Source organism: Balaenoptera acutorostrata, chromosome 1 (assembly GCF_949987535.1).
Source record: "Balaenoptera acutorostrata chromosome 1, mBalAcu1.1, whole genome shotgun sequence".
Taxonomy (NCBI): Eukaryota; Metazoa; Chordata; class Mammalia; order Artiodactyla; family Balaenopteridae; genus Balaenoptera; species Balaenoptera acutorostrata.
The window spans coordinates 130,615,646-130,759,824 of record NC_080064.1 but is presented as its reverse complement, the minus strand read 5'-3'; the positions used below and the strand labels follow the sequence as shown (position 1 = coordinate 130,759,824).

The window sequence follows — 144,179 nt, the reverse complement described above, 5'->3', positions numbered from 1 at the left end:
TCCGTTTTTCCCTCTGCGCCCCTGTTGCTGTGGGATCCGCGCTGATAGCCGCGGCTTGCGCCCTTCTCTGGAGTTCGTTTAGACGGTGCTCTGAATCCCCTCTCCTTGCCCGCCGCGAAACAAAGAGGCAAGAAAAAGTCTCTTGCCTCTTCGGCAGCTGCAGACTTTTTCCCGGACTCACTTCCGGCTACCTGTGGTGCACTAAACCCTTCAGGCTGTGTTCACGCTGCCAGCCCCAGTCCTCTCCCTGCGATCCGACTGAAGCCGAGCCTCAGCTCCCAGCCCCGCCCGCCCCGGCGGGGGAGCAGACAAGCCTCTCGGGCTGCTGAGTGCTACTCGGCACCGAGCCTGTGTGCGGGAATCTCTCCGTTTTTTCCTCTGCGCCCCTGTTGCTGTGGGATCTGCACTGATAGCTGCGGCTCGCGCCAGTCTCTGAAGTTCGTTTAGGCGGTGCTCTGAATCCCCTCTCCTCGCGCACCAGGAAACACAGAGGGAAGAAAAAGTCTCTTGCCTCTTCGGCAGCTGCAGACTTTTTCCCCGGACTCCCTCCCGGCTAGCTGTGGTGCGCTAACCCCTTCAGGCTGTGTTCATGCTGCCAGCCCCAGTCCTCTCCCTGCGATCCGACCGAAGCCCGAGCCTCAGCTCCCAGCCCCGCCCGCCCCGGCGGGGAAGCAGACAAGCCTCTCGGGCTGGTGAGTGCTGCTCGGCGCCGAGCCTCTGTGCGGGAACCTCTCCGCTTTGCCCTCCGCACCCCTGTGGCTGCGCTCTCCTCCGTGGCTCCAAAGCTTCCCCCCTCCGCCACCCGCAGTCTCCGCCCGCGAAGGGGCTTCCTAGTGCGTGGAAACCTTTCCTCCTTCACAGCTCCCTCCCACTGGTGCAGGTGCCGTCCCTATTCTTTTGTCTCTGTTATTTCTTTTTTCTTTTGCTCTACCCAAGTACGGGGGGAGTTTCTTGCCTTTTTGGAGGTCGGACGTTTTCTGCCAGCGTTCAGTGGGTGTTCTGTAGGAGCAGTTCCACGTGTAGATGTATTTCTACTGTATCTGTGGGAAGGAAGGTGATCTCCACGTCTTACTCTTCCGCCATCTTCTCCCAGCAATCACCCCTTAACTTTTGTTGTCTTCTCCAGAAGACTAGAAGCCCCTTGAAGGCAGAGATTGTCTTATTCATCTCTGTAATAAAATAGTACTACCACATAGTAGATGCTCAATAAATGTCCAATCATTGTAAAAGAACACTTAAGTATGTATGCTCTTCTGTTCATACTCCCAGAGAGAATTGAATATCATGCTAACATTTTTCTTCCGGATTAAATATACAGCTTATTTTCTATTGTGTTACTTGATAGAACAGTTTCCTTTTTATTCCCTGCAAAGATGTTTCACTAGTTACTATTTTCTTTCTTCCTAGATGGATTAGTTGCCTCTGAAGGAGCCATGAGTCCAGATTTCTTCAATGATTATCACCTTCAAAATGGAGATGTAGCTGGGCAGCATTCATTTCCTGGCAGGTAAACAGTCTTCCAAGAAAAATCTAATATATGCTGTTCCCCTTGTTTTTGAAAAGCTAAAATTCTCTTTACTTCCCATTTTTCTTTTTCCATTAAAGAGTAAAAAAAAAAAAAGAAAAGAATCCTGAATATTTTCAAGAACAGACTCATTTGATTTTAAGTTAACTTATGAAGTCACATTTTGTATGTAAAAAAATGTAGATCACAGTTCTAAAAAAAAAGTGTGTGTGTGTGTGTGTGTGTGTGTGTGTGTGTGTGTGTGTGTATATATATATATATATATATATATATATATATATATATATATATGCTTCCTCACTTTGGAAAATACAGGCTGTCTATCGAAATAGACAGTACTTTTGCCAAATTAATGACCCAGATTGTTTCCTAAGTGTTTTCCAAAGCCAATAGAATATAAAATAAGAACACAATACATGTATTTTTTTTTAACTTTGTTCTTTTTTTTTTTTAACATCTTCATTGGAGTATAATTGCTTTACAATGGTGTGTTAGTTTCTGCTTTATAACAAAGTGAATCAGCTATACATATACATATGTCCCCATATGTCCTCCCTCTTGCGTCACCCTCCCTATCCCACCCCTCTAGGTGGTCACAAAGCACTGAGCTGATCTCCCTGTGCTATGCAGCTGCTTCCCACTAGCTATCTATTCTACATTTGGTAGTGTACATATGTCCATGCCACTCTCTCACTTCGTCCCAGCTTACCCTTCCCCCTCCCCCTGTCCTCAAGTCCCTTCTCTAGTAGGTCTGCGTCTTTATTCCTGTCCTGCCCCTAGGTTCTTGAGAGCCATTTTTTTTTCTTTTTTTTTTTAGATTCCATATATATGTCTTAGCATACAGTATTTGTTTTTCTCTTTCTGACTTACTTCACTCTGTATGACAGACTCTAGGTCCATCCACCTCACTACAAATAATTTCATTTCTTTTTATGGCTGAGTAATATTCCATTGTATATATGTGCCACATCTTCTTTATCCGTTCGTCTGTCGATGGATACTTAGGTTGCTTCCATGTCCTGGCTATTGTAAATAGACCTGCAATGAACATTGTGGTACATGACTCTCTTTGAATTATGGTTTTCTCAGGGTATATGCCCAGTAGTGGGATTGCTGGGTCGTATGGTAGTTCTATTTTTAGTTTTTTAAGGAACCTCCATACTGTTCTCCATAGTGGCTGTATCAATTTACATTCCCACCAACAGTGCAAGAGGGTTCTCTTTTCTCTACACCCTCTCCAGCATTTATTGTTACAATACATGTATTTTAACAATTATTCAGACATCACCATTTTAAAAAGTTGGTGCTTTGATTAAATTAAAGACTTTTCCTCCCTGCATGGCATTCAAATAAAATATTCAAGGAAAAAAACCTAACATGTCAGCATTGTTGTACAATTATAGTAAAGTTTCCCCCAACAGATATCCTGCTTCATTACTGGTCTCACAGATTTTTTAAGTCTTGCCAGAAAGTGTAAATAATAGTTTTCCCTTCATATCATTGCTAGAGGTGTAATATTTTAATTTAGGATGACTATTGAAATTTCACATTAAAATGGTCCAATGAATAGGTGTAGTCTTTTTGCCCTTAAGACTAGTTTTTTCTTTAGATTATTGATTTAATTTTCTCTTCTAAAATTTTACATTTTATTAACATAAATATTTATGTTTGGAGAATGTGTTTAAGAATACAGTTGTGACCAACGTGTTACAACTCTTGAATCATCGCTTGTAGTAAGCCATTGTAATTCAATAGTAATAATTATTGCAACCATTATCAATTATCTATTATGTATAATTTATTTTGCAAATATTTATTATGTTTATTTTAACCTACTTAGCAAGATTATTATAATGTCTATTTTCATAGACATTTTAAAAATGAAGAAATCAAGGCTCTAATAATTTAAGTAACCAACTCACACATGTAGGATGATAGAGAAAAAAATTTGAACTTAAGTCTATATGTCTTATGGTCTTTCCAGTATAACACGGTGCCTAATTTTGAAGGAAACATAGCATATTATGGTGACTTTTAAGTGTTTTTTTTTGTTTTTTGTTTTTTTTGCCACAACCCATATTAAGAAATACCTTTCATATTGCAACCTGGTGCACACATACATATTTATATATATACATATATATATGTTATATATATAGACACACATATATATAAAACAAAAAATTCTTAAAACAGTAATTAATTACTCTTACTATCTGTAATATACAATGATATATTCTGTTTTAGTCTATTCAATTTTATTTTTAAAATGCAGATTGCAACCAACTATATTGATTTCACAACCCACTGTTGGTCGTGACAAAATTTAAAAGCATAGTGGAAAAATACAGGGGTATTTTATGAAATGCAATAACCTTATATGTAGTTCAGTAATCTTTAGTGAACTTTAAATAAATAATAACACTTTAGAAATAGTTTCATTGGTGTACTGGATTGTCATGATGAGAAACTACTTGCCTTAGGAAAAAAAAAAATTAAACATGGTTAAATACCAGAAGCATATGGCTTTTGATTACTTCTGATGTCTCTGTCTATGTTAGCTATAATTATTTAAATAGAGATTCTCTTTAATTATTATAACTATTATACTCCATCATGTGACAGTTCACTGTACAAATGTTTTCTGAAACATAATTAGAAAGGGAAGAAATTATTTTGTTACATAATCCTAATGTTTGTATTGAAAATTTTTGCTGATAGCATTTAAAAGGTTAATTTTTCTGCCATTTATGTTTCACTATGAACAAAACATTGTTTTTGTGTGATACTAACCATGCGTTGCTTATTTGAGAAAGACATGATTTTTTTCTATACTTACGTGATTTTAAAGAACCTGAACATTTTCATTAAAATTGAATATCCAAAGGAATGAACTTGAGCTCAACTCAGCAAAATCTTTCATTTCTGGTTTTCAAAAATGGTCATTTTATAAAACAATAAAGATGTTTAGAGAGATGGCTATACTCAAAGACTAAGTTATGTACTGTGTCCAAAGATTTCAGGATTTTATTCCTCAGTTCTGTTAACAAGTTTTTTTTTAAAAGACTGGGAAAGTTCTCTTACCTTTGTGCCTTTAGTTCCTTTTCAAGAATAAAAATATATAAGTAGCTTTTTTCACATCATAAAAGACACATCACAGCAATGTTGGTTTAAAGATTAGTTAATAAAACTTCATGTAGACTATATATTTTTTCAAATCAAAAGAGTGATATACTTATTTATTATAATCATTTTGAATTGAGAATTGTTTGCCCTTTCAAAAGAACTTCCCTTGAGAAAGCTAAGTCTTTCATCTCTTGGCTTTTGTAATTTTTCAGGCCTTAAATCATGTAACTGTATCATTTTCTCTTTGTACTTCCAGAAGAAATAATTTACTATGAATTTCCTCAGTTTTTTTTCTAAGTAACAGATCAAATAAAAAGGGACTCTAAATTTTATCAGCAGATATACAGAGAAAGCTTACAGTATAACCAAAAATTCATAGTTGTTCTTTGCTACATTTTTTATTGACCTTCTCTAGAATCATTTACTCTTTCTTTTATGAATAATTTTTATTGTTAGGATTGTCTTCTGATAGGATTTCTTTGTTCTTCTTTGATAGCAACAAACCATGGATCTTAACTCTGGCTTATTTTTTTTAATTCTACAAAGATTTAAGTATTTTAAATTGTTCCATAATTATTCACATATTTTGGCATGATAATTTTGATGCATAATGTCCCAGATGAGAAACTTGAAACTAATGGCTACCTTTAGGCTTCTGATATCCAATAGGTAAATTTAAAACCTATTAGACCAAATAACATTGACTTAAAATGATGCTTTTGAAATATTTCATTTTAATTGATTTTAAGCAAAATGGGAATATTTTTTGAAAAATGTAGACAGAAGGTGTTGAACTTTTATTCTTCATCTTTACTGTGAAGATGAGAATAAGCAGACTTACTGAACAACATGAAGAATTTGGGTTAATTATGAAAGAATAATGTCTTGATTGAATTTTGAATATTGAAAAAGTTGATTTTAAAAACAGGAAATGTTATCTATTTTGAGGGGTTTTTTTTTTTCTTTAAATCAGGAAAATTGTCCAGATGACTTACAAATTCTTTCCCTGTTCTTCATCATATGTCTTTGATTAACAAGCAGTGTCAAGTTAATTGGAATAGTAATAATATTTTAAAAATGTATAAAATGTGAATTTTTATAATTACCATTGTTTCTAATGATTTGAGAAAATGAAACAGCATGACAGTGCCAAGTGGCATGCTATTCAATCAGTAATCGTGACTTTTCAGTCTTTGTGGATTTTTAACATGTCAGTTTCAGTGGGTTCAGGTAAAGTAGATGATCCCAAGCTACTGCAGGGTAAAGAATAAATTTCTAATTTGTGTAAGAGTTTTTTTTTTTTAATTGTTCACAGAAAGATTCTTCAATTTCTTCCTAAAATAACCATGTTTAGTAATGGGACAAGTCTGTTAAAGTGGGGTAACTGAGTCAAATTTAGAGTATTGTTTAAACAGTTCAAATTGTATATTACTTAAAATCCAAGTCGGGGGGGTCCTTCTTAATCTGAACGTCTGCATTTTTGTAATATAGCAGGGCAGTTTAATTGGAAACAGTGAAAACTGTTAAACTCATCCATCCTATTCTACAAGGGAGACTGGATGTTTGATAAAATACATACTGGCAGTTGGACAGCGAATCCTGGGTTTTAGACATGTGTCACTATCAGTTTGAACCTCTTGGCACCAGAATCTCCCAACATTTTAAGGTAATGCAAAGTGGATTAGGGCTCCAAGGCATTAGCTATAGAGTTGACATTGCCAGTGGGTCAGATGTAAATCTTCCCCTCCCAAAACCTGAACTGGCGTTAGAAAGTAAAGTGGAACTTGCTATTGAAGCTAATTAAAAATAATAGGAGTAAGACTAGCTTTTTTTCCCCTTATATACAATGTATCCGTACCATATTTTTGGACTTTTTTTTATTATAACTCTTACTTTTCAAGACTAACAAGAACCTCATGTTGAGTATTTTTAAACTGCTTCCAGCTTTTACAAATCAGTTTTTGTTGCAGTAAAAATGGTCCATTTTTCTTTTATAAGAATCCAATTTTCATAAACTGGAAAAAAATTTCAGAGACTGCTTAGGTTTCCTTGGGGCTTTGAAAAATATTTTTCAGAGGGCCTGAAGATCTTCTCTGTGGTTGGCACAGTGATGTCATCTACTGACCATTTCACTAGAGTCAGAGATGAACTAAATGTGTGCATTATTGAGCCATCTGAATCTTACACTTTCATTTTCTGTGTATATGCCTGCCTCTTTTTTTTCTTTCTTAGAGTACTTGGTGATTAACTTTTCTGTTCATTATATGTATTGTATATTTCACATATATACCTTTTATTCTGTTCTCTCTAATATATTTTCTTTAAAACATTAAATCACGGTTGAAACATTAGTTGCACTTTTTAAAATTGTACTGACTAGAACTAACACATTATTTTCTTAATATATGAGAAATAATCTTTTATCCAAAATTTTAAATGTGTAATTTTTCCTAAGACAGGGACTCTACATGTAAAAATTAGACTTATTTCTTTAGCTATAAGGCCACCTTCATTAAACTCAGCCATTTAGTTAACTCAGTTATTTCACTTGAGAAAAGCAACCTTAAAATTAAATATTGCCTGTCTAAAAGACATTGTGTAGTATTTACCGACCTTTATTATTATTCCTAGAACTATATATTAGGGTATTATTTCAAAGCAGTTATTCAAAAGATAAATCAAATTAATGTCTATATTACAACCCTTAATTTGGCAATCGAGAAATTCTCATATATTGAGATAAAATTAAATATGTCTATAAAATCCCTTATTTGATAAGTCCTATATCAATTTTAATTGATAAACCAAACTCTTCCATTTGTTCTAATAGTTTCAGTTTTAGTGACCTTCATTACTGTGGCAGTAATGTAGAAATTATATGGAAGGATCAAAAGAAAGTGAAAAGAACCTCATAGAAACATTTCCCTTTGATAGATATTGGAGACCAACCATTTGTTCAGCAACATTGTAAGAACTAAATGAATTATAAAATACTTATTAAATCTTTTAAAGGTAATCATTAAAAAAAAAACGCTGCTTTATTTAGTGTGTAGCTTTTTTGTTCCTAATTTCTTTATAACTTTTTCTCAGAGGAGAACATGCTTCATGAAGTCCTTAAAAAAACTCCTGACTTTAGTAATTTTTCCAGACATGGTGAATATAAAATAAAGCAGCCAGATTCCGTTTTCACCTATCAGTTGCTAAAGATTTTCTAATGCTAATACCCACACATGGGAGCAAAGAGGTACTCTGACACACTTCTTGTGGGACTTAAGTGGACAAAACCTTTGTGAAATATATTTGGTAACAGAGAACAGAAGCCTAAAATTGTATACTTCCTTTATTCTGTAACTTCATTTCTCAGAATTTATCCTCATGAAATAATCAGAGATAAAGACTGGATAAATGATTGTGTGATTTCTTTCTATCAAGAAAATAGATACATTGAGTATCGTGAGATACACTTACCTAATTGGGGAATAAATGTTATTTTTAGTACCTACTTTTGTGCCACATGATTTTGTCCACATATTAGATTATATTATACCAGTGTTCTGATTTAAGTAAATATGAAAGTCAAAATAGGTAAAAATAGATACATTTAGCAATAGATATTTACTTTATATAAAATTCATCTTTTTAAAGAATTGACCCCAGAGACCTTTTAATTTGCTTTTTTCTTATAGAGAAAAATTTTTAATAAAACTGTTATTCACCTATGATGTTTTGACAGCATAAAATTGAGTACACCACTGCCACATCTGTAATTCTAGTAATGAAAGCTGACAGTATGTTTGAAATATTTGGTCATTCCATTTATATTTTTTTGCATGTGTTAAAACATTATTATTAACAGTGCATAATATTTAAAAAAAAAACCTTGCTGAATGCTTTGTTCAGGCACTGTTATACATTTTATTTACTCTGTTTTTCATATGCACATTTGCGAAGTTCCCTAATACTTGTCCTTAGCTGTATCTAAGTTGGGATATTTGCAAGAGTTGCTTCTCACTTTAAATGGAATTTTGTTAAATCATGATTAAAACATATACAGCAGAACCTCTATAGAAACCATGGTGTTGGGTAACAAGACAATATCCTGTTTACTTTTAAAAGTTACTCTGTTTCAGGGTATATGATTTGATCTAAAAATATCCAGATCTGTGCAAATTTTTATTATAATTGTATTTGGTTGTCCAAATGACATTGTTTTTAGTATGTATAAACATGTATTTCACACTCAGTAACAATTGCTACGGCTAGGTATAACCAATAGAAATAATCTTAAGTTCTTCCCACCTTCATTAGTATTAACCAATCAGAAATGCATGGTAAAAATTTCTTGAAATGAATAAAACCATTCATAAGAAATACTACTATATGACAGGTAAAATCCCATCTAAGGTAATGAAGTGGTTAAATCTGTGGGATGGTGAAAACAGGAGAACAAGAGTGGCAATAGCTGTGTAACACAGTTCTGATGAGAAAATCAAACCAATGCAAATAGATGGTTTTTTACACTATGAGACTGGCTGTAACACGATCCTTACATTAAATCACATTACATTTTTTTGTCTCTAAATACTCTCATAACAATTCTGCTAGTTTTCTTTTTTTTCTTTTTTTTTTTTCAGAAGATGGAATGTCTTAGGAGCCTTCTAAAAGTTTTAAAGAATAAAATGTTTAAGGCACTTTTTTGGTCTAAATCTTAGTATACCAGGACTAATAACTTGCATGTAGCTAACACTTATATCATCATATGTCTCATTTGACCATCAACAGTGTGTGAGGTATATAGGGCAAAGAGTAGTATTGGCCCTATTTTAACAAATGTAGAAATTAAGACTCAGAGATTTTTAAGGGACTAGCCCAGAACCAGTTAGGTAATAAATAGCAAAGCCTTTAAGCTTGGTAAGAGCCAGCATTCTTAGTATTACACCATTACTGCCTCCAAAAGGCAAGCAGATATATTAGTCTTAACAGTGAACTGTGCTTTAGAAAATTTTAGAGTAAGTGTTATCAAACTTCAGAGTAAGATATGTAGGTTTTTTTGCGTGATGCAATATATTGTTTACTTATTTTGCTTTAATACGCTGTATATGGCTTACTGCAAATTGGTATTTAGATTGCTTGGAGAACAAGTTGCTAAAAATTTATTAACACATTAAGTAACTAATTAGTTCACTACCATTAAATTCTTTTAAGTAGTTAGTTCATTAAGTTCTCTACAGATTAATCCAGTTGTATAAAAAATGAGGATGAAATGAGTGGGATAATCTCAGTCTAGAAGGGTTAATGTCTCATGCAAATCATTTATTTAGCTAATTAACCAATATAAATGTTTATATACATGATGCTATTATTTTATGCCTATAAATGAATCTTCATATATTAGTCTTAGTTGACTTATTTGTTTAGACTTTTTAATAGAGAAAACTTCTTTCTAGCCATAAAAGGGCAAGGAAATTCCATTCCACTGCTTGGGCACTAATGATTTGCATTTCCCAAGGAAAATTGAATTAGGTTTTATTAGTAAATTGGGCCTATAACTTTTAAGGCCAGATTCTATTAGATTATCACACATCAGCATTAGCAAATTGTAAACTTTACTGAAATATAGAAATACAAGCCAACAATCAAGGCTAAGAATCCTGGAAACCTGGGAAGATGTTTTATGCTAGAGAAATTATACTGACTTGAAAAAATATTTTAAGCGATTTACTTTCCTTTGGAAATTTAGAAACGAGAAGAAGTTGGTGACAGACTGCTCTCATCAAATTCGTGTTAATTTTCAAGCTGGTGATCTGAGCTAAGTTTTTGGAGGTATGCATGTTAGCTATATGTAAAATCCAAAGATGCTCCCAAAGGAAACCAAATTTATTGTCACTTTATTAGGACTTCCATTTAGGAGAAGAAATTCAGCATAATTGAGTCTATAAATGAAAAAAGTAATATGAATATGACTAGATCCTATAAAAATGTTAACACATCAGTTATGGTGTAGCTTTGTACTAGAAGAAATGAATGGGAGTTAGTCCATTCATGACTAGGAAGTTCATTATATCACCGCCATTTAAGAGTGATTATCCAATGTTAAAGTTCATACATTTTTATACATATTAATAGCATTTTTGTTGGCTGCACAGATATATAAAAATTAGTTATAAATTTAAAAAGAAAGAAAGTAGAAAGTCCTTAAGCAAAGATGACTGCTTTTATGACATATTTGACCTATGAAATGCTCTTATTTTCAAAACAATTATGGGTTCTTTTAAAGGGAATAGGATGCGGATTACCATTATAATATTATTTATTTATTTATTTATTCATGGCTGTATCAGGTCTTACTTGTGGAACACAGGATCTTTCATTGCAGGATCTTTTGTTGTGGCATCTTTTGTTGCGGTGCATGGGTTTTTCTCTAGTTGTGGTGCGCGGGCTCTCAGGCTCAGTAGTTGTGGCGCACAGGCTCCAGAGCACATGGGCTCTGTAGTTGCGGCATGTGGCACTCTAGTTGTGGAGCGCAGGCTCAGTAGTTGTGGTGCGTGGGCTTAGTTGCCCCGCGGCATGTGGGATCTTAGTTCCCGACCAGAGATCGAACCTGAGTCCCCTGCATTGGAAGACAGATTCTTAACCACTGGACCACCAGGGAAGTCCCAGATTACCATTACAAAGTCTTGCTTATTCGTAGTCTAATGAGAGTTTTAAAATTATAAGCAATTTGGTTGATAAGCACCACCACCCCCTCCAAAAAAATAAAAGAGAGGGGAAAATAGAGCATGTCATCTTTTATTTCCCTTAAGTCTGGATTCAATGATACTGAGCTTACTCCTAAACTCAGGGACGGGTTGATTGATTCTAGCCCATCTGTGTTTTGATTGATATAACAGTGTGATTTAAGTATTTATGAATAATTGTTTAAAAGTCCCTATTTAGAAATATTAAACATATATTAGAAATGTTAAACAAATGTTTTTTCTTAAATATTTTTTAAAAACAGACGAAACCTAGAGCCTATAGGTTTTTAAATGTAATATTAATTTATTCCCGTTTTCTCCATATTGCCCATAGTCCTTCCAGATGTGCTATTACAAATAGCTCACCCCTCAGATATGAGCCATATGGGCTCTGTAAACTGATTTGCACTTATTTTGAATAGGAATTGTACAGATTACAGATGAATTATTAAGGTAAATGTATATTGCCAAATAAATCTAAGAGCAAAATATTAAACTGTAGTAAATGAGAAAGGAATGTGCAAATGAAGACCTGCCTGCTTTAATAAGTTTAGTGGTTACCTCCTCAGTTTCAACCAAAAGAAAAGAGTTTTTTTCTTTTTTTTGTTGTTGTGTTGAAAAAAAAAAAAAAGTCTTTAAAACTGCTTACAGAAGTATCTAAGACAAAAACAAGGAAATATAATGTTCTAAACTCAGCCAGTCCAAACCATTTGAGCTGCTATGACAGCTCATAAAACTGAGAGTAGTTTTTAACTGGGCTCTGTTTTACATTGCCAAAGTGAATTTTCCTCGCAGGAAGTAGCCAGAGGGTTTATTTAGTTTCCAATCCAAGGCTTTGATCTTTCTGTACTGTCACATCTCGGGTTACATAGCCCTTTTTCACTGCAGTAAATCTGCAACCGTTAATGAGAATAAAATTTCCTCCTCCTTGCTGATCACTTGCTGTTAAATGCCAAAGCACAGCCAACTGCATATTTGCAGATTTCAGCTACAATGTATGAAAACAGGGCAATCAGTTTAAACTTGTTGTCTTTGTAATTCATTTTATTGGGCTTTCTTCCTTTTTAAGTGACCTATTTTATCAAGTAAGTGGTTGCAAGGCCAAGCCTGGGAGAAAGATTTAGAATGCTAATAAGCTGAGAGGAGAAAGGTGTGCACGTGTTGGGGAGGCAGGGTACGGGAGTGGTTGCACATGCACGTGCACTGCCATTAATGTTCAAATTGGGTCTGCTTTCGTGCTCTTGAAAGACCCGACCTCTCTTTCCGCTCAAGTAAAGTAAGCTGGTTTGTTGTTTCTTTGATTATGTTGTATGTTCAGTTTCAACATAAATTTGCACTTAATGAGTTTATTTAATAAGTCAGAACATTATTTTTCACTTTCGACTTCAGAGAAGATTTCATAGTATTTAAAGGAACTTAAAGGATTTCAAAAAACTTGATCTCTACATTGTAAGAGCTATTCTTAAAGTAAAAAGAACATCATTATAAGTATCCACTGAACCATCTTACCAAATGGGTCCTTACAAATATTGGAAATATTATAAATATCTGTTGAATAAATCAATGGAAATTCAAAATCACATTTAAGCAAGCTGAATTTTATACATTATTAAATATATGCATCTTCAGACTGAAATATAGTAAAATCTCATTTATTTTTTACTGCAGTGAAACCTCTCAGTTGAAGCATTAACTATTTGATTCAGTTAATATACGTTGTTAAATTTATTTTTCACTTATACCTTTTATCTTTACTACCGTCTTATTTTGTGGTTGGCAACTAAACTTATTTCTGTCAAGAAATTCACTTTTAGAATGCCATTTTAGATGATAGCCATTGATAAATACATTTTATTAATATATGTTGATATAGATCATTATTAATCTACATAAATATGAAATATGCTAAAATACATGAAAGAAAGAAATCAGCTTCTATTTTCTCACCATTGAAGCCAGTTACTATTATCTTATAGCTGCCTGTTTTCACAAAATAAATTATTTCTATTTTCATAAAAATCAAAATGTTGGGATAAATCAACAGTGCATAATACCCATTCATTGATTTAGACAACTATCATAAAAACAATATCTGAAAATATATTGAAACACGGAATAAGATTTCTAACTTGGGGGCAGTAAAGTCAGATCTTCTGATAAAACAGAGGACCCATTTTTGGGAAAGTGTCAGTTTTTAGTTACCCCAATAAGAAAGGAGGGTAAGAAAAGAATGTCTTGAAAATTTTAGGAGAGGGGGAGGTACAGCACTACCCTAGGCCTTTTCAGAAGGTATTTAGTATACTGTAGAAATGCTGAACTTTAAAATTGTAGCTTGTACTCTTAGAATTACTGTGTTTTCAAATAAGCCTATCTACGTGTACTTAAACTGTAACATGAAAGTTTGCATGTGGGAAAAAAATGGTAGAAACTAAAGCACAGTTTTAGACACTGTATCTGGGGGTGGTGGGGACTGTTCTGTAGTTTGCTTCTTTGTTTTTCTGATACCTTAAATCTGCATCAGACAGTCCACAATCCATCCAAAATTCTGGACATGAAAGTCCACAGAAAATTTCTGCACAAACAAACATATTTTTTTAAGTTTTTGTTGTTCTTTAAAAAGCAAAAGAAAAATCTTAAATAAGTGAAACTGCTCCAAAAAGTTTGTTTCTGTAACATGAACCATCCAGTCCAGTTTTAAATGAAATTACTGGAAAGGAATAGAAACAATGCAGGCTTCAGTGCCATACAGACTTAATCTTTATTCTAATTGTATTATTTGAAATATTATTCTCTAAAATGGTTTCAAATCTGTCTATAATCTGAGATAGGCTGATTAATAGTAATGCTGGCATTTACTGAAATATATTTACTGAGTGCCAGGCAGTATGCTAATTGCTATCATTACATCCCTTATCTAATTTGATCTTCACAACAGCTCAGGAAAGGAGACATTAAGAAAACCCAAGCTTATTGAGTTAAGCAACTTGCCCAAGTTATCTCCCCGCCTCTCAGTGTCTACTCTTATTTTTACCCCACCTCACTCTCTTCCCTCTGTTACAGGCAAGGAAGTGCCCTTTTTTGCAAAGTCCAGTTTTGCTCGGAACCCCATCCCTTCTTACCTTCCTAAGGACTTCTTTCATGTCATCACTCTTTTCCCTTCTACTACATCGTTCCTGTCAGGGTATAAACACAATGTGGAATCTCCGACGTTAAACTCTCTTTGCCCCAACATCACATTCCAGCTACTACCCAGTTCTCATTTCTCTTCATGCAGTGCATCTCAAAAGACTCCCATTCACTCTTCTATTTCTCCAGTTTTGTCAAAATCGCTAGTTATCTTCATATTGCCAAATCCATGGACCTTTCTCACCTTTAACTCTCAGCAGTGTTGGACACAGATATCCAGGCCCCTGCTTTTTGAAACTCCCTTCTTTCAGCTCTCAAGATACCCTGTTTTTTAAATTCTCCTCCTAAGATCTTCTCCATTCCTTCCCAATGTTCTCTGCTGGATCTTCCTCCTCCTTTTCACCTTTAAATGCTGGTTACTTCAGGACTTCAACCTTGTTCTCTATCCATATCATTTTGGGGAGCCCTCTTTTCTAATTACACCCACTACCTAGAGGATTTCATCCAGATCCCATGGCATTAAATGCTATCTGAAGGCTTGTATTTTTATCGGATGCCTCTCCTCTGAGCACCAGCTTTATTCCTCTCACTGTTTAACATACCCAATTGAATGTTTAATAAAATCATCAGACTTAACTTTTGATTTCCTACATGCAAATAGGTGCCTCCTCTAATCTTCCATCTCAGTAAGTGTCACCACCATCCAGTAGTTCAAGCCATAAACTTTGGAGTCTTCCCTGGCTCCTCCCTTTTCTTCACCATTACCACTCTCCCCAGTGCAAACCATCTGCAAGTCCTGTTGTTTTGATTTCTAGATTGTCTCAAATTTGGCCTTTTCTTTCCATTTCCACCGTTAGTACTCTAGTCCAAGCCACCATCATCTGTCAGCTGAACCATTCAAAATAGCCTCCTAATTAATTTCTCTGCTTCTGCATTTACCTTCCCTTGAAATCCATTTTCCCCCCATAGTAACCATTGTGATCTTTTTAAAGTGTAAATCAGATCATTTCAAATGTATAATGTGTAGTATTTATTAACTATATAATCAAGATGTATATATAGTATTATGTGCTTGTATTATAAAATTGTTGGTAGGAGCCTATGCTATATGGGAAATTTTTTAGTAACCTACATAACATAAAAAACTGCCTTTTGAATTGCAGTATTTTATATACATAAAGATGATTGCCTTTATAGTTATGATTGAGTTAAGAAATTCTTAGTACACATGTATTATACTACCACATATCCAGTTGAATATATCTGTACTGATTAAGTACTCATTTATACGGAACGTAAGCATTCTCTAGCTTAAAAAAAAATGGTTTATTGTCAATAGAAACTTGTAATGTCCCAATATTACAAGGTTTATATTAGTTTTCATTATCAAATAGCCTATGTTTTGTAGAAACAAATTCTACCCCATACTTAACATGAATAAAAGGTTTCTTTGATCTTGTTACTTTCCTATTACTGGGTCTTAACTAATGACCTGTTGATAATCAATAGATCAGAAGTATAGCATATATACTGTTGGAGATTATTTCCAAAAGATACTTTTAACTTTTACTTAGTTTCTGTGATGACAAATGAGATTAACTTTATAGAGTATTAAATAAAAATACAATTAAAGGAAGAATGTGCATTTAATGTTTTCTTTTTAACACTTAAAATTTACTTATTCAGTAACTTTTATAATTTAGGAACACTTGGAGGGCTCTAGGGATAGAGGTCAATAAGAAATAATCCCTTTCCCATTGAGAAGGGTATATAGTTCAGGGTTAAAATATAATTTTTTCAGATGACTTAAAGTATCCTATTTATTATTCTTTATATCACTTTTTTAAAAAATCTTTAAAGGTAATAGTATTATCGTGCTTAGAAAAATAATTAAGGAATTAATACTAAGCACAGTGTCAGTTTTTATACATCAGTGGTCTTCTACATGTTCCTGCTAACTTTTGTGTTATTCTCACACCTTGATTAAATAAGCGTGTGTGTATGTGTGTCCCAATGAAAGAAACATCTTAAACATTTTTGATTTGTCCTTAATCTTTAGAGGACACAAATTAATCATTAGAGAAGAATGCCGTAATGTCTTAAATAGACACTCTTTTTTTTTTTAAGAGCATGCTATTTGGAGTGTTGTCATTTGTTAACTTCTGTTCCAAAAGATTATACCTTTAACATTTTCTTACAGAAGAAAAAAATCAGATAATCTAATGACACTAGTATTTGTCAGTTATATCTCGAAGCCAGAATAAACATAAAAATAATTTTAAAAGATACTGTGATGAATTTTCTTAGATAAAAAAGTAAACAGATTTATAGATTCATATTTTTGCATTTTAACCTAAGCAGTGCAATATTTGACAAAGAATCACATTATTATTAAAATACAACCTCCTGAGTTATATAGGCTGTTTAATAAGACACTGATCTTTAATGGTCTGGTAATTCACTAGAATTTAGTTACTTCATTATAACAGTAAGCACTTTGGAGGGATTAGTTCAGACAGCAGCTTTTCATAGCTTTGTAATAGAATGTCTCTTTAGAAACACATCAATGTCCTACAAAACATAATTTGAATAATTGTGAGATTTGAAGAGACATTGTATCAAAGTGTTTGATTTAAATGTTGGGTTCTGATGCCTCCCATCTCATGAGCAAAGGTTTACATAGGTAGGTAGATAGGTAGATAGATATTCCCAAGGAAATAAGTGACAAAACATTTTAGTCCTTGAATGTTTTTTAATGCTGATATCATAGCTGTTGATGAATTCTCAAAACTTTTAATTGAAAGAGTTTTAGATTTGTTAAAATGCATTAGGTTTTCTCATTTTTTAAAAAAGGCAGTAAACCTCCATTGAGGGTTATGGAAATGGAAAGGAAGTCTGTAGTTAAGGGGATTAATTATGACCTATAATCCTGTGGATTTTACCTGTAGGGATTTTAGGCCAATGTGCAGTCTTTCAGCAGTAGCCCAGATCACTTGGTAATCTCGTAAGTACTCAGCACCTCTGCCAACTAAATATAACTCAGACCTACTTCAGAGAGGCAAATGCGGCAGTCTGTAATAGAATCTATTTTCAAATGCGGCCTTGTTTCTGTATTTGAGAAGAAGGGTTAGTATTTTTCTAAACTTTATACTTTTATCATTAAAGTTAATTATTGGTGAGTGTAAAATCTATGTATGGCTATGTTGGTTTTTACATAAAAGCTACACATTTCAGACTAGAGAGGCACGATCAACAAATGATTTCTTGTGCCTGTAATCAAAGTTAAACATTTTAAATAATTAGTCTTTTGAACAGACTTACAGAGAGGAGCATAATTAATGATTTTCTGAATATCATCTCTTTTGTGGACATAAGTCAGCATTCTATCTCAAATAATATACCATACTTTAATATATTTTTAAGCCTGTTTTCTTTGTTTAGCTTTTTCTAAAGTTGATACATCCTACTTTTTCAGAAATTCTTTCCATTTCAGGTTTTCCCAGCCAAAAACAGCACCTTCATATTGGCCTGTCAGAAATTAAAAGGCAAAACAATCTTAAAAAGGAACCCAGATTTGTGTGGACAGTATCAAGTGGCTAATTTAGAGCCCCTCAAATGTGAAAGGATGGGAGGAGGCTTCTATGAACATAGTTAGGCAAGTAAATTTTTAAATTGCAACTGTAACTTAAATTGATACAAGAAACCCCACAAAGCTATATTTACATGGGTACTTAAACTTCATGTGGAGATCTCTTTTGAGGTGGTAAATAAGCAGGAATTCTTAAAAGTCTCAAAAAAAATTTTTTAAAGGTTTCTAGGTTTTAAGGACTTTATAAATATTGGGCTATTATAGTTGAGCTCATTCTCTGTATATACTAAGGGGAAAACAGAAACTATGTCAGTATCTTACAGTTGAATTTTGCCTTTTTCTTCTAAAATCTGAGGGAGAGAAGTACTATTTGCCATCAGCAAGTGTGCACCCTAGTCATTTTAAATCAATTTGTAATCTTTCCTTGTCCTGCATACTTGAAGTAACTAATATGGATATACCTATGTGCTAGTTGGAAATACTGCTTAAAACCCTACACGGCCTGTAGTTTCAAAAATGTATAGTGCATTCCCATCTCCCTGAAGAATTCTCCTCATATCTACCCAGCTCTGCTTATGTGTCCCGTATTGTCAGGTTGGCACCACCGCAAGACAGTGAACACCACAGAATGAAGATACCCCACCCTAAACACTTCTGTGACCCTGTGCCCTTTTCAAAGAAAAGCCAACACTATAGCAGTAAACCTAAGTGCAGGAATGTATGCAATGTGGAAAGTGATGATTTGTGTGAAATAACTAAAAACCTTACCCTTGATTTACTACTTTCAAAATAAAGTCCCTGAATATAAAATAAGATGAAAAAGCATGTAAAGAGACTTTCCCAGTATTATTCATCCCTAAAGGTGTTGTATCGTTTGCATCCATCTTGACATAGAATCTGAAGGGTTTTGATTGAATAATTTTATTTATACAAGCAGTCCAGTCTCACTATGGTAAAGGAAGATATGATTGGCCATGGCATTATTTTAGTGCAACAACAATTAGTTGCCTATGTGTAGGCATAAATCTCTATGAATTATGTAAGAGCCCTGTAAAGGCAAACAGAAAGCATGTGTAAGAAGCATGCCAAGTATGATAGAGTATCTCTTAACAGTCTAGATTATATGGCAGGAGCCAGAATTTCTTAAGTATTTTCTAGGGAAGCCTCTATCATTTTCATATGTCATAACAATAACACCAAGTACATACTACAAGAGTCTTTGTACTGTTCTTGTAAGAGACCTGGAAATATAATAACCTCAAGGCAGAGAGATGTTAAAAGGGATAGCCATTATTCTTATTTTACCAAAAAAAAAAAAAAAAAAAAAGAAATCATGACAAAGAAAGTTACAGTTTTAGACGGAGACAAGTTATATCAGTAGAGACATAAATTATATCCAGATATTCTGGTTTTGAGGTCATTGCACCCCACTAACTTTAATAAAATGCAGGAGTTGTTGATAAGTTCATACTTAAGTTAGTGTAGCTGAATTTGTAAACATAATTACTAGTCCTTAAATTAAAGGAGAAAAATGCCCTTGTACATCAGTGAGAAAGAAAAAAAAAAGTATGCTTCCTTATGTTGCTTTGAAAATAATAATTTTAAAATATGGTAATAGGGCGAAGTCAGAAAAGTAATTGTTAGAATCATATACTTCTGCATTCCAGTCTACACGGAATTTGCTTGGTGTCAATGCAGTGTGTGCAAAAGGTGCTTAGCCCCATTCTATGAAGACACTGTTAGAAATACCTTGTTTCATCATCAGAAGACTGCAATCCAGTTGATCAGGATGACTTCAATCAGTTTGTATCTTGACAATCTAAAATTAGCCTTAGACCTAAGTAGAAAATTAATTTACAGACCTATAATATAATAAATACATTCTCAAGGGCCAAGAGCGTTTATGAAATTTAAGAGTAGAGATCTACTTTAGTAACTGTTCTTCGAGTGCTAAATGCATTGTTGGTGTATTATGTAGTATATGGAGATCCTAAGTGCTGTAGAGGATACTAAATAACTATTAAATATTTATCTGACCTGTATTGATTACTGAAGGCTGAAAGTATCTATATAACACTGCCCAACATAGATGTTTTAATTATGCTAAGTGAAATAAGTCAGACAGAGAAAGCAAATACTATATGATATCACATATGTGTAATCTAAAAAATACAGCAAATTAGTGAATAAAACAAAAAAGCAGACTCACAGATATAGACAACAAACTAGTGGTTACCAGTGAGGAGAGGGAAAGGGGAGTGACAAGATAGGGGTAAATGGGGGAAAAAGTGTTTTTATTGGATTATATGAAATCATGTGTTTAAAACTTGAAAATTGTAAAGCACTGTAGAATTTAAAGAATCATTCAATTTAAATTTTTTATTAAAAAAGTAAAGTATCATAATAATACAAGGAAATGCCTGTTGTTATATATTTGATATTATAAACTTATTTTAGAATCGAACTTTCAAACTTTGATGCTTAGCTACTTAAAAACATGTACTTTTAATTTGTTTAAATATAGTTTCTATTATCCATACTTGTGCCCTCAATTTTAGAAAAATATTACTTAGTCTGATTTAGCTACAAAAAAAGGTCCTTATCAATCACCACTTGATTTTTATCAGCCAAAGGTAATTTGCAGGCTATTTAGCCTAAAAATTATTGAGACAAATAAATGAATAAGTAGACTAGGGCATAAATTGGAAACTTTCCATTAACCTTATATTTGATAATGTTTTTGAGATTTTTTTTTACAACTAACATTTATATACCTCTTATGAAAGGTAGTAAAAGAAAAAGTTTCAAAGCTATATAAAAATATTCCAAACGGTATTATTTATTTAAGGACTTCGGACAAGGTTTTCACAGAAGCTTAACATTAATTTTTAATTTACAAGAGACTGATATGTCAGTAGGGGTAGCATGCATGTTAGATAGTGGTATTACCTCTTTGATTATATCCATATGTCAGATTTCTGTCTGCTTTATAAAGATGGGGAGTTGATATAGCCCATTATGTATAGTACTTGTGATAATTTTAGGTTCTATTCCATCTCTTGAACTTGTTCATTTTGATAGTGCATTATCATTCTAAGATTCTGGTTGGTGTTTAAATTTCAGTAACTGAAGGTCATTATTCATATTTTAACTGGACTAAAAATTTTCTAAGGCTGGCATTAACTTTTGAATTATGCTCGAGCTCTTAGACTTTACAGCATGTTTAGTTTCTTTTCATTTCTTATTAGTATTTTTCAGTACTTAATAGTCTCCTGCTCCCACCTCCAACAAGAACTCTCCTCTCTGTTCAACATCAGAAACATTTTCCTCTTTGGCATGTGCTTTTAGTTCCCCAAGCAGTATAAGCAAATTGGAAAGTTCAGCTGTCATTCTTGGAAGGTCATAGATCACACTAGCAGCCTGAGTAATCCAAGAGGTTTTAAGTATCATAGCATTTAGTTTAAAGTGAAATTTGCTCTGACAGAGCTGGCAGACCAATAGGAAAAAGAAATATTTGTGCTTGGAGAAGTGCATATGTAGAGACCAAGAGTCTAACTGATGGCTGGAAGTGATTTCAGTCTAAAAAAACAAATCATTAAGAGAGTGCATAGGGGTAAAATACACAGTTCATATTTTAAAGAGTCTCAAAATGAACCAGCAACTAAGGTTAGCATTACATAGTAATTAGCTGTGGTGTTCAGACTTTAACTCACTCAGTACCAGACAGTATGGTTAAACTATCACTGTGAAAACATCGCTACTTAAACTCTCTACTTTAAACCTACAGCAGTAATTTTTGTACCTTAAAAAACCAAAGTATTATGACAGGTTATATAAATGTTGAACCAGTAACAGACAAACAATTATTTAAAGGAGGTGCTAATGACTCAGTTTATTGACCTAGGGGTTACTTAAGCAGCTCAGCAAGTTCCCTTAGCATTTGGTGGTGTGAACTGAGGCATTCCTTGATATTATAGAACTGCTAATTTCAAGAAGTCCTTGTACTTAATTGAAGAAATGCAAGTTAAAGATGACAAGATGGTATACTTTCATTAAAAGATTGCTATAAAAATTTTGAGACCATTATAAGTTTCAGTAAATATTCACTTCAGCATCATCACATCTGATGGCTTCTATTAGGCACCTATTAGAGTATTTTTTCTGTTAATTGCTACAAATAAGGAAAAAGAAAATATCTTCTAATGGCTCCAGTTATTTCTTTCAAGTCATTGTTCTGTTCAAGAAAGCCAATTTTGAGTCATAGGAATACAAGGTTTATAAATTCTTTCCTTAGATGTGCAAAGCAGATTAATAAGAGTAGATAGAATAGAAGGGACTCCAGCAAGATGGTAGACTGACCTGACTTGGAAGGGCCCCCTCCTGTATAGCTATAGAAAAGATGGACAAAATATAACCCCAAGTGACACACAAACACAAAAGAACCACCACAAGAATATTGAACTAGGTATAGGTTATATGGTATAGGAAGATAGAACTGAATTCCCTATATAGAGCCTGGAACTTCAAAGGGCTGCCTTTTTCTCATCATTTGAAAAGAGGACTAGATGATTTTAATTCAGCAGCCCAGAGAAGTGGCTAAAACTTGTCTTCTGCCCTAGACCCTAGATGGGGAGGATAGTCATCCATGAGGAATAGGAATCATGCACTTGCTTCATGAACACGCGTGGGGTCAGAATTTATACTATACATTTAATTCAGGAAACCCCAAATCAAGAAATTATCATTAAAATGGTTTCAGGACAATGAAATTCCAGGACCTTGATATATTATAAACAAATACAGAATCTCTCTGTAGAAATATTTCGAAGCTCAAGGGTCAGCAGACAGGCAAAAAAAAACCCAAACAAACCTAAAGTTGAACACAATAAAAGATGACTAAGCTCGTGAAGAAAGGGACCGTCATGAAGAAGAATTGTCAGAGGCAACAGTAAAAGAGTAAGGATGCCCAAGAACTAGAGTTAATAGAAGAATCTCAGTGAGACTATAAATTTTAAAAAAAATAATAAAAAGGGATAGAAGACTTAATGCAAAGATGATATAATATGAAAAAATACCAACTGTAACATCTCCACATAAAAAAATATAATCAAAAAAATATATATATATAATCATTAAAATAGGCTCTGGAGATGGGTTAAATAACAGATTAAGATGTATAATAAGTGTAAATTGAATGGTGTTAGAAGAGCGTCAGTGAAATGGAATTTCTTTCCATTTGGAATAAATCAGTGACTATTTTACACATGCTTCCTCCATCATTAGTACAAATTAGTTTTTATCTGAAGCATCTCAGTGTAGTAACTAAATTGAAAGGATTTGTCCCCAAGATGGTATTTTCCCCTTAGAACTGACAGATGTCTTTTTCAAAAAAAATTTTTTAATAAGTTCCAGATGAGTACGTTAAATACAACCTCCCACAACTCCTATCATTTACCCTTAATTTTGAAGAAAATATTACTTAGTTTGATTTCACTAAAAATATGATTCTTTAAAATTGATAACCATGCATATAAGAGATTAAGAGTAAAAACTAAATGGAAAATGACAGCTAAACTTGATACATATTGGTGAAACTCATTAAAAGACTGCTTCACTCTGCTCATTTTCTCAATAACACAAAGGCTGAAGTCAAAAGCAATCAGTAACACTTTTGAGCAACCTAAAATATATATTATTACATTTAAATTTATAGAAACAAGATGTTATTGACAGGTTCAATGAAAATTTTAGAAGTTTTCCTATAATAGTAGTACTTTAACATGCAAGTGCATTACATTTTTCAGTGTCCAAGACAATCAGCATCTTCTCTCATTTTTATAGGCCTCCACATTCACAAAACTTTTTTGCATGTGAATGATAGCGATTCCTATTTAACTCTAAATTGTTTCGCATATATAAATTAAAGACAGCGATTATATGAAAAAGCAATGGAAACCACATTCTATCAATGTTAAATATGCTGAGAAGTTTAAATTTGATAAAGCTTGCTTTAAAACTTTGTAAAAGTACGATACTCAGTGATAAAACAAGCTCTCCATCTAGCGGTGGATCTCTAAATTGCAAACATTTAGATCTTGATTTAGTAATACGTCACTGTACAAATGCTAGGTATAATTTTATAGGCATTATGTCATTCAATCCAGGCTTCTCTTGTTGCTATATATGAATTTCAAGAAAAAAATGCTCTCTTCTGCCAGAATAGCCCATCTCTTCCTGTTCAATACAGGGACAAACTACTTCTACAGTTTGAGTTCATCTACATGGAATACTACATCCTCTTATTTATTTGATGAAACATATCCCCATATTAAAGGGGCAAAAATTGTTTCATTCCAGTTAACTATAACCTCAACTTTTTGGCCAGTTTTGAAATTCTTTCTCTTCATTCTCAGTTCCCAAATAGTAAATGTATAACTGAAAAATCCATTTCAAAAGAGAAAAGATCCCATTTTTTGTCATGAAAGGTAGCATATTTGATCATTGTTCTGCCATTGCCTCTACAGACTCGCATTACTTCACATATGGACAGCCATAATATTCTTAAATGTTCCCCATGCTTTTGCCTCTCAACCCCTTGTTCCGCAATTATCTTTTTGAAACACAGAAATAAGTTGTTCTTGGTCCCCTTCTTAAAAACATTGACAACTCTCCAAAAGTATGTGGTTCTTAGTATGGCGTAGGAAGAGCTTTTAAAATCTAGTCCTAACCTCCCTTTCTAGCTTTATCTCCTGCTACTGCTTACATTGCAAACCTAAGACTTTGACCATAACAAATCATTTGCTCTTCTTCAGCCCTTTCTCTTGCTCAGACTGCCACACCATCAGGAATTCTCTCTCTCTCCACTTGTGAAATCCTACTTGTCCTTTAAGATTCATCCATTCATGCAATCAAACACTTTTTGAAATCCCACGCCATGTCAGATACAATACTAGATGCTAGTGATATAGCAATGAATAAGATAGTCCTTACCATTCATGGTGCTTACAATCTAATAGGAAATGAAGACAAAAAATAAAAAATGTCAGGAAGTGACAGATACATTAAAATCAAAGTATTTTCTATAAAGGCTTTCTAGTTCTTGAGATTCTTCTGTAACAATTTGTACATATCTCTAATATACTCTCACATTATATTAAGTATTTGGTCCTATTCTACTCTGTAGTAATTTATAAATGTACTAGGGTAACACAACACATTATTATCAGAATTTTGTTCCATATTAGTTGCCTCCAATCCATGGTCAGGGACCATGTCTTGTTTATTATCGCCTTCCAAGCAACACATCTTTTTTTTGACGTTGACTTCCAACACTATACTTAACACATTATAGAAAGTCATGTACTATTTGAATGGATGGGTGGATGGATGTACAAAAGATCACTATCACGTAGACCTAAATTTCCCATGACAAATCATACTTAAGCTGAAATTACTCTGATGATAAATTTATAACCTAGCTGGAAAGGAAGATAAACATACTGATTTTGGTTCTGTGATCAGTATATTGGAGTAATTAATAAAAAGAATGAACTGTTCTAGAAGACTGTTACTAAATTATTTCATGCAGTGTTATAATGTCCTGGAGCTGTATCCTCCAAAAAATGTTAAGTCCTTTCACTTAACGATCCCAAAAGAATTCCAGCCTTCACAAAGATAGGATCTTTGTGGATCACAAAGATAGGTAGTTAATAAGTGTCACTGTTCCCTACTTGTAAGTATATTGTCATAAAGGATTTTGTCGTAGGGAGAATAGAATCCCCAAAGAAAGACCCAAGCTAAAAAGATGAAATTCAACATGGTAGTTATAAGTTATAAATTTCATGTGTGTCTGTATGTATATACACACACAACTGTACACACACGTATACGGTCAATGTAAGCCATTTTGTGATAATGAGTCCTTAAAAATTTTGTTCAAGATCAACACAGTTTTGGCCTACATTAGCAGAGAGTCAGAAATGGGATCTCGTTTTTATCTTCTGTACTGGTTTCAGACCATATCATAAGTACCACATTGTTTTCAGCTTCTTTATTTTAAGATTAATACTGAAAAAATCGAAATACTTTAGAAAACAAATGATTTTAGAGACCATGTCATGAGGATTGATTAAATGAGAGTTGTGAAATAGTCATATTAAGGAATAATTAGACTTCTTGTGTGGTTTGAGAAGGTAATTCTAGGACTCATAGAACCAGATTTCAGATGGGTGTAATGAAGAACTTTCTAATAGTTTGGTAAGTCTGTAGAAGGAATGAACTGCCTTGACAATGCAGAGTTATGGAGGTGTTATGACAAGAGCTGTATAGACCCTGTCAAGGATGTTGTGAATGAATGGGTACACTAGAGTATTTCTAAAAATGCTTCCAAGTCAAAGATTCTATGAGCCTATGAAAAGAGAACTTGGCTTGAATGTATCCTTTTTTTTTTTTTTTTCCTGTGGTATCCACTAATATATTCATTATGTGCTTTGCATTCATTTTGCTGACTTGGAAATTTCAAAGAAGAAAAAGACTTGTATTGCTTTTATCTAACTTTAATAAAATAATGATAATACTTTTCACTTACGCAGCACTTTTCACCCAAGGATTTCAAAGGGCTTTACAAATATGCACTAATTAAGCCTCACAAACAGCCAGAGGTAGGTGACTTTCTTTCCTTTCTACAGGAATGTCAGTTCTGGCACAGAAGTTTAATCAGAGCCTCGGAGTGCCCAGGATTCCTTACTGGCTGTCATTCCCTTTGTAATGTGCTGCATGTGAAGCATCACTTGTCATGTCTGGATTTCTTTTTTTCCACCCTTCTCTGAATCATCTCAAGTTTAGAATTCTAATGAATGATGTTGAAAATTTGTTTGAAGCCTTGTAAATATTACAGAAAAATTTGTCTTCTGCTTGCTGAATGCTAATTAGATTTCTAAATGTTTGTTTAAAAATAAAACCTAGGTGTGGTTTTATATTAGTTGTTGAATTTTAAATATATATTTTTTACTTATAAAGAATTTGTCATTTTTTCTAGGTACCCCAAAATCATTGTTCTTAGGACATAAAACTTAATTGGCACATGGATTTGGGGGCCTTACCTTTCCTAGTTGTCTTTTCACAACAAACAGTAACCATTTTCTTTAGACTAGAATTATATATTTTCAAGAAGAAGTATTGCATTTTGGTATTTTTCTAACTTAAAGGTCCAAAATATGATACCTAGACATTGAGGATAAAGGTTAAATGACGCTACATAATTAGTCTTGTAAAGAAAAAGTGGTCTAGTAGTGGCATATTCTACTCAAAAGGGACACACAGCTTTTTTATATAGTTTAGGAGTACCAGGAAGAGAATATGTACCTATAGAGGCACACATGCAGTGTTGGATTAAATTCCAATATAAATAGCCAAATATACAAACTGTTCTCTGAAGCAGGATGGTCACACAGGGCAAGAGCAGGTACAGCATATCACAACTTAGTTTCTCTTGGTTCTGAGGGTCCCTGGTGAGGGCATGCAAGTGGCTTTAATACTATGTACTCTAAGTCAAGTCTTAGTGGATCAGGAAAGGACAATTTTTGCTGTGACACTTCCTTTTATATTCACGCTTCTATCCCCTTCCAGAAGAATTTATATAATCTATCTGCTTCTGTTGGGAAAACTTACATTAGGCTCTTCTAGTTTTGAACCAGGTTCAGCATTAACAAGGCTACATCCTTATCCCAAGGGAGAAAGTAGAGTAAGAGTTCACATGTCCCAGAAGAATATCTATCTACAGGTTTTAGCATCCTGAAAAGTCCAATCTCCTCACTATATTAGAACCAAATGAGAGACTAAAGAATCAAACTATCCTGTATCAGAGTGAATTTTATTTAAAAGATACTAATTGTAGGGATATGGTTGATCTTTCATGATACAAAAGGATATAGAACTTATGTCAGAGTACCACCCAAACTGGTCATAATGTTTCAGATATTCTTTAAACAGCAATTTGATCTATGATACATGATGGATAATTCCAGAAAAACTCATTTTAAGAGTTGATCTCAAATTCTCCTATTTGAAAAATTTCCCCAAATGATATTTATGGAAGTTCACGAAAATTTGGTTTTTACATTGTAATACACACAGAAGTCTCTGGGTTAACTGTTGAGTGCATAAATAGAAGTTTATTGCAGTAAACCTGCAGGCTCAGAAAACTCAAACTCAACAGTGTTCAAGATTTGGTCTTACTTTCACTGACTTGGGGATGCATATTCTTACCAAAAATTGTGACTAACATATTTAAAAAAAAAAAAAACAACAATATCCATTTGTCAATTTACAATGAAAGTATAACCAGCAGGCAGATCAGATGTCTTAAGTTTATTCTTTACCCTGTTGGCAAGCCATATGAGAAAACAGTGATCAGAAATTTATTGGTCATAGAAATTAAAAAGTTTTGCAGTTTGAATGTATAATAACTTTAGACTCAGAACCTTTGTAAATGCCCCTTCCTCAATGAGGACAAGCCTGCCAAAAAGGTCATCTATTCCTGATGGTGTTATAGGTCACCCCAAGGGGTTGCTTGGGTTGGTTCTACTACAGCATTGCCTCTGAGGAGCTCCTTGTTCTGTGCCAACATGGCTGACAGACTCCCTTCTCAGTACCATCATCTTCTTTTAGATAGAATTACAGTCATATTGTTCCTCTGTGAGATGTTCTGTTTTGAAGGTACTTTCGCATATTTCTTCACTGATCAACCATATGCCTCTTGTTTCCAAGTTCTTAAAAGAGATCTCACCACAGCCCCTAGATTAATAAACAAAGACAAAATTAACTTGAGTTTTACCTAAGTCTGCTGCTATTCAGCCTCAGAAGAGATGCTAAAAAATGTAAGGAGTGGCTGAAGGCAGGTAATAAGTAGAAAGCTGAAAAAGGAAGGAGCTGAAATCCACAAGCTATTACAGTCATCCTTTATATAATTGAGAGTTGTTTAGATACATGAGTATTTGTTAGCCTTAATGCTTCAAGAGAAAATTTTTCAATGGCCGACTTTTCCTCTAATTTTAAACTGATACAGGTGTGTCTTAGTCGTGGGCTCCATTAATTTCTAAAACATCTTTAAAGCTACCTCTAGAGTAATATTTCCCTTCATCAGAAAATTTAATCTTTCTTTCCATGGCACCAAAGTAGGAAGGGCATACTTATATTTTGCCATTTCAAAATAAAATTAAGACTTAAAAATTTCAAACAACTTTCAGAAATTACAGACACAGTTTTTGATATAGAAGGAGCCCAGAAGTTTGATTTGTCCAGGACCGTTCACTACAAATGCTAACCTAAACCTTATATTTCAGAAATTCCATTCCCCTAAGAGGTAGATTCACATGAATTATATGCCCTTTACTTTTAGTATTTAATCCTATTCCAACACACACACACACACACACACACACACACATATACATACACATGCACACAAATTATTTAAAACCTTAACATTTTAATCGTTACTTCTAAAGTGTTTTAACTTAATCTCACTTTGAGTTGTGAGAAGAAATTAGTGCCTGTATGAATATATTTTTTAATCGTATTGAAATTTTGCTGATAAAGGGAAAAGTATCTTTCCATCTAGCATTATCTGGAAGCATCTTAAATCATTTAAATATATTTACTTTTTCAAAGCTTACATTTCTGGATTATAAATAATTTCTTTTGATTGGAAATAAGCTCACTAGCATTCACTGCATGTGCTATGCATGAGCATGTTATAGCTGCCATATTTGCCTGGCAAAATAAATATCTTGTCATTTCGCTAAGTGTTTAATAATTCTCTGACTCTTTAAAAGTACTTTTTCTTCTAAATGTATTAATAGATGAAAGAAGAATTTTTAAAGTAATATCAGTTTATCCGTGTTTCAATCTACCTTTTTAACTCTGAAGGTTATCTTTGGGCTTCTATTATTTCCATAGAATAAATTGAACCAAAATTTATAATTAGCTTGCTGTAACTCAAAACATGTACTATTTAGTAATTTTTTTGCATTGAGGAGTCAGAAGAAGAATTTGCGTATCAAATCTGGCTAACTTTCAAATTTTGTAAAATTCTTTGTCTTCTTTTAGTCATAGGCTTGTGGTATGATTTGGCTCTGAGTGAGAGATGACTGCTAAAACTCAATTGCATGTCCTTACTAATAGTGGATTAGCCCTATGAAATAGAGATCTTATTATAAATAACAAAACTCACTTTACTACAGTTTTAATTTTATCATTCCCTAGCAATGTATTACTGATAGTTGCTAACATATAAAATATTTTCACATTCTGGCATAAACACCGTATATGAATGTAATTTATTAAAACGTTTCTGATCTCTCTTTGTTTTGAATGGTACCTGATGACAGAGGTTTTCAACATTTTTAACACAAGTTATTAGAATTAAATATTTATTAAACACATTTTTATGACTACAGTAATTTAAAGAAGAAAAGAAGTTAATGATAGCCAGCCACATAAGTCACTTTTGCTGCTAGGAAGAGAATTTTGTAGGTATAAAGATCCAGGCCTCTTCTTTGACCTGCATGGGAATGAAAAATATAATTGATTATTCCTTTTTCTCTTTTTAGCCTTGGAATGGATGGCTTTGGCCAATCGGTTGGCATTCTTGGACGCCCTGCCACAGCTTATGGATTCCGCCCTGATGAACCTTACTACTATGGCTATGGATCTCGATAAAGTCATCCCTCTCCACTTGTGCTCTCAGCTTAGAAGAGATCTGTGTGGGTTGGGTTAACTTTGAATCTTGGCCTAATAATGCATGTTGATACTATTGCGGGTCTGTGTTTCTTTTTACTTTTCCATATTGTTAGCTGCAGGTTAACTTCGACCGCTTCCGTCCTGTGTTAAGTACAGTTGATGCTTGACACTGTTCACTCATCAAACCACATCCTGATGCTGAATGACATTTACCATGAGACTCAAAAGTGAATGCTGAAAAGCAACTAGACTAGAAAACAAACACTACATTATGTACATTAATTGACTAATTTAATTTCTATTAAAAAGAAGCATAAAGTACAAATGAATTACCAAAAGTCATGTGTTTCTATTTAATGTGTTTCATTAGGAGTTACATGCTTATGTAGAGTGCATATAAATTTTATTTTTTTCCTGTCCTTTTTTTCCCCTTGTAAACTCTTGAGTATTTCACATGATATGTGCTACCTTTAAAATTTATAAAAAGAGTATCACCTTTTTTATTTCATGCCATGTGCCTGAAAGGTTGCTTCCCAAAGTTATTAACTATGATTTTTTGATTAACAGTGGAACATATGCCATAATTATGTTATATGTGAGTAGAGTTTCTTCAGCAATTAATCCAAATTAATTTTGTCTTTCTGATTTTAATATAGAAAACCTAGGACATCTATTAGTATACATGAAACTAGATTAGCATTGGGTTTTTTAATTTTATTGTTCATGAAGTCTAAAATATGGAAAAGCTAATTAATTATGTTTCACTGAAGAAAACTAAGGAACAAAATATTTTGCTCACTTAGATACCCGTTTCCCATTTGTTCACTTGTTTTTACAAGATATAGGTAGTAAGAAATGGAAAGACATAATAATGAGTTGTGAAAATAACTCATGCATGTTATAGTATGGAAAAATTTACTTGAAAAACAGAGCAAATTAAATAATTACAGTCTACAGATATTTCCTTGAGCACCTGCTGTGTAAGAAATTATATGAGCCTTTGAAGTAAATACATAGATCAAAGACAAGAATTTAAAATCTCATTGGTCTACTATACTAGTTATTGTGCTTCATTTATATTTTAAACATAGAATAGTAGAGCTGGAAAGGGCCTTTGAAATAATTCAGTCCATCTACTTATTTGGGAAACCAATCACATAGATATTTAAAATATAGTCAACAGATAGTAACTACCTGCTATGTATAAGGAAGTATATCATGCTTCTTAGGGAATAAGTGAATCTAAGATACGATCTGTGTCTTTGAACTCACAACCCAATTGATCTTTCTGAAAACATGTATTTATTTGTCTTGGTTTCTATTTTAACTATAGAATGTTAAAGCTGGAAAGGGCCTTAGAAACAACCCTATCAAACTCTTTCAATTGGAAAAACCATGCCAGGAGAAATTAAATGACTTCCCCAAGCTTATGTATTTAGTCTGTGACATAACCTGTCTTCATGCTTCCAATTCAGTAACCTCAATTACTAAGTATCGTGCCTTATTACTTGTCATATGTACAAAGTATAAATACATATGAGAAGTGACATTATTAGAAAGATAAAGCAAACATTCTATAACTTAACTTCCCTCATACCGTTATAAACTGATTTAGGAAGAACATCCACAACGATCCATAACATTTCCAGGGCTGGTCTCCAGGGTTTACATGCACATACTCATTCTCCCTGTATATTTTTTTCATTAATTTAGGACTTCACAGAATTAGAAATTGTGATCTCTCCACTCAGGCATGGACTGATTTACCTTTGCATTATTTATGAAGGAAAATTTTACTAAAGGAATAAGGAAGAATATCTAAAATTCTTACATATTTCAGAGAACAAAAGGTTTTGGCCTTGGGCACTTTTAGAAATACCGTTTATATGTAAGTCAGTTATCCTGGCCTTACCAGATTTTGTCTACAAATTAAAGTCATGTTTACTTTAAGAACTAAATTGCCATGGCCTCAAGCCATAGTTTATAGCTGGACATTATTTCTTCTCAAGAGTTTTCTGCTCTTTCTGAGAGTTCCCTAAGGCGCTTTCTCACATGGGACCAAGAATAGGTTCCTCGTGTTCTGTTTCCTCCCCTTGTCCCTACACTGCTTCGTCTAGGTTGTTCATCTTCATGAGATCACAGCTGCCCTCTTCATGGGCGAGCCACCACTACATCACTCAGGACTTGGAGAAGAGGACACTGCTCCACCCTTTCCTAGCCCCTTCCATATATATGTGTAACACACCTATTGCTTAATTCTGCACAGCACAATAGAACTGAAGCCATATATCCTGTCATGATTTTACAGGGACCTCAGAAATGGTAGATGAGGTACATCACACAAAATAACTTGCTACTATTACTAGTTGTAGCTACAATCAGAGCTTACAGTCACTAGGCTCTCACTTGGTGTTATGTTGCAGGGCTTACTCCATGCCGCCAGAAATATGCCAAGAATCTTTAGGACTCAAAGACTAAGCCAAATTGTCAGAAGGTCTCAGAGAAAAGAATATGCTTTTTCTTCAACCCAATTGAAGGCCTATTTTTCAGAGTCTTTGTTTCTTGTTACAAGATTTTTTATTAGCTGCCTGGTCTTCAGGATTTTAAAGACCTTGCATATTTTAAGTCATGAAACAGAGAAAAAGAGAGAAATATAAATTGATCTTCCTGCTTTTTGCCAAGTGGTACCTGGAGGGTTTTTTCCAAATCCAGCCAATTTGTCCTGGTTATTGGCAAATCTTCCCAAATTCTATCATTGAGGATACATCAACGTTTTCAGTGAGGTGAGTTTGTCTTTTTGTCTCTTTGTTGCTAGTTTAATGAGAATTTGGAAAATACTGGTGTCTCCTCAGATATCTAAAATCCCACATACACATTCTAGCCAGGTACCTGACAGTCTGCTAAATTGAAGGGATAACATTAAGCTTCAATATATGTTCTCTGTGTAGCATAGCAGAACCTCCCTACTATTTGAGATAAAGACTTGCATGAAATAGGCATTAAAGAATCGAATTAATAACACTGAGAAAAATCAGTTATAAAGAAAAATTTGATAAGCTCTCTGAGAAGGCAGAAGAAAATAACATAGATTAAATAATATATAAAAAATAATATAGAAGATAAAAATCAGAGTACCAATATTTGGCTGGTTGGTTTTCCAAGAAAAGATTTGTTGTTGTTTTTTTTTTAAGGTACAGGAATAATAGCCTAAGATAATAGAAGAAAATATTACTGAGCTAAAAAGGATTTTTATCCCTGCAATATGTGAACCATTTTTTAAAATGGTTACTGACATCTATTTTGACATAGAGAAGTTCTTGATAAAAATGAATTAAAATTTCCATAAGAATCCTGAAAAGAAAGACAAAATACCTTCAGAGAAGTTGACTGCCCTTAGACTTTTGACATTAAGCGGCAGAAGATAGTGGAGTCTGATCCATAAAGTGGTTTTAGTGAGATTTAGAACTCAAAAATACCATACTTGATCAATTTTGTTCTTCTTTTTTCTGTTTTTGTCTTGTTTGTTTTGGGATTTTTTTGTTTGTTTTAGTTTTTTGTTTTGTGAAGGAGATGGATATTCTTAAGTGGGAAAAATCTCATAGGAAAACAAAATGGCCTATATGGTCTGAGCCTTTTGTAAAGAGAAATCTCCCATGAAAATTCAAACATGTTTGAACATCTTTGAACGTGGAGTTCAAATTTATACAATCTGTATAGTATTGGAAACCCTGGAGCACCTGGCAGAAACAAACACAAATCTCCTCTAGAGAAATATACCTTCAACCCAGGTTTCACAGGATTCTCACAGATTGAGATCAACTGAACATGAGCTCACATGGAAAGATTACAAAGCACATGAGGAAAGAAACCACAATGAGAGAGAAAGCAGAGACAACAAACAAAATGAGGCACCTTCCCGCAGCAGATACTGGAATTTTCATACAGAGAATATGTTTAAATGTGTTTAAAATATTTAAAGAAAGAGGGAATGTTAAACATGGTCAAGAAAAGACAAATGGGAAACTAGAACTATATTGATATTTCAAGTTCAATGGGTGAGTTAAATTAGACACAGTTGAGTAAGATAATAAAGTTAGAGTTTTGAAAAAGTAGCCAGAATGCATAAGAGTTATAAAGATGTAGGAATATAAGCAATTACGGGACATCAAATATAGGTGGAAAGTTCTAGAAGAAGAGAATAAAGGGATGAGGCAACACTTAAAGAGAGAATTTTCTAAAATAACAAAAGATGAATATATCTTCAAAATGAGTGTCTTAGTCTGTTTAAACCACTAAAACAATACCACAGACTGTATGGGTTATAATCAACAAGCATTTTTTTCTCACAGGAAGTCCAGGATTATGGTGTTGGCAAATTTGGTGTGGTGGCTAGTAAGGACCCACTTTCTGTTTCATAGATGACACCTTCTGTGTCTTCACATGATGAAAGAGGATAAGGGATCTCTTTGGAGCCTCTTTTATAAGAACACTAATCCCATTCATGAGGGCTCCACCCTCATGACCTAAGCACCTTCCAACAACTCCATTTCCTAATATCAACCCACCTTGAGGGTTAGGTTTCAACATATGAGTTGAGCAGGGACACAAACATTCAGATCACAGCAATGAGGAAGAACACCAAATCTGAAGACAGGAAACACACACACACATATGGATGTACCAGCATGAAACTGCAGCATATCAAAGAAAAAGAAGAAAAAAAAACAGCCAGAGAGAAAGAACATTTACAAAGATAACTATAATTGGGCTGACAATGATGGAAGCAAATAGCCAGTAGAAGAATATCTTCAGTGAGTTGATAGAAAATAACTGGTGACCTATAATTGTATATTCAGTTAAACTCATTCCAGTATAAAAGGAGATTGAGTAAACATAAGCAAGCTTCTGGTTTTGCCAGCAATCCTTGGCATTCCTTGGCTGGTAGATGCAGCACTCCAGTACCATCACTGTCTTCCTTCTGTGTCTTCACATCATCTTCCCTCTGCATGTCTGTCTCTCTGTCCGAATTTCCCCTTCCTATAAGAATACCAGTCATATTGGATTAGGGTCCACCCAAAGATCTTATTTTAACTTGATTACCTCTCTAAAGACCCTATTTCCAAATAAGGCCACTTTGAGGTACTGGGAGTTAGGACTTCAACATATATTTTGGAGGGGAGGCAATTCAACCCATAACAATATGCTTATGTCAAAGAGTGTACGAATAAGTTTCCTTTGTCCCACTGATGTTTTATAATCTCTGCTGGCCAAATTGCTCGAAACCAGTGATAAACAGAAAATCTTAAAAGCAGGCAGAGGTTAAAAAAAAATAGAGTGGAACAAAGATGAAGATGGCAGCAGATTTCTCATCAGAAACAATGTAAACAGGAAGACAGTGGAGCACTATCTTTAACAGTGAGAGGAAAAATTGTCAACCTAGAATTCTATACCCAGTGAAAATGCTTTCCAAGAATGAAGGTGAAAAAAGACATGTTCAGGCATACAAAAGCTGAAAGAAGTTATCACCAGCAGAGCCACACTACAAACATGTTAAAGGAAGTCTTTCAGGCAGAAGAAAAAATGATACCAGATGAAATATGGATCTCCACAAAAAAACTAAGAGCACTGAAAAAGGTAACTAAGGGGCAAATATTTCCTATCTTCCTGGTGTTGGACTTAGAAGCTCCTACCATAAATCACTTATGGCATGGGGGGTGGGGGAGGAGAATAGGTGAAGGAAGGGAAAGGAAGAAGGAACAGATGGAGGAAACAAGAGGAGGAGGAGGTAAAAGAGAAGAATGTCTGCTTAGTATTAGCATTAGGCTAGTGAAAGGCTATGTGACTGACTTTGGCTCTCCAGAAGAAATCTTAATTTTCCTATCAGGTATTTTCTCAGGAAAATTAATTTCTTCTCACAAAGAGCAAATAATCACATCAGACTACAGAGTTCTGCCCCAGCTCAGGTTTGAGATGATTCTCTTTCTCACCCATTAGTAGGAATAAAATGATGCTTGCTCAAACTCCATCGAATAATTTCGCTAGTTCAGTGGATCTCAAACATTGGCTTACATGAGAATCAAGTGGAGGGCTTCCCAGACCACATTTCTGGGCCATATCCCAGTATTTCTGATTCAGTAGGTCTGGGATGGGGCCCCAAATTTTGCCTTTCTAACAAGTCCCCCAGGTGATGCTGCTGCTTCTGATCCAAGGACCACACTTTGAGAACCATTGCATTAGTTCATAGTGTGGGAACCATTGCATTAGTTCATAGTGTGGGCACTATTTTTTATACCAGTGTGCATTCAATAGAATCACCTGAGGAGTTTTTAAAAAATGCAGGTACCCAAACTCCAGCTCAAACCAATTAAATAATAATCTCTGGGACAGGAGCCCAAGAATCATGGTTTAAAATTTCCTCTGGGTGATTTTAATGTACAGCTAGCATTGATAATCGCTGATTTACAGGAAACCAGTAAATATGCAGGGACTCCCGCATGGAGCATGTTTTAAATGGCTGTGTGCATGTCCATTCACCTAAGTTATAGGTTGCGGACGAGTAGGGATGTTGTGAGCATGAAATTCCTGTGCTGGTAGATACTATATCTGTAACACTTATTGCAGCACGTGTGGCAGATGCTGATGTTTTGATGTTCCTACAATTATTATATGTAATTCAGGCACCAAGACACAGGGATTCTGCTTCCACATAAAGCAGCCACAGCAAAAAGCGCCAGCCTGAAAACCCACAAACACACAATACGGTACACACAAAACCAACTGTCCTAATGGTCATCACAAATGGGGGTTGAGTTGCACAACTGGTCATAAATATTGTCATTGTCCCTGAATACAAGTGTAGGGCAGTAAGTCAACACTGTTTCTTGTTACCTTCATCAGAGGTCCTTAGAATCCATCTACCATGTTCCCTGGGAAATAGTACCCTAGGAACACAATCCTAGGACCTATTTGTAGTATCTGTCAAGCTGGGACACCAAATTAGAGTAGATTTGATTGGCTTTCACTAGTTTAGATCCCAATTTTTACATGTCAGTTACTTGTAAGGGTGGTGCCCAACTCTCAGGATGTTGTCAGAACCCACCTTCCTAATACTTCCATGAAAAGAATCAGGGATGGATAGAACTCCTGTTGCCTCGGTTTTCCTTTTCACAGGCTTAGGGTTCAGGTTGCAGCATCTATTTCATTGCTATATTTAGAAACCTCTTCCTCATCAACTGAGTATCTACATATAACACCAGTGCTTGTGATAGTTCGTTTTCCCACACCGGTTTTCCTTTAATTAACAAGCCATTTTGTTTTCATCTATTTGACTATACGGTTAGTCCATTAGTTATAGCCCACCAGCCACATGGCTTCCTGTGCTGTCTGTATTGAGACTGCCTGGAACTAAGCATGTTGCGCCAATGAGCTTAGCCCTTCTACAAGGGAATCATCAGAGGGAAACAAGAAGCCTAGTGTTTAACCTAATTCCAGGTATGGTGGCATTGCTATCCTTGACCCACAAGTAGTCTTTGTGTTTCCTCTGTTCATCCTGACAGTGTTGTTTCTTTTTAGCAGAGGCTCCCCTCTGATCTCAATTGACATAGCCATCCCTCAGAATAGGAGAGGACCAGTGTTTGTCTTGCCACCTGCTTGTGAATGTAATAGTTTGGCCCTTTCCTTAAAGCACCATTGTCATTTTAATCAGATCAGGATTTAGGCCATCATTCTGGACTGTTCAGAGTTTTAACTGATCCAAAGTATAATTAGAAGCTTTGCTGCTATGGCTGTAGGCACCAGACCCATGAGGCCTTTCAACTCACATAGGTCCAACTAGGTAGAAAGTGGTTGTTTTTCTAAGGATATGAATTCGTCTATGTCCCCTGAAATTCCTTACATCAAAATCCCACTGGTGGCTTCTGCTCTTTTCCTGACCCTACAGGGATCATCCTAAGATCTAAGATCCAAAGCCCACCGTGAGTAATACCACTAAAGAAAATTCTGGGACAGATAGAGTCAGCTATTTTTAATTGGTCTTATATCATTCAGCGTTTGATCAGAAAAACAGAACCACTCTGAGTGATATAGCATATGGAATTTATTACAGGAATTAGACTTTATATAATTGTGGGAACCAATAGAGAAGTCTATGAAAAACTGCTTCTTCTTAGTTGTGTGGGGTTTGAACTAGCAGTTGGGAAAGGAATAGAGAACACTCCCGGGGAGCAAATCTAGGCCTTAACTAAGGAACATTCCCTGACCCCAGAGTAAAAGGAATTAGCAAATGCGCCTGGCAGGATTTCAGATTTGCCATGAACCAACAGCTCCCATTGCTCCCCTTTTTGACTAGGAGTGTCCTTTGTGGTTATCCTGTCCCTGTCTCACCACTGCATATTGGGTGGGAGTAGAGGGGTGATGTGACAGGTAACTTATTTCAGTTCACAAGTCTCTGAATCAAGAGAAGCCATAATAGAGGAGAACCTGAAAATCACACCCAAGGAGCCTCATCCCCACCTGAATATGATTTTGATGAGAAGCTCCCGTACTTCAAGCCAGAGCCTAATGCCATAATGGTAGGTGACTTTTGGGGGGAAAATTAAGTATATTCTGTATGTGGACAGAGTATAAATAATGCGGCCATACGGCTATGTGGATTGATTGAAAAAGATGGCCATGGTATTTTTCTGCTCCTCTCAACGTGAGACGGACTCTGTTTCTTCACTTCTTGAATCTGGGCTCACCTTGTATCTTGCTCTGACCAATACAATGTGGCAGAAATGATATGTGAGTTCTGGGGCCTGCACCTCAAGAAGGCTTGCAGCTCCTGCCTTTGCCCTTGTAGAATGCTCCCTGAGCCTGACATGCTGTGAAAATACTTGGAGAAGCCCAAACATCCCAGCTGTATCAGCTGAGCCGCCCACCCCAACCCTGCTGACATATCACCAAAACTCAGTTATGTGAGTGAGCCCAAGTAAGTCCAGAAGAAGGACCTCCCAATCAACCGAAAAACTGAAAAATGATAAATTGTTGTTATTTTAAGCCTGTGAGTTTTGGGCTGATGTGGCCGATTGTGTTTTCCAATGATGGCCCCTCTGATATATCCCATCCCACACGCTCGGCTAACAAAGTGATATTGACACTCCCCCCATCTAGTAATGGAGTCTACGTCCCCTCCCCTTGAGCCTGGGTTTCAACCGACAGCGTTAAGCCGAAGTGATGTTACATGACTTCCTAGGCTAAGTCATAAAAGTACTTTCACTTCTGCCTTGTTCTCTTGGAACCAGCTGCCATGCTGTGAGAGGGTCCAGCCACATGGAGAGGCCAGGTATAGGGCGTGCAGGAGATGGTCCCATCTGAGGTCCCTGCAGACAGGTAGGATCAACAGCTAGAGGCGAATAAGCCTTCAGAGTATTCCAGTCTACCCCCAAACCCCTACCCTCAAACCCCCACAGAGGATACCACATGAGCCAAGATCAGCTGCCCTGCCAAGCCCTGCCCAAACCCTTACAGATTTGTGAGCAAAAAGAAAAATAATGTTGCTGTTTGAAGCTCTTAAATTTGTGATGGTTTGTTATGCAGCAATTGATAACTGATACAAATTATATCAGAGAGTGATATATATAAAGGCCTATACAAATGCTTCAAATCACAAGTACTAAGACTTCCTTAAACCTTTTACTTTCTCTCCACATCTATTACCACCACTAGTATTTTCCACAGATAGGAAGACTGTGAGTTCATGAGAGTTGTTACCTAAATGAAGAACAATCAAGAACAACAACATACCACCCTGTAGAGTGACTATTTTAATTCATTTCCCAGCAAAGTTATCAGTTCCTATAAATCATGATCTCTCAAGGCCATTTAGAAATATTTTGATTACCAGAGGTCCAACATATGGCGCTTTGCAGTATAAAATACTTGTGTGTGATTCTCATGACCGCTCAATATAGAAACCCTGCAGTTAATTAACTTGTGAGAAGAAATGTTTAGCATGCACTTAACTTCCTCTACTCTTTTCTCTTCCAGGCCTCTTAATCTTGTTTGGTTGGTAGTTTGGGGAACTGAAGTTAAGTGAATCTGGAATCTGGAAGTTGGTAACTGCTACTTAAAAGCAAAATAAATACCTCTTATGAGGTCAGCTCTTTTTCCTCCTTACCTGCAATTTACCAGTGTCTCAAGTCTGCTGTGTCATCAGCCCTGGGCTAGGGCGTGATTGTGAAATTGAACCCCAGAGAGCATGAATATTATTGTTTGCACCAGGTGGGATGTGGAGCTGCGCATTAAGGCCTAGAGTCTAGGAGGGCAAGTTAAAGAGGCATTGAAACTTCTCAGTTTAGCTTAACTTTCAGGGCTCATTTATTTCCAATCCTGGGCTGAAGGAATCCATTTTAATACAGTGATTTCGGAAAGGAGACCCCTAATTTTGGAAGGGAGCTCAAAGGGATCTGCAAACCCCAGAAATGCAGTGACATACTTTGAAAATGGAAGCCCAGCCTATCAATCATATCTCATTGAAATTAGTTAAGTCTAACCACTTGCTTTGTTTTTTAACATTCCTAATGTTGTCTTTATGACTATCCCCAATTAATTTTCCATTTTTGTCACACTTGACTTTTAGTAACATAGAATATGACATAAGGCACCTACCGATACAGAGTTCCCTTTTGTCACAACTGCTGACAACAACTTGATGAGTATTATATCCATCCTCCTTCATGTGCAGGTGTGTGCATGCTCACACATATTATATGCGCATTTTTAATTGAGAAAAAAATTCACACACCATAAAAGGCATCGTTTTAAAATGTACAATTCAGTGGTTATTAATATAGTCATCAGTTGTGCAACCATCACCACTATGTAATTCCAGAACATTTTCATCAACCTGAAAAGAAGCCCTGTACCAATTAGCATTCACTCCCCATTCCCCTCTACCTCCAACCCATGGCAACCACTAATCTACTTTCTGTCTCTGTGGATTTACCTGTCCTGGATATTTCATATAAATGGAATCATAATATATGGGCTTTTGTGTTTGGCTTCTTTTACATAGAATAAAGTTTTCACAGTCCCGTATGTTCTAGTATGTGTCAGCACAGATCTTCCTCGACTTACCATGGGGTTACATCCAGATAAACCCATCGTAATTTGAAAATATCATAAGTGGAAAATATATTCGATGCACTTAACCTACTGAAGATCACAGCTTAGCCTAGCCTACCTTAAACATGCTCAGAACACTTACATTAGCCTACAGTTAGGCAAAATCACCTAACACAAAGCCTATTTTATGATAAAGTGTTGAGTATCTCATGTAATTTATTGAATACTGTACTGATGTAAGACTACAAGAGCTTCCAATCTAAGTTTACATTTCAGTTCCTTATTCCTTTATTAAATTATCTTTAAAATTACAAAAGGAATCTATGCTCACTATATCACAAAAAACACAAAATATGCAGATATATCATGAATAAAAGTAATTCCATCTCCCTACCCCACACAGTGACTATCAAAACAGACTAGTATCTATCTTTCCACACTTCCATTCGCCATTCATCAATAAATGCTTGTTGACATCCTACAATGAAGGTTAGATCAATGAACAAAACAAAATTATTTCCCTTGTGGAACTTGTATTACAGCAGAGGAGAAAGAAGCCATTTAAATATAATTGTTTAAAAAGATAGAATGGGGTCTCTCAGGTAAATATGAGTCACACATTAAGGCTTTGAAGCCCTAAGGCCGTTGAAAGGCAAAGGTTCAAGAATGAAAGGAATGAGAACTCTGATGAAAAAAGCCAGGCCCCCTGGGGTCTGGACCAGTCACAGAACAGCAATAACAGGATGTAATAGTGTTTGAATGTTTGACATGTGGTAGCCCTTTACATGCTTTACCTAATCTAACCCTCACAAACACAAGTAGGTACTACTTTAATCCTTATTTTGCAGCTGAGAACATGGAGGTTGAGTAAAACGAATTTGCCCAAGAATACTCCAGACAGTGAGTAGCAAAAGTGGGCTCAAACCAAGATCTGCTAACATTGGAGCCTGCCATATTGGAAGAAAATATGCAGTGAGGTTGAAAATAGTCTTAGTGAGAGCAAAACAGGGAACTAGCCAGATGGGATCTGGTCAGAAAGTGGTGCTGTGATTTTGAAAATGATGCACAGTTGAGACTGTAGGGTATGACCTGAGAAAGGCTCGTATTTCTCCCAGACACATGTCTGAAGGGTGGCCATAGATGGTCGTGCATACTAGATTCTAGTGTCTGGTCCTCAGCTTTGCTGGATTGGAATTGCGAGTTTGGACACCAGCTATGATCAAGTTCTGGGAGAAAAGAAATAACAAACTCAAAAAGGACTAATGCATATAAAAGCAAGAAGTAAGGGACTTCCCTGGTGGCGCAGTGGTTAAGAATCCTCCTGCCAAAGCAGGGGACACAGGTTCAATCCCTGGTCCTGGAAGATCCCATATGCTGCAGAGCAACTAAGCCTGTGCACCACAACTACTGAGCCTGCACTCTAGAGTCCGTGAGCCACAACTACTGAGCCCGTGTGCCACAACTACTGAAGCCTGAGTGCCTAGAGCCTGAGCTCTGCAACGAGAAGCCACTGAAATGAGAAGCCTGTGCACCGCAACGAAGAGTAGCCCCTGCTCGCGGCAACTAGAGAAAGCCCGCGTGCAACAGTGAAGACCCAACACAGCAAAAAATAAATTAATTAATTTAAAAAAAAAAAGCAAAAAGTAATTTATTAATTTACAAAGAGAAGTAGAACCAGAAAGTATGAATACCTAGTTAGCGTGCACTCATGGGAGTGGCTCATATAGGCTTATGAGAGGTGACTGTTAAATGTTCAGGAATTTTGGAAGCCAGTTGTTAAACACAGCCATTGTTAAAAATTAAATTACATAAACTCATCATTAAATAGATTATATTTTTAAAGGTAAGAAAGACTAAGAACTCATCACTTAAAACTTATTTTACTATATTATATTATTATCTATGCTCAGAGGTTATTTACATCTTTTATAGCTCTATGATGGAAATACTATATAATGTTGGAGCACATTTTTTCCCAACTCTGCATTCAGTGATGTTATACTGGTACCTTGAAGTTGGCCATGGTGGGAGTATTTACACTATAGAAATCAGCAAACGCTACAAATCAGGGCTTTGTTTAATGTTTTGTTGATTGTCTAGAGTTAATAAAGTGATGAAGAATGTTAATAACAATGCAAATTAAACTTAAAAGTCTTGGGCTTCCCTGGTGGCGCAGTGGTTGAGAATCTGCCTGCCAATGCAGGGGACACGGGTTCGAGCCCTGGTCTGGGAAGATCCCACATGCCACGGAGCAGCTGGGCCCGTGAGCCACAACTACTGAGCCTGCGCGTCTGGAGCCTGTGCCCCGCAACGGGAGGGGCTGCGATAGTGAGAGGCCCGCGCACCGCGATGAAGAGCGGTCCCCGCACCGCGATGAAGAGTGGCCCCCGCTTGCCGTAACCAGAGAAAGCCCTCGCACGAACCGAAGACCCAACACAGCCAAAAATAAATAAATAAATAAATAAAGTAGCTATAAAATTAAAAAAAATAATAATAATAAAAAAGTCTTTCTTGACCTACATTAGAAATTGAGGAAATATTCTTCTAGTATTCAAAAATATTATTGGTTTCAGCATAGAAGGTAACTCACAACCAACATATGTCTTTCTCGTTTCATTTTCATCTTAACTGTTAATATAAATGAAAATAGTAACCACCTTTCATATCAAAACTACACTCATTCACCAGTTGCAACCATAGGTTGACCATGAACACAAGAGTATGGCAAAAATCAATGAAAGCATACTGTGAGAATCAACTGGTTATGTGGAATCTACAGTAAAGAATATTATATATGGACAAAGAATCTTACACAGAGAGGCAGTAGTCTCTAAATTCATTTGTTCAGATACTGTGTTGTATATAGCTGAATCATAGAGTATATCAGGATATTTACAACTTGATGAGACCATGATGCCCCAATTTTTGTCTCCTGTCTGGGCCTCTGCAGTGATTCTTCAAACCTTTATAGCCATCAGCCGACTTGATAGCTCCACTTGGATGTTTAACAGGTTCTGCAAACTTGTTATTGTTTCACCATGCATCCAATTGCTAGAGCCAAACCCAAGGCAGCAACCTGGATCCCTTACTTCACTTCCTCTTACCAGCTAATACCATTCATTCTATGTCTTAGTGGGCTTGCACTGCCCAAACAAAATACCATAGACTCAGGGGCTTAAACACCAGACATTTGTATCTTCACAGTTCTAGTGAGAGCTCTCTTCCTGGCTTGCAGATGACTGCCTTCTCACCCTGCCCTCATGCGGCAGAGACAGAGAGAGAGCACGGACTCCGGTGTCTCTTCTTATATGGCACTAATCCCATTATGAGGATCACACCCTCATAACCTCATCTAACCCTATTTACCAAAAGCCCATCCCCAAATGGGGTTAGGGCTTCAATACATGAATTAGGGTTTAGGACTTCAATATCTAGATTTGGTGGTGGTAGTTGGGGGGGTGGAGTTGGGGGTACACAGTTCAGTCCATAGCCCTCTATTCCAAAATATATTTCTGACTACTTAAGTCCATCTCTATTCCTTGTCCTGTAGCCCGAGTCACTATTATTCCCCACATAGACTAGTGCTAAAGTCTCCTAACCTGTCTCCTTGCTGCCCTTCTCTCTTCTTATGATCCATTCTCCATATAATGGCCAGCGTGAGTTTTTAAAACTGTAGACTAGATTGTTACTCTCTTGCTTAGAATCCTCAGTGGTTTCCCAAAACGCCTTCCCATGACCCTCAAGCCCCAGCCTCTCCTAGTGGCCTCGTCGTGAACACTCTCCCCTTTACTTACTATACTCCAGCCACACTGGCCCTCTTCCTGTTCCTTAGACACATCAAGCTAGTTCCTGCCTTGGGATGTTTTCCGCTGCTGTCCCTGTGCCATAGATCTTCACATAATTATCATTCAGTGTTAGATCAAACATCACCTTTTCAGAGGCCATCTTTGGAGATCCGTCTAAAATAACTCCCTTTCCTCTCCTGTCTTCCCCCTTACCCTATTACTCTCTATCACATTGGGGTGGCAGTATTGCATAATGGTTAAGAAAATGAAATCTGTAGGCAAACTACTCTATGCCATTACCAGCTGTGTGACTTTGGTCAGCTTACCTAACCTTTCTGTGCATAACTTTTCTCTTGGGTAAAGTGGGATTGATGTACAGCTTAAATGAATTAACGCACAGTAAATACTCAGCACGTGTTAGCTGCTATTACTACCATGTTTTATTTTTTTCATGGAATTTACCATTATCTGAATTTATCTTTATTCATTTATATATCATCTATCTCTCCCCTTATGGCCGCCGCCACCTGCCACCTCTCCTCCAAGACGTGAGGTCTGTGAGAGCAGGAAATTTATCTTGTTTTGTTTGCTGTAATATTTCCCCAGTCTCTAGAGCAGAGGCTGGCATATAGTGAGCACTTCTAAAGTATATGCTGACTAACTAAATGAACAAGAAACAATTGTCAGAAAAGCCTCAGAGTAACCAGGGAAGTGTAGAGTCATTTAGCTCATACCCAGCTTCACACACAGTAGATTGAAACTTATTTGTTGGTGGTGGCACAGGGCACTTCAAAAAGCGAAAGTAACATTCCTAGCACTAAGCCACTAGCACCTCCTCAATCACTTAAAAAGAAAAGTTTTATTTGGACCCCTCAAAGAACCCACTTTTCTGCAATGACTGTTTTCTTTTTCCTCCTTCTTTTCTTAGCGGTCAGCACTGTGCATGGCTCAGAAAAGGTGTGTCAAATATCCGTGGAATAAACATAGTCTGTAACATAAGGTTGTAAGTTCTATAACATTTGTATAGTGTTTACAGTTTACAAAGCAGGCCAATATTCCTTACAACGTGGGTATCATGATGTCTGTGGTCGACTTTAAATTTCTTCAGGACAGTGTAATATTCTGTGTGGGTCATTTGGTTGAAGCTATGCCCTGGAAGCTGCTGGCATTCTAGTAATTAGGAATCCACACTCCAGGAGTAGTTAGCTAGCATCATACCAGAAAGGTCACATTCCAGAGATGGAGCTACAAATACTTTAGTCACCTTGATCTCTGATGACACTGGATGTTTTGCTAATTATCAGAGTGAGTGCCAGAAATGGCTTTTGATTGGCAAAAATAACAGCTTATTAATTATTATGATGAATACTAGAGATGAGCTCTCAAAAGAATGCTCTCCACTCCTGAATAAACAGGGTGAGCACTAAAAATTCGAGTCCTCAGCCTTTGGGGATGCCATCTGAGGCTTCATCGCTATTGGTCCTGGCTCTACCACGGGTCTGGAAGATTTCCGGTTGCCAGATGCTGGCGGTAACTATGATGATAACAGAATCCTGCCTCTGCAGCCCTGTACTTCTGTTTCTCAGCTTTCTAGTGCAAGGTGGTGGTCAAACCATTTACAACTGCACCCTCCAATACTGTAATCTTTATCTACATGTGAATTTTGAGCATTCATATATGGTCAGTTTAAATTGTAAAACATACATATCAGATTATGAAGACAGTACAAAAAATGTAAAATATCTCATTAATAATTTTTTATTTTGGGTACGTGTTTAAATGACAACCTTCTGGCTATGTGTTAAAATATAATACTAAAATTGACCCCACCTCATTCTTTTTACAGTTTTGTTGCTGTTGTTGTTGTTGTTTTTGTTTTTTTGGCTGCACCAGGTGGCATGCAGGATCTTAGTTCCCCCGCCAGGTATGGAAGCCGTACCCCCTTGCAGTGTGAGCTCAGAGCCTTAACCCCTGGACCACCAAGGAAGCCCCTCTTTTTATTTTTACTGTTTTAAATATGGCTACCAGAAAATTTTAAATTACATATGTGGCTCAAATTCTATTTCTATAGGACAGTGCTGACCTAGGAAGGAGAGCTCGACTTTCAACAAGCTAATAGGACAGATTAAATACTATTTGTGCCTGCTTTCTAATAAATATTCATTTCTGAATAAGGGACAAAATTGGGTTTGATATTTGATTTCACTTAATCTAGTGAAGAAACTGTGGGATCCTTATCCATACTGTAACAGACCAGAAAGAATTTAAAACTTTTAGGTGATCAAATGATTTAGGTCAGCTGTGAACTGTGAGGTTGTAAAAGCGTTAAATAGTAGCGATGACTACTACTAAGCTCATATGCAAGATAACAGAGAAAATATACTGGGTTTGAGCCATGTAGTTTTAAAACTATCACGTATATTCATTCTATTCGCACAACACCCTATTAAGTAGAAACCATCAATATTAATAATAAGTACTATTAATATTAATAGTCCCAATTTGACTCTCTGCTGGTTTTAGCATAACTTCAGATTTCCCATTTGAAAGGGCTTCAGCCGGAATCACTTCCACCTCTGCCAGCTTCAGCTGCGGATCCGTACGACTTCCGCCCACGCAGCGCAGCCAATCAAGGCTGCGGGGTGAGCGACGTCACTCTCCCAAAAGTCCTCGCCAATTCCCAGAGTACTCCTCTTCTCCGTCCCGCCCCCTTTCTATTTGTCAGAGGCGACCGGCGGCCATTTTAGGTTCGGGCGGAAATCCAGTTAAGACCGTGCGGTTAAAAGCCTGAAAATTAAAATCAAAGCAAACTTGCAGGTTCAAGTCAGAGCCCAAAAGAAGAGACATCTTCACTGACCAACTAGGCGGCTAGGGACAGAGAGTGAACCGCAGGGCCAGCACCGCCGCCCATACTCAAGATGGCACCGGCCTGAGAATCACCGGCGCGGCCGCCCTATCTCAGTTCCGGGTTCTTTTGCCCCCCCCAGTGGTGGCGTTGTAGGGCTGAAGGCTGGCATCCTGTCCGGCTTCCGGACCCGTCTCTATGGTGCCGGAGAGACCGGACCTCAGAAGATTGTGGGTGTAGTGGCCAGAGTATCACGGGGGAGGCAAGGGTGGTTGGTGTCAGCAGGGGGCGAAGAGGGGACCGAAGCTAAGATCCTCGGCCGCCTCCCCCGCCGCCCTCCCGCAGGTAATAGGGAGCCCCGCGCTCCGTCCTCCGTTAGTGCGGGCCTGGGCCGCTGGGGAGGGGGCCGGGCCGGGAGCGAGGCGCGGGGGGGTGGGGGGAACGCGCGCCCCGCTCGCGGGTCCGCGCTTGGGGCCCGCTCGGGGGCGAGCTCGGCGTGGCGTCGCTGCCGGTTGAGCTCTGCTCCCGACCTCCGCGCAGTCTCCCCCTGCTTTTTGCGGGGCGCCCTGCTAACCTGGGCTTCGCGGGCGACCCCCGCCCGGGGCGGCGCTGGCGGCCGGAGCTATCGAAGGAAGCCGCGGAGCCCGGCCTCGCGGGCAGGTGTGGAAGGTGAGGGGCCAGCTAAGCGGGAGCGCCGCCACCGCCCCTCAGAGACCCAGGGGAGTCGCAGTCGGACCCCCGCTGGCCCCCAGCGCCCGCGCCCGGGCCGCCCTCTTCGCCGCGGGGGTGGGGCGAGTGTGCGCGGCGGGGCCGAGCCGCGGGGAGCCTGGGGTTGCGCCCGCGCTGGGATGCTGCCTTCATTCTCGATCCGAGACCAGTGCCAGGCCCCCAGAGGCCCAGCTGGTTCCTGTCTTTGGGTAGTGCATTTTGGTTAGAATGAAGATGAAACAGTTCTGGGAAAATCGTATGTAGGAAACCGTGTGAATACTTGGAGTTGGGTCCTGAATTGTGGAATCCCTGTTACTGCTCTTTTTAAGGACCTGTGTGCATACCCACATAACATCCCATGTCTTAGCTGAAATCATACTTAGTTCTTTCGCTACGCAAAGGCTTCATAATGTATTGCCGGACTGAGTTCAATATAGGGAATATATACGTGAAACAGATCAAAGCAAAGGGCCCGAAGTAATGTTATCACTAGATAACGAAATATCAATCAATACCAGGTGTCCTTTGAACTCACAGTGCAAGCCCTTATCGTTGGAACTTCCAAGCTGAGGGAGCTAGGATAGCGATCGTCTAGATTACTTGCTGTGAAAAGAACAGAGGGAGAGAGAGTTCCCCAGAGGACACTGATTTCTTAGTTTAGTGTATGAGTTGCCCAGTGACCTAGACAAGGGCTTTTAATCCCACAGGTGGCCCAGAAACTTGATGTGCTGCCCAAGGAAGCAAAAGGATGGAGGAAGACAGGTGAACAACATTTTAAAGAGAAGACCATCATGCGTATTCAAGTCAGAAACTGTGTACCCCACATTTTATTATAGAGAGTGGAGACGGTAAATTCTGCAAAATACCCATGCTAATATTAAAATATCCTTTTCTGCCTTTTTGTAACTTTTTAATTTCAAAGTTAAACGATTTGGTGTTTTCCCTTTTACTCCTCAAGACAAAAAGAGATAGTATTTTGGAAGTCCAGGTGTTATTGTTTATCAATATTACATTTCAGTAAGTCCATTTAGCTGAATTATCATTTTTAAAGCACTGTTGATAGCAACCGTTTTTGTGCCTCTTAGGGTACAGTTTTGTGGAGTTAAGAATTACTGCTTTAAGACCATCAAATTGCAGTCAACAGCACATCTTTTTGTTTCCCCCCTGACGAAGTTTGCAGTGGACATAGGCTATAACCCAGCTACTCTGTAAGCATTGCACGGATGGTATCAGTAGACTTCTGTCAACAGTAATCATGCTTTCAAACCAATAAAATGTCAGCCTTTTGAGTTCTCACAAGGAAGGGGTTCATTCCTTTCAATTTTTAAGTGGCATTTCTTGGGGTCTTAGACTCAAATACATACTGCTACGAAAAACTGCCAGTTTTAACCTCTTCCTAAAGCTTTTATAACCCTAAATTGTTAATGATCTTATAGTGGAATTCAGAATATTAAATGAAAGGTTAATAGGTGTTGTAAGGCCCAGTATTCCCACAAGAAGGTATTTTGCTATTTAGAAATGACTAAGTTCATTGAATGTCCATTGCTGTACCTCTTCTGACTGCCATTCATTCAGCCAGAGCCTGCCCCTGACTCTTGGGACCATTTTATCTCCTTTGGAGATTAATATTAAAGCTAAGTGAATGGCATGATTTTCTGCCAAGAAGATTATTTTCCTGCAGCAGTTCCTTATGTGTGGATTTTGGAAAGCTGTATGTGGCTAAGAGAGAGAAGGAAGTTAGACTAGCTTCAGATACACACTTTTCGAAGTAGGACTTCTCTAGCGCCTTCCTTTAGTCTGACTGGTTTTTCAGACAAGAGGAGTTAAAAAGAACTCCTGCTTATGAAATGGCAGTTGGTTTCAAAGAACATGGACCCATTCAGGCTACCTCAGGTGTGCCTCAGGCTGCCCATGATTGTAAGGGTGGCAGTGAGGCAGTGGATTTGAAGCTGGGCTTCTTGTATCCTTGAGTTGGAGTAGTAATGTGACGCTCTAAATCTAAGTTACTCTCCCAGTGTTTGCTTTTCCTTCTCCTGCTGCCAGCTGGCTTCCTCCGTACTTGCCAGGTTTCTGCTTTTACATGGCTTTGGCTTGCCATAGCCCTGACTCTACCTCATGGCCTCCTTTTACCTTCAGCTGTGCTGCTAACAGACAAAAATATCTCTTGTTCATTCAGATTCCTGGGGCAGACAGTGACTGTCCAGCTTAGCTCTTCATCCAGGTCATGGGTCCTAGAGATGGCTCATGTGTGATTAGACTGCCCTTTGGCCCAGGGTAGGCCCTTGACCCATAAACTGTGCCCAAGAAGAAGGCAGGTGCTAAACATGACCCTCCCGACTGGGGTGGGAGTGGGAGGTTGCTGCAGGCGCCACACCACCTCCAGAACAGGGGAATTAACGGTAATTGCTTTTCTCCAAGATCCTACATAAATGCTAATTTTGTTTGTAGTCCCAGTAGAAAGGTGAGTGTTACATACACAGGTGACCCTTGAACAACATGGGTTTGAACAGCACACGTCCATTTACATGCAGATTTTTTTCAATAAATATGCACTGCAGTACTTCACGGTCTGCAGTTGAATCCCCTGCGTTGGTTGAATCTACAGATGTGGAACTGCAGGTGTAGAGGATCAACTGTAAAGTTACACTCACACTTTTGACTGAGAAGGTGTTGGTGCCCTTAACCCCTGCGTCTTTTAAGGGTCAACTGTAGTTGAGATACTTTTTAATACTGTTTTTCGTTTTTTTTTTTTACTTCTCTCTATCATTCTTAAGAAAGAGAAATTGCTTGGTAGGTAGGAACTTAGTGAATCTGTTACAAATCCAGCTTAGTCCTTATCCTCAGAAACATTCTTGGGTTTAAAAAAAAAAAACATCAATTTTAGGTAGCTTTAGCCCTTATACGTGTTGTGTTCCTTATTCAGTGACGTATGTGGGTCTGTAGGCCCTTGAAATTCTCTGTTTGGGATATCTGTTTTGAGCAGCATTACATACTCTGATAACCTAGTAAGCGTTGTATGGAACTTCACCAAAGTGGAAAAAAATCCAAATAGAAGGTCAGTATATAATGATTCTTGGGTTTATATTTACCCAAAGGATACAGATTTTAAACTGAATTTTTTTAAAGATCCACATAGAATTTGGGGCTGTTTTTTAGAACTAGCAACTTGTTTCCCACACTGCCAGAGTTAGTAAGAACTCTTTTTATCTTTTATTTTTTAAATAATGGTAAAGCCAGAACTGAAAACTGACTGCCACAGACTTTTCAGACATGTGTTGTTTGGCCTATACAGGTTTAAAAACATTTGAGCCAATGTTGGAAAATAGGAAATTTCCACATAACTATACAGGCTCTTGGCTCTGTACGGTAAATGGTGTGACCTGCCAACTCTGAAATGACAGTCCTGGTTGGAACCTTGTGATGGTGGCTCCCATCAGAGTGCAAGCCCAGTCAGTAGGTACCTGTGCACACAGTAGGCCTTTTGCTATTCCACCAATACTGCTGCACTGCTGTGCATTGTCTTTTGTAACCATGTGAGTTTGTATCCCTGTTGTAAAGAAAGATATGCTCTTTTATGGAAGATTTGGGAGGTGCAGGCAGATGTATGTCTATGTTTTTATATATATATATGTGAATCATCCATGATCTGACGCCCACAACAAACCTCTGTTAATAGTTTACATATTTTTTTCTAGTCTGTGTGTGTGTGTGTATGCACGTGTATGTATATATATAGATAGCTATAGCTATAGATCACTCATCACTATAATCATAATCCAAATACCGAATATATCCATTCTCCCCAAAGTTTCCTTATACCCCTTTGTAATCCTTTCCTCTCCTGTGGCCCCTCTAACTGCCCTCACCCCAGGCAACCACTGATCTATTTTCTGTCATTATATAGTAGTTTGCATTTTCTGGCATCTCATGTACGTGTGGGTTGTCTTTTTTAAATTTTATTTATTTATTTATTTATGGCTGTGTTGGGTCTTCGTTTCTGTGCGAGGGCTTTCTCTAGTTGCGGCAAGTGGGGGCCACTCTTCATCGCGGTGCATGGGCCTCTCACTATCGCGGCCTCTCTTGTTGCGGAGACAGGCTCCAGACGCGCAGGCTCAGTAGTTGTGGCTCACGGGCCTAGTTGCTCCGCGGCATGTGGGATCTTCCCAGACCAGGGCTCGAACCCGTGTCCCCTGCATTGGCAGGCAGATTCTCAACCACTGTGCCACCAGGGAAGCCCCGGGTTGTCTTTTTAACATTTGAGATTATACAATTTTACATTTTCCCCTTTTTAGCCTAACTTTGAAGACAGTTACGGGATTGTACTTTTTCTTATGTTTATTGTCACTTGCGTTCAATGAGTAGTCTGTTTCCTTTCCTATTAATCCACAGGTGTTTTAGTGTTTTCTTGGTTTATATGCACTTTCCATTTGTTAACATGTTTTTCATCATTGTTAGAAATATTCTCCAGTTCGTATTGTTTTCCTTATAATTATACGTTATTTTAGACATGCAGAAGTTCATCATCTTTGAGTGATCAAGTTTTGCAACACTTTTCGTCTGCGAGGCAGGACATGAGTGGTTCTAGGGAGCAAGAGAGTTCTTACTCTGTATTTGATCGCCTTTCCACTGTGAAAGTTCTGCGTGTGCGCAGTGGGGGGTTGGGAGCAGCGGTAATTGCTTGTGTCTGTTTGATTAAGTGTATTTTCTCTAGAGCTGAAAGTTATTAATTGACAAGCATTGCAGGTAACTTGCTGAACATTTACTACTTCTGTTGTCAAACAGCCCATTTTATGAGGGTTGTAGGAACTAGTAGGGTTGAGTGCCTGGGTCTGAGTACTCGGCTATCTCTGGCTCATGTCTCAGATAGAAACTCAATGTTAGGCAATGTTTTCTGTTTTCTTTCAGGTCTGCTTGGCTTTAAGGAGGAGCTGCAGCACCCCTGCCTCACGGCCTAAGGGATGGGCTCAGAGAACAGCGCTTTGAAGAGCTATGCCCTGAAGGAACCACCGTTCACCTTACCCTCTGGACTTGCTGTTTACCCCGCTGTATTGCAGGATGGCAAATTCGCTTCGGTTTTTGTGTATAAGAGAGAAAACGAAGACAAGGTTAATAAAGCTGCCAAGGTACTGTAATAGGTGACTACCTAATAGTTAGTACTTTTTACTGTTGTCTTGTTTTCTATTAAAATATGAAATTAATGAACTTCAAAGGGGGTAGGTCATAAGGAATAGTATTTTTATTCATGTCCTTTAAAAATGTAGTTGCCCTTACTTCATGGGAATGTCTCCAACTTGCACGACAAGGTCAAGTACCATAGGTAAGCCAGAAGCTTATGCAACTCAGCGTGATAGCTCTTATCCTATTCTATTTTTTTAGTGAGAAAGTTTGGGAGGTGATTTTACATGGCTCATAGAAGATAAAGGGACTTACTCTAGCTTAGCAAAAATGCTGTAAGTATGGACATTTTAATCGGTGTATTGATGATGGACCTGGAAATTAAATATTTTAGGAACTGTAGCTACTGTTTTTTCTTTTCCTGAGGCATTGTGATGCTCCCAGAAAGAATGTGAAACTGGAATGTGGGACTGGATGCCCCAGAAAGAATGTGACCTGGGCTTTAGTTCTTGCCGAGGGAGCTTAGAGCGTTAACTTCTGGCGGCTTCAGTTTCCTCCTGCCTCACACCTCCTAAGTGCTCCTCCCAGTAAAGGGTGCCAGTGCCATGCTGGCTGACCTACTGTCAGGGGACCCTGGCCTCTTATTAGAAAAAGTGATTTCTCCTTGGAATATAATTAAAGAAAACAGCCCTAAGTGTCTTTTCAAATTTAGTGAAAACAAAGGTATTAGGTGATATTTCCTTGGATAGCTAGCTGCTTCTTTGGGTATTCAGGCATTCAGATTATCTTCAGGAAGGTTCTAAAAAGGCACGCATTAATTAACTCTTCGTTGTTTACTATGGCAGGCGTACTTTTCAGATTGATTTGGTATCTTTATTTTGTTAGAGTTATGATCTACGTACCTTGAGTCACTTTGTACTATCAACAAGAATGAAACATTGGTATCTATTTCATAGGTCTGTTTAAGTGGTTTGTACCTTTTTTTATGATTATAAAGGGCTATGTTATAGTATGTAATATTAGTAATATAATTTTGGCATTTTGTTTGTCACACCGGTTCAGTATTTGATGTCTCTGATCAGGCATGAAGTTAACAGTTGTAAGGTGGTTCCTGAGGAAAACGTTCCTCTCAGGATGCATTTTCCATTAATGGACTGTGGTAAAAAGTATAGCTGGCTGTTGTATTGCTAAGTAATTGTGCTTTTTGGTAAGACTACGTGTTTGTCTCTTTTCCATCCCAACTAGGAATTGTTAATAATTTTTTATTGTGATTTTGCAAAAGATAAAATGCCTTGCCTCCCTGTCTTATTAACTGTATGTGCAGTTAATATCTGACATACTTCCTGTTATTTTCATCTGATAAGGTTGCACATTTTTTTGGTAATAATTTAGAGCGACTGTTACTAGTAAAGTACTAGCGATTTACAATTCTTAGGGTTTTTTTCATCATACCATAAGATTTTTGAAAATTACATTAATCTTTATGGTGTAAGTACCAAGAAAGTAAAGCAACACAGGTCAAAAAGGTTCTAAAGAATGGAGCTAGAGTCTGTCATACAGAGTGAAGTAAGTCAGAAAGAGAAAAACAAATACAGTATGCTAACACATACATATGGAATCTAAGGGAAAATAAAGGTCATGAAGAACCTAGTGGCAAGACGGGAATAAAGACACAGACCTACTAGAGAATGGACTTGAGGATATGGGGAGAGGGTGGGATAAGATGTGACAGGGTGAGAGAGTGGCATGGACATATATACACTACCAAACGTAAAATAGATAGCTAGTGGGAAGCAGCCGCATAGCACAGGGAGATCAGCTCGGTGCTTTGTGACCACCTAGAGGGGTGGGATAGGGAGGGTGGGAGGGAGGGAGATGCAAGAGGGAAGAGATATAGGGATATATGTATATGTATAACTGATTCACTTTGTTATAAAGCAGAAACTAACACACCATTGTAAAGCAATTACACTCCAATAAAGATGTTTAAAAAAAAAAAAAAAGGTTCTAAAGGAAAGAAACAAAGACCTGCGCTCAATGTTGGAGGACTTCCGTGCTGTAGGAATTGCAAAGCTTGAGAGGGAGGATTTTTTCCCCCTTGGTATCTGTGCATACTCTTCTGAGCCATGACTGAGCCTTTTCAAGTAGTTCATACTTGTCTCTTATGTTCTTCAGGCCATTATGTGGCTTTGAATACCTGAGCCATGAACCTGAGAAATCTGAAATGGCAACAAAATGATAAGGAGTTTAGATGTAGGTTACAGTACTTGAGAAATGTATGGCATTGCGTCAGGTTTTAGGAACTTGATTTCTGAGATACCTGAAGTATTAAAACACCATAGGTCGCTTGCCTCACTTTCTCTAGAGTTCAGGCTCCAGTTCCACCACTGATAGTTCTAATGACCGTTTCAAGCAGATATAGCAGTGTTTTCCTTACCAAATATTGTTAGGTAGCGATTGTACTCTTCCTCCACTGTTGTAAATAAAAAATAACAATCACAGCACACTGTTCAACCTCTGAAAAAAGACGAAATGCAAGTATAACCTTTGGCCACAAAACAACATCAGAAATACTTCAGGTCCATCATATCTTCTCATCTTACCTTGAATTCATTAGCTACAATAGTATAACTTTCTCACTGGTGATTATGACTCATTTCTAACCAATAGCCTATAAGGAATGATAAATCCTGAGTCAGAACTCGGTTACTGCGGTTTGCTATAATATAATCTAAGTGCTTAGTTAGGGCTTCATGGTGAGTACAGGCTCAAAGAATGATTCCTGAGTGTCTTTATACCAAGCAGTCACGTCGGAGTAGGTATATAGATGCTATGTCAGTGCTCTGCTTAGTGCCTTAGGAGACATTATGCTCTTCTCCGTGATGGGTTCAGGCTGCTTTGTGGAAAGGTTGGTCAACATATTTGAGAACCACATTGTGTGGGCACGAGAAAGAGATAGAAGGGATGAATGCTGTGCCTGCATTCTGTTTGGAAAATGCTTTACTGCTCTTCCTTAAGTTGACATTTGCTTTCTGTTCCTCTCCCTCTCCAGCCCTTTGCTATGCTACTTACAACCCTCATTCCAGTAAATCAACTTCCCTACATCGTCAGCTTTTAAAAAATGATTTCCTTCCCCTGACGATCAAAATCTGGTTCTCTTACAAGGCTTCTAAGCGTCAGCGGCTCAGGAGAACTTGGGAAGTATTCCCCCCTCCCTCAGGTATGATGGGGTCACCAGGTGGAAGTGGCCCTTTGCCAGCTCCCACCACAGTTTTCAGACTTCACAGTCTCATCCTTTCTTCTCTAAATATCTGTCAAAGCCTCTTGTCTGAACTCCAGATCTATATTTCCACCTGCCTCTTGAATATCTCCACCTGGGTATTCCAGCAGCACCCAAATGCAGGCTTTCCAACATAGAAATCTTTTTTTTTTTTAACTTTTTATTTTATATCTAAGTATAGCCGATTAATAATGTTGAGATAATTTCAGGTGCACAGCAAAGGGACTCAGCCATACATATCCGTGTATCCATTCTCCCCCAAACTCCCCTCCCATCCAGGCTGCCACATAACATTGAGCAGAGTTCCCTGTGCTATACAGTAGCTCCTTGTTGGTTATTTATTTTAAATATAGCAGTGTGTACATGTCATCAACTCACTAACTATCCCTTCCCCACCCCCAGTAACCATAAGTTCTTTAAGTCTGTGAGTCTGTTTCTGTTTTGTAAATAAGTTCATTTGTATCATTTCTTTTCCAATTCCGCATATAAGGGATATCATACCATATTTCTCTTTCTCTGTCTGACTTCACTCAGTATGACAATTTCTAGGTCCATCCATGTTGCTGCAAATGGCATTATTTCATTCTTTTTAATGGCTGAGTAATATTCCATTGTATATATGTACCACATCTTCTTTATCCATTCCTCTGTCAATGGACATTTAGGTTGCTTCCATGTCTTGGCTGTTGTAAACAGTGCTGCAATGAACATTGGGGTACATGTATCCTTTCGGACCATGTTTTTCTCTAGATACATGTCCAGGAGTGGGATTGCAGGGTCATATGGTAGCTCTGTTTTTAGTTTTTTAAGGAACAACGTAGAATTCTTTATTCCTTTCCCTTTCTGCATTTTATTCCTAGTTTATGATCTAACCTACAGGCAGTGGGCATTTAAAGACAGAACATACTTACCGTCTTTGTCTCAGATTTGCATCTTAAGGGTACAAGGAAGAATATTTCTCCCTGAAGATTCTTGCCCTCTAGTATAGGCATCTTGTTATTTTGTCATTATTTCTTTAATAGAGTAAAATTAAGGCTTTCTCCCTGTCTTAAAACTTGCAAGTGAATTTGATCTATAGTTAAGAACTACTACTTTGTGTTGTTTTCAAAGTGAAGTAGCAAATTAGAGGTAGAATGGTGATGAAAAGTTAAGCCCCTAAGGCTTGAATTAATTCTCTGGGTAACTGATTCCTGAAAAATAGGGATAGTTTATATTCAAGACTAGAGTCACACACTTAACATCTCTGTGTGGGCATAGATAAGTATACATATTGGCACATTATCTAGTACTACTCATATTTAATAATAAAGGCCCTTACTCAGAATCCTTTTTCAGAGACCAGCACCTAGTACAGTGAATGAGATGTGATAGGCATTCAGTAACTTTGGGACAAATGCTTTCAAGTCACTCTCATCTGACAGCAGTCACCTGTCTTCACCAGAACAAGAGCCATTTATGTCTTTAATTGATGTTCATTGAGAAAATATCCTAGTTACACTTAGCAAATACCTCTTGTTGTTCCCTCTGTTCTTTGGAGCAGCAGAAGCTTGGATCTATTTGATTCGTAACTGCTAACCTTTCCTGTGAATCTGTGCATAATTTTTGCATAACGTTGTGTGTGCCAAAGGGGAGTGACAAGTAAGGTTTTTGCTAAGTTAAGAGCTTTGTTCAGAATCATGCAAGAGTTATCCCATTCTTCATTCAACACACAAGAAGTCACTTCGGATAAAGAATTTTGCTGGTCATGTAAGGTTAAAAGGATAAACAGAAGCAAAATAGAACATATTATTTATTAATCAGGTGAACATTTATTGACTGTGTATTTTCATGCCAGCACTGAACCAGGTAGCATTCCTTCTGACTTACTAGTCTGCCCTGAGTATTAGAAGGAGAATAAAAGAAGGTTTAAAACCAAAGGAGAATAATTAGAGCCCTAAGACACAAAAGGTGAGTGAAGACTTTTTCCTGAACAGGCGAAAATGAAGTATTTCATGTTTGGCTTGCAAATTATTTGAAATGTTTCTTATAATGAAAATATGAAAGAGGCTGCATAATTTTACTTGGAAACCACAGCTCCAGAGATACCTGTAGGAAGTTCTCTTCATTTAACACACACGCATTCAACCAACCTGCTAGCACAGTTCTTGGCTTATCTGGACCTTTGCTGTATTTATATGGGTATGTATGGATTGTTTTAAAAGCTGATATACAAATTAATGGTTTATAATTGCTAGTTAAAAAAATTTTCTTAACTCTTTGTTGTTTATTAGAGTAAATCAGGGGAGGGTAACAGCTTCCTTCTTAAGAATAAACAAAAAATCCTATTGGGGCTATCCCCAGAGTTGGCAAAATTTGAGATAAGAAAATAAATTGGGCAAATCAATCCACTCAGAAGATTCTCCTATGATCTTACCTGGGAGAAGTTTAATAGACAAATGTGAGGTGACTGATATAAAACTTGTACCAATGCTGGGTTATGGGCTCTTAAACTATCCCATGTTCTTCTGAGAAGACGTTTTGGAACATTCCAAACTAACTGCTTATTTGTGAAAATGAAACCTGATATTATATTGGGGGCTGTTCTCCAAGTGAAATTTTCCATCAGTCTCCTCCCAATTTGATGATTGGTTTACAAGGCTTCCCCAATGTCCAGTGGATTGTACAGGGTAGAACTCGGAGATTTAAAGTCATGTAATTTCTTTTAGAAAAACTGGGTGATTTGTAAGGAAAACCACCAATCCAGCATTTAAGTTTTGCTGTAAATACATGATAAGATTATTACCTGGGTTGGGAATTTTGGCTTATGGATCTCCTAAGTTACTCAGGTCAAATTTTAGGGGGTAAACAGCATGGGTGGAGATTGGAAAAATCTGGATCTCTTAAGTCTGTTATAAAACCAACCAGGGAAGGAAAGCAACTCAACAGAATTAACCTCTCGTGTTCAGACACAAAATTGTTTTATATTTGTCATCCATCTGTGTATACTCTTTGTCTGCTAAGAAAATAGGACAAAGGAAAAAGGTGTGTGTTTTGGGGGAGAATACTCCGTATTAGGAGGTTCTAAAGTGGGTTATCCATACCCTAGGGATTGTGCAGTATGATTCATTGCCATTTGGGGAAAATATATCAAGAATGTCTATTTAAGTTTACCTTTAATCTTTTATTTTGGTACTTTCTCTTTTTTTCCATTTATTTATTTTTGGCTGCGTTGGGTCTTCGTTGCTGCACACGGGCTTTCTCTAGTTGCAGCGAGCAGGGGCTGCTCTTCGTTGTGGTGTGCGGGCTTCTCATTGCGGTGGCTTCTCTTTGTTGAGGAGCATGGGCTCTAGGTGTGTGGGCTTCAGTAGTTGTGGCATGAGGGCTCAGTAGTTGTGGCTTGCGGGCTCAGTAGTTGTGGCGCATGGACTTAGTTGCTCTGTGGCATGTGGGATCTTCCCAGACCAGGGCTTGAACCTGTGTCCCCTGCATTGGCAGGCGGATTCTCAACCACTGCGCCACCAGGGAAGTCCTGGTACTTTCTGTTTTGAGGGTGTTTTATAGTAGTATATGCATTTTATATATATAACATATATATACACAATATATATTATACGTTCATATAATATATATCATGCATAAGCTACATATTTAACCTTTTTACTGGTGTGAAGTGTGTGAACAAAAACCTTTGACGATCACTTTTCTAGATGATAAAAAGAAGTTTTAAAGATGGTTGAATATTTTAGTATTTTTTAGTATTCCATTTTAATTTATCTTGACTTGGGGTCTGTATTTCTTTATTTTTTTAAAATGGTTGCACTAAGGACTTCAGTATACATAACTAACTTTTAATAGTCTACTTTTGGTTAGTATTGTACCACAGTCAAATAAAATGTAGAAGCCTTGGAATCATATAGGTGTCTCCAGCCCCCAACCCTGCCGTTCTTTGGTTACATATATATCAACTGTACGTGCACACTAGCACACAGGCATACATATACATCACACACATTGAAAATCTCACCAGGCAGTGTTAACAATATTTACTTTATGTAGGCATCTATATTTTAAATAAGGAGTAAAAAGTAACCTTCAAATTTATCCTGAGGTTTATTATTTCTGATTTCTGTTGCTCTTCCTTCACTCCTGAAGATCTAAGTTTCCCTTTGATATCATTTCCTCTTCAGCTTGAAGAACTTTAACATTTTTGTAGAGCGAATCTTGTAGCAACAACTTTTCTATTTTCCATGATCAAAAATGCCTTTATTTTGCCTTCTTTCCTAAAGGATATTTTTGCTAGATACAGAATTCAGGGTTGATCTTTTTTTTTTTCTTTCTCTGCTTTAAAGGTAGTTCCTCTTTGTCTTTTGGACTCTGTTTTCTTATGAGAAATTAGTATCATTCAGTTTGTTATTTCTCTCCACCTGTGTTGTTTTTCTCTAGCTGCTTCCAACATTTTTTAATATATCTTTGATTTTCAGCAGTTTGATCATAATGTAGTTCTATTTATCCTATTTGGTGTTCATTGAAGTTCTTAAGTCTGTAAACTTAAGTATTTGGCCAAATTCGGGAAGTTTTCAGCCATTATATTTTTTAGCCCCAATTCTCTCTTCTTTCTTTTTCGGAACTCCGATTATATGCATTAAATTTTTTGTTATCGTCACCCAGTTTTCTAAAGCTCTGATCTTTTTTTTTTTTTTTTTTAATACTTTTTCCTCTTTGTTCTTTAGATTGGTTAACATCTTCAGGTTTACTGACTCTTGCCTCTGTCATCATCATTCTGTTTTTCAGTCCATCCATTTAATTTTTTTTTTTGCAATATTTTATTTTTAATTTCCAAAATTTCCATTTAGTTCTTTTATGTAACATTCATGTCTCTTCTGAGAACTTCTATCTTACCACTTATCTCATAACTGTTTCCTTTACCTCCAGGGGGAATTGTTATAGTAGCTGCTTCAAATTCTTTCTGATAATTCTCTCTCTGGTCTATCTGGTGGTCAATCTTGGGGTTGATGTTTGTTGGTTGTCTTTTCATATTTTCATGGTTCTTTGTCAGTTGAGTGACTTTGGATTGCATTCTGGGCATTTTGAATGTCCTGTTGCATAGACCTTGGTTCTGCTGTAATCCTCTGGAGAATATTGATGTTTTCTGTTTGCAGGCAGTCAGTCCCCTTGGGTTCAAGCTGCTGCTGCTGCTTCTTTTTTTTTAACTACTCTCCTACCACCCTTCCTGTGCATGGTAGTTCAAACCTTAGTTCATTTCTCAAAACTTTGCTGTGCTCGTTTGGGTCTGTCCTGTGCGTGTTTGGTTCAGGGGTTAGTCTGAGACCTGCATAGGTATACAGATAACTAGGGCATCTCCTTTTCCCTCCCTTAGCCCTCTCTCCTCTGGGGCAGCTTCCTCATACTCAGCCCTGCTTTGGTTCTCCTGGCCAGAAAGATGGCAAGGTTTCTCTCAGAGTTTTAGCCACCTTTGCTGCACTGCTCTGCACCTGGGGACCGCCTTCAGTGCACAGCTGTGAGAAGGGACATTCCCTGAACCGGGAAACTCCCCCCAGTGGGTGACTCCCCTCCATAATCTACGTGTTTTTGTTTACTTTTCAGAGTTCTTAGGTAGTTGTTTTTGGCACTTTGTTAGGAGTTTATAGCAGTAATCATTGGAGATCTAGGATCTTGGGGGGCTTACCCTCCCATAATGGAACTGGAATTCTCTGTAGAGTAATGTAAATGTTGGTAAGGTGAATACTGTCAGAGCAAGTCACGTATTCTTCTCTGCCTTTTTTGAAACTTGGCGGGGGTAGGTGGGAGAGGTAGGGAGCTGGAAAAGACCTTGAATGTAAGAATACATTTTCTGACTTGACTACAATGTTAATGAAACTATAGTTAATCTTGTTTTGAGTCATTAACTTCACCAACTCTTCTGTTTATATTTTTAAAGCACTTGAAGACACTTCGTCACCCGTGCTTGCTAAGATTTTTATCTTGCACTGTGGAAGCAGATGGTATTCATCTTGTCACTGAGCGAGTGCAGCCTCTGGAAGTGGCTTTGGAAACATTGTCTTCTGCAGAGGTCTGTGCTGGGATCTATGATATATTGCTGGCTCTTATCTTCCTTCATGACAGAGTAAGTAACCTGGACACAGTCTGCCTCACAGGCTTTCATGTAGACCAGGGGTGGGGTGGTGGGAGGAGGCTGACACATGGGGTAGTGCTGGTGAATTACGGTATCTGTAGAAATCGTAAGTTACTATTCTTATCAGAAGGCTACCTGAGGGAAAACAGCATATAAGATGCTACAGACAGACAGGTGGTTTGGGGAACAGGCAACAAGTTCTTTGTCCCTGGGCAGTTATTTATAGAACTTTATTTCAGTTTACTATAGTCTCTCTAGTTTTCGATAAGTCTTTACATAAAAATAGCTACAGCTGGTATTTGTTATTAAGTCAAGATAAAGGTTTAGTAACATCGGTGCTGCTGATGGACCAACGTTCCTATTTGTTTTCAGGAGTGTTTTTTTTTTTTAGATTTTAAAGAAAGAAATTACCATTTCTTAGAAAGAGGCAGAGTTTTACACACCCCTTTCCATTCAAGTAGGTGGTACCAAAGAGAGAGAGCCCCTAACACTGTGGCAATGTTTGCTATGAAGGAGATAGAGTATTTTGTTTACTTCTTGTTTATTTCTTAACGGTATTATTGAGCTACTATTTGTTAATGGAATTTACATTCTAAAGTATTAAGGCCTTTGGCAGCCCCCCTCCCCCACCCCCCCAGATTTAAAAACACCAGTTGTAAGTTAGAAGCACTTGCATTTGACTCATCTTAATGTGTTTTTAAAACATTTTCTGTTATTGGGAGACAGACTCGCCAAATATCACTTTGGATTTATCATCTCTTAAAGTATGTCTAAGATTCACATAAGTAGAATTATTAATGCCCCACTGTGGAGGAATATTTTCTTTGTTGGAGAAATGCATGAATGTGGTAAAAAGTTTGAATAGTATGAGAGTGCAGATAGGGAAAAACAAGTCCCTGCCTCATCCTTGAATCCAGCGCCCTACTTCTCTCCATCGACAACCATGATGATCAGTGTGTTAGTCCAGAGATATTCCGTGTGTGTAGAAAGCAGATATCTCTGTGCTTATTCTCCTTTGCTTTTTCTCAAGCGGAAACACACCATGCATACTATTTTAAGCTTTCCTTTAAAAAATATATAACTTGGAGTGTTTTATATAAAAACGTGTACATATTTGATCTGGTGGGTAGAATATTTAAAATGCACTTATCTACTGGAATAATTTCTGGTTTGGAGAAAAACATACTTCAACCCTGTTCTCGTTTTCTTCTTCCCTCTCATTTATTTGACTGTACTATTTTTTATAGTTTTAAATTTGGCTCTTCTGTGGTCTGTGGGATATTTCTGGTGGTCCTTATCATTCCATTTTCCTCTTCTTCAGGCAGAATTTTTTTAATGCCTACTGACAAGATTTCAGGTGAAGTGGATCTGGGTTCGTGATAGAATGTAGGTGAGAAAGAATTTAGAGGAGAAAATTAATACAATAACCTATGGGAGCAAAGATAAATTGTACCTTTAAAGGCATTTGAAGCATACAATGTAGGTTAAAAAGACTTGCAAATTTATGTTTAAGGACACTTGTATCTCCTGACTCCTATGGAGATGGGGTTGTGTAATACCTGTGCAGTGGCTTTTACGTCTTTATTAACCTGCCTCACCAGGCAGGGGGAGATAAGCCTTTCTATTGTGTTTTTTCCCTTTTTTCTAACCTCATAATGTTTAAGCAGCCTCATTCAATTCGTCATTCCTTAAAGTTGTAGTTCTGTTTATTATGCCACAAGTAGGAAGACTTGCCATAATTTTTTTTTTTTTTTTTTTTTGGTAATGAGTACTTAGTTTTTTAAAACTTCTGCTCAGAAAATTGGAGTGGCAGTCTTCTCCCTGTTCTGTTTTTCCAGGGACACCTCACACACAACAATGTCTGTTTATCATCTGTGTTTGTGAGTGAAGACGGGCACTGGAAGCTGGGAGGAATGGAAACAGTCTGTAAAGTTCCTCAGGCCACACCAGAGGTAAGCCAGGTGACAGGCCCTCTTTGTTATTCAGAATTTGATAGCATTTTGGTGTGTGGTTCTCCCCTAGGGACTTTCCTTCAATGTTAGTGTGATCTCAGATTCGGAGACTTGACTTTTTTGTCAATACTCATATTCATAGAATTGTAGAATTCATAGAACTCTCCAGGGGGAGACTAGGAGTCATTTATTCTTTTCTCCTCATTCTATAGTTGAGGAATCAGACTGAAAGAGGTAGAGTGGCTTAGTCAAATTTTTAATTAAATGCCCGTCCTCTGTGCTCCTGTAGTAGCCTGTACTTAATTTTCCCATTGAATGTTTAATGTTGAAATTACCGTCATGTGTCTGTCTTCTTTACTAGTGGTTGAGCTTCTTGAGGGTGATAGTCTCGTATACTTATCTTTATATATCCACCTAGAATAGTGCCTGGTACATATTAGGTACATTAGAAATGTTCATTGAACAATCGTTCAAGTTGTCCAGAGTCATACGTCATATCTTAAGAGCTGGCATCAGGAGCTGTGCATCTCAGCTCCTCCTAGTGGGGTGTGTTGTTGCTGCCTGTGGTACTTCTTGAACAGTAATTTTGTCTGACAGTGATCTACATATTCCCCTCCTGGGTTGAGCAACCTTGCTATTCTCTGTTTTGTTTCCTGTTTTCACCATCTTGCATGTTGCCACTAGACTTAACTCTTTTTAAAACAGAAAAACCACTCCCATCATAATTTCCCTATTGACAGGGTGACTCCCTGACTTCCTGGCTCGGCCTAATTTCCCTTGTTCCCTTGTGTGCAGCTTCCACACGGGGGCCTTGTTGCATGTGCACCTTCAGGGGCTCTGGCTCAATTCAAATGCTCCTTCCACCACGAAGACATTCCTTTATTATTTCTGCCCCTGTTGATCACTTTCTTCTCAGAAGTCAGCTTCCATCTAATTAGTATACCAGGACATAATTCTTCCTGTGGGGTTCATCCCAGATTCTTTACCATGGCATACAAGGCCCTTCACAGTCTCCTCCCCAGCCTACCTTTAGCTCCGTTTACCACTCAGTTATTGAGCTACACTCCGCTTGCATCCTGTTCCACGCAGCTCAGCTGTGTTCTCATGGGTGGTCCTCCTTCACCCTCTTCTTTCTTTGTGTGCCTTCTTTCTTTCTGTTGCTGGGATGCCTTTCTTCCCCTGGGTTCTCTGCAGGATGTAAGATCGGGCTGACGCCTAGCTGAAGTCTAGATCTGGCTAAGTCTCCTCTTTATGAAGCCCTCCCCCAGGCGTTCCCTACCCAACAAGAGTAGTTCCCTCCTGGGCTTCCATGGCACTCAGCCAGCACACGTTATCGAAGTTCTTAGTTTACGTTCTAGGTTGCGAGCACCTGGTTGGGGGCGGGGATTTATTGCATTCATTTTGTATTCCTGGTGCCCTAAATGGCGCTTGGGACATATAAGCTCTTGAAAAATAATCTTTGAATCAGTGAATGAATGTACTTGTTCTGTGGATGTTGGCTTTGTCTCTGTAGTTTATAAGGTCCTCATATATCTCATGTGACAGCAAACCTTATGATTGACTTGACTCAGTGAGCAGATTAATGATAGATTTGTTCTCCGCTAGAGAAGCCTTTTATTTGTTAGTATCTGTGCAGGATGAGAAAGAAGTATTTCTAATTCCCTTATAAGGAAATCAGTTACAGAGATGCCTCTGAACACCAGAGGGTTTCTGTTAAACCAGCTGAAGGGGAAAGGAAAGGGAACTGATAATTTATTTTCCACTAAGCCTTGTGCCATGCCAGGTACTGTGTCTACATTTTTCAGTTATCAAGATTTTAAATTTATGCATTTAATGTGTGGCATTGGTTTGAAGGTTTCATTGCTGCTGTTTCCATTGCTTTTTGCTTTTGTAACTTAATGTAAGAGATTGGTTCACCAAACATACGCTTGAATTACTTTCCTTAATTTATTTCTCTGTCTAGTTTCTAAGGAGTATTCGGTCAGTAAGGGACCCAGCATCTATCCCTCCTGAAGAGATGGTAAGAGGATACGCTTCAGATGTAATGAAGGCTTCTTTGTGTAACTGAGTATGAAACTTTAAAAAAACCTTTCCTCTGCCCACCTCTTTCTTTGCTAAGTTATAGACGCCTCATAATTCCTCTGGCCTTGAAGGCTTCTAAGATTTATTGTATCATCACAGCAGAAAGCCTTTTTCTTGACACTCAGCTTACATTTGTTGGTCATATAGACACCTGTGATAGTGCTTAAAGATAAGAGGTACCTCAGTGAGCAGGGTTGGCGCTTCGTAGCTATTTCATGGTAAGTCTTTGTACATTATTGGAAGCCATGAGAGCTGAGGAAGCGAGACCCGAGCCCTTTTCTGTGCTTCACCCAACTAGTCATCTGCCTATCTGGCCATTAGTTGGGATTCCAAGATGTAAGGAAGAGCAATTATTAATATTATGGTGCTGGTAAAGAAAGAGTGTATTTACCAGTAAATTCAAAAGCAGCTGCTTTCTCTAAATTTGTTCTTAACCACTATAGACATTGACCCCCAAAGACATATTTAGTGTGCTTTACAGGAAATACAAACCCAACTATAAACTTAAGTATAAACCTAAGACTTGAAATAACTCAGGTTTATTCAAATCAGTACTATGTATATATAGTAGTGTTTTTCAAACTGATGATTTGTGGGTTTTGAATCAATTTAGGGGTCCTGACCAGCATTTTAAGGGAGAAAAAGAAAGGAATAAAATAGAAAATATCATTGGACATCTTGGGTAGTAAAGCTAAGTACTGTTTTATGAAACTTTTGTTTCTGATATGTATTTATACATGTATATGCATATGTTGATAATGATAATTATAATTTTTTTTCTCTGGTTTGCAGTCAAAAATATTTTTGAAAGCCACAGACATATATTCTGACCTTTTTTTCTTTTTGCCCTTGTTTGATATGATTAGTATCTTTGATAAATTCTATTCACTAATAGTTTTAAGAGCCTATAAATTTGTGTGTGGTAATATGTAGTGAGCTTTGAGTATAATGAAAATGGGAGAAAGTGCTTCAGAGAAAAGTAGAAATGGTTTGTAAAGCAGATCCTCTGGTTTTAATGGTCTTTACTGCTTTTAGTTTCCAGAATTCACAACTCTGCCAGAGTCACACGGACATGCTCGGGATGCGTATTCTTTTGGGACATTGGTGGAAAGTTTGCTCACAATCTTAAGTGAACAGGGTGAGTTGGAGTTACGCTACTGCATCCACAGAATAAGTAGGAAAATCATCCATGGCTTGTTCTGTGTGTATTCAAAGCACTGCAGTCTTTGATCATAGTAAGGAGCTGTTGCTTACCAAGTAAGTTGTTTAGGGCAGATCCTCATAGCAGTGAGGGAAGAAGCTTTGGGTTTCTTTACTTTGCATAGTTAAAAGAATTTTAAGTTGGAAGCACTTTGAACTATGGCTATGAATATCATATGTTATTATCTTATTAATTGGTATTTATGGTCTAAAGACGATTCCTTATCAAGCCAGCCACTAAGTAAGTGAATGCTGTTATTGATGTATATGTAATGATCTGAAGAGTAGAGGAAGATTCAAAGTTTTTTATTAATTTCTAAATCAAGATTAACGTTTCTTTATCTTTATTTTTTCAAAGTCCTTTTGATTTTTTTCTTTGTGATTTCATTTACTCATACTTTTTTCTTTTGTTGGCCCTCAAAGCCCGGGCCACTGAACCCATAGGTCTCTTCTGAGCTCTCTGGCGGCCTGCTTGGCAGCCTGCTTCACTCTCCTCCAGCCACGCCAGGCCTTCAGTCGTCCACCCTTTAAGTGTCCTGGGGTCCATGTCCCATTAGGCCCCTTACCGGCCTATATCTCACATTGCTGCAGCTCTGACGCAGTTTCTTCTTCCCGGTTCACGTGGTGCTCTGCAGTCACAAGCACCATTCACCTGTCAGCTCTGCGTTGTCCCAGCCTAAACACTTGAGAATTAAACCCTAAGGCGTTCTTGGTGGATGACGAACTCACTGTTCTTCACTGTGTCTAGAATGGTGGCAATTATGTACCACCCCCGAGAGAATTGAAAATATAGTCATTCAGATAACTTCCTGTGTTCTGTGGGTGAGGAGACTTGGTTGAAAAGGCCCTCAAACCTGCCGCTTATTAAACCTCCTCCTCTGGGCCTGAGCTGAGTTAAACTGACAGTCGGGAAATGAGAGGGCTTCCAAGGGGAGGCACGTGAGCAGGGGCTTGGATGTGTTGGCAGGACAATTTTCTACACCTGCCAAGGAGTTTGGCTTCAGGCAAGCAGGAAGCTGTTCAGCAACAGCCAGGGCTTTGTTTGTTTGGGCTTTTACAGGTTGGTTTTTGCTCTCGTCAGTCTCCAGCTATAGAGGTCCTGAAAAGAGGGAGACGGCCTTGGAAACTAACTGTCGCTCTGGATTTCAGTTTCAGCGGATGTTCTCTCCAGCTTTCAGCAGACCTTGCACTCAACCCTGCTGAATCCCACTCCAAACTGTCGGCCAGCGCTCCACACCCTCCTGTCCCACGACTTCTTCAGGTGAGGGCGCCCGGGGTGACACGCTGGCTGCTCCCCGCCGACGCCCGCCTGCTCTCTTGCGGGTTATGCGCCAGCGCTGGGTTTTGGAGGACCAAATGATGCGGTCCCTTTCGCTGCTCTTGCTGTCCTTCATTATTAGAAGAGAGTGAATCATGTCCACCTGGGAAAACAGAGGGAGAAATCAGGTTGCCTCTCAGGTTCCTATCACAGATAGGAAGTTTTCAAACTCCTTGATTGTCATGGAGGGCCTGGGTCTAGAAACTATAGCTGGATTACTTAGGGCTTCTGAATGGGAAGAAGCTAGGCTGTGTCCAGTGGTTTACAGTTGGAAGTTAATTGAGGAACTTAATAAACATGGCCTCTCCTTTTTGCTGCCATTGTGATACGAGTCTGTTATTATTGAATTTTACTTGGGCGGGGGGGTGTGTGTGTAAATGAGCTGATTTTTCTTCAGGCAGAAGATTGTTTTCTTTGTTTAGTGATACGTGATGGAAGAGCAAAGAAGTCAATTTAGAGGGAGGGCACAGTGTAACTGTTAATACTGTCGCTGGATTCAGAGGTGTTTTTGAACCTCTCTTCCAGGTTAGTTTTAATTATGTGTCCTTTATTTTTTAATTTCCATGACTGCAGAACTTCTGCACAGGTTAACTCCACATTCATGACTTTTATTAGCAAAATCAATTTTATGTCAGTTGTGAAACTAAAAATCCTATGTGTTTGCAGTCGGAAAGCCTGAGAGAAACCAGAGTGAAGGGAAAGCTAATATTATCCCTGGAGGGGAACAGTTACCTCTAAGGATGGGGGTGGGGTATATTATTAAACAAGGCAGAGAGGGTATTTTCCTTGTAGTTACAAGGGTTTTGTCACTTATGCTCCAGGGAAACTGTTCAAACCTTTCCCATTATGAGGCTTTTAACCAAGGTATTTCCATGTCTTTTTGGGTGATTCATAGTGATACTTTATTTATCTATCTTGGTATAGAATGTCTACAAAGAAGAATCCTTTACAGTAAATAGGTGCTCTCATTACTGTGTGTGATAAGAGTTCTTTAGTAAGAATTGTGTATTAAACAGAGATGGGAGAGGGAAGCCAAAACCACACACCGGCTCCTTCTCCCCCAAATCTGATTGTTACACGTGAGGGGAAAGCCCGGCCAGAGGCGGCAGCAGGAGGAGGGCCAGCAGTTCCCGCTGAGGCAGCCAAGCCGATCTGATTACACTTCAGTTAAGGCATTTGTGCTTTTTCTCTGCCGCTGAGCCAGAGGGAGACAGGTGTCAGTGTGAGGAGTGGAGACCCAGGAGGTCAGCTGTCCTGGCGGGGGCCGCAGGCTGCTGCTGAAGCCTCCTTTCCAGGGGCGACGTTCGCTTGGAGCTGAGTGGCCTCGGGACTCTCTGGAGACCCTGCAGGAAACTGACCACTCCTCTCACCCTCTTCCCTGCCTGGCTGCAAAAGTGACCAGACAACTACAGCAGGAGAACTGAGAAGGTCCCTGTGACTTGTACCAGAAATTCCTCTTTCCCCAACCCTCTTTAATAGTTTTCACCAAAGGAGACTTGAAAATCAGCAACTATTTTGTAATGGTAATACCATTTCTCCCAGGATAGTTCATGTAACCACGTCCTGTTACAACAAAAAGTTTGGATGATTATGATGATGATTGAAACCGCAGTGTTTGTTAGCGTTTGTGTACGCACATGTGTGTGTGGTTAAGCGTGTATCCTCTTGACAGATCTCTTTGATATTCTTAAAATATTAAATTCCCTGTGGACTTGTTCCATAGTATTTGTCTTACAAGCTACTTAGTTATAATAGAATCTTCCAAGTGGCACAGGGGAATGTTTCTTTGTTGAATATTATTGTGGTGTGGTCTGTGGTTATGGCTTCAATATTTGACACGCCATCTTTAATCTGTTGTCCTGCATTTTTTTTTTTTTTGGCATTTAGGAATGATTTTCTAGAAGTTGTGAATTTCTTGAAAAGTTTAACATTGAAGAGTGAAGAGGAAAAAGCTGAATTTTTCAAGTAAGTTTAGAAAATTCAGGCCTTAAAATTCCGTAACTTGGATTAAGTCCATGTCATCACTTCAGGTGTCCTAGAGAGAATGAGTCAGACATTTGTTTTCTTAAAGTTTAGTGACATTTCCTATACGTCAGGCTCTTTTCTAGGCCCTGAGATGGATAGGTCTGGTGAGGGAAACAGGTACAGACTGATAACTCTTAAACAGTGATGGAGCTTGAGGGGGGTGGGGGGTGTTGTCCTGAGAACAACAGAGGATGGGGGAGAAGGAGGTTAGAGAAGAGGTATTCTAGGCAGAGGAGCAACATGAACCGGTGCACAGAGGCAAGACACAGTATGTCTTGTGCAAGGAATGATGAGCACTTGGGTCCTGCTGGAGGGTAAGGGGTGGGCACCCTTGGACGTGGCAGTTAGGAGTATTGACACTACTGGTAAGCAGTGGACTTCAGGCCTTGAAACCATCAAAGGAGTGAAAACGGGCTGTGAGATGGCTGTCTCCTCTTGGGTGGATCACTCTGTTTGCTATGGAGGCCACAGGTTTATTTCACATAAGACTTGGATCGGTTGGTAGACTGCGGTAGGCCAGGTAGTAGATGTGAGGCCTCACGTAAGGGCAGTGATGGTACAGTGAAGAAGACACCGATAAGAAATATTAAAACAGACCGACAAGCCTTAGTGATTATCACCAAAAGAGTTAGAGAATACTGGAGGAGAGAACCTTCATACAGGGAAAATGAAGAATTTGGCATTCAGTGTGTTGGTCTGAAGTGTCTGTGGGACTTCAGATAGAGATGTACGTGGGCATTTGGGCAGATGGGTCTGAAGCTCAGGAGAGAGGTCTTAAGCTGATGAGCTAGAGGCGAATGTGAGGCTTCATCAGCCTGTAGTTGGTGACATTGTCCCATAGAAAGTGGGTAGCATGAAAAGGACAGTGGCCCAAATGTAACCCTGGGGCACCCAACCTTGTAAGGGGGCCAGTGGGGAGGGAGTGGCTGATGAATGAGACAGAAGCAGTGGTTGGAGGACGTTGAGAGAGAGCCAGGAAGGCTGGTATTCCAAAGGAGTAGAAAATTTCAGAAAGATAGGAGCAGTCAACAGATACCTGTTCACTTAGCAGTCAGGAGAGCACTGATGACCTTGTCTTGGAGCTGTTTCAGCAGAGCGAATCAAACTGCAGTGAATTGAGAAGTGGGTGGAAGGTGAGAAAGTGGACTTTGGGTAAAATCTCCTGAAAAGCTCGGAGAAGAGGAACATAGAATTGCTAAAGAATTGCTAATGGAGTCAAGGAAGGATTTTTTTTTTTTCTTTTTAACAAGGATGTTTTTAAGGCTGGAAGAGACTGGAGCATGTTTGTAGGCTGAGGGGACGGAGCTGGTGGGGGAGTGAGGGAGGAGTTGAAGATGCAGTTGTGTTGGGGGCTGTCGGTGCATGGCCCTGGAGGAGAAGGGGGTGTTGGGGCAATGGCTCAGTGGGGGTGACCTTCAATAAGAGGAAGCCCTCGCATCCATGAAGCCTGGAAAGGAGCCGGGAGTGAGTTTGGGTGTGGATCCGTTTGTCGATAGTGGCCTAGGGGCTTGCAGGAGATAAAGCATGGTGGGGCCTGTTTCCCGATTAAGGAGGAGGCAGGATTACCTGCTCAGGGTGATTGTATAGTGGCGTGTTACTACTGCTAACACCTGATATCTGTGTATTTCCTAAGTGCTTGTACATAGCTTGTTTTAATAAGTTGAGTAACAAAAGGTAGTATTTTGTTTACCGTGGAAACTTTAGATAATGTAATATCCTACATCTTTTAAACTTGAGAAAGTACCGTTTATTGACTAAAAAGCCTCTGGCTTATTAGCGGGGAAAGAAGACACTCTTGCTATTAATGAGGGGCCGTTTGTTGAAAAAATTTTCCTAGCTTGGATTGGAGGTTGTGTATGTACTGACTAGCTGGCCTTGCCTCACACCTTCTGTGTTTTTCTTAAATACCTGGGGACTGACCTAGCTACAGTTTCTCTAGCTGCATTTCAGATTCATCACTTTGATGGAAGTGGAATAAAGCTGCATGTGTCTAAACTGTACAAGTGAGTTGATACAGTCACAGCCAATTTCCCGGGCTTTCCTTCTTTGCCCTCAGGTTCCTGCTGGACAGAGTCAGCTGCCTGTCAGAGGAATTAATAGCTTCACGGCTGGTGCCTCTTCTGCTTAATCAGTTGGTGTTTGCAGAGCCAGTAGCTGTTAAGAGTTTTCTTCCCTACCTCCTTGGCCCCAAAAAAGGTGAATTTTTTTTCAAAGTATTATTGGTAATTACGGAGTTTGGGAGTTATTAGTCCGTATTTGAGCAGTGCAAGATTATTTCATGGTAATCTGAACCACCTGGGGAGCTTTTTAAAAATTTGCCTGTGCCTGATCCACTGCTTCTGGGACAGAGCAAGGATGGGTAAATATGTATTTTGAAAGGTCCCCAAATGGTTCTGATGCATGTCTCTGTTGAATAACCTACCATAACTACTAAGAAGGAGAGGACTGTCGGCACCAACTCTTGCTGTAGCATTTAACACACTTCCTGGCTTGCGGATAAAATTGCAACAATCATATCCGTTGAATCTAGTATATGAAATTCCTCATTGATTAGATGTAAATATATAAAGACCTATCGACTCAGGATTCTATTAGAACATGAGGTTTCTATGTAAATAGTACATTAAGTATGACAGAGTATTTCAGAAGCACTTCTACAAGGTGGAGTGTGATTCAGACAGTTAAGCCTTGAGTAATTTGGGGTCGAAAGAAGCACTTCCCTTTGGTTTGGGACGTAAGAATTTAGAAGAGCACTTAGAACGTGTGTGACGCTCTGGGCTCAGTTTCTGCGCCGGGCTTCGTGCTGCTTTCACCGAAATGACGAGTTGTTTTTCCGTCTGACCTGGGGAGAAGACGGTGCGAGGGGAGGCGCCCCCCGCCTGCTCTCGCCAGCGCTGTTCCAGGCGCGGGTGATCCCCGTGCTGCTGCGGCTGTTTGAGGTGCACGAGGAGCACGTGCGGACGGTGCTGCTGTCTCACCTGGAGGCCTACGTGGAGCACTTCACCCAGGAGCAGCTGAAAAAAGTCATCCTGCCCCAGGTAGGGGCGGGGCGGGGCAGGCCAGCGGGAGAGCACCCACAGCGCTGTCCAGGGGAGGAGGCGGGGCCGGGGGCCGCCGAGGGTGCTGGGGGCCGGGGAGCTGGAAGGGAGGGGGGATTTGGAGCGTCTGGGGAACAGCTGAGAAGGCCTGAGGCAGAACTTCAGTTTAAGCGCCTCCTGGGATCCAAAGGGCAGGAATTAAAGTTGCATTTCCAGGCCAGTCACACAGGCAAATGAGTTAAACTAACGTATTTGGTTTTCACCTGTTTATAACCTGAAAAACTATAATAATTCTGTTTGCTAATTCTTTGGGGGAAAACGAACGAGATTCGTTTGTGGGATGCTTTGTGAACATAAACTGCAAGTGTCATAATTAAATTACTGTAAGATAATTAAATTATAACTGAGAGGAACAGGAGATGATTCCTGTCAGTGGTTTTCAGCCTGTCAGTCAGCCAACAGGGGGCCTGTTAGATTTGCCCACGCCAGGGCTCCAGGTCTGTATCGGTTTTCTGTAACTGATGTAACAAAATTACCACAAACTGCATGGCTTAAAACAAGAAATCTATTCTCTTATGGTTCTGGAGGCCAGAAATCCAAAATGAGGGTGTCAGCAGGGCTCCCGCTGAAGGCTCTAGGGGAGAATCCTTCCTTGCCTTCTTCCCAGCTTCTGGTAGCCCTTTAGCGTTTCTTGGCTTGTAGCTGTGTCACTCCAATTTCTGCTTCCGTTGTCACATGGCCTTTTTATAAGGACACCAGTCATTGGATTTAACCCAGTATGATGCATTTCAAGGTCACATTCTGGGTGGACATGAATTTTTGGAAGACGCTATTCAACTCAGTCAGTACAAGGTTTTAAAAGATTTTATCGGTCACGTGGTATTTTTCAAATAACTTGTTTTTCTATGAGATTAATTTATTTACAAATTATAAGGCTTGGTTTTATGCCAGTTCTTGTGCTTAGGTACTGGGGCCCTAGAGGTATGTAACACACTTCCTGCTTTCAAGGAGAGAGTAGATCGGAAATAATAGATGTTTGTTGTCTGTGTAGCAAATCACCCCAAAACTTAGTGCCTTAAAATGACAATCATTTTATTAATTCTCACGGTTCTTTGGATTGATTGGGCTCAGCTTGGGGGTTCTGTTGTTCCACATGATGTCAGCTGAGGCAGCAGTCATCTGGGGCCCCATAACACATCCAGAACAGCTCCTTGGCACCTCGGAGGGGAAGGTTGAAAGGCGGGCTTACCTGGGACGTCGGGACAGCTGGGGCCCCCTCTCCATAAAGTCTCAGGACATTTCAGGGCCCCTCTTCCCCCGTGTGACTTCTCCACGTGGTTTCCTTAGCAAGGCGGGCAGACTTCTTACATGGCTGCCCAAGGCTACCAGGAGTGCCCAAGCAGCCTTCTTAAGGCATAGATTGGAAACTGACAGCATCGCTTCTGTCACGTTCTCTTGGTTGAAGTGAGTCACAGAAGTCAGGCCAGGTTCACCGTGGGGTGGTTTTATACAAGGGCGTGGATACTGGGGGTGTGGTTCACTGGGGGCTGGCTTTAGAGCCTAGCTACCACAACATAGCATTTTGTGTTTACATCTGCAGCAGTAGTTGTCACCCTACTTGTAGTTTGTGTCTGAAAATTTAGAAGAGGAATGAAGCACTCTAACTCTGAAATAGACATGCCATCACAGGTCTCAGAATTGGCACTGAGCTGAGGTCAAATAATAAGTAGATACTCAGCATATGAAAGGCAGTGAAAACTCTCAGTGGAGCTACTTCCCCTGTAGGGGAATAACTTGACTGATTTCAGGGTTCACTTTGGTGGCAGTGTGGAAGATGGACTAAGGGAGTTCAACTAGGAAGTTATTAGAATAGTCCTGCTCAGAGATGACAAGGACTGGGGAAAACATGGCGGCAGTGATCAAGGGTAGAAGGGGTAGGACTCATTTTCTCACTAGATAGGAGAGTTTTGAGGATGACTCTTGGGTTTTTGGCTTTGGTGGTTTCTTGTTTTACGATTACCATATTCAGTTGATAGAATTCTAACCATGATTTAGTTTACTTGTACAGCTTTGTTTCGAGAAAGTGCCTGGTTTGTTACCATTGGACCTGTTAGTTATTTTATTGAGTCCTGTTGGAAACCTTCCTCTTGGGTATATGAGGAAACTGGACCAGAATAATGAAGTGATTAATTGGCCGAGTCATACTGAGAAGCCCTGGCAGAGCGAGGACCAGAGCCCAGCACTCCTGATAGCTTGTGTCTGGCTGGTGCACATGCTTTGCCTGCCATCTTCCTTACGTACATGTTTGCCAATTCAGAGCAAAATCTCTCCCGATAGCTCCATGTGAATGTCTTAGTCGAGATTCTTCTGGTTGCAGGTAACTGAAACCCACTTAAACAAGCTAAAGCAAAAAAAAAAAAAAAAAAAGAAGAGAGAGACTTTAATCAAAGGGTGTCATTCTGCCTTACATGGAAATCAAGTGCAGCTGGGACTCAGCCATATGGTCTTCATTCCGTTCCTTTCTCTTTTGACTTTTGAAGACCAGCTTTAATTATTTGGTGTACACATGGACAAACATGGTTGACCCATATCTTCTAAGTTCACTGTCCTCATTTTAAGCAAACCTCAGAGATAACCAGTTTCTCTAAATTCCAGTTTTTGTTACCGGGAAAGAGATCAAAATTGGCTCAGTTTGGGGCAGGTGTTATATGCGTCAGATATAAAGAAGGTTTCAAGGTCCTATCCTTATGGGTGTATAAAACTGAGAAGCGGCCAAGGACTGGTAACATAGCTCTTAGTGACCTAGATGAGTGTTTCTAAGTGAGCTCTGCAGAATATTGCCAGTCCATGAACTGTTTGTTATGGTTCTGCAATGAGGTGAGTACAGATATGGAAAATTAACATTTAAAACCTTTTTTTAAAAAATTGAGGTACATTATTGATATATTCATTTCAGGTATACAGGAGAATGACTTGATATGTGTGTATATGTATATATATTGCAAATGATCACCACAATAAGCCCAGTTACCATGTGTCACCATACAGAGTTACAAAATCTTTTTCTTGTGATGACTTTTAAGAATTACTCTGTTAGCAACTTTGAAATATGCAGTACAGTATTATTAACTATAGTCACCATGCCGTACATTATATCTCCATGACTTTTTAATTTTATAACAGGAAGTATGTACCTTTTGACCCTCTTCACCCATTTCATTTCCTCCCTACCTCCTCACTTCCACCTCTGGCAACCACTGATCTGTTCTCTGTATCTGTGAGCTCGTTTTTCTGTTTGTCCTCTTCCCCACCACCACACACACATATGAGTATTCGTCTTTCTCTGTCTGACTTACTTCCCTTAGCATAACATAATGCCCTCCAGGTCGATCCACGTTGTTGCAAATGGCAAGATTTTATTCTTTTTTATGGCTGAATAGTTTTCCTGTGTGGGTACTACATTTTCTTTATCCATCAATAGACACTTAAATTATTTCCATATCATGGCTATTGTAAATAATGCTGCAGTGAACATGGGAGTGCATATATCTTTTTGAGTTAGTAGTTTTTTCTTCAAAGAAATACGCAGAAGTAGAATCACTGGATGGTATGGTAGTTCTGTTTTTAAATTTTTGAGGAACCTCTGTACTGTTTTCCATAGTGGCTACACCAATATAAACTCCCACCAACAGCACACAAAGTTTCCTTTTTCTCCACATCCTCGCCATCACCTGTTGTTTCTTGTCTTTTTGATAATAGCCATTCTAACAGGTGTGTGGTGATATCTCACCGTGGTTTTGATTTGCATTTTCCTGTTGTTTAATGATGTTGAGCATCTTTTCACGTACCTGGTGACCATCTTTCTGTCATCTTTGGAAAAATGTCTATTCATATCTTCAAGCTATTTTTTTTTTTTTTAGACAGCTTTCCATCTTTTTTTTTTATTTTTAATTTTTATTTTATGGCTGTGTTGGGTCTTCGTTTCTGTGCGAGGGCTTTCTCTAGTTGCGGCAAGCGGGGGCCACTCTTCATCGCGGTGCGTGGGCCTCTCACTATCGCGGCCTCTCTTGTTGCGGAGCACAGGCTCCAGACGTGCAGGCTCAGTAGTTGTGGCTCACGGGCCTAGTTGCTCCACGGCGTGTGGGATCTTCCCAGACCAGGGCTCGAACCCGTGTCCCCTGCATTGGCAGGCAGATTCTCAACCACTGCGCCACCAGGGAAGCCCAACCTATTTTTTTAATCAAACTGTTTTTGCTTTTGAGTTGTATGAGTTTTTTGGTATATTTTGGATATTAACCTCTTATCAGATATACAATTTGCAAATATTTTCTCCCATTCAGCAGATTACCTTTTTACTTTGTTGATGGTTTCCTTTGCTGTGCAGAAGGTTTTTAGTTTGATGTAGTCCCACTTCTTTGTTTTTTGCTTTTGTAACCTTTGCTTTTGGTGTCAGATCCAAAAACTCATCACCGAGACTGGTGTCACAGAACTTGCTGCCCATGTTTTTTTCTAGGGGCTTTATGGTTTCAGGTCTTACATTTAAGTCATTAACCCATTTTGAGTTAATTTTTGTATGTGGTATAAGATAGTGGTCCAGTTTCATTCTTTGCATGTAACTGTCCAGTTTTCCCAACACTGTTTATTGAATAGACTGTCCTTTCCGCATTGTATATTCTTGGCTCTTTTTGTCATAAATTAATTGACCATATATTTATACGTTTATTTCTGGGCTCTCTGTTTTGTTCCATTGACCTATGTGACTGTTTTATGCCAGTACTATACTGTTTTGATTACTATAGCTTTGTAATATGGTTTGAAATCAGGGAGTGTGATGCTTCCAGCTTTGTTCTTCTTTCTGAAGATTGCTTTGGCTCTTCAGAGTCTTTTGTGGTTTCATACAAATTTTAGGATTGTTTGTTCTATTTCTGTGAAAAATGCCATTGGAATTTTGATAGGGCTTGCATTGGATCTGTAGATTGCCTAGGGTAGTATGGGCAGTTTATTAACAGTACTAATTCTTCCAATCCATGAGCAGAGAATATCTTTCCATTTATTTATGTCTTCTTCAGTTTCTTTCATCAGTGTCCTATAGTTTTTAGTGTACAGGTCTTTCACTTCCTTGGTTAAATTTATTTCTAGGTATTTTATTCTTTGATGCAACTGTAAATGGGATTGTTTTCTTTCTCTTTCTGACAGTCCATTATTAGTGTATAGAAATGGTACAGGTTTCTTTATATTGATTGTGTATTCTCTGACTTTACTGAAATCATTATTAGTTCTAAAAGTTTTTTATTGGAGTCTTTAAGGTTTTCTACATATAGTATTATGTCATCTGCAAAAAGTGACCATTTTACTTCTTACTTTCTGATTTAAATATCTTTTTTTTTTTTTTTCCAAGCCTAATTTCTGTGGCTAGGACTTCCAATACTGTGTTGGCAAGAGCAGGCATCCTTGGCTTGTTCCTAATCTCAGAGAGAAGGCTTTCAGCTTTTCAGTATAATGTTAGCTGTGGACTTGTCATATATGGCATTTACTATGTTGAAGTATGTTTCCTCTATACCCAGTTTGTTGAGAGTTTTTATCATGAATGGATGTTGAATTTTGTCAGATGCTTTTTCTGCATTTATTGAGATGATCCTATGATTTTTATCCTTCATTTTGTTAATGTGGTGTATTACATTGATTAATTTGTGGATGTTCAACCATCCTGGCATCACTGGAATAAATCCCACTTGATCATGGTATATGATCCTTTTAATGTATTGTTGAATTTGTTTTCTAATTCTGTTGAGTATTTTGGCATCTATATTCATCAGGGATATTGGCCTGTAATTTTCTTTTCTTGTGGTATCCTTCTCTGGTTTTGGTGTCAGGGTAATGCTGGCCTTTTAAAATGAGTTCCCTCCTCTTCTATTTTTTGGAAGGATTTGAGAAGGATTGGTATTAATTCTTTGAATGTTTGGTAGACTTCACCAGTGAAGCCATCTGTGTCTGGACTTTTTGTTTGTTGGTAGGTTTTTGGTTACTGATTCAATCTCCTTACTTGACCTGTCTGTTCAGATTTTCTATTTCTTTATGATTCAGTCTTGATAGGTTGTATGTTTCTAGGAGTTTATCCATTTCTTCTGGTTTGTGAAATTTGTTGGCATATAATTGTTCATAGTAATCTCTTGTGGTCCTTTGTGTGGTATCAGTTGTAGCATCTCCTCTTTTCATTTCTGATTTTATTTGAGTCCTCTCTCCTCTTGGTGAATCTCGCTAAAGTTTTGTCAATTTTATCTTTTGAATAAACTAGCTCTTAGTTTCATTGAATTTTTTTTCTATTGTCTTTTTAGTCTCTATTTCATTTATTTCTGCTGTGATATTTCCTTCCTTCTGCTGTGAGCTTCCTTTGTTCGTCTTTTTCTAGTTTCTTGAGGTATAGAATTAGTTGTTTATTTGGGATTTTTTCTTGTTTCTTCAGACAGGCACTTATCACTATGAACTTCCTTCTTAGAACTGCTTTTGGCTGCATCCCATAGATTTTGGTATGTTTTATTTCCATTTTCATTTGTTGCAAGGTATTTTTTGATTTCTCCTTTGAATCATTGGTTGTTCAGTGGCATACTGTTTAATCTCCACATATTTGAATTTTCCAGTTTTCTTCTTGTACTTGATTTCTAGTTTTTTTTACTGTCAGAAAAGATGCTTGATATGATTTCAGTCTTCTTAAATTTATCAAGTCTTGTTTTGTCACCTAACATATGATCTGTCCTGGAGAATGTTCCGTGTGCACTTGAGAAGAATGTGTGTTCTGTTGCTTTGGGATGAAATGTTCTTTGTATATCTGTTAAGTCCATCTAATCTAATGTGTCATTCAAGGCCAGTGTTTTCTTACTGACTTTCTGTCTGGATGATCTATCCATTGATGTAAATGGGATATTAAAGTCCCCTACTATTACTGTATTGCTCTGTTTCTCCCTTTAGGGTCTCTTAATATTTGCTTTGTATATTTAGGTGCTCCTATGTTTAGTGTATAAATATTTATAAATGTTATAAATGTTGGATTTGACCCCTTTATCATTATGTAATGCCTGCTTTGTTTCTTATTACAGTCTTTGTTTTAAAGTCAGTTTTGTCTGATACAAATATAACTTACCTCAGCCTTCTTTTGGTTTTCATTTGCATGGAACATCTTTTTCCATTCCTTCACTTTCAGTCTATGTATGTACTTACACCTGAAGTGAGTCTCTTATGACATCATATAGATGAATCTCAGTTTTTTAATCCTGAACAGCAACTCTGTCTTTCAGTTGGGAGTATTCAGATTCGCCAAGAATTTGGTTGGGGAATTGTCTACAGCCTTCCCACCCTGAATGCATCCATCTCATCTGATCTCAGATGCTAAGCAGGGTCAGGCCTGGTTAGTACTTGGATGGAAGACCACCTGGGAATACTTGGTGCTGTAGGCTTAAAAGCACTGAGCTCTTGGGAGGACTCTGTGGCCTTGGTTTGGAGGCAAGAGTCAACAGGCATGGACAAATCTAAAACCTTTTATAGTAATTTAACAGAGTCATCTTATTCCTAATATATTTCTAATGTATTTATCTACTTAATTTCATTTTTGTTTTATTTTTGAAAAAGTATCAGGCTGTGATGGATTGGGAGCGGAAAATATCGGTCCTTGACCACAGATAGGTTGCGAGCTACTGACCTAGAACACGTATCTAAGAAATGAAGTTCACTTAAGCAAGCACAATCTGATTGCAGCCCAATTGTTTACGGGGGGAGAAAGAGACAGGCAATATGGCTGTGTACACTTATTACCCAATTCACTCCTAGGTATTACTGGGCCTGCGTGATACCAGCGATTCCATTGTGGCAATTACTCTTCACAGCCTGGCAGTGTTGGTCTCTCTACTTGGACCAGAGGTGGTTGTGGGAGGAGAAAGAACCAAGGTCTTCAAACGCACTGCCCCAAGTTTTACTAAAACTATGGACCTTTCCGCAGAAGGTAAGAATGATTAAAGGGCCTAGTGTGTTGTTGTTTTAATTTATTGGATTTTAAACATTATACAGATAATGCAGATAGATTGTATTCAAATGATACATAAGGAAAAAGTTAATAATTTCCCTCTCCCAGCTCCTTCTGGGGCGTCTAAGGTTAACAGTGGCTTAGTGGGAATTCTTTCATCCTTTTTTCTAAGCCCACAAAGACACACAAATGTATGTTTACACGCACACATAGGATTTAAAAAAAAAAAGAAAAAAAATATTATGCACAGTTCTACAACTTGATATTTTTCTTGTAGCAGCTTATCAGGGACCTGTCTCCAGGTCAGTACATAACTGCCTAATAGTTTTGCTTTGTTTTGTTTTTGATAGCTGCCTAATATTTCATTGAATATAATTCAGTGATTTCCCTATTGATGGCTATTGCACTCATTTCTGGATTTCGTACTGAGTCAGAGAATATATTGAATACTTAAAATTTTAATAGATAGTGTCAGTTTCCAAAAAGATTGTAGCAGCTCTTAACAACACCAGATGTTTAAGTTCTTTTGATTTTGATGGCCTATTAGGTGACAAGCTCTTGATTTTTAGGTACTTCAAGAAATCAAGAGAAAAAAATATCCGTATTTCTGGTATGTTCCCATTGGATGTTACATGGAAGTAGCAGTAATTTCTGATCTTTGTAGGCTATAAAAGTCAAGAATAAGAATTTTTTATCAACAGTGTCATTGCTTCTTTGCTCCTTTGTATAACCCTGAAGGATGATGACGTGTTATGAAGCCCTGGATCTCTAATCCGGTTCTCAGTCATAGTGAGTAGATAGCATGGAAACAGTTAGTAGTAGAAGAGAACTGTCAGATAGACGGTTCTCTAACTTTGATGCCAAGAGAGGTTTTAAAGCAACACTGACTTCCTGACGTTTAGAAGAGAGCTCCGTCCTTCCTTGGTGCTGATGAGTCAGTGTCAGCGTGGCTCCAGGGAGCTTGAAGAGGGCGATGGAGAAGCTGTCGCCTCCTCCTCAGCCACGAAACGTCCATACCAAACTGAGCGAGCTCTGCTGTTACCGGTTTTTCCTTTAGCAGAACGCACAAAGAGCAGATGAAAGATTTATTTACATTTCATCCCAGAGGAATTTCTGGCAGGAGGAGAGGGTATGTATAATTTTGAGATAAGGCTTAGGGGTCAGTGTCTGGGGGCAGCTTTACATGTTGAATTAGCAGAAGTCCCCACTCCGAACATCTTTTTTATTTACTGGATGGAGTTTTCTGGTTCTAGATGTTTTATATACTATCTACCTGGATTACTCCGTAATCTGAATAGAAAGCTGAAAAGGCACCAAAAGCAGCAACAGCAGACAAGTTTTTACTAAAATAGATTTTCCTGAAAACTTTATGAGTCTAATCCCACTGACTTGCCACGTTAGGCTTTTCATCCAAGATGGCTGGGAGCCCTGGTGGCAGCCTACATTCCAAGTTTATAGAAAAGAGAGGCCCTTCTTCTACAGGACGTGGGGGGCTGCTGGGGAAGGGGCGTGTGTAAAAGAGGTACTCTTAGACTTGATCTTTTTCCTTCTGTTCTTTTACAGTTTACCTGCATGGTCAGACTTAAGAATAAGGGCTAATATGGAGGTTAGTGAAAAGTGTACCTAAGGGAAATAAGTCTGCATGAACAAGAGTTAGGGAAGACAATTTATAGAAGGGGACATTTTGTAAGAAAAATCGGTAGGACTTCAGCAGGGAGGAGAGTGGCAGAAATAAGCAAGAGGGTGGAGGGCTTGTAGAGGTCCGACTGTGCTGAGGAGGGGAGCTGTGGCCTGTGATGAGTTAGCCCAGGCTTCCCCCTCACCCTCACTTTTCTGAGGCAGAGGAAGTATTCAGCCAGAAATTTTGCTAGAATCCTTTTGAGCAATACCCACTCTTGAGTATGAACTTTCTGATAAGCTGTTAAAGACAATATTTTCTTAAAACATTTTCCTTTTCCCAGTTGGGCATTAAATGTCCGTAACAAAGTTTACCATTTTAAACATTTTAAGTGTACAGTCTTGTGGCATTGAGTACATTCACATTGGTGTGTTTGTACTCTTTATTCTTAAAAGGAAAGTAAGTAGAATCAAGTATGATGTTAAATCACCACTAAGATGTTTTTAAAGGCTGTTAACTTTTATAACTAGGTATCCTAAAGGTTTTGTTTTCTGTCTACTTCAGCTGCTCACCTATGCTTGAAACCTTTCTGTTCCACTACCACCATGTGGACACAGCCTGTTCTTAAATGCCTTTAGGACAGGCAGTCCCTTCCTTAGTAGCTATATGTTTCTTCAAATATTTGGAGGTGCCCTCTTTCTGCAACTTATCTTTTATCTGTGTTAAATATACCCTTTTCCCTTAACCATTGCTCACCTAACATGGGATAGGAAAAGAAGCAATTTACTACCCCTTTCATTTCTTTGGAGTTTTTATTTATCTTCAGATTCTCCCACGCACGTCGTCTGCAGCCAGCGCAGTCCGATCTCGCCCGTCTTGAAGAACCCCTCCTATAGCATATTCCCCAAATGTTTTTCTGCCAACATGCCCATCACCAGCAAGCAGCACATACAGCGAGATTACTACAGTACTCTTTTACAGACAGGTAGATTCGTTAAATTTATATAGCTGTTCCACTGCTTGGGTGAATGTTTTCCTGAGTAATAAGTTTAAATTCTGAACCTTAAGGGCACTTTGGGAATATTGAGACTGATTTTTATTATTTGTAATTATGTAGTCAGCTTGGGTCTCTCTTTTTTCCCTGGACTATAGGGTATATACCTGTCTTTTCTTCATAACTGGTGAAGACGTTGCTTGAATTCTTTTTTGCACCAGATACTTTACTTTGGGACTTTTTCCAAATTGTATCAAAGAATGATAGTTCTGGAAGATGTTAATAGGTGTGCTATGAAAGAGGAGTTCTGTGGTTAAATAAGTTTGGGTAATTGAGCACAGAATCAGACCACACTGCACAAGACTTCAGTGACTTGACTACTTAAGAAAATCTGTTTAAAATGAGGATATGTTGGGCGAGGCAAACTTATTTGAGCACACAACACTTTTTCAGGGTGTACGTAATTAACATCTCAAGGGTAACATTGCCTGGGTTAGAACATTTTTATATTTGTTTATAGACAGTTATGCCAATAAACAGTATGTTTGAATATTTAGTAAAGGATTAGATGCTCCAGTTAGTTGTTGCTTGGGATGCTTCCATCAAATTACAGTTTAAGTATTTGTTTAACTTACATCACATCTTTGTTGATTTATGTTCTGCTGGGATATCTCATGCTTCAGTGTACATGGATATTTCCAAGGAATTGGATCTATACGTTTCTGTAATGTTAACTTTCTCCTAAATATATTGTTCTTAAAACCAACATTTTATGAGAATAATTCTTGCACTTATCCCCCCACAGGCGATCAGTTTTCTCAGCCTATTAAATTTCCCATCAACGGAATCTCAGATGTGAACATTACCTCAGGAGACAGTGAAAAGTTCCCATCAAGTTCTAAAAAGTCTGAGGAGTGGCCTGACTGGAGCGATCCTGAGGAGCCTGAGAACAACACTGTCAGCATAGAGATCTGTCCCGCAGAGCCCCATGCTGCTGCCGGGTCCCCGCTCACTCACTTGAATGCAGAGGAGGCGGCTTGGGATGACTTCGAGCCCAGCAGCTTAGATACTGAAATGAACCCAGGAGGTGGAATCACGGCTGCAAGACCTGTTACCTCAGGGGAGCAAAAGGCCACTCCTACTTTGCTTCCACTCACTGAAGAGGCCAAGCCTTTGAAATCAAGCCTACCCCAAAAGACCAGTCTTGTACGAAGCAGGGATGACCCAGACCAAACCAAGCCACCGAAAGTGTTGTCACAAGAAAGGCGCCTTAAAGTTCCATCAGAACTTGGTTTAGGAGAGGAGTTTACCATTCAGGTGAAAAAGAAGCCAGTAAAAGACCCAGAGTTGGATTGGTTTGCTGATATGATCCCAGAAATTAAGCCTTCAGCTGCTATTCTTATTTTACCTGAACTGAGGACAGAAACAGTAGCTCCCACCAAGGATAATGTCTCATCAGTGATGCACTTTTCCTCAAAATTTGCTGCAGCAGAAATTACTGAGGTGAGGATTATTAAATTGTGCTACTAGTTTATGTGTTTCCCTCATAGGTAGCAGCTGCACTGTCCCATTGATAACAAACATTCTGTTTTCCCAGTGAGAGAAAAGACTGATGTCCACAATTGGATAACATGATCAAGCATAAAATGAATAAAATCAGTTCCTATAAATGGCATCTTTCATTCCCTAGAAAAATGTAGCAGTGCTAATAAATGGGCCACTTATTACAATAATAATCTTTTTGTCTGGAAAAGGGATTAAACCAAGAATGTGGTGTCATCAAGCTGATTTTATTGGCTTATATGGTCCTTGGAAAGTTATTTTCCAATACTGTGGTTTTGTAATTCTGGAACCAAAGTAATTCTACTTTTCAGCTTCCTGTTATAGTAAATTATTTTACTTAGTACAAGGAAATGTATTCTGGCATCAAAAGACACGTGTTGCTCCCCTTTTAAATTCCTGATCTTTCGAATCTGAACATGATTTGTTTCAGCAGGTTGCCCTTGGCTTGCTTTCTCTTGTTGCAGGGAGAGTCTGCAGGCTGGGGAGAAGACGGCGATCTGAACTGGGAAGACAATAACTGGTGACAACGGGTGTGAGTGAGTTAATCTTTAGGAAAATGGATTCCTTTTTTAAAAAATCAAACTAATACCTCAAAAGCAGGCTCTGCAGACAAGAAAACCCAAAAAGCATCCTGTCTTTCTCATACCAGGAGCTCTTTTTCCAGTCAGTGCCAACGGAAGTGTGAGACCTGGCGTGCTGGCGGGGAGCCCTGGGCGGTGCAGAGGTTCCCAGCCCTTCTCAGAGGAGGAGGCTGTGTGTCTGACTGAGGCCAGTTTCTGTGAAGAGCAAGTGGCTGTGGAAAGGTTGAACTTACTGCTTTTTTCCAGAACAATTCTGGAAGTAAAGAAAATACAAAAACTCAAGCTGATTAGCTTAATTTTGTGCTATTTCTTTGTCAGAAGAGTAAAGCTCTATTATGAAATCAACTTACTGAAAAAATTTTAGCTATAAAGTATATAAATGATTTTAAATTTCTAAGGTTTCCTTAGGCAGCTTATTTGTTTGTTTACAGATGTACTATCTATCTGAGTGAGTTACCGACTGTTCCTGTATTATTACCTTGTACCAAAGCTCTTCATGAGACATATGCCCCACCATCCTGTTCTCTAAATGTCCAATAAAGACTATTTTAACTAGATTCAACTTTAGAAAAGTTTTATGTGTTAAAAAATGTACAGACATGATTAATTACATCAATATTCTCATCTGTAGGTGAAATGCGCTGTAGGATGACAAAAAAATCATCCAACTCTACCTAGTGATAATATGGTCCAGTCCATTCAGTCTTCACCCTAGAATACATGATGTTTTAGCTTATCAATCCTTTCTTGGAGTGTCTCCATTTTCGTCAGAAGCCAGTCTGGAGGAGGAGACTTTTGGAGTAACGACTCGATTGCCTCCAGGGCCGCTGTTGCTGCTTGGAGTGCTGACCTGTACTCTTCTTCCAAGGGGAGCTCGTGACGTGCTCTTTTTGCAGAAGGCTGGCAAATGAGAAAAGCAAGTAGTGCCATGATACCCATTCCAAAATGGTAAAAATAAAGAACTTTCCTTCTGGACTAGAGTAAAGCTTATAAGGACAAATTCTAAACCTGTTAAGTTTTATATGAAAATTTTATTCTCGTTAGTTATTGGTTCACAAGGGCAGGAGGGCACCCTCCCCCTGCACGCGTCTGGAGAGAGATGTGAAGGCATTTTTGGTTTGTCATAGAGATTCAGGCTGCTACCGCCAATAATGCTCAAGGTTGAAGGAAACTAAGAAGTGCTGCCTTGTCCAGTAACTTCCAGTGAGTATTCTTTGGCCATATAATCTGTCTTTTACAAAAAAGCCCCAAATATGAATTTTCTAAATGCCTGCTGTTTTTCCTTTTAATGCTGAGTTTATAATGATGCTTTCGGAGCCAGTTCAGTAAATTGTCAGGGTTATTCTAACATCACCGCACCAGGAAGGGGAGGAAGGATTGAGGCCAAGACAGTTTTTATAATCCCTGTCTTACTAGGGAAGATCATAACATATAAATTCTTGAGGGCTTATTTATACTACTGATATATTTAACTTTACAGATGTAAGGCATAAAAGTTAACATGCCTTAAAAACAAGTTAGTTTTTTTTTTTTTTTTTTTAATGAGAACTGTAACTTAAATTTACCATTATGGATTACCGTTCCAAATATACTATTACTGCTCAAAACAATTTTGAATATCCTTAGAGGTATCAGATTTCTGCCTTTTAATAGGTAGATGTGATTTCTAGACAGTGCCAAAAACTCTTAGGCTGATTTGATGAATGAGGCAAAGGATCAAAGTAAACATTTTGGAAGGTAAGTTAATTGGTTTTCTTCTGTGGTTCAGAAACTACTGCATTTGTAGCGTCACTGGTACGAAGACATAACTTTCCCAAAGTTTACTACAAATAATTGACAGTTATGTTGGAAGAGTATATTTTGTATGATGCTTAAAACTTTTTTTGTAGTCCCTCCTCTGTTCTATGTGTTGATAACCTTTCAGGAAGAAGAAATGTGATTTTTAAGAGTAGCTACCATAAAACAATTTTACATGTCTAGACCTATTTATTTTGATATTCAGTATGAGGCCAAGAACCATGCTAGTTTCTGTTTTACTTTTATCAGTAAGTAATAAGGCAGAATTTCTTATTAAAGCTTGATCCACACTGAAAAGCAGTCCATACCTGTAAAGATGACTTCTCTGCTTCTTCTACAGTAACTTTAGCAAAGGGCGCCCAGAAAGTACCTTTTTCCTGTTTGACACGTTCCACTCTGGCAGCTGCAGTTTCATCTACAAACCCCGTCTGCCAGAGACCATGAAAAACCAAGCAAACATCAACATTAGCATTCTCTGCTCAATATTAAAATGGTGTGATATTCAGAAGGTGAAAAGGCCTGCGTGTTTTAAGTGCCGGGTGTTAAACTGTTCTGGCTTAGCCTGTGAACTAAGCAAATTTTGGAAGTTAAGTTGGAGTCATCTGTAAATGTATCCTCAGTGTAATTTGGGTAAAATTATTCTACAGTGTTCTTCCCTACAGAAAAATGATAGTCTGCTAGCCTTTACTGAACAGGGTGAGAAATTGTTAAAAGCAACATGTGCACACACTTACTTACCATCCAGCTTATATGTAATATATGCATATATAAAAATAATAAATAAGAGACACCGCCCAGTTCAATAATGAGATTAAAAAATTAAGTACTTAAGCATAATTCACTTTCTCCTAGCGTTCTAAATTTGTGGTTTAACTGCTCTATGAGTGCTTCAATTAACCTTTAACTTACATCCTACCACTATCTCCATATAAGTTTCAAAGCATGCACAAATATGGGAGCCATATGATTCAACAGTTTGGTCACTATTTGGAAAAGCCATGACTAAATTACAGCAGTGAACGTGATCCTCTCAGGCCTACGACTCTACACGTGAATCTAATTATGATGAGTCACGGGTGAGGGCTCCTCATTCTTCATCTCACTGCCTGAATGATCAGTGCAACAGTATCCCAAGCTACAGGCAGAGGGACTCCAAAGTGTTTTACTTCTGACTTGTAATGAGGTCCCAACTGCTTAATAATAATGTGGGTCACCACTGTGTTAATAAGCACTGTGAAAAACTGGAGCTAACAAAGATATTCAACTTGGTTATAATTTGAAAAAAAAAAAGTAACATGATACAGAACAAAATATGTGCCACTACTATTTTGATTCTATATAAATAAAATACCTTCTCCAGAAAACATACAACTTTCTTCTTTGTTTCTTCAGAACTGAGACATTGTGGAACTATCTCTTCATGATTTGTTCCCTATTAAAAGATTTGACAAAGCTAATTTCAATATATTTCAACAACTTGCAAAGACAAGTACATGAGCTTTAAGAGCTACCTTAATTAAAAATGCATTTTAAAAGAAAATACTCAGTGCCAGAGGATACTCAAAAGATAATCTCATAGTTATTTCAGGGTGCCTTAGGATAATACAATATTCTGCACAAGTGTAGAGCTGTAAGCTGTAATGACTTCTGCCCGGTCATCCCAACATCTCTGGGCCCCCTTATGACCACAGGCATGCTGCACTACAGTGGGTAAAAGTAACCCAGGGCAGGGTCACCTTCTCTACAGAACCAAGCTAACAGGTCTGTGTTCATCAACCTCTAGCCCCTGTGATAGGTGGAGACGAAATGTATTCTCATTCGACCCCAAAATAGTGTCTGAGTTAGTACACCTGGTCTGAATGCCTGTTCTGATTGTTACTACTCGTAGGACCTTAGGAAAGTCACCTCACTTCTCTGGGCCTCATTTTTAGGTCCTGTAAAATAGATGACTAGTAATATACCCGCCAGCAGACAATTTTATGACTAAGATACAAAAGCAGCTCAATAAATGTTTTTGGAATGTTTTGGAATATCTGAGATACTAAATTATTTTAAAGGTCACTGTGATAGACTGGCCTTCTAATTACCTCAGCAAACTGAGTAAACGCCTCCAGGGAATGTTGTTCTAGCAGCCAATTCCTGTCAGCTAGCAGTGAGGCAAAAACAGAAGATAGGTGGGGCAGAATTTTGTCCTAAAAAGAAAACCAAACCTTATTAAATAGAGGAAAACCTCAGCAGAGTACACTGATTATTCTAACCTTGTCAAATGTCCATAATTCTGTCCCAGTGAACACGTGTTAAAACATGTTAAATCATGTCACTCTTTTGCTCAAATCCTTCCAGTAGCTTCCCGTTTCCCTCAGAGTAAAAACCAGAGTCCTCACAACAGCCTGCAAAGCCCCACTGCCTCTGCGTTAGCTCTCCTATCAGGCATGCTCCCATCTCGGGGACTTCCACTTACTATTTCCCCTGCTCTGGAAATGCTTTCCCCAGATACCTGCTTGGCTTGCTCCCTCAGCTTCAGGTTTTACCCACATGTCACTGTGGTGAGGACTCCAGTGACGAAGTTCGATTTAAGGCTCTGCCCCCCCAACATACACATTCTTTCTTCCCCTTCCCTGCTTTATTTCTCTCCATAGCACTCACCACCATTTAGTACAGTACATATATCCCCGCTTCATTAGTCTGTTGCCTCACAACAGGCTGAGAGTCAGTATTTAAAAGTTTCATTCATTACTGAACCCCCAGTGATTAAAATAGTGCCTGACACATAGCAAGAACTCCGTTTTTTCTTGAATGAATAAATGAATCAATTTCATCATGTGGCTTCAAATGCCTCTCATATGCTGACGAATCCCCAAAATTTCTTCACACCTGAACTTCACTCCTGGGAGTATGTAAGGTAATGTCTGCTAATAAAACATTTGTTCCATAGGTTCTGGGCCCATTAGGGTCAGTAGTTATGCACTAATGAAGCAGCATTTTAGAATACGTTCGTTTTATGCTAAAAAGAAGATAGCTCAAATGCAAGTATCTTTGAATACTTTTGTCCAGAGAGTTGAAAAGAAGCTGCCAAGTACACACCTATCTCATGAGACACCTTACGTGATGAAAACAAATGGTATGGTATTGTTTACCTGTGAACAAGAGAGCCCTTTAGAAACTAACCAGTTCAATTCTTGGTTTCAAAGGTTGTAATCAACATGTACTGAGATAACGTCCATCCATCATGTTTTTGCTCAAGTTAATGTAAAAAGTTCTCATCACTGAACTCTTCATAGTATAAATAATATCTCCCGTGGAGGTGGGAGAAAAAGGTCAACTGTCTAGAATTGTTGTTTTGACCACAGACAGTAATAAGGAAGAAAAAACTCAATTTAGGAGGAAGACCTCCTTTTGCTGTGAAGCATGTCATAAAATTCAGTAGAAGTGTATTGCCAGGCCTTTACAGTTTTATAAATATCAGTTTGTCAACTCTATATATACTTTGCAACATTTTCAAAAATATCGTCTTAAAAAACAAACAGGCTGCCTTTCATGGATCTAAAACCAAGAGAATAACTTTTATAAATCACCCAATTTCCTCATTATACACCATTCCCTAGAAGACATAAATATGTTTTCCTTCCTCAGGAACTTTGTGTGCTAGAGCCCAACTAGAATAAATCTCACACCATAGCCAACTCTATAAATTATTTGTATGTCAACATATGTTTTTCTAAAAGTAAATAAAATGAGTTCTATTTTGACAGTCACCCTCTCTTCACAAAATATATTTTCCCCCCAATTTTCTTTGCCAACAATCCACAGAATTTCAGAAATTAAAGCCTGAAAATCCATCAGTAATTCTTAGAGATTTTGTTAACATGGGAACAAAAGAATTAACAGAGTTATTACCTGGATGGCTTGAGGTATAAAAAGTTTTCCCAGGGAAGACAGAAAATCAAGAACTGCCAAACGAACATGGTCAGGAGGCTCTGATTTGAGTAGTGAGGTCTGCAAAGTTATTACCTAAAGGCACAAAGACCAAAGAACAGTTATAAATGAAAACAAATGCTTTGTAGAGACATGACTAAGATTTTGATGGGTATGTAGGAGGGGAAACAAAACCAAACCCAGGACAGTCGAACATTCCACAAAGCCTACACTTCACAGGTGGAATTTGAATAAAACAAAATGACTGAGTCAATCATTACAACATTAGTCCTACCAACCACTGTAAAAAAATGAAAAATCCATGTGTTTCTGAAAAATGATATACCAGTGCTCTTCTTTTAAATCTTCAAAAATTATTTTGTATTTTAAATTCTAGAGAGAGAAGTTCATTATTTAAAACATGGGTTGGCCAACTTTCTGTAAAGGGCCAGATGGTAAATATTTTAGGCTTTGCAGGCAACATGTTCCCTGTTACATATATATACATACACACGCACAAATTTTTTTTAACCTTTAAAAATGTAAAAATCATCCTTAGCACTTGTGCTGAAAACAGGAGGGCAGAATCTAGCCAGGAGGCCATAGTTTGCCAACCCTTGGTTTAAAGGAGCACTGAGCTAGTCTATAAAGGAGGCAATATCTAAATGAACAATTATGTTGAAATTTTAAAATGTTATTTGGAGTTTTTGAAGGTAGGCAAAATTATTTACATCAAAACTATCACTATTTAATTTCTCAAAAAAAATATTAGAATCTTCAGAATCAACATAATTTGAGTCAATTATTTTACTATATGCTCATTCTCTGTAATTACACATACGGTAATTTAAAATATACCTAATTAGTAAATATTTGTTAATGCTAAGTTCTTCATGTGCACAACCAGAAACCAGAGCTACTAAAAACGAAGTGTTGCTAGTCTCACTCTGCAATATGCTGTGACAGGGTATTACTTCGCTCATCCTCCTAACTAGGAAAGGTTAGCTTTACCTCGGGACAGTTTTTGTTTCTTAAGTGACTGTAAGCTTAAGCCACTCTTGAATTCGGGGATCAGGTCTGTCCAGTATGGACTCACTCCAAAGCCTCAGATCACTTCAGGTAAGATTTTCCCCTCTCTCCATCGCTTAGAACCTCCAAAAGCGAGGCACACCCGAGGCAACACCACATGGATCCCCCGTGACCCCTGTCCTGCCACGCAAGCTAGGGGCCAGAGAGAAAATTCAGGAGTGCTCCTCCTTGGCCATTTTATTTCTTCAGAGAAACAATGGGGACTATCCTTAAGTCCCTGGTGGTGATATTCCACACTCCCACAGCTGCTGGCATGCCTTTGAAAATGCTATGAATGCAGGGTTCACACGTAAACTATGACTCCTAACCTCAGGGATTTTTCCCGAGCAGTTAACAGCAACAGTGAAAAAGGTCTGAGTACTCAGCATCAAGGAGATAGAGAAGAACACATAACTTGCTCGCTATTCTTACCTGACTTATCAGCTGAGGATCTAGAGTTTGAATGAAAAATCCCAGCAGTGGAAGTAAAAGGCTGAGTGTCTGTTGAACATAAGGTTGACCTGTTACCTTAAACAAGAAGCACAAAATAATTTTGGTGAAAATTTTCAATTACATGAGAATAGCAACCTTTGCATGTATTATATACCAGGCGATATGCTAAGCACTTTATTACCTCACTTATTCCTTATAACTGTGAGATAGGTATTATTACCCTCACTTTAATAAGAAAAAGGGGCAGAAAGGTTAAATAATTTGCTCTAGATCACAGAGCTAGGAAAAAGAGCCATGTTTCAAACCAAGATTTAACTCAGATGGGTATCTAATTACTTTTATCTGAAAGTCACTGAAAAAGCTTGCTTATTCCTTAGTCTTCTTAAAATTCCATTTCTCCTCTCCGTAATTGTTGTTTCTATCATGATATTGCAAGCTATATCACCAGGAGAGGTCCTCAGTGAATATTTATTGAATGATTTGTAAGGATCAGAGGAAAGTACTCAGTGAAGTCAAAATGCTGCAGTAGTGAAATCTGACCTTATACATAAACTTTAATGATAAAACATCATCTGCAAAACCATTTCTGTTACTTCCCAAGTGTGAATGTTGCCTTCAGCTTCCACTGCCCGGGACAACCAGAGGTCACACATTTATTTCAACTTAAATGTCATATTTAGATATTTAACTAAATATGATTTCTAAATCACAACGATCTGTGGAACATACATCATTCTAATTCTAGCCTGATCATCACCTGGCTCTCCGGCTTTTCTGGAGAGGAGTAATACAAATTAGCCACAGCCAGTTACTTGCCCCTTCCACCCTTAAGCCACGTCACTCTCCACTGCCCAAAAGAGTTTTATAAAAGGCCCTAGGATGACAAACAAGCTATACCAACCAAAGAGAGGAGAAAACAATAGAAGAGATTTTTTAAAAAAACAGGATCCAACTGGTCTTGAAACTAGTTAGCTAGAAGACCACTGTCACTTCTGTAGGTTCTAGTTTTACTGATACAATTCTATCACACTCTGAAATAGAACTGGCTGAAAGAGTACAAGTAGGTATTTTAAGTTCTAACCGCAAGTTCTACCAAGAACCTAAAGAAATTACATACATTTTACTCTACAGGGAAATTTCAGTATTATTTTTTCAATATTTTATTTGTTCTTCAGGGAAATGATTAGTTGCTTTCCTTACCAGTTTAATGTTTAAAAGAGCCCAAAGCTGACTCCCAACTTCCTTAACTGCAGTTTGCTGTCCCATATCCAGAGCTTCGCTAGCAGAATTACACACGGCAAGCAAAGCAGAGAGCACTGGGTTCTAGAGGGGAGAGGCAGGGAAAGGACCTGAGTTTAGATACCAGTCTAAAGGAGCTGGAACCCAGTTACCTGGAGGTTCTGAGTTACTTACCACTCTTCACAAAAACCCACGTAGAATTATATTTCTAAGACCCAAAACCATCTCTTCAGCGATTTCTTTAATACATGTATATTTTGCTAAAACTAATTTTCCTTATACACAGAAACATTTGCTTCATTTTTCTAAATAAATAAACTTTTTTTCCTTTTAGGTTGAAAATTTAACAAAATGGAAACAGCATCATATTTTAATAAATAGGTTTGATACAAATGGCCAGTATGGTCAAGCTAATTTATAATCTTCATCAACTAAAAATTTTAGTTTTTTACATTATGTACTTAGCAGTCTTTTAAAGTTACCAGATTATTGTTGCTGCTGTTTTTATAACCTTTAAAATTTTTCAGCAACACTGCATTCAATAAACAAATATAGTACTTAAGTGCACTATCTAGAATTTGAAACTAAAGACAATTTTCCCTGGATTCGCTCTTATCTATACATCACATCTCTCTCCGACTGGCCGGGAATGGGGTTGGTCTGGTCGTGGTAACAATCAGTAACCTTGCCTTTCATCCATTACACGTCAACAACCACACTTAATTTTATGTAATTACCATACAGCTTTTAATTTATGATTTACTTATTTCCTTTTACAAATAAGCATGTTAAATGACCTGCTGAACTAAAGTTTTGGTCACAGAGCAGAGATCTGCTGAATTTTAGAAAATAGATGCTTTTATTTTATCTAATACAAAAGACTTTTTGTCTTTACTATAGAAATCTGTGCACAAAACCTGCAAAACCTGAACAAGTTCACCTACTCCTAACTAGGTATTTAATAGTTTTCCCAAAATAAAGGCACATAAAAATTTATATTTCCTTTCAATATATGTAAATGTTTTAAATTATCTTGATGATTATGGTCAAGTGCCATTATGTAACAGAATATCAGAACATTTACACTCAGTATAGAAATGTAAGTCCTGAGAAAACCCTGAACTCATAATTTAAAACTGCAAATAGGTCCTCATCCCCTTGAATGCCCTGTCTTCATCCTTGCTTGATTCTTCTCTACTTATCACAAACTGATATATAATATATATATTATTAATATATATATTTATTACTTCTCTGTCCACAGCTAAGCTAGAATGTAAGTCCATGAGAGCAGGAATTTTTGTTTGTTCTGTTTGTTTGTTTTGTTCCCTGATATATTTATATCTCCAATGCCTAAAACGGAGCTTGGCACATATGAGCACTCAAAATATGAATGAATGAATCAAAGAATGAGCAAATAAACGCAACTACATGTACTATATTCAGTTTTTTAAATTGTATTTTTCTTTCCTTACAGATGAATTTCTTTTTTATTCCATTATTTTAAGAGGGAGCATTCTAAATAGAAAGGTACATAAAAGCTCTGAAGAAGTTTGCATAAAATGAGGGTTGTACATCAAACAGAAGAATCATGTCTGCCTAATCCAGAGATATGTCAGCAAAAATACTACAAATAAAGTATTTCATAATGTGTTTCATGTTGTTCCAATGTGTCTTGAGCTACAGACACTCTCCCCCCCTAACATTTACATCAATCAAGATAATAGTAGTTTCTCAAAGACTTTTACAATGTAGAAATCTAAACCTCTTGCTAGATTCTAACCTGAGGGCACAAACTGTCTTTTCAACAATACATCCCCAGTAACTGAGCTTAATGAACAGCTACTGAATGAATCAAGGCCATCAAAATTATCTTACCAGAGACTCAAGTTCTCCCAACGAGCGACTGCTGCTTAGCCACTTCCTGCACTCTGCAGTGCCTGATCTGCTGACCTCAAGTGCAGTTTGTTTCCTAAGCTCAGCAGGTAATGCCTGAAAGGAAATATACTGCCACAGAAGCAGATTTTCTGCTGCTTTTGGGGAAAATTTCTGGATAAACTCCACCTGAAACAAATTGTTAAAGAAACAAAAGTAACATAAAACAGTCTAGTGAATGGATACACCAAAGCTAAGTATTAGCTTCCATATTTAATATTTTTAAAAAGTTCTTAACTGAATAGCAGTATCACAAGGTACCAGACCAAGGTAGCTTAAATGAACACACATTTTAGCCGTTATTCTTGTTGTTGCTGCATTTGTTTCCAAAATGAAAAACACAGGTTAAGTGGAGCACGATATAAATGCATTAAGAAATGTTAAATAATGTATTTCATTATTAGTCACATCAGCTATTTTACATGCTCCTACCCAATAATTCTATTTTTTCCTAAGAATTTGTGTACTCATCACCTTGCACAGCTCAGTCAAAAGTAATATTCCAAAATATGCCAATGGGATTGATTTAGCCAACTTTTGTGGCTTACTACTCAGCTGATTATCATAGAGAACTTAAAGAAGCAAAGGTCATAGGTTCAGTTTTCCAATGGACTAGCCGCCAGCTCGGTTCTACTTTAGACAACATAGGAAACTCATTCACAAGTGTTCAGGATAGTATGGTTGGCAAATCCATTCTACCACTGAAATAATTCAAAGTGCTTGCCAGGTTAATGGGAAAACAGTACTGTTTTAAAACGTGTTGTCTACAGACTAGATAAAAATGGAAAACAAAAGTTCTAAAAAAAAAAAAAGTTAAAATATTAAATTAGTTTCTTGTGGAAAAACAGCAAAAACTGGTACACTTACTAATTTAGGTATACTCTAACTAGGAATATTAATGTAATTTTTTTAGAAGAATAATTCAATTTACAATCCAAAATCTACTCATTGAATGAAATTTTTCCTACATCAAAAATGAAAAAAAACCCCACTATATTAAATTTGACCAAGAAACTCTTCTACGTTATATATTATATTTATATTTGAATTTTATTTTGTTTAGAGAAAATATTTAGCTGTCAAAACAAGGGAAAAGTCATGTGGCTATCTTTTGGGATAGTTGATAAAGCTGGAAAAATGGATCCCTTCATGAGCTATGTGTCTATTATAATAAGCAGCTTTATTCATGAAACCAAACTGCACCAGGAAAGCCAAGAGAATTGTGCCAACTAATAAACATCTGTTCAAACAAGACCTTTCTTTATAATAATGAAGTCCAGTGAGTGACTGAGTTCCCTTCCCAAAATAAAACTATAAGTAATAACATCCTGGACAACATTAAAGGGTAGGTGTTGCCAAGATTTGTTACATACAAAGACTGATTGACTGATTTACTATTCTGAGTTTGAAAACCTTGGCCTCAATATCATTTCCAAGATTTAAAACTGTGAGTGCTGACAGTTTACAAGGAGTGAAATATAAGGGGATGACGCGCAGAGCATGACTTCCCTCCTTAACACTAAGAGGAAAAATACACCAGTGGGCTTAAAATGCAAATATATAAAGTAATCTTTCCTTTACATAAATATGGTAGAACAACTACAGTGTGCTTAAATCCGGCATATTATATCCTTTCCCCTCAGGAAACCTCCTGGTACTTTTCCTTGTTTCTCTTAAACAGGAATATTGTTAATTTTACACACTAAAAGAAACAATAGGATATGCAATAATTACTCCCCATATTGAAACAGTGGATACATCTTAATCACATTATATACTTGCATTCCCCCCCCAAATTATTATCTATCACAGACACCATACTTTTTAAAGTAAACCACCACTATACTGAGATTAACTATTTTCATTTATGTTAATGCTGCATCATAGATCCAAAATCTGGGTTTTTATTTCACTATCTAAAAAGACACCATCTTGTATGCAAAAGAATTGAATAATTATTTCCAGCTTCACTGCCTGCCTCTCCTTTTCCCCTAGATGTGCTCTCTCACCTTTGCTCTCTATTCCTGCCAACTCCCTCCCAGTTCACCCTTCCTTTAGCTTGACTCTCAAATGCCACCATCTCCAACAGCTTCACCATTCCTACCTGTTCCCACACCACACGTCCCCAATAAACACCCAACAACACCTGATTTGCACCTCAGTCTTGACACTCATCACGTACTACCTTCTATTATGAGTGTTTTTATAAATTTATAATTTCTACTAGGTTATATGTTCCTTGAGATGTCATGATATAGTGCAGCGGAGTCCAAGTTTTTTATTTTAAGCAACAAAACACTATTAAAAATTTGTGAGCAAGCTTTGTATGTCTAAATAAAAGCAGATTTCCTAGGGTAAAAGGGAGTAAGGAGGCAGAGTCAACAGCCCACAGACAGAGGAGGCCCCTTAAGTAGCTGCATGAAGACTGAAAAGAATACTGGAGCTGTGGAAAGAGCACAGATTTGCGAGCACGACAGATCTGATCTGAACCCCAGCTCAGTCATTTATTATGTTTGAGTTTGGGGTAGTTCTTTAATTTCCCTGAGTTATTGTTTCTTCATCTGTAAAGTGGACATAATATCATCATCTATCCCACAAGGCTGATGTAAGGACTAAAATAATTGAAGTGCCTAGCCCAAAGCCTGGTCCATATTTCAGTCTCAAAAAATACAGGTTTCCTCCCTGCCTACTTTAAGAAGAGGGATCAGGTCTTAAGAGAAACGGAAAAAGAGCTGAGCATGACAGAAGAACTAACCCTTGTTAAATGCTCACTTGATGTATAATATATATACATTCTCTATCTCCTCCAGTCTCGCAACTGCCATCTGAGTAATAGTATTTCAACTTTAGGATTAACTAACTCTCCCAAGGACTCTCAGAACAGGGATTCAAATTCAGGTTTGTCCCTTAATTTTTGGTACAGTAACTTGACCACAGCAGGAAGAATCAGTATTTGATAACTGAAGGAAAAAATTAATAGTAACCCCTCATTTATCTATAACTTACATATCTGATAGCTGCAATTATTTGGAAAAATTTAGAAAACTGAGAAGTATGTAAGAGATCTCTAAACATAGAGTTTATCTATAACAAAGCTTCTAGAACTCAGGGCTAATTCATTCTGAGTTGTATTATCCTAAAAATTAAAATTTCACAACCCTGGGAAAAGGATCTTATTTCCATTTTGTAAGTGAGAAAACTGAGGATCTCTTCCAGACCCCGCTTCTTCAGGAAGGGCCTCCCAGTTAACAGGGCTTCTAGGAAGAACAGTGTACTGGCAACCAGGAGTAAGACATTTGATAGAGGAGAGAAAGGTATTAAAATTCTAAGAGATCTGGAGCAGACAACTCTTGAGGAGTTTTGGAGGGAAGAACAGCAACCCTAGCATGTTTTCTAGAGGGCTGTGAGGTGGGCCTGGTATGCCTTTTGCCTTGGAGACACCAGTAAGGAAGAGGGCTAGGAGGTCAGTGAGGTTCCTCTGGTGCCTGGCCAACCTCTCTCCGGCAGGAAGGCAGGCATGGGCTTGGGGTAAACACTCTAGTCAGAAATCACTCCCGGCATTTATTGAGCATCCTCTGAGCCTGGTACTATGCTAAGTGTTTTGCATATATTATCTCTAAGTCCTTACAAAATTTTTCAAAATGGTTACACATATCTGTCACTTTGTAGACAGGGAAATAGTTTCAGATAGGATGACTTGCCAAGGCACCAAGGCCTGTAACCCCCTTCACTAACCCACTGTTTCCCCAGCTTGTATCCATGTCAGAATCATGTAGGAATTTAATAATAACAATAACAACAACAAGTTAATGAGCCTCACCTCAGAGCCACCACTCTATACCCACTCCATTCACAGGTTTAGGTCCCGGAACCTGTATTTTTTAAAAACCTCCCATAGGAGCTCCAAACTGACTAGTCCAAGGGACTATGCAAGGCTACACAGGTTCCCGTAACTGTAGAATCTCCTCTGTCACAGCAGAGTTTGTTTTCCTCACAGTAGCAAACAACTAAGGCTCATACTTTCAGTTTTCCCCCAAAAGTTCAACTTATTTACTTAAAAAAAAAAAGGTATCATTATCATTAAGAGCGTAATTAATAGTCTAGTTCTTCAAAATAAGTTAAAAGGGGCAGAGGATATAGAACCACTTCATTTCAAGCATCTTAAATTTATGAGAAACAAGGAGAAAGAAGACAGAATTATGAATAGAATGATTATCTGTAACTTGCAGCAAAGACATTAATAAGGACTCTCTCCTTGACCAAACTTAAGTCAGGCTTTTCTTAGCCCTCCTCTCAAGTAGCCTTTGACCTCCGGCTTGTGTCCATCTTTTTTGGGCCTGCATCATCCAGTTTTGGCCAGAATCCTGCTAAGTCAATTTAGAAAAAATCCCTCACCCTTGGTATCTGATCACCCTGGTCTGTGTTCAGCAAGAGTCTTGTCAAGCCAGAATCACCCCCTGACTCCTGATGCTTCTTCTTAGTAATTTTTATCCACTGACCCCCACCCTGCTCCTTGATCAAAGAACCGCACTAGTTCATGCTGTATTCAGAAATGAGCCCAGTTCTACACTGAAGTCTCTTTGCTCCTATTGCAACAGCTCCGAATAAAATCTGTTTTTGTCACTTTAACTACTGTATAGCTCTGGCTTTTCTTTAACATCAAAATCTAAACACACCTAAAAGCAATAACCAAAGCAATGAAGACATTAAAAATTTATGTTCAGATCATGTCAGCATTTAAATGTAGAACAAATGGGGGTCAAAAAGCCTTCCAAAGTATCTGGATCCAATTCTCCTCAGGTGCTCAAAGACAGTGACGCAGATGGTATCCTTGCCTGCTGGGGTGGGGTCATGAAGAAGAAGAGGCGCCTCAATAGTACTGATAGGCTGGTGAGCTGATGGCATTCTCCGGGGCAAGATTTTATCTGGGAAAGGCAGGAGAGAGAGGAGAGATTGACTGACTTAAAATCATATAAGCTTGTAAAATAGCTTTTACAAGCTTTTATATGCCAAAATATTAACAGCAGCTCTTTCTGGGAAATAACCTGGGTAATTTTAATTTTTAATTTGGAGCTTTTCTTTATTTAATTTTTTCTCTTCCATGAACCTAGATTACTTTTATAATGAGAAAACAATTTTGATATTACTTGAAAACAATACTTTGGAATTTCTATTTCTAATTACCATTTTGATTATAACTTGGTATGTTAATTCCCCTGCTCAAAGATAATTCATGGAATTTTTTCAGATCTAAGCACAAAAGTGCAGAGGTAAATCTCTATAAGATGGAAGCTTCATTAAAAGATTTTATAAATTCCTATCATAATGTACTAGGAGAGCTTTTATTTAAAGTAGATATAATACACATAACATAAAAATCACTCTTTGTTTTGTGCAAGACGTGTTGAGGATTTAGTAAAGTAGGTAAGCGCTCCAGACCATTAGCCATGGAGATATAGATGTCAGGCTGTCTGGTTATCATACACCTCACTGGATTTAGTCTACAATATCCTTATAAGGTAAACCAAGAAATATATGACACAATGACTCTACTAAAAGACGAAAGACACATGGACCCACATAAGATCAGGTCATGACCATCTTATACGGAACATAAACATCTTGGAATTTAAAAGCAAGAAAAGACCAACATTGAAAAGATTAACACAAGTTGTCATTAAATAATGTTCTCTTTGTATCCATTCACAAAGCATTACTTCTTTTTTTAAAAAAATTTTTATTGGAGTATAGTTGCTTTACATTGTTGGGTTAGTTTCTACTGTACAGCAAAGTGACTCAGCTATACGTATACATATATCCTCTCTTTTTTGGATTTCCTTCCCATTTAGGTCACTGCAAAGCACTGAGTAGGGTTCCCTGTGCTATACAGTAGGTTCTCATTAGTTATCTATTTTAAACATAGTATCAAGTGTATATATGTCAATCCCCATCTCCCAATTCATCCCACCACCCCACCTTCCCGCCCCCTTGGTATCCATGTTTGTTCTCTACGTCTGTGTTTTTACTTCTACACAAAGCATTACTTCTTTTCCCAAAAGGCATCGATCACTATCACATTTAGTCCCTCTCAGAAAGAGATACAACAAAATCAAGAGTCAGACTGTCTAAGTCATTTCAGAGAGGGGGGTTGGGGGGGGGGGGGGAGAGAGAGAGAGAGAGAGAGAGAGAGAGAGAGAAAGGGGGGAGGAGACAGTAAGAAGAACTCTTGGTCATCAACATTAAAGCTAACTACTATTTTCTACTTTACATTCAATTTTAAATTTATCCTCAATCAACCTAGTCTTTCTTTCCCAGAACAATCAATGAAACTCCATAAAATTTTGAAAATATGAGACAATTTCCCCAGTGTTACACTCTTTCTAGTATATCTTTCTCAAAGCATCAGCATTAATGAAGAGCAAAGAAACTGTCAAAACAATTTAGCTACCATGCTATTCCTCCTTTTGATATTCACTTTAAGATATCATATCCCCAAAGGAAGTGCAAGGAAAGTGGGTGTTTTAGGCCTTATAATTCTACTCACCAGATGAGCCACTATGGTGACATGGTGGGCACAGAGTTCAGCAGTCCCATATCTGTGATTTAAAGAGAAAGCAATCTTCATACAATTATTTATACAATTATTCAGAAAAGCAAGGAGATGACTTCCATAAAGCACTAAATATTCTAAACTGCAGTTATTCTATGGCCAAGGAATATCATAATATACAAAACTACCTAAGCAATAGGTTCTATTGACTTGAACCAAAGAAAGGAAAGAGGGAATTCAGTCTCTAATTTAGTGCTATGATATGAAATCAAACCATTTTGGGGGGCTGTTAAAGGATTATCAAGACAGAATTTTTCTATAAACTTACAAGTATAAAGTCATTTACTGTCAATCACTACTATAAATCAATCCAAACCCCAAAAAAAGTAAGTATGTTGTACCGAGCAAGGAAGCACCATGCGTCCATAGCTAGCAAAGAGGTGATCATATTAGCACTAAGCACAGCATTCAACAGAGCAGTGTCCTAATGAAAAACAAAAAGCTATGATAAATTATCATTAGTATTACATTTCTCAAAATAAAACAACAAAATACTATCACAATCCAAAAAACAACAGATCCTCAGTAGGAAAGCTCTACTTTCTAGTATCTGAAAGAACCTATGTTGCCATTCCCTCAACATTTATTGAGCACCTACTACATGTTAAGCATTGTGCTGGGCTACAGAGATTCAAAAGTGGTTTTCAATGTGGTAACTCAATCACAAGACTCCACAGAAATTCTCTAGGCTGAGATTTTTAAAACAATATATACAATACACACGCCTATACTTTTGCTTCTGCCTTAAACCATTCAAATACGATATTTAATATGTGCTGAATATTATCCATTGCATAATATCTTAAAGGATACTGATCCTTAAGTAAATTCTAAGAATGTTTTCCCTAAAATTTTATCAACATCTTTTCTAATCCAATTACACTAAAAAAAAAAAATCCACATTAAGCCTAGGATCTATCTATAGGAGACTTGGTACTACATACTATTCACTTCTCCTTTTCTTTTTATGAAACCGAATTAGGTGAAATCCTACCCATTTTTCCTCTTCTCACACTGTCTTTCCGTACCTTCCCACCCAAAATGTTTCCTCAAATATTTTAGCTAAATATTATATCTGAATACTATAGGACCCTAGGATTACCATTTCCTAGGAGCCAACTGAATTAAAGGGTAAAATGTGCAAGTTGAGGGAATGACATTCAAAAATAAATACACATTTACTACCCCACACTTTCTTCTATATCTGAATCACAATTTCAATGAAAAGAAAGCAAAAGTGTAATCTCAGCTTAGCCCAGCAAGTAACAAACTTACCAGTTCAGGGAACAGCGAGGGATGAAGGGAAGCAATAAATGTACACAGATGAACACAAACGTGCTGATATAAGGTGACAGCAACCTCAGTTTGCCCTTTACTCTTTACTTCCTGTAAATGAACAGGTAGAGACAGTTCACCAGAACACTGCTCAAAACTGGAGAAAATGGCTTTGAGTAGAGACACCCTGCAGGGAAATTGAGAACATTGAACCCAAGATTACTAACATTTAACAATTAGCAGGTGTAATAATATGACATACGGAGGTTTATCTTAGCAAAGCCAAATGTTTCAAGATGTATATATCAACAACAGTTTCCAATATGTGTGAATATGTATCCGTAAAAATAAAATATAGAGAAATCCCTTAAAGGAGAAGAATTTTCATATATATCTTTTATCATTTACCAAGTGTTTATCATAATACAGAACTATACAAAGTCTAAGACACAATTCATCAAGGAACTTAAATAGCTAAGCTAGGTAGCATATATAAAATAGAAACTAGGTATTATCATTCAGATAGGGAGGGGTTATTTTAAGATTTAAATGATTTAAGAATTCTTCATAGAGGATTTAAATAACAAATTAAAAATAGGCAAACTATAACAGGTAAAGAAGACAAAGCCTGAGTATAAGGTAGACAGGAATCACCAGTCTGACAGAAGCAAGGTATATGTGTAGAAAATGAGTGAAAGGATAAGGAGCAAAAGTAGATGATGACAACAGAATGGGTGGGTTTTAAATGCAAAGCTGGGGAGCCGAGATATTACGCTTTAGTTACTGAGCAGGAGAACAGGAAGCTCAGAGCTGGGGTGTAAGGAGACTAACTGGCAGTGGTACACAGGATGCCACTAAAGGATAGGATAAAAAACTAGGGCACAGCAATAACCCAGGAGGTAAGAAACTAGAGCCTGGTGTTGGCAAGGAAGAGGAATACAAGTGAAATTTCCCAGGAAATAACTTACAGTGTCTAAGCACTCTATTTAACAGAGCTCATTTTTAAATGTTACTAACTACATCTAGTCTGCTACACTCAATGTTTATAACACTATTAGGCAATACCTTCTAAAAGAGTGGACAAAATTAAATTATTTTCAGCGCCTATCGCAGATTTATGTATTTTATATTTTTATTAAGTAGCAATATGCATGAGGTCTACACAGTAACTATTAATTAGAATATGTGACATAACAAAGAACTTAATTTCAAGGTCATTGCAAACAAATAGGGCATTCTAAACCATGGTAATGTGATTGGATATCAACAACACGTTTACTACCTGGTTGTAGCTTCTGAGACCTGGCTCTCTGTGCACCACAGGGTCTGCACGTCCTCAGGCTGAGAGGGCAGCTCATCCATGATGACAACCAGCAGCAGACACTGTGGAAACTGTAGTTCACACGGCAGCTCTTAAGGTGGTAAAATTAAGTTACAACAAATTGGTAAACATATACTCTACATACTTTCAGCAGAAATCTGATTGTAATACATAAAAAAATTAGAGGCATAATTTTTAAAAAGCAGAAATATGTTCCAAGAAAAGAAAGTAGAAGAAATTTTAAATAAAATTTTTAAAACTTTAAAAAAGGATGACTGGGACTTCCCTGGTGGTGCAGTGGTTAAGAATCCTCCTGCCAATGCAGGGGACACGGGTTCGAGCCCTGGTCTAGGAAGATCCCACATGCCGTGGAGCAACTAAGCCCGTGCACCACAACTACTGAGCCTGTGCTCTAGAGCTCACGAGCCACAACTACTGAGCCCGTGTGCCCCAACTACTGAAGCCTGTGCATCCTAGAGCCCGTGAGAAACCTGCACACTGCAATGAAGAGCAGACCCCACTCAACGCGACTAGAGGAAGCCTGTGCACAGCAATGAAGACCCAACGCAGCCAAAAATTAAAGAAAGAAAGAAAGAAAGAAACAGGATAACTGTATAAGAGAAAATTACCCTGTCTCTAACATGTAATAATTAATAAGAGATGATTCAACACTAAATCTGTTTTGAAATTTACCTAATTTACTGTCCAAAACCACTTCCACGAAAGGTTGGAACTTGAGAAGCTGAGTGACAAGTGGATCCAGTGTGACCAGGAAAGCACCTGCTATTTCCTCCTGTTGTGCTTTAGAAATCCCAGCAGCATACAGGCTTGGAGGAAACTTACTGGGAAGGGAGGGAAAAAACTCATTCATTAATAACTATCTTCAAATTTTAGGTAGAGGTAAGTACTGATGTTCTTCCAGCAGTGAAAATATATTTAAAAATTAAGTAGCATGTGTTTTATAAAACAAAATTCAAAGTACTGAACTGACACCATAATTCTATGAAGAACCTCTGAACTAAATAACATGGCTATAATTCTATAAAATTAAAAGTGTATAATCTTAAAGAAAATGCTGGTATGGTTTTGATGCATTTTAATACATTGTTGACAATGATATTCTTAAAAAATATTGTAAAAATATGAATCAAATAACTAGTAAAAACATATGTAAAAAAGATATTTCTGATAAATTCTGCGGTAATTACTTCCATTGAAAGTTATTTTAAAATAGGTAAAATGCTGACTTTAATATGAATTTAATGCTCAGTTTCTCAGAAGCAAGAGCTTTATAAGAACAAACTGTATACTAACACTGAAGGGAGATGCAAAGAATTTCATAGAAAATGTCTCAGTAACTGAGGTTTAAACTAAACTTCGATCAAAACCTATGTGAAATAAGATATGTATTCAGTATTTTTTGCCATGTTATTTTAACTGTGGCAAATTTGATAGTACATGAGAAAACCCTGTCTAGCAGGGGATGACAGCATTTAAAAGGAAGCACTTAACACTTGAGGCCTTTGCAGTGTGATGGAAGAAGCACCAGTGTGTCAATTACTAGTTATGTGACTTTGGTTCATTCATTCGACCTCCCTGAGCCTCACTTTCTTCACTTGTAACACTGATTCAGAGTTGTGAGGACTAAATTATAAGTGAAATTATAAGGTGAAAGACATAAAATACAACAAAAGTAAGGAAACTCCATAGATTTGAACTACAGCTACTTAACATCAAAGCAAGTATGTGTTTTTCAATCAAATGATACATTTTTAAATTAATTTATTTGACAAATGTTTATAAAGTGCCTATGTATATGCCATGTACCTTTCTAGGAGTGTGATATAGTAGTAAACAGAATATACAAAGTTACTGCCTTTACCGAGTGTATACTCTAATGAAGGGGAGAAGTTAACAAGTAAGTGAGTAAGTAAATACACAATACAGTAGATGTTAATAATTGCTAAGGTGGACAGGAAATTCCATTGAATTTCTATTTAAAATTCTATTGAATTCTGTTTGAATATGGGTCATTTGAGAGTTTGTGCAGAGAAGTCACATGATCTAATTTATGTTTTATCACTCACTTCGGCTACTGTATGGAGAAAAGACCAGAGCAAGGCAAGGGTGGAAACAGAGACAGCAGATAAGATGTTCTTTTGCAAAAATGCAGGCAAGAAAATAATAGTGGATGCGATTGAATGGTAGCCGTTTAGGTGGTGAGAAGTGGCTGGATTCTGTTTATATACACTGCATATACATACTTATACTGAAGGTGATACTGACAGAATTTGCTAATGGACTAGATGAGGGGTATGAGAGCAAGACAAACATCAAAGATGACAGGAAGGTTTTTGGCCTGATCAATTTGAAGAACCAAATTACCACTTAAACTGAAATGAGGACGCTACAAGAGGAGCAGATTCTGGGGTGTTGGGGAGTGGGGGATAGATGAAGTGGGCTGGAATCAGGAGTTTGGTTTGTGTCAATTTAAGTACAGATGTCCTGATTGGCAGTTAGACATTAAAGGGGAGAGACATAAATTTAAAGTCTTGAGACTAAATGACCATAGAGGAGAGGAGAGGCCTGAAGACGGAGTGCCGGGGCACACCCAACTTAAAGTAGCTGGAGAGATGAGGAGGAACCTGCTGAGGAAGGAGAGGTGTCTTGGAAGCCAACAGAAGAAAGAGTCCAAATGAAAGGGTTAAGTACTGCTGACAGGTTACATAAGATGAAGCCTAAAACTGCCCACTAGATGTAGCAACATGGAGTCACTGATGACCTTGACAAGAGCTGTTTTGGTGAAATAGTGGAATAGAAAGCCTGACGGGAGTAGCTTCAAAAAAGAAAGTAGAGACAGTGGTGAAAGACCACTCTTTCTAAACACATGCAGAAAAATGGGAAGGTGTTTATTTGGAGGAGGACGTAGAGTCGAGAGATTTTGTTTTATATTGTTCTTAAGATGGGAAAAATAACAGCATGTTGGTATACTCATGAGAATGACCGAGAAAGCAGGGAAGATTGATGATGCAAGAGGGAAAAGGAACACCTGCTAAAGCAAGGTCTCTGAGCATGTGAGACAGGGTGAAATCCAATGAATAAATAGACGCTGGCCTTAGATAGGCACACAGACAGCTCACTCATGGGACAAGGAAATATATGGGCCTAGATACAGATAGAATAGTTGATGTGTCAGAAGGAGAATATGGAAGCTCTCTTTCAATTGCTTCCACTTTTCTCAGTGACACACACAGTGAGGACATTAATTGACAATGAGAAATGGGGAGGTGGTGCTGGAGATTTAGGATGTTTGAAGAGGGAGAGGTATGAAAAGCTGTCTGGGAGACTAAATGGATTAAGGAAGTATAAGAGGGTTGCTGATGAATGAGCTGACAGAGTCTTTCAGTGTCAAATCAAGGGCTCTTCTGAGGTTACTATCAATTTTAGATGTCATTTAGCCCTCATCTAAATTATGACACCCTTTCTGTAACTCACTTTTTTTCTGAGATGGAGTCAACTACTACTTGAATTAAATCTCACAGAAGTAAAATAAAAATTAAGAAAGATAAAAAACGGTATGCTGATACAAAATGTATGCACGTATATATAACCTCCTTTTTTTTCCTTTGGTATTTATCATCATACCAATATTCATCACTTGGGTATAAAGTACTAGTTAAGAATATAAAGGTAAGTAAAACTCATACGGAACCTATTCCTTAAAAGCTTCCGTCTCCATTAATTTTAAGCAAGCAGATAAAAATTCACTAAAACATTAAGAAAAAATTACTGTGATATTTTATTTTTAAATGATATACATTAATGTTTGCAAGGCTCAAATGGCTCTATTACATTTTAATGGTCATATAGCAGTCTTCTTACCTGTGTACCTGAAGATAAAGCTGGTGCAATGTACAGCAAGAATCAGACAGGAAAGGAAGAAATTCCTAAAAATAAAGCAACTCTATTCACTCTTTATACACAATGTGCTTTGTTAAAATAGATCATCTCATCAAAGGCATGCAAAATAAAATAAAATCCCAGATGTGCTACATAGGGAAAACAATTTTCTTGCATGAGAAGAAAAAAGGGGATGAGGCTAAAAGCACCTCAAATTCTTTACTGTTAAAACTATCAACACAACCACAATTAGGAGCTATCATTTACTGAATATCTCCAAGTGCTCAGTAGACATGTAGTGACTTTACGTACATTATTTTAGTCCTCTCAAAAATATTATGACATATTACTGTCCCCATTTTATAGACTAGAAAGCTGAAGCTAAGGTATCAAGCAACCTGAGCCACATAACTAAAAACCAGTAGGGCTGGGATTCAAGTACAGTTGTGACTGCTCTATCCATTATGGTTATGCTATCTCTTAGAATGTCAAAGAAATAGTTTTAACTGTATTATATGATATAGAAAACAAGCTGATAGTTAATTATTTAAAAAATTTAAATTCCCCTGAAAGAAAAGAATTGATTTAAAAATGGTATAATTAGGCACAATTTTGCCTCCTAACAACTCCGGCAAATATCAGATGGGTAACTGCTCAACAAGTGCCACTGGCGCCAGGACCCTCCCACCCTGTACCTCTGCCACTGAAATACACACCCTGAGAGCTGTAGGGAGCCCGGTGTTAGAGCAGCCAACTATGGTAAGTGGTAGTGGCCCCGAAGGATGAACTCGGACAGCACACCAATAAGGACGGCAATGTGCCAGTAGTCAGTGAGCCTGCCATGGAGTTCTGACTAGTAAACAGTCATCAGAGATCCTTATCTTTTCCTCAGAAAGGAGGAAGACAAGGTCAAAAACAAATTCAACATGGACAATAGTTTTGTTTTTTTCTTTTAGTTACAAATATTTATTACTATTGGTATTTCTTTCACTGGCTGCTATAAGTATTCTCTCCTCTTTTTTCCAAATAATCTGCCTAGACAGCTTATCTATTCTATTCATATATCTTCAACAATCACTATGCTATCCTGATGACTCCCAAATAGACAGGTCTTCTTAAAATTATCACACAGTTTGAACATTTAAACTTTAACAACCTAATTTAGAAATATGGTAGAAATAATTTATAAACAGTATTTAAAGGCAAATTGAATTACCTTCCGAAAACTGATCTGTGCTTATAGAAATAATTTTGTTTATGCTTACAGAAATAAGTTTTTCAGAAAACTGAATAAAACTAGTAACAATATGGACTTCCCTGGTGGCGCAGTGGTTAAGAATCTGCCTGCCAATGCAGGGGGCACAGGTTCAAGCTCTGGTCCAGAAAGATCCCACATGCTGCAGAGCAACTAAGCCCGTGTGTCACAACTACTGAGCCTGTGCTCTACAGCCCAAAAGCCACAACTACTGAGCCCATGAGCTACAACTACTGAGCCCACGTGCCACAACTACTGAAGCTTGTGCACCCTAGAGCCCACGCGTCACAACTACTGAGCCCATGTGCCGCAACAACTGAAGCCCGCACGCTCTAGGGCCTGTGTGACGTAACCACTGAGCCCGCGTGCTGCAACTGCTGAAGCCGACGTGCCTAGAGCCCGTGCTCTGCAACAAGAGAAGCCACTGCAATGAGAAGCCCACGCACCACAACAAAGAGTAGCCCCTGCTCGCCGCAACTAGAGAAAGCCCACACGCATCAACGGAAACCCAATGCAGCCAAAAATAATAAATAAATCTTCAAAAAAAATTAAAAAAAAACAAATCTAGTAACAATATGATGGTAGCAACTTAAATGATATAACAGATGCTCAATGTTTAACAATTAACAATATCAAACCAAAAACCCTACAAAATATACTCTTGACTAAATAACTTCAAAAGATTGTTTTTGGCAGGAATAATAAAAACAGGATAACTTACAATGTATTGTTGATTTCACATTCACGCATTATTAAAAAAAATAAGCCTTACCTTAGTATAGTGCAAAAGGGAGTTGGCAAAGAAACGACACAATTTGAGTGTTTTCTGAAATAATCTGCAATCAGTATTATCCTGTTCCAAAAAAAGGAAATAAGAAAGCACAATAAATAGGAAAAGAACATGAAATTAGCTAAACTTGTAAATGAGACAATATTTTCTAAAAAGATCTCTTAATAAACAGAGTGTAAACATTTTCCATAAAAAAGTAATTCTTCTCTGAGTTGTTAGAAGCAATACAAACACACAACAAATGATGATAAAGATATGTCAAAAAATTAAACTCTACATCACTGAAAAGAAATCTTACTCTATAACAGCAAAAGAGGTGATCATTTTTGATTGATCTGAAAGTGAAAGAAACTTTAATACCTTATTGTTTTTTGCTATATGGGGATCAGTAGATGGTCAAAAGAAAAAGGTCTTACAAACAAAAGAATGAGATATAAAAGAAAACAGGTAAGACATGAGAAGGCAGTTCACAGAAAATACAAATTTCCAATAAACTAAAATTGAAAAACTCTAAATTACAACCTAATTACATATCTTTTGAAGGGGGAGGGGAGAGAATTATTTGATTAGCAAAGATCTAAGACTGATAATATCCCAAAGTTGAGGAAGTGGAGTAGTAAGCACTTAATTTTAACATTCATGGGAGCATAAAATAATACACTCTTTGCATTACTATTAAAAGCTAGAGTGTTGTAAATTCCTTGACCCAGTAGCAATCCCACTTTTGGAAATATATCCTATAGAAATACCAGCACAGGTATGCAATGCAATCTTTCTTATATAATGAAAATGGAAATAAATCCAGTATCCATCAACTGGAGAATGGTTAAATAGATTCAAGGTATAAAATTGGATGATGAATACATAGATTCATTATTTAAAAAAAAAAAATTCAAGGTATATTCATAAAATGTAGTAGCATAGAGCTATTAAAAGGAATTGGGTAGATATACCTTCACGAATACAGAAAGCCCTAAGACAGATTAAGTAAAAAAATCATGCTGCAAAACAGTATGTATAATATCATCCTATTATTATTTTTAAATGTGTGTTATGTGTTAATATTTCCTCCCTAACCCTCCCAAAATAAATCGAAATCTTACCTGTGGTTCTCTGTAGCAGATGAAAGTAGGATTTCACTGTTCATGTTAGGTATCTGTGTGATGTGTGAGGGTTTTCTGAGCATTTGTAAGCTGATAAGACACTGGGTAATGCCAAGATATCTATGTGTCTACAGGGGATGTAGAGGACAGTGGAGTCACCCTACCTGGATTGAAATCCTGGCCTTGCCACTACCTCTGCATGATCGTGGGAAAGTTACCAAGCCTCTCTATGAGGGTGCAGTGTGGCTTACACTAAGGTTACTGTGAGGTTTAAATAGTGTCTGACACTTAGGCAACTTAGCTTAATAAATATTGGTTGTTATGTCATCCAAATGTGTAATACACACTATAATCCAAAGAGCTTTAAATTAGTACCTTAAAATTAAGTCAGATAGGGCTTCCCTGGTGGCGCAGTGGTTGAGAATCTGCCTGCCAATGCAGGGGACACGGGTTCGAGCCCTGGTCTGGGAAGATCCCACATGCCGCGGAGCAACTAAGCCCGTGTGCCACAACTGCTGAGCCTGCGTGTCTGGAGCCTGTGCTCCGAAACAAGAGAGGCCACGATAGTGAGAGGCCCGCGCACCGCGATGAAGAGTGGCCCCTGCTTGCCGCAACTAGGGAAAGCCCTCGCACAGAAACGAAGACCCAACACAGCCATAAATAAATAAATAAATAAATTTATAAAAAAAAAAAAAAAAAAAAAAATTAAGTCAGATACATTATTATTTTTTTATTATTATTATTATCTTTAATTTGGAGAATAATTTCAAATGAAATAACTTTATTAACTGTGTATGTTCAATCTCTTTCCAAAAATATATCAAAACCTTAATTAAACCAATCAAAAAGGAATTGAATGATCCACTAATTGAGTATGACCCTTCATTTTTACCTTTTATAAAAATATTTGGAAATAGTCAATTTTCCTCAGCAAGAGTAAGTTAGATGAAAATTCACCTCTTTGATAATTATGAATATGAACTCTCTCATACACTGCTATGGAAGTTTAAAAGGACAGAGATTAAAAATGAATCTAAGATACTTATAAGATACTCAATAAGAAATTTTATTCGGCTTAGATGTCATATCACAAGAAACTGTTCTTGACTTCATGATTGGGTTCCTACCTTTACTCACATAGGCCAACAACCCGCAATTCTCCGAAGGTCACACTAGTCTATAATTACCTGCTTATACTATCTCCCAACCTAGACTATAAGTTATTGGAGGCAGAAAGATGTGGCTGGCTTAGTACCCAGCACCTTTTCTGGCACACAGTAAGGACTCTGGAGATAGCTGGCAAATGAATTAAATGAATAAATGTTGACACACAACTTATCATGTTTGCCTACTTAAAATTTTTCTTTCTCATTCAAGAGGAAATTGTATAAGATTTGGTTGAAGACTCTGGTTTTACTTCATTACTAAATAGCATACCAATTAAATCTAGAGCTGATTTTCACATTTTCAAAAAGCAAGTGTACAACACAAATACTATCCCACCTTGATTTACTCAACTGTTTAAGTCAGAAAGTTTGCATCTCAATGCCAATAAAAAAGGGGTGGGGATATAAACAAGGAAAACCATTTTTAATGTTTCAAAATATTGAGTATCCAGTCTTCCTTTCTTTAAATAAAACAAGAAAAATACCGATAAAATCTGAATGTAGTGAGCAATGAATCTAAGTGTAGGCAACAGATATAAAAATATGAGTTTATTTTCTGAATATAACTTTCAGTAAGCATTCTATGAACAAAAGTAGGAATTACAGTGCAAATTAAATTTATATCTAAGAGCGTTACAAATAAATTTCCCTATCTTTATAGAAAAACTAAATTATTTGTGGCTAAAAAGCTTGCTACAAAGTCTAATACAACAGTCTCATTTTGAAACCATGTTCAAGACTTAAGAGAGAATAAATATCTATTTTAGGGGCTGTCACGGGTTGAACTGTGTCCCCTAAAAAGACAGGGTGAAGTCCTAACCCCCAGTACCTTTACACTGTAGATGCAATTAGTTCAGATGAGGTCATACTGGAGTAGGATGTACCCTTAATCTAACATGACTGGTGTCCCTATTATGAACATAGGTGATAAGAAGAGACAGGGAGAGGACACCACGTGATGATGGAGGCAGAGACTGAAGTTATACGGCTGCAAGCCAAGGAATGCCAGTGCTGGCAGAAACTAAGAAAGGCGTGGAGCAGACTCTCCCCTAGAGCCTTCAAGAGAACAGGGCCCTGCTGACACATTTCAGACTTCTATCCTCTAGAAGTGCGAGCGAACAAATTTGCCACCTGATTTGTGGTAATCTGTTACAGCAGCCTCAGGAACCTGATTTAGGGACTGATACATCTACATGCTTCCATAAATAGCATATTACCTATGAAATCTAGAGGTTTTATTCTGATGTTTTTAAAAACAAGGTGAAAAAACTGCTTGGAAGAGTTTAATGAAATAGTTTGATTCTTCAATAAATATCAATAGTGAACAGCAGAGGGCGATGCTAATCAAAATTTAGAGTTAAGAATGGAGAAACTACACAGACCTTCTCAAAGCTCCATTTCGGGCAATGGACGGTAAGTAGTGCTACTTTCGTTTATCAGTACCAAGTAAGTAAAGAAAAACAAGTAAGGCAAAACATGAAAATTTGCTTGGACAGTTAGGAAAGTTTACGATTTAAATTCTCTGATTTTCATATACACGCAGTTTACATACACTGAACTTATGTATTCAATACTTCATGTACAAATAGCCATCCTGGTCAGGTACCCTCGGGACTTCTCTTTCTTCTTCCATTATAGACTATACTGTGGCTTGGGCTTTCCCCAACTTACTCCTGTCCAGGAATCTCTGTCTAATCTTACTCTCCAAGTAACTCTAGCTGGGGGATCTGTGGTGTCAAGATAAGCAAGATGGAAATTGGAAAAAGAGGAGGTGGAGGTTGAGGATACAGATGTACAGGATAAAGGTGGATAGGGGAACGTCCTTCCTGCCACTGACACAGGATACCCATCAAAATGCCTTCTCCTTTCGGGAAGGTGAGGGGAATCAGAAAGGGTATAGGAAGCAAGTGAGGACACAAAAGAAAAGGAAAAAAGAACGAAAGAATGTAAGGGAAGGATAGATAAAGAGAAATAGAAGAGAAGCAAGAAGGAAAGGGTTTGCCCCTTCCTAAAGTTACTCCTCACTCCCTCTTACCAACTTCAGGACCCCTTTTCAAACTTCCACCCTCCTCTCAGGTTTGTCTTTCCAGATCAGCCCTGCCCCATGAGTTGTGACCAGTGTTTAGGAACTGGATGAATCCTTACATGTCCACCTGCATAGCTGCTGGGCAGGGAAGAGCACAGGTACAAAGGAATACCCTGTATCAGTTTGCAGGTCCACAACAGGAAGGGATGTTACTGTTATTCTACGGAGAAATATTTAACTCATTTTCCCACTGAAATTATTGCTTATAACTGTTAGGTCCTGAGTACTATTAATCCTATAATTTAGGACTATTACGAGTTAAACAAACTTTAAAGAGCTAGTCTGAGAACAGAAGGCACTATGTATAAACACTGTTATAGGAAAGTATACTGTAATTCCCAATAAGCATATTACAGATTTTTAGCATACAATCTGTTTTATAAAAGGGATGCCAATTCAACACTATAACTTTTTGAAATCAATATAAATGTAAGTATACACCAAGTATACACACAGCTGTATACTGCATCTCTACAGGTTGTAATGGATTGGTGAAGAAAAGGTTGACTGTGGCTATATCATCAAGACGACCTTAAATAAATACAGGACTAAGGAATTAGATTTTTGTCCAAGGGTAGAAAAGATTCTGAGGAGAATGCCTTGACCAACCAGTGAGTATATAAAAAGGCAGGGACAGATAGACTATAGATGGAACAAAAGCAGATAGGGGTCTAATGCAATGCTCTGAGTGAAAAGTAATTATGGGCTGTAAATAATCCCACAGATTAAAGACAAAAACAAAACAAATTAAAACCCTTTTAGGTAAACTGATCCGTAGATCTAAACGAGATTTAGTAACTGCCAAAAGAAAAAGAGCTACAGTTCACAGTGTTGTTAGACCATATTTTTACCTGCGCATCTGATTGTGTCATCTGCTCAGCTAACTGCAAACAAGAATGGAAGGAGAAAAGAATGTCTTCGCACAAGCTAGTAATTATATCTTTGTGTTTCAGCTGACTCTTTATAACCGACTGGTGCTTAAGGCTCTGCCTAAATGAATAAAAAGAAAAGAATATAATCACCACAAGTAACACATCAAGTAACTTAGGACCATAAAAATATGACTTGAAAGAACATGTAAAAAATCAAAATGCATCATATATATTAGACACGGCATAATTAAGATGTGTTGACGTTACCTCTGAAGCTGTCATGTTAGTTTGACTAAGTTGATAATTTTTTTCTTCTCCTTATAAAATATTAATTGAACTCTTACTATATGCCAGGCACTCTGTGAAGCCCTGGAGATAGAGGGGTGAATGAAAAGACACAATCTCTGCCCTGCCTGCATGGAATTTCTGGTCTAGCACAAAAGAGAACATTAAATAATGTAAGAATAGTTAATTGATTACAGCTGTGATGAATGCCAAGATGGAAAAGTCCAGGGTGCTACAACAGAGAGATCTAATCTAACTGATTCTCAGGGTGAGGATAAAAAGGATGCTACCATGAAGACCTAACACTTAAACTGAGAACTGAAAGATAAGCAGGAATTAGCAAGGTGTAGAGTACACGAGAGAAGCATCCTAGGCAGAGGGAAAAGCTGTGAAAAGGCTCTGGGACAGGAGAGTGTGTTATGTTTGAGCTGAGAGCAATGGAGATGGGCTGGTGAAGAAGGCGGGAGCCAGAGAGGATTAGGTTGTTACTTTTAGTAAACTGGGATGGATTTTAAGCAGTAGAGTGACATGATCTGATTTACATTTTTAGAAGATCAGTCTGAATGCTTGATAGAAAATGGATCAGAGTGGGGCAAGACTGGAAGATATTCGATGATGATGGTGATGGTGATGGCGATGGTGATGGTGATGGTGATGGTGTGATGTGGCTAATTCACTGAGCACTCACTATGTGACTTGCAGAGTCGCAAGCATTTCACACTGATAAACTCAATTCTCACTATAACCCCACAAAGAAGGTGCTATTGTTATAACTCCCACTTTCAGATGAGCAAACTAAGACTCAGAGAAGTTAACCAAATTGCCTAAGAGTTCCAGAGGGGTAAGTGATTTCAGAATGGATTCAAGCATATGCAGTATGGCTCTGAGTTGACACTTTGAACCACTGCACTATTACTTGTTGGCAACGTAATGACCTGGTGGTGCAAGAAAAACACCTAAGACCTGAAAGTATTACACTACCTTTAATGTTTTATGCATATGTATAAAGTAGAGGTTCTTAACCATTTTTACATCTCAACTATATCTCCTCCCACCCCCAAGAATCTGATGAATGCTATGGACACCCTCCCTAGCAACCCTTCATAATGCTCTAGTTAAAATTATAAATGGAATTAAAATTGAACAACTCAAAAGTATATAATGAGGGGATTATATTCAGCTCTAATTATAATTATTAATTTATCTAAGCCTGGAAATAGGATACTTGATAGTCAGTTAAACAATAGTAGCAGTAGGCAAATGGTTAAGATCCATGGCCCATTATTTCAGATGTACTAGCTAACTGAGTAGAACTTTTTTTTAATTTTAGAGAGAGCAGGATAAAGAAGTATGATTTAGTTTGGGAGCTACATGTACAACATTTGGATTATAAGAGAGCAGTGTCAGTAAATATTGTACACGCCCATACAAAATGTTTTAAATGCAATCTAAGAAAACTTACAAATAATTAAGACTTTGGATAAGGAAAATAGATTACAAAAAGTAAAAACAAAACAAAACAGAAACTTACTTAATTATAAATTTCCAAGTATTGGCATGAAATGCATGGTCCATACTGGAAATAACAGAGCAGATATCCAACAATGAATGAATAACTACAAAGAAAGATAACAGAACTCTTAGGACATTCAAATGTCATATGGGGTGAGTTTCTTCTATATTTAAAAATACCTACTGAACAATTTTGACATTTACTAAAACAGGCAATACAGTTTGAAAAAAATTATCTCAAAATAATTAGTGAAAGTAAGTGTCAGGCTTTTGATTTAGGGTTTTTATAAATTACAGAAAATTAAGTTTGATGTTTACACCTACTCTATGACCTAAATAAAACTAAAAATGTTCAGTGGACTAAAAATTATGCCCTATTATAACTGAAATATTCTACAGATATTCGAATCAAAAATGACAAAATATACTGCTAAGGAAAGAAAACCTAACAAGGAAGAATCAAAATGAATTTGTACAGTACTCATTAAGGCTTGTACTCTGCCTGAGGTAGATTACTTGTTAAAATGAGCACAATAAACCCCCTTTCTGTGTCCACGCTCTTAAGTCAGTTCGCTTCCAAAGACCCTGGGCTTCGCGACATAACTTGCTTTGGTCAACAGGACAAAAATAAACATAAACCAAGCAGAGACTTTAAACGTGCCTGCACACTGGGGCCTGCCCTCTCTTGCTGCTCTTAGGACCCCTGAGGCCATCAGCAGGTAGCTGAGCCTGGGCTAACCTGCTGCATGATGGGCTACACGGGACTGGCTCAGGACATTATCTCTCCCTCTGCCGACAAACGACCATGAATAAGGTCAGTGACCACAAACACACGAGTGACCCAGTTACACCATGTGAAGCAGAGAAAGCTGTTCTACCTGAGCCCAGCCTAAAACACTAACTCAGAATCATGAATAAATGAAACAGTAGTTGCTTGATTTCTTTCTTCCTTTCTTCCTTCCTCTCTCCCTCCCTCCCTCTCCCTCTCTTTCCCTCCATCTCTGCTTCCTCCCTCTCTCCCTTCTTTTTTCCTTTCTTTCTTTCTTTCCTTCTTGCCATGCCACACGGCTTGCGGGATCTTAGTTCCCTGACCAGGGATTGAACCCAGGCCCCAGCAGTGAAAGCACCGAGTCCTAACCACTGGGCAGCCTGGGAACTCCCTAGTAGTTACTTGAATGTAATAGATTTTTGGGTTGGTTTGTTACAGAGCAAAAGATACCTGATAATACTGCACAAAACCACCTTACTCTCTTTATGCTGAAGCTATGAATGCAATCTTTTCATTAGAGTACTGCTTTTCAAACTCTGGGCCATGATCCATTGGTAAGCGATGAAATTAATAAAGTAGCAATCAGCAATTCTTTAAAAATGAAATAGACTATAATAGAGTACGTTATTTCAAGTACAACAAATAAATGTAGTATATACATACACATTCACAAACATACATACAAGTATGTAATTATATGTGTTCTGGGAAGAAATGCAAACTTCATTTCTTACTATGAAGTTATGGTTTAAAAACTCTGAAAGCTACTGCTTCAGAATTTGGGCGACTTTAGAGGGTATAAAATTGCATAACTTTCTTTGTTAATCATTGTGGAGAAACAACCTACTTTGAACATTGACTAAATATATAAATCTACGTTAATGCATCAAATATCAATTTTACAAAATCTAAAATTTAAGAGATTAAGAGTTTATTGGGTAGGATTTAAATTTTTTTACACATAATATCATGAATCATTAGAAACAACATTGGGTTCAATAATTTAACTGATGTACAGTTTATAGTCAATATACATCATATACTAAGTAGTAAGTTTTCTTCACTCACCTACTACCATATTCAAAATGTCATCATTCTCATCTATTAAAGGGTCCATGCAAACCATATCCAGCAGTTCCATTAGCTGCTTTTGAAGAGAATAGGCCTCCTTGAAAAGAGCCTGCAGAAGGTCTGAGACTAGGTGTAAACGCCCAGAGTAAACAGATTCGCTATTCTGATCACAAAGAAATGAAAACGAGAGAAAAAGCAAATCATAAAAAACTCAAGAGCCAAATTTATTTTAATTCATTCTATCAGAGCTCATAAATGCAATGCTTTTAGAGAGTGGGTGGGTGGGGAGCATATGCAAAACGTGGGGTGCAGAATAGCATCAGAATGTGAGCTGGTGCAGCCACTGTGGAGAACAGTACAGAGGTTCCTCAGGAAACTAAAAATAGAATTACCATGATTCAGCAATCCCACTCCTGGGCATATATCTGGACAAAACTATAATTCAAAAAGATACATGCATGCGTATGTTCATAGCAGCACTATTCATAATAGCCAAGACATAGAAACAACCTAAATGTCCATCGACAGATGAATGGATAAAGAAGATGTGGTACATGTATACAATGGAATACTACTCAGGCATAAAAAAAGAACAAAGTAATGCCATTTGCAGCAACATGGATGCAACTAGAGATTATCAGACTAAGTGAAGTCAGAAAGAGAAAGACAAATACCATATGATATCACTTATATGTGGAATCTAAAATATGACACAGGGACTTCCCTGGTGGCGCAGTGGTTAAGAGTCTGCCTGCCAATGCAGGGGACATGGGTTCGATCCCTGGTCTGGGAAGATCCTACATGCCGCAGAGCAACTAAGCCCGTGTGCCACAACTAGAGCCTGCGCTCTAGAGCCCGCGAGCCACAACTACTGAAGCCCGTGCGCCTAGAGCCTGTGCTCTGACACAGGGGAAGCCACCACAATGAGAAGCCCACGCACCGCAATGAAGAGTGGCTCCCACTTGCAGCAACTAGATAGAGCCCACGCACAGCAACAAAGACCCAACGCAGACAAAAATAAATAAATAAATTTATAAAATAAAAAAAAAATATATATATGACACAAGTGAACCTGTCTATGAAACAGAAACAGAATCACAGAGAACAGACTGGTGGTTGCCAAGGGGGAGGGGGTTGAGGGAGGGGTGGAGTGGGAGGTTGGGGTTAGCAGATGCAAACTTTCATATATAGAATGGATGAACAAGAAGATCCTACTGTATAGCATAGGGAACTATATTCAATATCCTATGATAAATCATAATGGAAAAGAATATTTAAAAAGAGTAAGGTACATGTATATATAACTGAATCACTTTGCTGTACAGCAGTAATTAACACAACACTGTAAATCAACTATACTTCAATTAAAGAAAAGAATTCTCACCAGCAAAAAAAAAAAAAAAAATGTAATGCTTCTTAGTGAATGCCATATTCGTTCATTAAACAAATGTTTAGTGAACCTCCATTATATATAGTGTACTCTGAGAGATGCAGGTATGTATAAAATATGATTTCTGACTTCCAAGATCTTACAAATATAGAACTAAAAGGGAACTAAATAACGTTAGGCCCGGTGCATGACATTTCAGTATCCTGTCACCAAAGAGAAGCATGAGTTAACTAGCAATTTTCATTCACCCAACAAACAGCATTATCAAAACTTCCTGTGACCCACAAATCCTAGGCCAGAGTTTGTGCTTTAAAGCTGTCTCAGGACTAAATAAGGGTCAGTGTCCCTTTAATAGGCACCTAATTGTTAAGCAATTCATCTGAGCCACCAATGCCATGACAGAACTATTTGAGGATCCCTGTGACTTGACACAAATCTGTATCACTTCTTTCCTTATCAAGAGGAAATAGAATAAGACAACAACAACAAAACTGCAAGAGCCCCCTTTTTAAGATTTCTTTATAACTACTTATTTTGAAACAAATATTTACATACATGCTCTTTGTTCTATGGAAAAATGCACTGCAATAATATAGGTTAAAATGTAAACTTATGAACAAATACTATAAGCACCACAAACTCAGCCCCTTTGCCCATGGATTCTAGGCCATTTAAAGTGTACTTAGGGCTTCCCTGGTGGCGCAGTGGTTAAGAATCCGCCTGCCCATGCAGGGGACTCGGGTTTGAGCCCTGGTCCAGGAAGATCCCACATGGCACAGAGCAACTAAGCCCATGTGCCACAACTACTAAGCCTGCGCTCCAGAGCCCGCGAGCCACAACTCCTGAAGCCCGGGTGCCTAGAGCCCGTGCTCTGCAACGAGAGAAGCCACCACAATGAGGAGCCCGTGCACCACAATGAAGAGTAGCCCCCGCTCAACGCAACTAGAGAAAGCCCGCGCACAGCGACAAAGACCCAACGCAGCCAGAAAAAAATAAACAAAAATTTTTTAAAATGTTTAAAAAAAATAAAGTGTACTTAGACCCATCACTCACCTTACAATGTACAAATGTACTTTTGATTACATGTAGGACTGAGGAGGGAAGACTGTGAATATTTTCTAGAATGATGGATTCCTGAGTGGCACAGACATGCTGAACACATCCTGTAAGAGCTCCTAATAGCTGTACCATTGTCTGGAAATACGGAAAGAAGTTTCATTCAGAATATATTTTCTGTGTACCTAAAAGGTGTCAGACAATATGCTGAGTGCTAGGGATACAGCAGTGAGCAAAATGGACCCTCTCTCTGTTCCTCCTTACACATAACTTCAGTCTGTCAGAACTACAAATATTAAAAGTGGCTAGGGACTTCCCTGGCAGTCCAGTGGTTAAGACTTCGCCTTCAAACGCAGGGGGTACAGGTTCGATCCCTGGTCGGGGAGCTAAGATCTCACATGCCTTGTAGCCAAAAAACCAAAAATTAAAAAACAGAAGCAATATTGTAACAAATTCAATAAAGACTTTAAAAATGGTCCACATCGAAAAAATCTTAGAAAAAAAAACAAAAAAAAACTGGCTAGCCATTTGGTTAAAAAGAAAAAAAGAAAAAAAGAAGTTGGAATCCTAACCCACAACATCAAAGTATATGGCAGGTGTTCTACATACATACGCTTTAGAATTACAGGTAGGGCATGCTATCTTGATTACCTGTCTTCTTATAGGAGTTTAGATATTTACTAAGCATGTAATTGTATAAGAAATTCAGAATTTATGTTTTTTGCAATATCTTTATATCTTTAATTGTATAAATTTAATTCTAGCATTGGGGCATTATATAGAGAATATAAAGCTAATTAATATCTCACACTCTTTAAGCTCTCCCACCCCTCTTTCTAATATATTTGACATACCTGTAAAATATTTCTTAGAGTGGTCTGGATTTCTAAATTTTGGCTTGATAGTCCTCTGGCTTGACTGGTTAACTCATACATCATGTCATCAAATAATCTCACAGTCTGTGAAAACAAAGCAGGTCATAAATAGTAGTAACAGAAGTCACTAAAAAAGGAAAGGCATATCTTCAAAGAAATAAATTAGATTTGATTTTGCATTATTAACAGCCACGGGATATTGTCTAGTGTAACAACTGTACCTAATAAAGTTAATAAAATATATATATTTTATACAGTGTTTCTATAGTATTTCTATTTTTTGTATACTATTTTTCTACAATAGAACCTCCTTAAAAAAAAAAAGCCTCCAACAAAAATTGATTTGTCTTCCACTTCTGTGATTTGAATCTACTTAATAACATCCATAAAAAAAGATCAAAGTTCATTTTTTGGTGATGTAACAAAAGTGCTACTCTTACACTTAAATAAATAAAAGATGATGATCTTAACCAATCAACATCCATGGGAACATTTACAAGGATATTTTCTGGTAGTGGTAATGAATTTGTGCTGAATTACCTATTCACTTGTTTTCTAACCAGTTCCCCTTTCTGACCAACTCAAAATACTATTCCTGGGTTAGAGACATAGTACGTGACCTCAGAACTAAGTGTTTTTGTCTGCGAAACATTAGCCAACCTAAGATCTTAATACTCTAAACAAGTTAAATGGCCTGAACACTACACTACAAGAATAACCACAGTCAGCAGCACACTGTAATTAAAGAGGGCGCTGCTTCCCATAAGCCTGTTAACACTCAACATCTCGTTTTCATCTATATATTAGCGGGACCTTTTTTGGCGGTCAAGAACAAATTTTAAGAAACTTTTTAGATAGAGAACAATCGAGTGAATATGAGTAAAAGGAGTTCTGATAATTATTTGTTTCAAAGCTAAACTTAGAAATCCATTCCAGTAAGAGATTAGTTATCATAAAAAAAATGTTTCATTTTGTCACCAAAGTATGTTTAGTTCCCACAATTAAAAAAAAAAGTTATGACTCTGCTTTTCAGAGAAAAGTTATACCACATATATCTAAAAGGTAACAATGCAGTTGGTGAATCTGATATTTTCTTTTAAGTTACTTGATTTTACCAATTTTCCAGCCATTTTTATTCTAAGGCTTCTTTAATAAATTTTGGCTCCATTTTTCCCTACAATGAAATTTAACAGTTATTAATAAATTCTACAGAGAAGATAAAGAGACTTAACTAACTTCATCATCCATCCCAATTTTCAATGAATAGCTTTAAAATACAAGAGTATTTAAAACCAACTACAAATAATGTGAATTCAATTAGTAAAGGATCCATACTCTCTGAAAATGTTTTTTTAACTACCTAATAATCATACTAACACCATCATATTCTCATATGAGATCTATTTTTAACTATTTTATTTGTATTTCAAATATGTGATACATTGGGAATTCCCTGGCAGTCCAGTGGTTACGACTCAGCACTTTCACCACTGTGGGCCCGGGTTCAGTCTCTGGTCAGGGAACTAAGATCCCACAAGCCTCACGGCGCAGCCAAAAAAAAAAAAGTGATACATTAAGAAATTAAGAATAAATGGTCTAAAACTGAGGCCAGATCTTAACAGCCTTTATAACAAGTAAATTGATTAAGATAATAATAGTACTATACCTTTGGCAGCACTTGTGAAAAGAAAGTCTGTTCCAATGTCAGGTGGTTCATATGAGGTAAAAACATTTCTACAATAATTTTCAGAATTTCTATAAAGGAAAATAGTAACATATTTTGTAGCAATATTAAGTCATGTCAGCCAACAAAGATCACTACTCTCCCAGATTCGAGCATATGTAAGTACTAGCAATCAAAAGCTTTGTACAATTTCAAAATGCCATATTCTATGTAGAGAAACTATTAACAATTAAACAACCTGAAAAACTAGAAAAATTTTAAAAAACAAAACAAAACAATGTATGTGTCCAGCAACTGAACATCAGTTAATGGATGTGGGTACATCTACTGAATAGGATCTGCTATCATTAAAATGATTGTTAGAGATTGTTTAAAACCATGACAAAATGTCCACAATACATTAAGCTAAAATGAAAAAACTTCCAAATAGTGTAATTCCCATCTTAATATATATAAACATGTATATACAAAGAATAACAGATAGGCTGGCAGGAATATATAGAATCAAGATGAGAATGTCCTATGCCAAAATCTTAAACATTTCAGATTAATGATTGTTTTATTATCTTTTCTGTTTTTCTGCATGTTACAAATTTTCTATAATGAATATGTACAACTCTCATACACAGGATAAAAAGTTACTATTCCTTAAAAAAATCAGACCCCACAGGCAGCACACAGATCCAAGATTATAAACAAATATTCCACAACCAAGTGAAATGTAAACAGAAAACTCAAAATATATGAGTAAACTCTGCAGGATAGTCTTAACTCTCTACCTCTCCTCCTAGCTAAATAAATAAATTACGTCAAGTAAGATTAATGAAGACAGATGAAGAAAGTCAACTTTTCCAAATGACAAATCTGTCATGCCTAAACAATCAGCCTTTTGTAACTTAGAAAGTATTTTCTAATTGACACTAACATGTGAAGAGGCTGAAAGTTATTAAGTAGACTGCAAATTATGTTTTATATTAGTCCAACCAATTTAACAACTAACATTTAAAATTTACAATGTGCTTATACACACATTATCAAACAGAACTTTTGGTATCTATCCAAAATGGAATTTAAAACTTTAAGTACTGTAATTTGAAGTAATTCGGTCATTTTAAGTAACTGAAGATTACAAAGGCTGTAACGCTACAATAGGAAGAATAAACTTAAAGGGAATACGAAACTGGGATATGTGGGACTCAGGCCTTAAAGACATCAAAGTAACCGTACAATTAAGATAATTTTACTTACGAATATGCTCAATCCAACTGTCAGAATGCTGATACATAGAGTAAAAAAATTAAGGAAGATACTAGTAATACAGCAGTAAGATATTCACTACTGAGAACAGATTTTAAAAGGACCCTTCTTGAAGTTTAAGCAATGATCAGTAAGAGATTGAAATTAGACTAAAATTACTGGCTTAATTTTGCTGTTAAAAAATATAATGTTTACTAGGTATAATGAAATATAATGAAAATACTTTAAGGAAATGTTTTCAAAATTGCTCAGGGATAAACTTATCTTTTCAAACTATGTGTACTTATGACTTATTTCTGACAGACGAGAAACAGTCTATAATAATCCATGGGTTTCTGGTTTCTGAAACAGAAATTTCTTCCTCCTCAGCATTTCTATAGTACTTTATTTGCACCTGTCTTAAGTCACTGATCACCTCCTATCTTCTTTTCATGTTACTAGCATATCTATCTTACCACCTTATCAGACAGAAACTCTTCTGCACATAGAAGCTTACAAATATGTCATAATAAATTATGCTATGTTCATTACAAATGTTAATCACATTATAAACTATACACTTTTATACCATTCAGAATAATTGTTAGAAATGTTTTCCTGTAAAAATAATATACGAATTATTAAAGTATGTGTCAATAAGAAAAATGAATAAGCCATAACTCCGTCACAGTAATACAGGAATTGATTCTTTTTCTGAAATCTTACTTTGCATATACATATCTTACAGCAGCAATCAAAATGAGATATAGTCATTAACTCATTTTAGTTCAGTAGGGTAGAATTTGCCTCGTGGATAAATTTCAGTAAAGGTCAAAAAATTTCTAGCCTCTTCCAAAATTAAACATAAGTTATGATTATGCAGACATGCACGTAAAGACTGGAAAATAAGGGACTTCCCTGGCGGTCCAGTGGTTAAGACTCCGCGCTTCCACTGCAGGGGGCACAAGTTTGATCCCTGTCAGGGGACTAAGATCCCGCAGGCCGAGCGGCGCGGCCCCCCCCCCCGCAAAAAAAAGACTGGACAATAACGTGTGAAATGCAAAACATGAAAATAATTACGTTTGGGTGATGGAGTTACTGAAAATTTCTTTCATTTGTTGAAAAAGTGTTGAAGTAAAACCAAAAGCTGAAAAAAAAGTTATCTAATGAGATTTTCAGGCAGTTTTAAAACATGACAATATTTTTTAGCCCTTCACTGAATGCTTACTATGTGCCAGGCACTATTCTAGGTGCTGGAGAAAACAAAATTCCTGCCTTTATGAACTTTACAGTATAGCGAGGAAAAGTAAAAAGGAAACAAAGTAAACAAGATAATTTCTATTAAGGTTACTTCTGCTCTTTAGAAATCTGAACAGGGCAATGAGATAAGTATTACAGACTGGGTTTGGGAGAACCACCTAAGACTGAGGACGCTGAAAATGGCTTGCTGACGTGACATCTGAGCTGAGACCTGAATAATGAGATGGACAAAAGGCTGAGAGAAGAACAAACTACGCTGAAGGATCAGCAAAAATGAAGATCCTGAGGCAGGTGAGCTTCATGTATTTGTGGACAGAATGTAGTGAGCTAGGTAAGGGAGGAGAAGGCTTAGACCATGAGGAGCCTTGAAGGTAAAAGTTTAGATTTTCTTCCTAATTTGTTAAGAAGCCACTGGGGTGGAGGGAGTGGTTTAAAAAGGAAATAACATGTTTTTCACTGTGAACTTTTTTTGGAGAATGGATTATAAGAGGACATGAGTAGAAGCAAGGGAGCTATTAACAATAGTTCAGGTGAGAGGTTATGGAAGTCTGAAAGAGTGGTAGCAACCAGGATGGAGATAAGCATTCGGATTCAAGATACAGTCTGAGGTCAGAAACAAAAGGACTTGCTGATTGGATGTGTAAGAGAGAGAGAGGACTTAAGGTTTTGGCTTGTAAAACCATTTATTTAGATGAAGAAGACAGGGGGAAGAACGGGTTTGGGTTCTTTTGAATTTTAAGTTTGAGATGCAAAACCAGGTGGGAATGTTGACTTTTTTTTTTTTTTTTTTTTTGATGTAAATAAACAAGCTTGGGACTTCCCTGGTGGTACAGTGGTTAAGAATCCACCTGCCAATGCAGGGGACACAGGTTCGAGCCCCAGTCCGGGAAGATCCCACACGCCGCGGAGCAACGAAGCCCGTGCGCCACAACTACTGAGCCTGAGCTCTAGAGCCTGCGAGCCACAACTCCTGAAGCCGGCACGCCTAGAGGCCGTGCTCCACAAGAGAAGCCACTGCAATGAGAAGCGTGCACACCGCAACGAAGAGTAGCCCCCGCTCGCGGCAACTAGAGAAAGCCCATGTGCAACGAAGACCAAACGCAGCCAAAACTAAATAAATAAATATATAAAAAATTAAAAAATAAAAAAAAAACAAGCTTGACTTTCAATTATTGAAGTCCCCCTATAAGCTTGACAAGAAAAAGAGGAACCGTGTTTCTTATCTTTGTTCCCCCGAAGCCTAACACTCTGCCTGGTACATATAATATTCTGTACCTAGTAAAATTTTTTGAGGAGGAGGATGGCTATTTGCTACCGAAATCAAAAATCCTTGAGGACAGCAGTTCCATATCTACTCGATAACTAAGAAAGCGCTTTGGTACCTAAGTGGGACTTTGCCAATACCCAGGTGAATGATTTCTACGTGACCGTAATATTTAAATTTGGTTTTAGCTGTAAAAAAAATTATTTTTGCAGTGTTCAGACTCTCTCAAGTGAAGGTCTTTTTTTTTCGTTTGAGCGTAGTTTTATGTGCTCAAAGCTGTTAAAAAAAAAAAAATTACCCCTTAACATGAAGGGCTAGGACTCCAGGTACACTTAAACCAAAAAGGGATTCGACTACTAAATGACCTGCATCTGGACAACGGAGGCGTTAAGTACCTCACACCCAGCAGATGAAAGCCAATTAGCAAAGGAAGCAACTCCTTCTCACCAGCGATAAACCGAAAGAGGTTCAAAAAGGGGAGGGGAAGAACATTTGCATTTACTGAACATCTTACAGACTTGGCACCATGTCAGAACTACGTCCTTTAATTTGATTCTCAAAATAGTGAGGAAGGTATTCATTTTCACCACCCATTTTAGATATGAGAGCTCAGAGTATCTCGCTCTCTCTACTTCATCCAGTCAGCTCACCTTACAGCTCAAGCCTGAGTCCTTGCCTCCCCCCGCTCCCCCCGCCCCATGGAAAAGTATTCACGCTTAACTGCAGGTACAGAGCAACTCAAAGGCCCAGAGGAATGGCAGAAAACGCCACATCCACTGCCAAAACCACTGGCAGAACACCTCTGCGAGCCCTTCGGATGCCAAAGCCAGGCATGCCTTCGGTCTCGGCACCCACGGCTCTCGCTCGCCCTTCCTTCCCTCGCTTACTCATCTCGCTCATCAACAGAGAAAGGAGAGGGTTGAAGCCGCAGGAACCCAACACGGCCCGGCAGCGGGTGTGATGAGACAGGAGAGAAGATTGGAGACAGGCCCCACACCCCTCTCTAGGTGGAAGTGACAATGAAGGATATAAGGAGACGAGGCAGGACAGATGGCAGTTCCCGGCGGCATAGCTCCTCCGGCCAGCTACTTAATTCTTCCAGGGGAACCGCGCTCGCCGGGACAGCGCGTTCCTGAGACATGCTGTCGCCCAAGACCAAAGCTTCGAAACACTCCCGCCAGAGCCAAGACCGGAAACTCCCACCGTCCCGGCAGGCCTTGCGAGCCAAAACCATAGAGAGGAAGGGCGCCGCTTTCCTTAGTGAGCCCGGGCCCCACACGACTGGGCTTGTCTGGCCCGCGGAGGACTCGACTCACTGGTGCGCGCTTTCAGTCCGGAGGGTCTGGCCGGAGTACTCGGGAGCTGGGAACCTGCCGGGGGGCTAGCGTCCCCAGGTCTGGATCGCTGTAACGTTGCTTTGAGACGCTTTGGGGGAGGTGAGTGCCGGAAGTCCCCAGAATTGCTACACTCCGTCCCTTGGGGATTTGAGGTGGCACATCTGGTGTCGGGTTTGACCTGGGACCTACAGCCAGAAATGACTGCAAGTCCCGCGGTGAAGTGGGATAGAAACAGGCGCCTTCCTACTCATTTAATGTGTTGACCCTACTCTGTACATCCTATGTAATGGGGATAAAGACCCACCTGCCAGAATTGTTGTGCAAATGGAAGTAGACGGTATATTTTAAGTGTCTAGCACAGTAGATACAGAGAAGTCTCTTTATTAACTTGCTTCCATTTTCTACGGACCTCCCCGCACAGTTCAGTGCCCTTATTCTGTGTCAAGCTAATCTTTACTAATTACTCCACAGTTACCTCACTCACTCCCAGTACATTTAGGGCTGCTGGTCTCCGCGAAATGTTTGTAGTGAGGTCATCTGAATGAATTTACACACATCAGAGCATACCTGTTCCTGTTTTTAAAGGGATGCTCATTTATCGAAATACAATCTTCAAGTCCTGTTACTTGAAACGGTAACAGACTGAAGAGATTCTGGCAGTTTAGGAGGTTAATATGTTTGGGCAGGGTCGTGACAGATGAAACACACTAAATAGCTAGGCTTGTCATTTCCTGCCTGAGAATTTTGGACTTTACGTTATTTCTAGTTGTTGCTGCTGCTGTTATTTTGTTTGTTTTTACGGTTTATTCTCTTCTCCAGCTTTTGAAACCTGAAGGGTGTGTGTGTTTCCAAGTCTCCTTTATCTCCCTGTCCCTCCACCGCTTTCATAGAAAAGGCAGCTGCTGGGGGTGGAGCGGGGGACTGTTTAATATTACATTTACATAAAATGTGTCATTTTGCTTTTTAATAACAATTTTCCTTTTTTTTTTCTCCAGAGCTAAATTGAAAAAAGAGCAAAGACCTCTTAAAAGTCATTTGGAAATATCTCTGAATATTTGTAACTGTGTATAAGCAGCTAAAAAGAAATGGACCTCCAGCAAAACTAACAGAATAATTGAAAGCAGGTTTACGTGTGTGTCATCAGTTCCATCCAGAAGTTGAAGAATCTTCGTTTGAGTTTAACGATTGTGTTCCTTTTATGAGAGAATGACTTTTCAATTTAATTTCACTATAGAAGACCATCTGGAAGATGAATTAACATCCCTTGGAGACGGAGCCTTGGCCCTAGATTCCTCAAAAGAGTCTTCAGTCTCAGAAAGACAAAAAGGTACACATAGAGACAAAAAACGTTCTACAGAACAGTTTGACCTGCTTCAGGATCATTTGTGGGAACATAAGTCAGCAGGAAATGCAGGTCCCTCTCAAGACACAGACAGGTCACTCAATGCAGCTAACAGTTCAAGTAGCTTGGAGCCACATGAAAAACAGCCCTGCTTGAGAGTTGCCAAAGAGCATGCTATGCCTAAAGATTTAAAGAAAGTGTTAGAAAATAAAGTCATAGAAACATTACCAGGTCTCCAGCATATGAACATATCAGTAGTGAAAACCATCTTGTTGAAAGAGAACTTCCCTGGAGAAAACATCATTTCAAAAAGCTTTTCTTCTCACTCTGATCTGATTACAGGTGTTTATGAAGGAGGCTTAAAAATCTGGGAATGTACCTTTGACCTCCTGGCATATTTTACAAAGGCCAAAGTGAAATTTGCTGGGAAAAAAGTGTTGGATCTTGGTTGTGGATCAGGGTTGCTGGGTATAATGGCGTTCAAGGGAGGCGCCAAAGAAATTCATTTTCAAGATTATAACAGTGTGGTGATTGATGAAGTAACCTTACCTAATGTAGTGGCTAACTCCACTTCGGAAGATGAAGAAAATGATGTAAACGAACCAGATGTGAAAAGGTGCAGGAAATCAAAAGTAGCACAAGAACTATGTAAATTCCGGTTCTTTTCTGGGGAGTGGTCAGAGTTTTGTAAGCTTTTACTAAGCAGTGAAAAACTTTTTGAAAAATATGATCTCATTCTTACCTCAGAAACCATTTACAATCCAGATTATTACGGTCCTTTGCACCAAACATTCCTTAGATTGTTAGATAAAAATGGACGGGTGCTCTTGGCCAGCAAAGCACATTATTTTGGTGTGGGTGGAGGTACTCATCTCTTTCAGAAGTTTGTTGAAGAAAGGAATGTATTTGAGATGAGAACACTCGAAATAATTGATGAAGGACTAAAGAGATTCCTAATTGAGATGAATTTTAAGTACCCCAGTTAATGCCCACTGAGTGTCCTAAGTGAAATAAACAAAATAACCAAAACCTTATTTTGAATGTTTCATTTCTGCTTTGCTATTATTTTTTTCTGAAATTATGGTGTTTGTTTAGTTTTGTTTATCCAAATAAGAGACCAACTATATTAGCAACATTGTACTTGCTAGGTGAGACTGAAAAAATAGTGTTCCTCAGTATTTGAAAAGATCTCCTAGGAAATCATTTTGTAGGAAAGTTTTCTGTTCACCACTTTCATTCTATTTGACCTTTCTACCACCTTTGGCATATAAATTTGTTCCCAGGAAAATCTGCCATTTCTTACCTCAAGTTTGAATTTCTTCCCTGTCTTTGTCAGTTTCTGTTCACATGTCTTTGTCAGTTTCTGTTCACATGTCTTTGTCAGTTTCTGTTCACATGACGTGCCTGATCGATCACCATGCTGTTAATTCTGAAGACATACATATGTATCACTAAATGATTGTGAATCTAAATATTAGATTGAAGGCCTTGGGCAACTAGGAAGAAGTTTTTGTTTTGTTTTATTTTTATATTCATTTATCTTGTATAATAAGAATTAGAATGCTGAGCAGTTGAATTCAACATTAAGATGGAGGAAATAAGGGGAATCATGATAGAGAATATAAAGGTGGTACAGAAAACTTACAGTGCTCTTAGCCCTTTTTAGCCAAGGAAGTAGGAGACGCTAGGGTCTTGGTAGGAGGAAAAAGAATAGGAAACAGAATTCCGGATTCTGGGGAGTAAAGACTCTTCACTAGTTAAGTAGGGCAAAGAAGGGGAGAAAAAGTATTTTGATTCTAATGCAAAAATGTTCACACTTAACATATCTAAAATTGGGGTCTACCTTACTGTCTAATAATTATTGTACAACTGGCAGTATTTTTTTCTTTCTTGAAGGTACCTAAAATAATGGTACGACTTGGATTCAATGAAATGTGATATTTACTGGACATCTGTTAACTAGGCACTTTGTATATATCTTGCTTAATATTTATAACCTCATAAAGTATATATCATCCCCATTTTAATAATGATCATAATAGCTAACAGTTTTCAGCATTTACTATATGCAGGGTAGAAGAGATTTACATATACTAACATATAATATTCATAACAGCCCTGAATTAGGTTATAATTACTATCTAGATTTTATAAAGAAATTGAGGGACTTCCCTGGTGGTGCGGTGTTTAAAAATCCACCTGCCAATGCAGGGGACATGGGTTAGAGCCCTGGTCTGGGAAGATCCCACATGCCGCAGAGCAACTAAGCCCATGCACCACAACTACTGAGCCTATGCTCTAGAGCCCGTGAGCCACAACTACAGAGCCCGTGCGCCACAACTACTGAAGCCCACGTGCCTAGAGCCCATGCTCCGCAACAAGAGAAGCCCCCGCTCGCCGCAACTAGACCACATACAGCAATGAAGACCCAACGCAGCCAAAAATAAGTTAATTAATTAACTAAAAAAAAAAAAGAAATTGAGACTCAAGAAAGTAAGTAATTTGATCCCAATCACATTCCTCACATTCAGAATCAGGATCTGAACTGAAATCTTTTTAAAAGCTTCACTCTTCACCACCCCAATAGTCTTACAATGCCTATTTTTCATCACATATATTTCTTAGCACCCTCTTATTATTCCGAAATCAAAGTCATTGTTAAAGAAACTTATTTACACACATCATTAAAAATTATATGTATTATACATAAATCCCTAATGCATATATATCATATATGTGTGTGTATGTGTATATATATATAAATAAAACTATAATATGAAGAAAGTCATTTATAATCAAATAATTTGTATTCCATCAGGTAAATGCACAGGTGTAGCTGCTGAGAGGACATGTAGTAGTCAGATGCTTGTACCTAGGATACTGTTACTGCAAGTATCACAGCTACAATTCCAGACCCACCTACTAGATAAGGTAGAATAGGCCCTGACAGCAGGTTTGGCTAATTGAGGACATACAAAGCATTAGATAGAGTCCCATAACAATAGTCAGCATCAATAATTTTGAGACAAATAGGTATCTCTCAGTTCTCCATGACAAATTAGATACCCAAAGAGGTGTCATCTAGGAGGCATCTCCAGGAGTAGAAGAGACACAGGCCCTGAACAGGAGGGGGGTCCAGTGAAAACAGCAGGAGTCAAAGCAGAAGCCCAGTCCTAGGAACTAGATAATCCTGGGCATTAAAGATAATTCTGGAGGTGACAGCCGAACAGGGACACATCTACCCAAGATAGCTGGCAGCAAAAGAGACTTGAGATAAAATTATGGATATAAATCCAGGAGAAGGATGCATAGTGCACTTTCTCATGTAAATAGCTTAATCATTTAAAGAGGCATATATGTTAAGACAATGAGCTTTGGAGTCCAATACTTGGGTTAAAATTCAATTTCCCCAACTGCAAAATGGAGTTTATAGTAATATCTCCCTAACAGAATTCTTTTAAAGAATAATAGTTAATATTGGAAACCTTTCAGGGAGTTTGGAGTTTTAGAGCATGAGCCACCCATTCTCCTTGCACTGGTGCCTTACAATAAATGCTGCACTTTCCTTCACTACAAAAAAAAAAAAAAAGGTAGTATTGAGCACTTATCATGGTTCCTTCCACATGGTTCCTAGGTATAAATGGAAATTATTATGTTCATGAATTCTCATAATATTTTTCATCCTGTCATCCTGTTTTCACAATCAAATAGGAAGCCTTGTTCACTTTTCTTAAAAATTGGGTTTGTGGCTGCTGTAAGAAACATCCAGCAACACGAGCTTCAGGGCACTCAAAGAGCTAGAAGGACAGGAGCATGGAGCAAGCCTAGGAACTGTTCAGGGGCAATCTACCAGCTGAAGAATCCAGTGTTTCACCAGGAATTCAACTTAGCACTGAGCACAAAGGCTTCACCTGGGAGGTATAAGGGGTGCAAATAATTTATTAACATTTAGTGGTTTAACCAAGATGGCGGAGTAGAAGGACGTGCTCTCACTCCCTCTTGCGAGAGCACCAGAATCACAACGGGCTGCTGGACAATCATCGACAGGAAGACACTGGAACTCAACAAGGAGGATACCCCACGTCCAAGGACAGAGGAGAAGCCACAGTGAGACTGTAGGAGGGGCGCAATCAGAGTAAAATCAAATCCCATAACTGCTGGGTGGGTGACTCACAAACTGGAGAACACTTATACCACAGAAGTCCACCCAATGAAGTGAAGCTTCTGAGCCCCACGTCAGGCTTCCCAACCTGGGGGTCCAGCAACGGGAGGAGGAATTCCTAGAGAATCAGACTTTGAAGCCTAGTGGGAATTGATTGCAGGACTTCGATAGGACTGGGGGAAACAGAGACCCCACTCTTGGAGGGCACACACAAAGTAGTGTGCGCATCGGGACCCAGGGGAAGGAGCAGTGACCCTGGGGGAGACTGAACCAGACCTACCTGCTGGTGTTGGGGGGTCTTCTGTAGAGACGGGGGGTGGCTCTGTTTCACCGTGGGGACAAGGACACCGGCAGTGGAGGCTCTGGGAAGTGCTCCTTGGCGTGAGCCCTCCCAGAGTCTGCCATTAACCCCATCAAAGAGCCCAGGTAGGCTCCAGTGTTGGGTTGCCTCAGGCAAAACAACCAACAGGGAGGGAACCCAGCCCCACCCATCAACAGTCAAGTGGATTAAAGTGTTACGGAGCTCTGTCCGCCACAGCAACAGTCAGCTCTACCCACCACCAGAGCCTCCCATCAAGCCTCTTAGATAGCCTCAACCACCAGAGGGCAGACAGCAGAAGCAAGAAAAACTACAATCCTGCAGCCTGTGGACCAAAACCCACAGTTACAGAAAGATAGACAAGATGAAAAGGCAGAGGGCTATGTACCAGATGAAGGAACAAGAAAAAACCCCAGAAAAACAACTAAATGAAGTGGAGATAGGCAACCTTCCAGAAAAAGAATTCAGAATAATGATAGTGAAGATGATCCAGGACCTCGGAATAAGAATGGAGGCAAAGATTGAGAAGATGCAAGAAATGATTAAAAAAGACCTAGAAGAATTAAAGAACAAACAAACAGAGATGACCAATACAATAACTGAAATGAAAACTACACTAGAAGGAATCAATAGCAGAATAACTGAGGCAGAAGAACGGATAAGTGACCTGGAAGACAGAATGGTGGAATTCACAGCTGCGGAACAGACTAAAGAAAAAAGAATGACAAGAAATGAAGACAGCCTAAGAGACCTCTGGGACAACATTAAACGCAACAACATTCGCATTATAGGGGTCCCAGAAGGAGAAGAGAGAGAGAAAGGACCAGAGAAAATATTTGAAGAGATTATAGTCGAAAACTTCCCTAACATGGGAAAGGAAATAGCCACCCAAGTCCAGGAAGTGCAGACAGCCCCATACAGGATAAACCCAAGGAGAAACACACCGAGACACATAGTAATCAAAATGGCAAAAATTAAAGACAAAGAAAAATTATTGAAAGCAGCAAGGGAAAAACGACAAATTAACATACAAGGGAACTCCCATAAGGTTAACAACTGATTTCTCAGCAGAAACTCTACAAGCCAGAAGGGAGTGGCATGATATACTTAAAGTGATGGAAGGGAAGAACCTACAACCAAGATTACTCTACCCGGCAAGGATCTCATTTAGATTTGATAGAGAAATCAAAAGCTTTACAGACAAGCAAAAGCTAAGAGAATTCAGCACCACCAAACCAGCTCTACAACAAATGCTAAAGGAACTTCTCTAAGTGGGAAACACAAGAGAAGAAAAGGACCTACAAAAACAAACCCAAAACAATTAAGAAAATGGTCATAGGAACATACATATCGATAATTACCTTAAACGTGAATGGATTAAATGCTCCAACCAAAAGACACAAGCTTGCTGAATGGATATAAAAACAAGACCCATATATATGCTGTCTACAAGAGACCCACTTTAGACCTAGGGACACATACAGACTGAAAGTGAGGGGATGGAAAAAGATATTCCATGCAAATGGAAATCAAAAGAAAGCTGGAGTAGCTATACTCATATCAGATAAAATAGACTTTAAAGTAAAGAATGTTACAAGAGACAAGGAAGGACACTACATAATGATCAAGGGATCAGTCCAAGAAGAAGATATAACAATTATAAATATATATGCACCCAACATAGGAGCACCTCAATACATAAGGCAACTGCTAACAGCCATAAAAGAGGAAATCGACAGTAACACAATAATAGTGGGGGACTTTAACACCTCACTTACACCAATGGACAGATCATCCAAAATGAAAATAAATAAGGAAACACAAGCTTTAAATGACACAATAGACCAGATAGATTTAATTGATATTTATAGGACATTCCATCCAAAAACAGCAGATTACACGTTCTTCTCAAGTGCGCACGGAACATTCTCCAGGATAGATCACATCTTGGGTCACAAATCAAGCCTCAGTAAATTTAAGAAAATTGAAATCATATCAAGCATCTTTTCTGACCACAATGCTATGAGATTAGAAATGAATTACAGGGAAAAAAACGTAAAAAAGACAAACACATGGAGGCTAAACAATACGTTACTAAATAACCAAGAGATCACTGAAGAAATCAAAGAGGAAATAAAAAAATACCTAGAGACAAATGACAATGAAAACACGACGACCCAAAACCTATGGGATGCAGCAAAAGCAGTTCTAAGAGGGAAGTTTATAGCTATACAAGCCTACCTAAAGAAACAAGAAAAATCTCAAGTAAACAATCTAACCTTACACCTAAAGAAACTAGAGAAAGAAGAACAAACAAAACCCAAAGTTAGCAGAAGGAAAGAAATCATAAAGATCAGAGCAGAAATAAATGAAATAGAAACAAAGAAAACAATAGCAAAGATCAATAAAACTAAAAGCTGGGGGCTTCCCTGGTGGTGCAGTGGTTGAGAATCTGCCTGCCAATGCAGGGGACACGGGTTCGAGCCCTGGTCTGGGAAGATCCCACATGCCGCGGAGCTACTGGGCCCGTGAGCCACAATTACTGAGCCTGCACGTCTGGAGCTTGTGCTCCGCAACAAGAGAGGCCGCGATGGTGAGAGGCCCGTGCACCGTGATGAAGAGTGGCCCCCACTTGCCGCAACTAGAGAGAGCCCTCACACAGAAACGAAGACCCAACACAGCCATAAATAAATAAATAAAAATTAAAAAACAAAACAAAACAAAACAAAAAAAACTAAAAGCTGGTTCTTTGAGAAGATAAACAAAATCGATAAGCCATTAGCCAGACTCATCAAGAAAAAGAGGGAGAGGACTCAAATCAATATAATCAGAAATGAAAAAGGAGAAGTTACAACAGACACTGCAGAAATACAAAGCATCCTAAGAGACTACCACAAGCAACTTTATGCCAATAAAATGGACAACCTGGAAGAAATGGACAAATTCTTAGAAAGGTATAACCTTCCAAGACTTAACCAGGAAGAAACAGAAAATATGAACAGACCAATCACAAGCAATGAAATTGAAACTGGGATTAAAAATCTTCCAACAAACAAAAGTCCAGGACTGGATGGCTTCACAGGTGAATTCTATCAAACATTTAGAGAAGAGCTAACACCTATCCTTCTCAAACTCTTCCAAAAAATTGCAGAGGAAGGAACACTTCCAAACTCATTCTATGAGGCCACCATCACCCTGATACCGAAACCAGACAAAGACACTACAAAGAAAGAAAATTACAGACCAATATCACTGATGAATATAGATGCAAAAATCCTCAACAAAATACTAGCAAACAGAATCCAACAACACATTAAAAGGATCATACACCACGATCAAGTGGGATTTATCCCAGGGATGCAAGGATTCTTCAATATACGCAAATCAATCAATGTGATACACCATATTAACAAATTGAAGAGTAAAAACCATATGATCATCTCAATAGATGCAGAAAAAGCTTTTGACAAAATTCAACACCCATTTATGATAAAAACTCTCCAGAAAGTGGGCATAGAGGGAACCTACCTCAACATAATAAAGGCCATATATGACAAACCCACAGCAAACATCATTCTCAATGGTGAAAAACTGAAAGCATTTCCTCTAAGATCAGAAACGAGACAAGGATGTCCACTCTCACCACTATTATTCAACATAGTTCTGGAAGTCCTAGCCACGGCAATAAGAGAAGAAAAAGAAATACAAGGAATACAAATTGGAAAAGAAGAAGTAAAACTGTCACTGTTTGTGGATGACATGATATTATACATAGAGAATCCTAAAACTGCCACCAGAAAACTGCTAGAGCTAATTAATGAATATGGTAAAGTTGCAGGATACAAAATTAATGCACAGAAATCTCCTGCATTCCTATACACTAATGATGAAAAATCTGAAAGAGAAATTATGGAAACACTCCCATTTACCATTGCAACAAAAAGAATAAAATACCTAGGAATAAACCTACCTAGGGAGACAAAAGACCTGTATGCAGAAAACTATAAGACACTGTTGAAAGAAATTAAAGATGATACCAACAGATGGAGAGATATACCATGTTCTTGGATTGGAAGAATCAACATTGTGAAAATGAGTATACTACCCAAAGCAATCTACAGATTCAATGCAATCCCTATCAAATTACCAATGGCATTTTTTACGGAACTAGAACAAATCATCTTAAAATTTGTATGGAGACACAAAAGACCCCGAATAGCCAAAGCAGTCTTGAGGGAAAAAAACGGAGCTGGAGGAATCAGACTCCCTGACTTCAGACTATACTACAAAGCTACAGTAATCAAGACAATATGGTACTGGCACAAAAACAGAAACATAGATCAATGGAACAAGATAGAAAGCCCAGAGATAAACCCATGCACCTATGGTCAACTAATCTATGACAAAGGAGGCAAAGATATACAATGGAGAAGAAACAGTCTCTTCAATAAGTGGTGCTGGGAAAACTGGACAGCTACATGTAAAAGAATGAAATTAGAATATTCCCTAACACCATACACAAAAATAAACTCAAAATGGATTAGAGACCTAAATGTAAGACTGGACACTATAAAACTCTTAGAGGAAAACATAGGAAGAACACTCTTTGACATAAATCACAGCAAGATCTTTTTTGATCCACCTCCTAGAGTAATGGAAATAAAAACAAAAATAAACAAATGGGACCTAATGAAACTTAAAAGCTTTTGCACAGCAAAGGAAACCATAAACAAGACAAAAAGACAACCCTCAGAATTGGAGAAAATATTTGCAAACGAATCAACGGACAAAGGATTAATCTCCAAAATACATAAATAGCTCATTCAGCTCAATATTAAAGAAACAAACACCCCAATCCAAAAATGGGCAGATGACCTAAATAGACATTTCTCCAAAGAAGACATACAGACGGCCACGAAGCACATGAAAAGATGCTCAACATCACTAATTATTAGAGAAATGCAAATCAAAACCACAATGAGGTATCACCTCACACCAGTTAGAATGGGCATCATCAGAAAATCTACAAACAACAAATGCTGGAGAGGGTGTGGAGAAAAGGGAACCCTCTTGCACTGTTGGTGGGGATGTAAATTGATACAGCCACTATGGAGAACAATATGGAGGTTCCTTAAAAAACTAAAAATAGAATTACCATATGACCCAGCAATCCCACTACTGGGCATATACCCAGAGAAAACCGTAACTCAAAAAGACACATGCACCCGAATGTTCATTGCAGTACTATTTACAATAGCCAGGTCATGGAAGCAACCTAAATGCCCATCAACAGACGAATGGATAAAGAAGTTGTGGTACATATATACAATGGAATATTACTCAGCCATAAAAAGGAACGAAATTGAGTCATTTGTTGAGACGTGGATGGATCTAGAGACTGTCATACAGAGTGAAGTAAGTCAGAAAGAGAAAAACAAATATCGTATATTAACGCATGTATGTGGAACCTAGAAAAATGGTACAGATGAGCCGGTTTGCAGGGCAGAAGTTGAGACACAGATGTAGAGAACGGACATATGGACACCAAGGGGGGAAAACTGCGGTGGGGTGGGGATGGTGGTGTGCTGAATTGGGCAATTGGGATTGACATGTATACACTGATGTGTATAAAACTGATGCCTAATAAGAACCTGC

General features: G+C 38.0%; 4 protein-coding genes and 1 pseudogene across 14 annotated transcripts in view; 4 read left to right on the top strand and 1 right to left on the bottom strand.

Annotated features, from left to right (window-relative positions):
- The window catches only part of KIFAP3 (kinesin associated protein 3), a 173,325-nt gene extending 142,152 nt beyond the window's left edge, over positions 1–31,173 (top strand). For 2 of the 3 annotated variants that reach the window (XM_007172508.3, XM_057548060.1), the window contains exons 19-20: positions 1,408–1,507; positions 30,715–31,173. In XM_007172508.3, the coding sequence (XP_007172570.1) occupies positions 1,408–1,507; positions 30,715–30,823 (209 nt within the window). In that variant the 3' untranslated portion in view covers positions 30,824–31,173. Of the gene's footprint in view, positions 1–1,407; positions 1,508–26,694; positions 26,764–30,714 lie in introns of all 3 variants that reach the window. The other variant, XM_007172509.3, reaches the window with a different exon arrangement.
- A 17,352-nt stretch (positions 31,174–48,525) lies between these two features.
- On the top strand, positions 48,526–88,734 carry SCYL3 (SCY1 like pseudokinase 3). Of its 8 annotated transcripts, XM_057546842.1 has the most exons (15): positions 48,529–48,922; positions 49,993–50,133; positions 54,191–54,408; positions 63,598–63,783; positions 65,631–65,744; positions 67,708–67,764; positions 68,862–68,964; positions 70,176–70,287; positions 72,232–72,309; positions 74,426–74,565; positions 75,220–75,407; positions 83,229–83,400; positions 85,866–86,024; positions 86,839–87,536; positions 88,061–88,734. In XM_057546842.1, exons 3-15 carry the CDS (start codon positions 54,244–54,246, stop codon positions 88,118–88,120), a joined length of 2,232 nt encoding a protein of 743 aa, XP_057402825.1. In that variant the 5' UTR covers positions 48,529–48,922; positions 49,993–50,133; positions 54,191–54,243; the 3' UTR covers positions 88,121–88,734. The 8 variants fall into 8 exon arrangements, with proteins under 8 accessions (XP_057402851.1, XP_057402857.1, XP_057402825.1 ...); XM_057546851.1 differs by lacking the exon at positions 49,993–50,133 and having other exon boundaries at positions 48,529–48,807; XM_057546836.1 differs by lacking the exon at positions 49,993–50,133 and having other exon boundaries at positions 48,530–48,922.
- On the top strand, positions 82,741–82,858 carry LOC114236505 (5S ribosomal RNA; annotated as a pseudogene).
- A 103-nt stretch (positions 88,735–88,837) lies between the features above and the next one.
- Positions 88,838–132,561, bottom strand: FIRRM (FIGNL1 interacting regulator of recombination and mitosis). Of its 2 annotated transcripts, XM_007172494.2 has the most exons (24): positions 132,395–132,561; positions 128,853–128,892; positions 127,587–127,675; positions 125,900–126,004; positions 125,043–125,183; positions 122,597–122,762; positions 120,779–120,863; positions 118,942–119,080; positions 113,718–113,798; positions 111,673–111,737; positions 108,484–108,632; positions 107,752–107,881; positions 106,470–106,656; positions 105,536–105,618; positions 105,129–105,180; positions 103,420–103,509; positions 98,528–98,713; positions 96,611–96,733; positions 95,390–95,485; positions 93,872–93,985; positions 92,062–92,166; positions 91,326–91,406; positions 90,283–90,402; positions 88,838–89,077 (listed from the first exon to the last, which is right to left on the bottom strand). In XM_007172494.2, exons 1-24 carry the CDS (start codon positions 132,503–132,505, stop codon positions 88,889–88,891), a joined length of 2,727 nt encoding a protein of 908 aa, XP_007172556.2. In that variant the 5' UTR covers positions 132,506–132,561; the 3' UTR covers positions 88,838–88,888. The 2 variants fall into 2 exon arrangements, with proteins under 2 accessions (XP_007172556.2, XP_057402808.1); XM_057546825.1 differs by lacking the exons at positions 88,838–89,077; positions 90,283–90,402; positions 91,326–91,406; ... (13 more) ...; positions 118,942–119,080; positions 120,779–120,863 and having other exon boundaries at positions 122,654–122,725.
- A 75-nt stretch (positions 132,562–132,636) lies between these two features.
- On the top strand, positions 132,637–135,061 carry METTL18 (methyltransferase 18, RPL3 N3(tau)-histidine). The gene is made up of 2 exons (XM_007172499.2): positions 132,637–132,800; positions 133,697–135,061. The coding sequence occupies exon 2, from the start codon at positions 133,908–133,910 to the stop codon at positions 135,027–135,029; it is 1,122 nt and encodes a 373-aa protein (XP_007172561.1). The 5' UTR covers positions 132,637–132,800; positions 133,697–133,907; the 3' UTR covers positions 135,030–135,061.
- The last annotated feature ends 9,118 nt before the right edge of the window (positions 135,062–144,179 follow it).

Excerpts from the sequence above, each read along its gene's own strand:
- FIRRM (XM_007172494.2), bottom strand. The coding sequence starts at position 132,505 with ATGTCTCAGGAACGCGCTGTCCCGGCGAGCGCGGTTCCCCTGGAAGAA. Across the intron at positions 128,893-132,394 it reads CTGTCCTGCCTCGTCTCCTT|TCTATGTATCAGCATTCTGA; the intron begins ATATCCTTCATT and ends TAATTTTTTTAC. Across the intron at positions 113,799-118,941 it reads TGACACAATCAGATGCGCAG|GATAATACTGATTGCAGATT; the intron begins GTAAAAATATGG and ends TTTTTGGAACAG.
- METTL18 (XM_007172499.2), top strand. The coding sequence starts at position 133,908 with ATGACTTTTCAATTTAATTTCACTATAGAAGACCATCTGGAAGATGAA.
- SCYL3 (XM_057546851.1), top strand. The coding sequence starts at position 54,244 with ATGGGCTCAGAGAACAGCGCTTTGAAGAGCTATGCCCTGAAGGAACCA. Across the intron at positions 54,409-63,597 it reads AGGTTAATAAAGCTGCCAAG|CACTTGAAGACACTTCGTCA; the intron begins GTACTGTAATAG and ends ATATTTTTAAAG. Across the intron at positions 74,566-75,219 it reads CCTCCTTGGCCCCAAAAAAG|AAGACGGTGCGAGGGGAGGC; the intron begins GTGAATTTTTTT and ends TGACCTGGGGAG.